This window comes from Bubalus bubalis, chromosome 4 (genome assembly GCF_019923935.1).
Source record: "Bubalus bubalis isolate 160015118507 breed Murrah chromosome 4, NDDB_SH_1, whole genome shotgun sequence".
In the NCBI taxonomy this organism is placed as follows: domain Eukaryota; kingdom Metazoa; phylum Chordata; class Mammalia; order Artiodactyla; family Bovidae; genus Bubalus; species Bubalus bubalis.
In genome coordinates this window covers 50,538,946-50,651,776 of record NC_059160.1, presented here as the reverse complement: position 1 = coordinate 50,651,776, position 112,831 = coordinate 50,538,946, and the positions used below count along the sequence as shown (strand labels likewise).

Genomic DNA, 112,831 nt, shown 5'->3' with positions numbered 1-112,831 from the left:
TATCCTGCCTGACACACAGCCTGTGGCTCTCTTTTCAGAAGCAGTAAAGCTACAACCACAAGCCCCAGGGCCAGAGTGACAGTGAAGAGCACAAGCTTTACAGTGAGAAGGAAGGAGTTACCATCCGTCTTTGTCACTTCTCATTGATGTCATTGTGGGCTCATCGTCTATCTAACCTCTCTGAGCTTTGTCTTCCTTGTCCAGGAAATAGAGGCAGTAATAGCTCATGCCTGTGCTGAGGATCTACCATGTGCCCCTCCACAAGTACTCCCCACCTTTTGCCGTGTGCTCTGAGCCCTTAGAAGGTGTCGATCACATCAGAAGCTGTCCCTGCCCTGTGGGTCCCGTTGAAGTTCAGCTGAGGGCTGGGTGGCGGGGAGGCAGCTACTGGCAGATCAGAGGAAGGGAGAAGAGTGCTGGCTCGGTCAGTGCCAAGCTCCCTCCCTTCAGGGTCACTGTGGAACAGTATGGTGCCCAGGTCGCCAGTCCCGGGGGAAGGCTCTAGACACTTCTACCCCCACTGCATCATGTTACCAGAGCCATCAAGAACACAGTGCAGTCAAATACTGGATGGAGCAAAGCTTTACTTTCACAGAGAAGAGATGGGACAAGGTCAGCTTCCAACAGTGGGTGTGGGTCCCCCCTGGCTGTCAGGTCTCTCTCGGTGGTGGATACAGGGCAACTGGCCTATGTGGACTCCTCTGTGCCACCGTGGAAGGAACCTGTTCCCTCCCCAAGGACAGGTCCAACAGTGTTGCTGGCCAGGTGCCATGTGACACACACACACTTTAGAAAAAGAGCACCCATTGTGCCTGAAGCATGGAAAGATAATCCCACACAGAGCGGGAGGCCCAGCGCAGGTGGGGTGGGCCCTTTCTCACGAAGGAGGCCATCATTAGGCAGCTGAGTGGAGGTTGAAAGACAGCCGGCCGGAGACCAACTTTCCCAACGGCCCCCCCAGCTGCCGCTTCCCTTGATGAAAGCTCCTGTCCTTCCAGAGCCCAGCACCGGCCCCTTCATCACACGGACCTCACTGCCCCTGGGGACTTCGGAAATTGTCCTTTAATTAAAATATCAAGTTATCCTGTTTCACCCCAGGACCCTGCCTAAAGCTGATAAGGGATGAATTGATTAAAAGATTCCAAGGGCTTTAAAAAATTTCTGGTATAAACACGAAATGTCAGCTCTTATGTTACTTCATAGGGATTCTGTGAAAATTTAATAAGATTATTTTTGTAAAGTGCTTGGTAAACGTGTCTGACACAAAGGAAGACCCCAGCTAATGGCAGTACTAGGGGAGTGTTTATTCTTCCTGCTTTGACAAAGGGGAGGGAACTCCTTTCCTACATAACAGAGGGAATAGCAGGACTATTTTATCCTTCTCTTCACCCCTCTCTCCTATGGGACAGAGTGATCAGCTGGTGAGACCAGAAGAAGTGCACACAGCAAGGTGATCCAAAGACACTTTGGGTCACTCTCTTGCTCAGCATCCACCCACAGGAGCCTCGGGTTCTTCCCTTGGTCCCAGGTGATGCATCTTGGGTGGAGTTGGCTATGTTCATCAGTTTCTCTGCCTCTCACTGCTTCATGTTCACCTGAAGAGAAGACGCAAAAAGGCTCCATATGGTCTAAGGGCTAAGCTGTAGTCTCTAATTTTGCTTGATCATCAATATAGCTAACGAGAAAGCTAACACCTGGGGCAGTTTTCAGAAAAAATGAAATTGTTACCCTATCTTAAACTAGAAGTTGATTTCATATCATCATCACCATCATCATTATTATTGTTGTTATTCTACTAAAAAATAACTTGCAAACAAAAGAGAAGCAGCATCCATTGCTTGGTTTTTTGAGGAAATATGCCATATGAACCTATTTTGCAAAACTTGTCAAATCTTAGTCCTCCTCTAAAGTATATACCAAGTTCTTGGGGACAAAGATGCTATATGTTCAAACTTAACCTTCCCTAATATGGTAAACACTGTGGATATTTGTCATCCACCTAGCTCCCTAACATCTCTGGACCCTCACCCTTTGTCCAAAGAAGTCCTCATCTTATGAGGTTTACCCTTGCTGCTAGGGTACAGGCATGTGACCCAGTTCCCATGAGTTAGACAAACCCATGCCCAGCTTTGACCCACAGGCAGATCCCACATGGAGTCTATATTCTAGGAATGGAGGTGGTGTCTATCTCCAATTTTCAGTGGCATCTGTGACAAATATTGTATCATTAGTGGCCTGTCCCCAGCATCACCTTGTCAGATGTTGGCAGGGCAAGGGGCAATGTCTGGAACTGGCTGGGGAATCTCTACCTAATAAAATCTACAGCAGAACTATTTCTGTACCTGCAGTCTCAACGTCTGGCCCTCCCAAAGGTTCTATGTTTACAAAATAGCCTTTAATAATTTCCATTTCTGCATAAAAGACCCAGAATTTTATTCTAATGTTTGAAACTAAGAACTCTGAATGATACAGCCATTGAAATGACAGCCTCTTGGACCATGAACAATATGAGGGCAGAGGCCAAGTCTGTCTTGATCACCACTGTACCACTAAGAGTTCTCTTTGGCTTTTTCTTCCAGATTATGCTCAGAAACTGTATCAGACAAGAATTCTCTGGTCGCAAGTGACAGAAATCCAAATCGAATTAATTAAGCCTGCCCCCAAAGAGAATAACTCTTATAACTGAAGTATTGGGTTACTGTTGTCTTTGTGCTCAGTCGTGTCCAACCCTTTGTGACCCCATGGACTGCAGCCCACCAGGTTCCTCTTTCCATGAAATTTTTCAGGCAAGATACTGGGGTGGGTTACCATTTCCTCCTCCAGGGGATCTTCCTGACCCAGGGATTCAACCCAAGTCTCCTGTGTCTCCTGCATCGGCAGGTGGATTCTTTACTACCAGCACTACCCGCGAAGCCCACTGTTTGCTTTAGGGACGGCTGAACCCAGAAGTTCAAACAATGCTGCAGCACACATTCCATTACCTTTCTTGTTTTTTTTTTTTTTTTTTTCTCACTTGGCTTCATTCTCAGGTCATCTTTCTTATCACTTGGTTATTAAACTGCCACCCTTCGTATCTCTAGGTTTACCTCATTCTTACTGTAATTCCAGAAAGAAAAGGAAAAAACACAAACCCCTCTCTCCCAATATTCACACCTGATCACCCAAAAGACACTGACCCATCAGTGCACAATAAGCCATCATTGGGTCCAGGAGAAGGAGAATTCCAACTCATTAGAGTGGGTAAAGCACTCACTTGTGCAGTGTAGAAGGTAATTACAGCTGGTGGTGCCTCACAGGAGTCACATTGCTTTAGGAGGGACTATTCCCCAAAGGAAAGTGACACAGAACATGCAGAAATGACAAAAAGGGCAGATTTCCACCTGGGAACCATAAGTGGCACAGAGTTGGTAGTCAATAAAAGCCAGTAGAAAGGAAACAAAAAGCCTTCTCCTAAAACCAGTATATTTTTCTCTCTCTCCTATCTCACTGGCCCATACATTCACATACAAGGAAGTGGATTCAAACAGTCCTGGGATCCTTGGAAAGTGGAAGATCACCCCACTATTACTTAGGCAACAAAGCTGAAGTCTCTTGTTACATCAGGAGGAAAAGACAAACCATGAACTGAGGCATAAACTTCCTAATTGTGAGGCCCGTAACTGGCAGACAGTGAATACCTCATCATTCTCAAGTAGATCATAAGCTTCAGGAAGCTTTCAGTAAATATCCTTTTATGTTGACATGGATAAAGTTGATAAGGTGTGGGCTATGTTTGAGGTAGTAGAGACTGAAAAGAGAAAAGAAAAAAAAAAACTGTGTTTCTGATGTCCCTTTGCATCTCACTCATTTCCAGATACTGACATTGAACCACCACAACGAGCCAAGTATCATATTCCCAAAATATCTGCCAGACATTCTTGCCATTTCAGGCTTATTGAATTACAATGTGGTGCAGCCTTAGAAATATAAATCATGGAGAAGCAGGAAATGCATTTATTTCATTAACCCATGTAGCCTTCATTTAAGGCCTGCTTAAGCCTCTCTTAGGAACAGCTCTGCAACCTCACCCTGCAAATACATTACATTTTGCTTTCCAGCTGTGGCAGACCTAGTGATAGACCATCACTTAAGTCCTGCCTCTCCTCAAAAGTCCTTTCTTTCCAATGCAGTTGCCCAGATGGAGTGCAGAGCTTTAAAATGAGAACATCTTTGTATGTTTTTGTTTGTCATTTCTTGGTCTCCTGGGCAGTTGTTGGCCAGACTTGCTTTTCGCTTCCATTCCAATCAACCAGCCACATAGGGGAAGAACTCATTCCTAAATTTGGCAACAAACATCTGGATGACATGCAAGAGCCCTGATGACCTTTGGCACAGAACTTGGTGCTCTGCGGAGGGGCTGCATAAGCAAGATGCTCAATTGATTGCACGAGTAATGAAGATAGATGATTCGGTCATAGCAAGCAACTTTGCATGCTTAGATGACAGAGCAGATTTTAGGATTGGAGTCTCTGGAGTTACATGGCCTGAGTTCAGATTCAGGCCATGCACTTACCAGCTGAATGACTTGAGTCCATGACTTCCCTTCTCCAAGCATCCATTTTCTCAGTGGAATTAATGTTTGCCTCCAGGGCCTGTTGAGAGGCAGCTGCAAGGAAAAAGATAGTATGGAGGGAACCTGTAACCCGGGGGTCCCCAACCTCTAAGATCTAATGCCTGATCCTCTAAGGTGGAGCTGCTGTAATAATGACAGAAATAAAGTGCACAATAAATGTAATGTGTTTGAATCATCCTGAAACCATCCCCCACTCCTTCCAGTGGAAGGAAATTATCTTCCATGAAACCAGTCCCTGGTACCCAAATGTTGGGGACCATTGCTGTAACCTACAAAACATTACTCGCTTTGTTATTATGACACCCAGACCGAAAAAGGCAAGAAACATATGCGTGCCTCAAGTGGCTCAGCTTGAGGCAAATTTCAGAATGTATCCTTGCCACCTTTCCTGTGAGAATTTCTTTGTTTTCTCATCCAGTCCCATTTCACAAGGAGCCATGTTGGTCTGCATTCTTATTCTCAGTTGGCCCTTAATATATTTCTCCTGAAGCACTGATGGCTGGCTTATGTTCAGTGGCTTGATATGTGATTCCTCCTGGGGGTTATGGTGCTTAATCAGGAAGGAGACCCTAACTTCTCTCCTAACCACTAGAGACCTCACCAGAGTCCAGGGAGACATTCTGAAAATGTCACCATCTGGGCGTTTCCCACACGATCACATTCAAGTTCTGGGAGAATGAATAAGGAGAGGAAGAAGAAAGCAAAAGAGAACCTAAGGGGAGTTACTTCTTGTCCCCCAGCATGAAGAAAAGCCTAGTGTCTGGAATGTGGTAGTTATTCCATAATCTTGAATGGATAAATAATGATAGAGAGAATGAATGAGCAAATTAAGTGAAGAGCCACCCCGCATATTCTTCAGTCACAAGTAAAAAGAATAAATGAAAGCTCACTTTGGCAGGGCACCTATGAGAAGTTGGCACCTGTGTAGCCAACTACAATGGCAAGCTCCTGGACTAATCCTCTTTACTGGAATTACCAGTAAGCAGAATAATCAACTTGCCTTTCACTGACAGGATTTTTACCTGCCTGCTTTCCAGAGTGTGTTTTTAAAAAGAGGGTGGGGATGGTGAAGAGGAACATGATCTTAGTAACATTGAAAGCCACAGGCTCTAAATTCTGTCATATCTGAGTCTAAGATCCAGTTCTGCCATGAATTATTTCTGTGTTAGGACAAATGACTAAACTTCAACTTCTATCTGTGAAGGAGAAACTCCTGTGGGATACGCCTTGCCCCACTGTTTTTTTGTTTTGTTTATATTTTTTTCTTTTACAAAAAAACCCTGCAAGACAGGGCAAATATATTAAACAGTTGTTTGCAGACATTAGACAATAAGCAACCTAGGACTATAATCGCCAATAGAAAGGAAAAAATGAGGTAAGAATTTAACCAGAGGGCAGTTTCTGGTGAGAATCACCAGGAAGGGGAACCCAACAGAGAAATTGATGGTACTCAGGAACACCATGAAGACTAAGGCAGCTCGATTTGGGTCACAGAGTGCTGGAGAGGAGGGCACTATGCAAAGAAAGATCTCCAGAAGTCTGCACAGAGACACTAATTTGCTAATGTGTAGGGGGGAAGTAAGCAAAGAAAAATAACATGAAAGAGAACTTTCTCGGGAGCAGCAAACCAAACAACTTCTGAGCTTACCCAGGATGGAAATAATTCAAATTCCCACCAGCCAGAGTACAGAGACATTGATGAATTCATGTAAGTACCCAAAAGTACTTTTAGAGATGAAAGTAACAATATCTGAAAATCACACATCTGAAAATTTCACTAGATGAAATTAACAGCAGATTAAATGCTATCAAAGAAAAGTGAACTTGAAGACATACTCCCCCGCCCACAAAAAAAAATCCAAAACAAAGCACAGAAAGACTAAAAAATATGCCAACAAAGCCTCATTGTTTTAAAGAATAAAATGTGTGTACAATATCAAGCAGTATAACATATGTAACTGGAGCTCTGGAAAGAGAATAAATATGAAGAGTATCTGAATACATAATGGCAATTTTAAAATCAAAATTTTAGCAAAAACAATGAACTTAGTAAGTAGGTCAATGAACCCAAAGGATAAACACAAAAAAAAAAGCATACCAAGAGAAATCAGAACCAAATTGCTTAAGAAAAAGTGATAACTAGAATACATGAAATGTTGTTCAGAAAAAAAAAAAAAAGACATGCTAGATATGCTATACACAGAGAACAAAGAGGAAAATTTTCACAGACTTCTCATCAGAAACTATGGAAACCAGAAGACAGTGGCATATCTTTATAGAACAAAAAATAAAAACTGTCACCTAAAATGTTGTAAGTGGAGAATATCTTTCCAAACTAAAGTTGAAGATTTTTTTCAGACAAAAGCTCAGAGAAGTTGTTACCAGCTAATCATTACTAGAAGAAATATTCATGAAAGTTTTTTCATAAAGAAGGAAAATGATACCAGAAAGAGAAACTTGGCACACAAAGTAGTAAAAATACAGCAAACGTGAAATCAGGAATAAACGTGAATTATATGGTCTGATTCTTTGATTAAGATAATTCTATTTTAAAGATAATATTAAGATAATTAAAACAAACAGTAATGTACTGTGAGGTTTAAAACATGTAAAAGTAAAATGGGTAAAAACAGTAGGGGAAGTGAAAGTTTTTACGTTATATCAAGTGGCATAATATTATTTGCAGGTAGATTGTGATTAAAGTTGGATGCAGTAAACGTAGAGCCATCAGTTTGCAAAAAAAAAGGTCTTTCCTCACTCTGATATGTAGTTGTGAAGATCTGGGGGATTTCTAGCCATCCTTGGGCCATATCTTTGCAAGTTCCAGGAAAATAATCTCTCCATATACTCTATGTGGGCTTCTGTGGCTTGGGATGACACAGCCATCTACCTCCTTGGCATCATCTCCAGTCATTTTCCTAATATTCCTCTGCTCCCATCACCCTGGTCCTTGTTTTTTCTTGAGTTCCTCAAATGTACTCCTTACTCAAGGCCTTTGCACTTGATGCTTCCTCTGGCTGAATACTTTCTCAGTACACAGCTGCAGGGCTTACTGCGTAACTGTCACCTAATCAATAAAGCTTTCTCTGACAACTGTACCAAAAATACTGCTCCTCATCCCATCCCTGTTTCCTTGTCCTGCTTTATTTCTTCCATTGACTCATCATCATCTGTCATATTGTGTGTTTGTTTGTTTGTTGCCTGTCTCCTCCGACCCACCATGATTCTGGATCCCAAAAGGACCCGAGCATGTGATTATGAGTTGTTTCTCTCAAAGGGGAAGCATTTTCCCCCAAGTGTCTTAATTCATCATCGTGATGCCCCAAACGGTGTTTATGAGAAGTCAGCCTAAAGCAGCACCCACTACCTGGGACCATCTGTACTTCATAGGGATTAAAGCCACAGCCATGGCCTCCTTGGAGCTAACCAGCAGGCTTGGTTCAGAGGTCCACATCTGGCTTTCTGCTTTGTATGCATCTTTCGTCTGGGCTCCAAAGTCTGATGGCTGATGCTTCTGGAATGCCCTAGGCACTGCTGAATCAGATGTTTTTTAGCTTCAATGATTCACAAATTCCAATTTGCAGGACTTTCTCAGGATGGTCATTTTGGGGAGCTCCTTTTCTCCATTGCCTTTTAAATGAATTTTTCCCACCCTGAATTTCACCTAACCGCAAGGAGTTCCTCTGGAAGTCCAACTGAAACCATGCCTGTACAATGGCCCCCTGCTCTAGGCTTTGAAGACACGGTGCTGCTCTGCGTCTTGTGTGATTGAAGTTGCTGTTGCTGTGCCTGACCCCAAGCACATCCATGCAGCCCAGACTGACATCCTGTGTTTCCATATGTTTCCAAGAAGTTGCTTTGTGCTCTCAGTTCTCTAGGAGCAGGGTTGTGTTAGGCACACTAGCACTGGAAAGAATGGGTGGAGCTCTCTTTGGGGGCACATGTGATTACATAGCTTTGGACAGAAGGGACCTGGCCACTGAAGGCCTATGTCCTCTTTACTGAGTTCTAAGACCCAGCAGGTTCTCAGGATGGGAAAGACTCACTGTTCATCCCATGCCAGTCTAGCATAAACAAATCTGAGTCAACTATGTTAACTCCATCTACTGATATCAGGTCTTCTAGAATCTGATACCAATGGGGTGTTGGGGGACTATTGCTCTCCTATCCGTGTTTGTTGGGAGAATGCACAGACTTGGGCCAGCATCTTCATTTCTGATGGTATCTACTTAGCCTCTGCAGGAAAATGCCGTTTCCATGAACAGGAATGGTGACAGGATGGGGCATGTGATCAATGAGCTTGACTTGAAGGATCATCCCAGGTGCACAACAGAGCAATTAAAGTCTTGGACTCAGAAGCTGGTCAGTCTGGTTTGTATTTGAACCCAGCTCCACATTTAACCACTGGATGATCTGGACAAGCTACTGTGTGTTTCCAAGACTGCTTCCCCATCTTTGAAGTGTTAGTTGTTCAGTTGTGTCCAACTCTCTGTGATTCCATGAACTGTAGCCCACCAGGCTCCTCTGTCAATGGAATTCTCCAGGCTAGAATACTGGAGTGGGTAAAACATTCACTTCTCCAGGGGATCTTTCTGGTCTAGCGATCAAACCCGGGTCTCCTGCATTGCAAGCAGATTCTTTACTCTCTCAGCCACCAGGGAAGCCCTTCATCTTTAAAAACCAGAGATAAGGAAACACAAGGAACACTAAAAGGGGTGAAGCATTAGAGGGAAGACTCAATGCCTGCAGCTCAGTAGGTACCTGGTTGCTATTAACAATACTGATTTTTGTTTATGCTGCCCGCTCACCCATGGTAAACAGGTGGAAGTTATGACAGAGCCATTGTTATGGGTCCATCTGATTTTATTTTACTTTTCACTTTTTTAAGTACTATAGACTTGAAGACTATGCAGGAAGTTAGGTGGGGGTCAGGTGACTGATTTCTAATGATGAACACCACATCCAGCCCTGATCATTAAGAAGTCCTGACTTGTGCTCTCTCTTGCCCTCACTGGAATAGATAGAAAAGAAGGACCCCAAGATGACAGAACCACAGGATGAAAGAAGCTCAGATCCTGGAGTGCCCACGTGGAGATGGCATGCTCGGAAGAGCTGCCCAAGTTATATTGCACTTGGTGAGACTAAGGGCCCCTGAGTAACCCACATTTCAGGGTTGGTTACTTTAATATAACATAGCCCATCCAGACTAATTAAAAAATGAAAACTAGCACAGGGAGTGGACAGAAGAGCCAGTTGTCAAGATAGAGTTGCTATTCCCAGTCAGGTAGGGACAGGAAATGTAAATTTTTTATCAGTAAGAAAATAACTGTCAGTTTTAAAAGAAAATGGATTGCTAATTTTCTACACAATTCCTTACTGGAACCACACAGTTGTGATAGAATGGGGCAGGTTTTATGATATGAAAACTTTAGTCTGCATTTTTCTGGTCTTTATATAACATCACTGTCCCACGTCCATGCCCCAAACTTCACATGGTTCTGTGAATTAAAAAAAAAAAAAAAACCCTCTCCATAAATGTCAATACATTGGCAGCGATTTTCTGCAGTGGAAACATATTCTCCTTGAAAATTGCATGTCCTGGCATATGTCTCGTCTGGGGACCACCTGTCAGAGGAAGCAGCCATTTGTAATTAAGGATACACAGAATCATAAATGATCACAACCAGTTCACATTAGAACGTGGCCACATATGTTTAGCAAAACACCAGACTTCCTGGATCATGATTGTGCTATACAAATAGACCTGAATTTAACCCTATAAAGCTCTGTTTTAAAGACACTAAGGCCTTTGCATACATTGTTGCCTCTGCCTGGAATGATCACTCTTCCTATAGTTAGTTCTTCATCTTCAGACCTCTCCCCAAGGGTCATCTCTTCAGGGATGCCCTCCCTGACTACTCTTTCTACAAGAGGTAGCCTTCCCTTGATTCTCTGATTCTGGGTCCTATCCATTTAATTTATAGCTCTCACTGCAATCTAATTTGGGGTGCTGTTTGTGTGTGGGGGGGAGGTGTTTGTTTACTATCCATTTTTGGTGTTTGTTATTTACTATCCATTTTCCCCACTAGACGTAAGTAACCATGATATCCGCCCTATCTAAAATTCCAAACATATGAACTACTAAAGCCCCTGTAGTGTTTAAACCAATTTCAGCTGAATTTTCTGATGTTATACCTGATTGTACAGCTAAAAATCTTCCTAAAAAATGTATCTTTCTATATTATTACCTTTCCTAATCTCTTGAAACAAGAGATCTGTGTCAGATCCTGTATTAAGTGATTTATTTCATTTAATTTTTACAATAACTCTGAAAGTTAGGCTCGTTTAATGCTATTTTATAGATGAGGAAATTAATGTCCAAAAGTTTCAACAAATATGGGTCACTTTTTGTCAGGTTTACATCCCTTCTTTTCAGACAGCAGCCCTCCCCAGCTCTGTGATTCTGAAGGAGGTGTCACTCAAGTATACCACAAGAGTGGGCACATGATGCAGGCTAGCCAATCAGAGCATCTCTCTACATGGACTCTGTGATTGGGTCAGAGTGAGACATGTGACCCCATAAAGCCAATCACAGTCCTTTTTGGGCACATAAAAGCTAGTATATTAAACATCTCTGTTGACTCTAGGATCAAACTCTAAGAGGACTACATAACTCTCTTACTACCTGGAGCTCTCTTGCTGCCATGCAGAGAACTTGCCCCAAAATAAAGCTTACATCCGGCAAAAGTCAGTGAAAAAGAGACCGAGGAATCACTTGAACTCCTGGATCAGCTGTGCCTGAGACATACATCTTGGACTTCTCAGTTGCATGAAGCAGTAGATTTGTCTTGTTAGGTAACAGGGTCTGCATGTATGCATGCTAAGTTGCTTCAGTTGTGTCTGACTCTTCCCGACCCTATGGACTGTAGCCCACCAGTCTCCTTCTATCCATGGGAGTCTCCAGGCAAGAATACCGGAGTGGGTTGCCATTTCCTCCTTTAGGGGATCTTCCTGACTCTGGAATCGAACCAAAGTCTCTTATGACTCCTGTACTGCAGGCAGGTTCTTTACTGCTGAGCTACCTGGGAAGCCCTAACATGGTCTAAATTGGGTTTATACCACTTGCCACTGAATAGGATGAAGCGAGCACCCATGTAGAAGCTCAATTAATACTAATTTTCTTGATTTTCCTGAAAGTTACCACTTTACATTAACCTCACATAACCTCACTGACATAGCTGACAATATGTTAGCTGTGGCAATCCAGCCAGCTCTATTTTCTGGCTACCCTTTACATGTCACATTTGATTCAGCCTCTACAACAGGGTTTCCCAGGTGGCACAGTGGTAAAGAATCCACCTGCCAGTGCAGAAGACATGAATTCAACCCCTGGGTCAGGAAGATCCCCTGAAGAAGGAAATGGTAACCCAGTCCAGTATTCTTGCTTGGGAAATTCCATGGACAGAAGGAGCCTAGTGGTCTACAGTACACAGGGTCACAAAAGAGTCTGACACTTCTTTGCAACTAGACAACACCTGCCCAGATGGAGAGAACCCTGGCAGGGTGCAGGCAGAGGAGGCTGACATGGGAAGCAAGTGTGGCTGAGTTAACCTTTGATGCTATCTCCAGTACAGGTTGCAGGAACCTGGTCAACTTTTTGGAAACTAGAACTGAGAACATGTGAATTTGTAAGCTATCGGGTAAGCCAAGGTGGGTCATTAAAACCTGGGAGAAGAAAGTAAGGCTATGGAAACAGAATAATAAAATCGGACTGTGAGAAGGAGCAGAAAAGAGGGCCTGGATCCTACTTTTTCAATTCCTGGTTCCAACTGCACTGCCAGCTACATTTCCTCTTCTGAGAACTTTGAAGAAATTTCCCTTTTGTACTTAAGCTAATGGGTGGGTTTCTGTTACTTAATACCCAGTCTATCTCTTAACTAAGAGAAAAACAACCAAATAAAGACACAAGTTTCCAGTTCAGTTCATGGCAATTTATTTAATTTAAAAATAAAAACAAAAACAAAATCAGTTTCCAATGAAAATACAAACATTTTGGGTGGTTATCCAGCATTTTTTTTTTTAATCCCCTATAGGCTGTCCTGGGCTCAAACCAATCAAATGAATGAAAACCAATTTTGACTGGAGCCATAAAGCATGTTGCACCAATTAAATTACACCAATATATTATTATAATACCTTTGAAATGCCTTTCAGACCAATAAATAAAAAAAGACAAATTCAAATAAAAAAGTCAACTTTTTATTACCAAAAAAAATAGAAATTAAATAAAAGTCACAACATGGATTAAAAAAAAAAAAAATGTGCAGTCAAGTTTCTCTCTTTTTTTTTTTCTTCTAGGAATGATACCATGCCAGTAAATCCCTACAGAACATTTCCAGTTTGGCAATAAGCAGTCAGTCAGTCATTCACATTTGTACTCAAGACAACAGGCTTGGCCTACACTCACCTGAGTTTCACCCCAAAAGGTACTCTTTGCCATCTGCAGAAGCAGCACCTTATAACAGGGATGGAAATTCAGAGAGCACTTGGCATTTTCATTTCACCTGAGGTCTTGAAGCACTTCCTGAAAACTGATCATGCCTTGAAATTTACCTGTAAAAAGAAGTATTAACTCTACTCCTTTGGCAGATGTGTAAACTAAGACACTGAAAAGGCCCACGGAGGCAAGGAAAGGACCAGGAGAGCTGACCTCGAATCTCCTGCTTGGTCCACCAGGTCATCAAAGTGTCTCTCACTTGTAATTCCATGGAAATAAATCAAGCATGATTTCCTTGGCTGGAAGGGATGAGAGGACTTACTTAAGAAGGAAGGGAGCTGCTTTGCGGTCTTTTCCCTCTATTCCAAGTTTTTTCTTTCTTTAAAAGGACAGAGTCAACATCATATCCAGAATCAGAGGATGTTAGCAGGATGTCAGAACTAGGCGGGACTTCAGAGACCAGCTAATCCAGCCCTCATTAAAGAGAAAACTCAGCCCCTGAAATACTGCAGGTGCCTAAGACCACCAGCAGACTAGGACTCAATGCAGTCTCTGCCTCTGAGTGGAGAACCGTCTTTGCCACAATCCACTGTCTGGGTCTGCTGAGAAAGAGAAAATACGTGTTTTCTCTTTTGGAGGTTAGGGATAGAATGACTTTCCTTAATAGTGTCACTTTTACTTAAAGATTATAAGGATGGAAAATACCAAACAGACACAATTACTTGGGCAAAAGGAAACTACATCAACCAGTAGGTAGATGTTATACCTAAGTCACACTGACAGCTACCAACTAGACAGGCTGCCATGCATGAGCGACCAGCAATGTGGCAGTATAGGCTGTCCAGAAAAGGTTGCATAAAGTGATACAAGGAAGAGGGAGCTTTAGAGGTTGGAGAATGCCCTCCACGCACCCACATATCCCACATACAATTTGCTAGCTATAGGTTTTTTCCCTTTGAACCTATATTGGAGTTCAGGAAGGAGGTGGAATTGAATGAAAGGAAACCCGCAAAGCTTCCCATATTACACTACTTGGCTCAACCTGAAGGGATGCACAAGCCAAAACCCCAGAGCTGGTGACAAGGGGAGAACTGGAGCCATCTCCTTTGGCAAAGGGCAGTTTCATTCTAATCAATGTTCTTAGTGTCTGAAGGTAAATTCCATCTCAGCTCTCCATGTTGGTTTTCCCCCAAACACCCCCCAAGACTAGTTCTTCTTAAATATCCAGGTGGCTTTCAGAAGTTGACCGTCTTGAAACAAGAGTTTCAATTAGCTGGGGCCAGTAGAATCTGAGGTCGTCCCAAACTCCCAAATATGACCATCAATCCCAAACTCAGTATCTGAAGATGTCGCACCATGGGAGTGATGTCTTCTCACCTGCAATCTGGGTGTCCAGGAGTTACACAAGTGAGTTATGTGACTTTTCAAGATAAGAGTCCTGTCACACCTCTCGTCTGCCTTCTCCAGAACCATCAGGAAGACGTCCAGGGAACTGTTCCCTCTCCCACTTTCTTCCTCCCAACCCACTCTGCTCTTTTAGCAGCTTATTCATTTTGAGTGGCTGGAACCTTTCCCTCAAAGTCTAGGGGTTCAAACCCATGACACAGAATACCTAGATTTGAGGGGGAAAACACGTTCTGCCTGACTTGACTTTCCTCCTTCAAATATCCCACCTACACACTAACTCCCGGAAGCAAACTCGCCTACCTCTGAGGATTCTACACTGAGTGGATGAGGAAACTGTTTACTGTGAGTAAATAGGGTAAATAGTTGAGTCAGTTATTCCTTTGGAGACTATAGCCAGTATCACATCCAATTCAAAACATTCATGCAGGTGAGAACCCACAAGGCAGCATTCCAGTTAACATTGAGACATTAAAGAAATTGACAAGTTGCCCCCTTGCTGGTATGGATCAATTTCGTTCATTTAGAAAGATCACAGAGGGTCTCGAGCACTGTTCTACACTATAGTTTTGACCTCTGACACCACCAACTTTCCCCCTGTCCACCCTTGGGAGGTTGTGCTGAAGAGCCAGGCAGACACTAGGAAAGAAGAGGCAGACAACAAGAAGCCAAACAATCACCATGGGCTGACTCTAAGTCCTTAGCAGTGTCCAGAGCATTCTTTCTCTGACCAAGGCCCTGTCTTCCATTCAAGGTAGAGTAGCAAATTAACAAATGCCCCATGGTGGCATAAAAGAGACAACATAGATCCCATGGGATCTACACTAACACTCCCAGGGCTTAGCCAGGTCAAGGATGACAACTACAAGGCATGAGTGCTACCGCACCCCTTCCCATCCCCATGACAACCATTACTAATCAATCACAGCACTCCTTCCCACTGGGCTACTCAAACCAATGCACCCAGCAGCCCTTATCAATCGATCACTGATTCAAGCTCAGATAACTAAAATTGACATGCCCACCCTAGGCAGTCAGACCAAGCCTGCTAATAACATGAGAAGGAGCAAGCTCTCAGTGATTTCGCAACAGATGGCTATAGTCTGTCCTGCCCTCCTCCAGAAGCATGTGGATGACTTCTAGAGAAATGCTTCCTCTCCCATATGCTCCCTCCCTATCCTGGAAGTGCTGGCCAACACCACCTCCCCTGGACAGCTGGTCCCCTAGGAGATGCCATAAAGCAAAATGCCAATTAGGATCCCAATTCTAACTGGCAGTCAGCAGGACTGGCCAACTGCCCACCTCTCCCACATAGGCACTGACTCAGCTTTCAAATTTGGCCAAAGCCAAACAGCACCAATCCCTTTGTCAGTCTGTTGTCACGGCCAGCAAAGAGGTAACCAGCTCCAGAGCCCAGTCATCATTCCCACTCCTCTCCCTCATACCCACCCCACCCCACCCCTGCACCCCGAGAGCTAGTTGAGCTTGTTGCAGATCTCTAACGCCTTCTTGTAGACCTGAGTCACGTCATCCATGTCTGTGAGGAGGGAGAAGCTGCTGTCTGCCAGCCGGTTCCGGTACCGCTTCAGGTACTGGGGCCGGGGCCGGTTCTGGAGCCCCTCAAAGTCCTGGATCTGGAGGAAGTTCTCGGCAGAGACGCAGCTGCGGATGCGCTGGCGGGTGGGGCGGTTCTCCTGCAAGTCGAGCAAGTCGAAGGAGTCGCTGGACAGGACGCTGTCATCGCTGATGACGCTGGAAGGCCGGCTGTAGCTCCGGGAGAGGCCCTCGGCAGGGACGCCCGGCTCTAGCAAGGATTCCAGTGTGGGCATTTCGGGGCTGGCCAGGGCCGGGTCCATGGTGCCCGCTGAGTACTTGCTGTTGTGCTTCAAGATGCCCTTCCTGCGACAGGAGAGGCTGTGGGATGGCACCCTGGCCGGGTCCGGGGGGCTGGGGGAGGGGATGCTGCTGCCAAGCCCATCGTTACTGTCCAGCAGCTCCGAAGACTCGCTGCGCTCCGGGGATGAATAGTAACCCGATTCTCTCTGCTGGGTCTTTTTCAGGATGCCTTTCTTGGGCATCGTGGCGGACTGTTTGGGGCTGAGTTTACCTGGCACTTCGGCCTCTGGGGGGCTTGGCAGGGGCACGGCAGTCCGGCACAAGTCCTGTTCCAGCTTGAAAGTGGGTGGTAAGGCCGGGCTGACGACGCCCTCGATGAAGCCAGTGCTGTGGGAGCGATGCTCGCTGTTGCTCCGCTTCTTCAAGATCCCTTTGGGCCGCTTGGAGCTCAGCTTGGATGGGCTCTCAGGCACCGAGTCCTGGCCAGACTGAGGGAAGTCATTCTCTTTCTTGGACTTCTTCAGCGACCGCTGACGCTCCAGCACGACCTCAGGGGCCCCAGGTTTGGCCAAGCCTTTAACTTTGCCTTCGGCTTCAGCCTGCAACCCTGTGGAACGGTGGTGCCAGTCGATAATGCGGGCCAAGAGTGGGGACTCGGAGCTGTGAAGGGCATCACAGTCGCAGACACTGCTCTTGTAGCCCCAGTTCACCCACCAGTGGTTGGCGATGTCCTCGATGGTGGCCCGGCGGTCAGGGTTCACCATCAGCATCCACCGAATGAGGCCTCGAGCATCTACGGGACAAGAAGCAAAAGGAACAATACATTTTTTTTGTTTATTTTTGGCCATGCCCTGCATGCACCAGGGATTGAACCCATGCCCCCTGCCATGGAAGTGCAGAACCCTAACCACTGGATCACCAGAGAATTCTAGGAACAATACATTTTATGGGAGCTTTGGGCTTTGCCAGAGGGCTGACACTCCAGGAGACACTCATTTGAGGAAAATCCAAAGGAAGCCCTAGTTCAGCCACACTGTGGAGCAGCAAGCTGCAGCCTTCCAGACTGGACATCAGAAAGCACCAGCCAGACTCAGAGCCACGGGCCGGGTGCCGTCACAGCCTGGCATGCTTCTTCACACAGGTGACGCAATGTCAAATTGTTGAGCTTTCCATCAACTCAGATCTTTATAAAATGGGGAAGACCAGATAACCAGGAAAGAATCCAGGCCCAAGCCCAAGCAGGGCCCCACCATTCTTTTGGTGGGTATCATCTTACCAAAAGGGAAACAGGTGTAGATCCATGACTTTCTTTAGTCCTCCAAAGGTAGACTTATATAAATACACACTGCTCGAGTCATTGGGAAAGTATGTCAGCACAGAGAGGGAATTTTAGGGCTAAAATGGCAAAAAAAAAAAAAAAAAAAAAAAAAAGGAGGCTTCTTATCAGAGAGGGAGAGACAGAGAAGGATGGAGCGGTGCTCATAGCTGGCACACCTGGGCACTGAAAGGCACTGTACTCAAGGCTGGCCTGAACCCCAGGGCCTCAGCCAGGCTGACACTCACACCCAGCGCTCACCTCCTATCCCTCTCTGACATAATCCACAGCCTACCCAGCTGTCGGATCAGAGAGCTGATCTCTATCTGCTATCCGTTTATGGCCCGTCTGAAAAATTCCATTTGCAAATTTCTGCTGCCAAAGACTTAAGGGAAAGCCCCAAAGGGATGTTGAGGAGGCCACAGGAACCAACTGACTCTCGCAGCTTATAAATCACCTTTTAAGATCAAACTGTGCTTCCCCAGTGGGGGTTGAATTATATCCCGGGAAGGCGCCACCTCCCCTCTGCTACTTATGCAGCTAATGAGTAGCTGGCAGGGGCCTGGCAACGGTGCCGGGGGTGAGGCACACCTCTGTACAGCAACAGGATGTTCATTCATTTGGTCAAGAAATAGTCTCTGAACCCCTGTAATGTGCCAGAAACTGTGTTGGGACCATTCGGCTATTGAGCCAAAAAGGCTACCATAGAGGTCACCCTGAATTTTCTCCAACAAACCCCACAGGTTGGCTCATTGAAAAATATATACAGATATAGATATGTGTATATCTATATCTATTTATATAAAATAAGTCAATGTTCATTATTCAGATTCTGTATTTGTAAACTTGCCCGCTCACTAAGCTGTATTTGTAACCCCCAAATTAATACTTGGGGTGCTTTCCACAGAGAGGCAAAACATGAGTTGCCCCCACTGTGCATGTGTGCTCCCAGCTGAGCCAGAGCCAGGTAACAAGGCCCTGTCTTCTTGGTTCTGCTCTTGTGCTCTAAGTGTCTTTTTCCTAATCCATTTAGTTCATGCTTTTCACATTGTTGCCCTTTTTGTTGGTGATTTTACTGTTGAAATGGCCCCCTAGTGTGGTGCTGAAGTGCTGTCTGGTGATTGTAAGGGCAAGAAGACTGTGAGGTGCCATGCAGAGAAAATGTCAGACAGGTATCAGACAAGTATCAGGCAAGCTGCTCTCGGGCATGAATTAAAGTGCTATTGGCTGTGAGTTTGATGTTCATGAATCAACAGTATAGTTTAAAAGAGGCATCTTTAAACAGAAATGTACAAACGACAAGGACATGGAGTGATCCATTGACAAAAACGTTGTGACCAGAGGCTCACAGGAGTCGAGCCCTGTAGCTCCCTAGGAGCAGTGGCTCAGTATTCAGGAATTCAGCATTCACTGCAACTTTACTGAATTGCCACAAATAATGAGAATCAACTTGTGTGTGTGTATGTGTGTGTGTGTGTGTGTGTGTGTACACATGTAGGATGTGTGTATATGAAAGGTCTGTTAATTACATTCTAAAGTCGACTACCTGTACACACCCCTTCTATACCTACATGATGTTCTCCTGTCAAGAGATGGAGCTTATGGCCTTGGTCACTTTGACTGATAAAACATGGCAGATGTGACCTTATCTGGCTTCCAAGGAGACATTAAGAAGACCTGGCAGCCACTTCTTCCTCCATCTTCAAGCCCTGAACTGCTATGTAAGAAGTCCAGGCTACTCCCTGGAGGGACAGGCCTGAGGAGGCTGCTTATAGAGACAGCCCACACAGAGGGACCCCAAGGTGTCCCCACAATTGGCCCCAACCTCAGCTACCATCTGACTGCAACCGCAGGAGAAACCCCAGCCAGGCCAGAGGGGCTCTCACCAATCTGGGAACCAAGAGACATGGCTCATCGAAGTCATTTAAACCGCTGAGTTTGCTAGGAGGTGGGGGCAATGGGACAGAGTTGTTCTCGGCCATGGTAATGAAACAACACCCATGCACCATACCTGCAGTGCGGCAAGGTGTGAAAAAGAGGAGTTGCCACCCTCGTGCACTTAGAGTCTACCAAGGGAGTTTATGTCTACACAGACTGGAAGGGATTTCATGTAATATCTTTTCCAAAATGTGCACCAATAGCGGAAAACAGAATCTAAACAGAGTAAGAGCCTTGCCCAAGTTTGCACAGCAAGCAAACAGGACTCTTAGCCTGCTCTGTAGAACAACTGATCTGCAGGTACCACAGTGGAAAGGTTTGGGGAAAGTGGACTAACAAGTCAGCTCAGCAAAGATCTGGGCAGAAGAGGAATAGCAGCTGTCTTCCTTACAGACATCGACACAAAAGCGGGACATGTGAGCTGGCCTCGCCCAGCCCAGCCGCTGGCCGCCCACGGGTGCGCACCTGAGGGCTGCGTGGGCTCCCGATATTCACCACTGCTGATCTGCCGGATGAGGTTCTTGTGATCGAAACCATCGAAGGGCATCGTTCCGTAAACAAGAGTGTAAAGCAGTACGCCCAAGGCCCAGCTGTCCACCTGAAGCAGAGAGAGACAGGACAAGTAGATTCCCTTCCCAAACATCAGCATCACAGACCATGAGCAGCCACCCGCAACGACCCCAGGAAGGGAATTTAGCACCTGGCAGCCAGGTTCCCACCATGGCCTGACACCTGATATGCAGTGCACCTGGGGCCTGCTTCAGAGCCTGACCTTTCCGTTTCAAACAGTCCTAATTCATAGAACTTTCTTCAATAGATGATCTTCTTTGATCCTCACTATAATTTGGGGAAACAGGTAGGGCCCTGCGTTTTCAGCCCCATTTGACAGAGAGGCCCAAGGGAGTTAAATGGTTTCTCCAGAGACGCACCATCCTAGTGATGGAGGTCAGACGGGAACACGGATCTCTGGACTCCTAATTCAGGAATCCTGCACCGTCTTCAAATGGCTCAGAGGCTGCAAACCCAAATGGCTACAAGAGCCAAGCAGGCAACAAACATGAACAAGGCAAGACACAAGGTGGGGTACAACGTGGAGTGTTGGTTTGAAGGCAAACTGTGGCGGGCAGTCACCCATCTTAAGCAGGCAGCCTCCTCTGGCTAGTGGGTACCACTTAGTCAAACAGGCCCAGCACTATTAGAGCCTTTGGTTTTTCAAGAGAAGTCAGAAAATAGACTTTTATGTGAAATCGCCCATTGATTAAATGTTTGTCCACTTTTTTAGAAAGACTAACGTGGCCAAATAAAGTATGCTTGCTGGCCAGATCACAGGCTGCCAGCTTGTAACCTCGGAAATAGACCATCAGCGATCACAGGAGCATTCGTTATCTATGATAAATTTAGTGTCGAGTTTCTGCAGTTTTGTAAATTGGATCCTAGGCTCCTCCCTTACATTCTTATTTTAGAAAGACTTTACTGCAGTTGATGGAGGCTCTTGGCATCCATCTCTCTACCCTCTTGCCCTGCCCCTAAACACTCTCAAACAGATAAATATTTGGAAGAAAACATTTCAATCCACTGAACGGCTGCTTTTAAAGGATCCTAAGTAGATGACTCTGTCTGCAAATAGAACTATCTTTCTAAAAATGAGTAATCAGTCACAACTTACCCATTTTCAAAAGGACTTTCTCACATACATGTCTTTCATTGGCCCTGATAGGTTTAGGCATATAGAGAGATGCATTTCTCATGAGTCAGAAGATGCAATTAAAATATATTTCCTGGATCAAAAATATATGCTGTCCAAAATGCATGCAAAAAGATTCACTGCAGACTGAGACAGTTTGCTTTCTGTTTCGCCTGTTTTGTTATAACAGGGAAAAACTAAAAGCAATCTGTCTAAATCTAGGTAAGTGATTAAATAAATTATGGTATATGCATAAATAAGTGTGTCATCACTAAAAACCATGTTTTAAATAACAAATTGAGAAAATGTGATAATTTTAAGTTAATAAAAGGTGAGATATACACGTATATAGTGATCTCAATTATTTGAAATATGAGATCTACACTGAGGGGGGGGAACCCTTTTAAAAAAATCACATAAATATTAAGTGGTTATCTCTCATGGGGAAATTTGGAGGCAACTTTATTTTCTCTTTTCGGCTTTTCTGGATTTTTCTTCCAGATATATATATACACATATATGTTATGGCTTTTATAATTATATAAGGTTTTGCTTGCTTGCTTTTATGGGTTTTTTTTTAAGTATTCCTATCTTTCCTTCCCTTAAGTCCCCCACCTTACACACCAGGCAAGCTGCTTACCTCCGGCCCTCGGTAAGGCCTCCCATTGACAATTTCAGGAGAGGCGTAGAGTGGGCTCCCACAGAACGTTTGCAAGAACTTGTCCTTCTGGTACAGGTTGGAAAGCCCAAAGTCCGCAATCTACAAAGAGAAGTGAGACCCGGGGAGCCTGTTAGCACTGCGGTCAGTGTCTGCGCTAGCTCTGCTCACACCTCCCAGACTAGAGCATCTGAGGTGCCCCTGGCTGGCCCTGCCAGCTGGGTTGAGTCATCCTTTGCTCTCCAGCCCTGAGCTTTCACAGAAGGACCAGTTTGCACAACTGGGCCTGTGACTCCCAACTGCAGTGCTTGGCACCCACTGCATGGTCTATTACTTAAAAATCACTCTGTGAAAGGACTCTCTTCTCACGTCAGTAGAGATGTACCCTGAGAAATACCCACAGAATCACTTGCTTGGTGTTTCTGATGAACACTAAAGTGTATAGTTGCTACTCTGAGAACTGTCTGCAGCCTACCGAAAATCTCACGGCATCCATCCATGTGGTACATGCACCTACCTGTGCACCAGACATCACCTACACACTGATCAGAACTGTGTTGTGCACACCTTGGAACCCTAGATGAAATGGGCCCAGAGCACGGGCTCTGTGTCACCATATTGCAGCCCACACTCCACCACCAGCCACCTGTGTGCCATGCAGCAGGGTCACTTAGCCACTCTGAGCCTCAGTTTACCTACAAGAAAATGCAAACCCATGATCCCTATCGTGTTCTAGATTGCAGGACTATTGTGAGGATGATAAGAAAAAAATTAATCAAGGTGAGATTGTGAAGGCCAAGGTGCTTTGTAACTTTCAAGTCTTTAGGGTCCAGCCAAATGTTTTTCTTAACCTTGCTTCTCTTGTATCACACCCCCCTTGGAATCACTCTCTTCTCCTTTTGTTTCTTGAAGTGTTTTATTAGCCTTCATGGCAATGCTCTTCCATGTGTGTGTGTGTGCACCTATTCATATATACATATAAGGCATATATGTTACATGTATACACATACTGTCACATGCATATGTATATTATGCATTATGAATTATCACATATATTCATATATACTACATATGTACATATAAATTTGTATATACATATATCCTGACATATACATAAGTATGTAGTGTATATATAAATACATATATACTATATATATATAGTATCTATATACTATATATATATAGTATCTATATACTATATACTACTTATGTGTGTATGTATACATCAGGACATATGTATATACAAATATACATATACATATAAATGTAAATTCACCTTGCATACTAGGTTGAGTCCCCCAAGTCAGGTGGCAGGTTCCACATCCACCCCTCATCTTTGCATCATCCACTGCTTAGCCCCTGTCCTCACCCAAGAAACACCTGTCACCAGAATAGGCCTTATATTTTGAAAAGCACAAGATAATTAGCAGATAATACAAAATAATAATAATAAACTTAGTTACCACTTATTGAACAACCTCCAGCTATTAGGCTCTGTTCTAAGCACCTTAGCACGTTACACTCTCCAATCTAATCCTATCTAAAATCCCATTTACACAACAATGTGAATGTATTTCATGCCACTGAACGGTACATCTAAAAATATCGAAAATGGCAAATTTGACATTATGGATGTTTTATCACAATTTTTAAAAAAACCCACTGAACAGATGAGGAAACTGAGGTTTAGGGAAAGTAGGTCATTCATCTCAGGAGAGCTAACTAGCAAGCGACAATGTAAACCAGGTGTCTCTAAAGGTTCAAACCACTGCCTTGCACTACCCGTGGGCGATCTGCAAATTTCAGCCAGTCTAAGACAGCCTTCCATGCTGAGCCTCTGAGGACTTCTGTCCTACCCTACACCCATTTCCACTGGAGGCTTATAAATAGAATGAGTGATTTCATCCATCCAGCTGAGGCTCTGAATGCAGCGCCAAGAAGCCAGTTTTATAAAGTCACCCCAAATGAATGGAATGGCACAGAAAGCAGTTGGCACATAACCGCACTCAGAAAATGCATTCTTGGGACTCAGATTGCACTTAATTGCCCTGAATTTCACTTTCTTATCAAGGCCCCTCCCTGCCTGGCTTGCAGGAAGTTGGTTAGAAGCTTTATGAAGCATGCCCTGTCAATCAAGACACGAAGGGACCAGCTGCAGCCCTGGAACATTCCAAGAAGTTGGCTAAGGCAGGAGCCGACACAGCACTGTGAACGCTGGTGGCATCTGGGGCACTGCATGAGCTTCCAAACACACACACACACACACACACACACACACACACACACACACACGAGACACCCACCACCACTACGTGCAAATCCCCACATGCACACCTGAGTGCTCCAAGTCTAGGCATCCTCGCTTTCTTTGTAGCCCTTCTAAGAAGCGTGTTTATGTTATGTCCCACTCCCATCCTTACAGACTGATGTCTATCAGCCTCTCCCAGTAAAACTGTCATTGCTGCTGACATAAAATCAATAGAAATCTAGATTAGTCCATGTTCCTAGCACTTCAACGGAAAAGCAATATTAATCAACACATACACTTTTCCATCTTTGAGCCACTTGAACTTGGGCTGCAGCTCTAAAATTCCACACCGCATGGACAGTATAACAATGATAAGACAGGGAATGTCCACTGGTTCTAAAACTTCTCAAAGTCCCCATTTCTCATCTGTAAAATGGAGATAGGAATAATATCCAACCCCACGATGTCATGGTGAAAATTAAATGACATAATGTATGTGCCAATTACCATTTTAAGCATTTTTACAAAGTTGGAGCTCAAATACATGTCCCCCCTTTAAATCCACATGGGTAACTTGATTAGCTTCATTATACTCAAAGCAATACTGGTTTTCCCTTGGAAGTAATTATGTAAGGTTTCTTTTTCAAATACATAGGATTTTTAAAGTGAATTGAACTCAATAAAAATATGAAAGTGAAATAGCACAGAAGATACTAGAAAAAGGCAAAGAGAATGAAATAAAAAATATTTGGGGATTTGGGGAAATGATTATTTTATACATAATAAAACAAAAAAGAATCTCAGAAATGGTTCCAACCTGAAAAAGTCATAATGGAGCTAGTCCTGCCCCCTGCTCTGGAAGTGAAGCACATGAAGGTTAGAGGACTTAAGAAGGTACTATGTATAAAACAGTGAGAACCACCGTGCAGCACAGGGAACTCCACTCAGTGCACTATGGTGACCTGAATGGGAAGTCCAAAAGGGAGGGGGTATATGTACATGTATGGCTGATTCATTTTGCTGGACAGTAGAAACTAACACAACCTTCTAAACCAACTATACTCGGGTAAAAATCAATTTAAAAAAGAAGAAGAATCTCTGCTGAAGGTCAGAGACAGAAGACCCATGTGAACACTGGGTTCTCTAAGACTCTCTGTAGCAGAACATCAGTTGTGTATTGAGACTGACTCTCCACCAAGGAGGCATCTGGTTTTGCTTTCAAAGTTGTATTTTGCTGACACACTGGTAAGCTTTGGAGGAAGGTAACCACTTTGCATTTGTACTGCTAATGGACTGCTGCTCTGCCCTCTTCGGAACCACCTCTGTCCTCACACTGGGCTGTTCAATTCTGCCTGAACTCTGAAAAAAACGTCAACGCTCATGTCCTTAATTTCTGGAGTTTTGTTGTTTTCTAGAGGCGTGCCCTGCTGGATGAAAATCAGAGACACAAACTGGAAAATGATTATTCACATTTCAAAAGAATTAGCCTTGCTACAATATGGATGACCCTTGAAAACACTAGTCACCTAAGTGAAACAAACCAGACACAAATGGATAAATATTACATGATTCCACTTATGTGAGGTACTTAGAGGAGTCAAGTTCATCAAGAAGGGGGGAATGCCAGGACCGGGGTGGGGGACGGGTGATGCAGGGGCAGGGGTTCGGGAATGGGGAGTTTCTGTTGAATGGGAACAGAGTTTCAGTTTGGGAAGATGTAAAAGTTCTGGAAGTGGATGGATGTGGTGGTTGCAAAACAAGGTGAATGTACTTAATGTTACTGAACTGAAAACCTAAAAATGCTAAACTTTATGTTACGTATATTTTACCACCATTGTTTTAAAGATTATTGTGAGTAATCCCTGGGAGTTCACCCAATGAAAAAGGAAGTACTGGCTTGCTGATGGTTAACCTCTGGGAAAGAAAGTTGATGTTGATAACATAAGCTGTGGTCATACAGTAACTGCAGTGACTAAGAGGACGTGCACAGGACAGATCAGAGATTGTGCAGCCAGAAGAACCTGGAGCTAGCCTTAGACTCGGCACTGCCAGCTGACGTGGGAGCTGCCACCAATTTCCTCATCAGCAAAACAGGAATAATAGTAGAACCCACCTCTAAAGCTGTTGTGAGGATTAAAGACATGTATGTAAAGCCCTGCAATAGCCCTAGTAGTGGCCGACTCTATGAACTACAGCCATTAGGATAATGCCAATGGTTTGGTTTACTTAGCAACTGTTTGCTCAGGGTCCACCAAAGAGCCAAGAGAAATAGTTAACATCCATTTCCAAAATAAGCATGTCCAGCCTTACAGAAGCTGCATCATATGATGAGAAAAGCAAGGGATGCTGGGTTTGAGTGTTTGAGCTCAAATCCTGGCCGCATCACCTACCAGCTGGGAACCCATTGGAAACTGAGGCTCCCAGGCCCCGCCCAGAGCCTACAGTGTCAGTGTCTGCACTGTCGCAAGACCCCAGGGGATTTGCTGCATGTCAGCCACTCTGACCCTGGGTTCCTTCAACTGTAACTTAGAGGATGATGGTTATGATGTAACCTACCTCATAGGGCTGACATGAAACCAAATGAATTGGTAGAGGTTAGCCTTTGACTGTGTGGATCACAATAAACTGGAAAATTCTGAAAGAGATGGGAATACCAGACCACCTGACCTGCCTCTTGAGAAACATATGCAGGTCAGGAAGCAACAGTTAGAAATGGACATGGAACAACAGACTGGTTCCAAATAGGAAAAGGAGTACATCGAGGCTGTATATTGTCACCCTGCTTAGTTAACTTCTATGCAGAGTACATCATGAGAAACGCTGGGCTGGAAGAAGCACAAGCTGGAATCAGGATTGCCGGGAGAAATATCAATAACCTCAGATATGCAGATGACACCACCCTTATGGCAGAAAGTGAAGAAGAACTAAAAAGCCTCTTGATGAAAGTGAAAGAGGAGAGTGAAAAAGTTGGCTTAAAGCTCAACATTCAGAAAACGAAGATCATGGCATCTGGTCCCATCACTTCATGGCAAATAGATGGGGAAACAGTGGAAACAGTGTCAGGCTTTATTTTTGGGGGCTCCAAAATCACTGCAGATGGTGACTGCAGCCATGAAATTGAAAGACGCTTACTCCTTGGAAGGAAAGTTATGACCAACCTAAATAGCCTATTCAAAAGCAGAGACATCACTTTGCCAACAAAGGTCCATCTAGTCGAGGCTATGGTTTTTCCAGTGGTCATGTATGGATGTGAGAGTTGGACTGTGAAGAAAGCTGAGTGCCGAAGAATTGATGCTTTTGAACTGTGGTATTGGAGAAGACTCTTGAGAGTCCCTTGGACTACAAGGAGAACGAACCGGTCCATTCTAAAGGAGATCAGCCCTGGGCGGTCTTTGGAAGGAATGATGCTAAAGCTGAAACTCCAGTACTTTGGCCACCTCATGCAAAGAGTTGACTCACTGGAAAAGACTCTGATGCTGGAAAGGATTGGGGGCAGGAGGAGAAGGGGACGACAGAGGATGAGATGGCTGGATGGCATCACCGACTCAATGGACATGAGTTTGAGTGAACTCCAGGAGTTGGTGATGGACAGGGAGGCCTGGCATGCTGCGATTCATGGGGTTGCAAAGAGTCAGACACAACTGAGCAACTGAACTGAACTGACTGAAGTGCCTTAAACCATGCCTTATACATAGCAGGCCTTCAGTCAATGTTAGTGATCACTACTTCCAACTGAGTCTGTTTCCTTTTCTGGAAAAGGGAATTGCAACAGGCCCAACCACACGCTGTTGTGAAAAGCAAAATCAAACTAAATGAGAAAATCATAATAACAGCAGCATTGCTACACAACAGTCGCCATTCTGTGAGTGGTACGTATATTAAATTCTCACACCAACCCTAGGTGTTATCCCCATTTTGCAGATGAGGAAGCTGAGGCCAAGGGAAGGAATGCAGCTAGTCTGAGATGTGGGTGAAGAGGTGCACTGGCTGTAAAGCTCCACATAAAGAGGAGTTATGGCTCTTGGTGGGTTAGGAGGACATGGGCTCTCTTCAGGAACCTGTGTCACTCTTCAGGAAGACACACTCCATAGCCTTCTATGAAGGCTGTCATCACATTCCTTTCTATTGAACTCCTACTCATCCATCAAAACCCAGTTCAGTCACCACAACCTCAGCAATGGCTTTCTGATCCTCCCATAGTTCAGACCCACTGCTTCCTTTTAACAGGAAGGTTACAATGGGGCTATAATGCACACAGTAGAGCATCTGGGCCTGCTAAGAGGTAAGGACCAAAGAAAGCTTTCTGGAAGAAGAGGACTTGAAGGTGAGATTCTAAGGATGGGTAGGTAAAGATCAATAGGAAGGGCATTCCAGGTGGAGGGAACTGTGTGTACAAAGGCCAAAAAGCCTAGTGAATTTGAGTTGAGTCCTATGCAAGGGGCCATCTCTGACTGCCCCCACCCCCACTGGCCCCTGGCCAAAATAACACCCCCATCCTCCAGCCTCACCCTGCATGGATTTTCGTCACCACCAGAGAACTACATGATGTATTTATTGTTTGTGACCCCAACTGGAATGCTAAATCCACTAGGGCAGGTACCTTACTTTCCTCATTCACCTCCGTAACCTTCTCAGGCCTCATTATTACTACAGCTAGTTTAACAACTGCTAGAGCCTGAGCTCTGAGAAGAGGAGAACCTGGACATCTGGTTCACTATTAAATTCCCAGCATCTAGCACCACGTCAGGTACACGGTAGCAACTTAGTAAATACTTGTGGTCGAATAAGTAGTGCTTATGGGAGATGTTCACTCTGCTGAACGGATAAGTGCAAGGATGGAGGAGTGAATACAGGCATTCATGGATATATATGTACCCACACACACACATAAGTGGACAAATGAACAAGCAAATGAATGGATGTGTGAATGCATGAACGCAGCATCCTCACATTCATATAATCAAAGCCCAGAGGCCCATACCCTGAGCTGCCTATCCTGGTCTTGATAAGCCTCGGGCCTTCCATTTCAACTCAGCCCTGGCCATTCAGAGCCGCTCTTAGCCGCAGCAGTGGGTCTTTCCATTGTCATCAGGGGCAATGGGCCATTTCCCCTGCGTCCTTCTACTCTGAGCCCTGGGAGCTCACCAAATTCCCAGCCCTCTTTTCTGGGGGTCGGTTGACCCTGGTGCTGGGCCCTCTTCTCATTGTCAGGCACTTTAACAGGAGCCATCTATGGGAATTGTCAGCATTCCATTCTCCCAGAGAGTGGGATGTGAATCTGGCCCGTTTTTATTAATTGCAAATTAATGCTATGCTGGGTGTCTATTTTGGTAGACATGCTTCTCCACAGAGGACGGAATGCAACCCAGAGAAGCACATTGCTCTCATTCTTTCTGCCGACTGACTGTGTGAATATTTTTAGAAGCCGCACCCTTGCGCAGTGGCCAGATAAATAATTCCCAACGCCAGATGTGCTCTTTGCAAGTCAACATCAGGAAGGGAAGGGAAGAGGAACGAAACAAGAGCCATGGCTCACACCAAAATTGCAATGACACGTGACAAGTTTCCACCAGTAACATTTTTATAGGCTTCCTGGGAAAAGGCCCTTTACCCTTGAAACACAGAAGATGGACCCACCTTTTGAGAGGCACCTGCTGCTCATACTCTGCTGGTTGGTAACAGACCTTGAAGGTCAATGCCCACCTCCACCCTTCCACCCCCTGCCCCCCACCCCGTCCAGACACTGATGACATGGGATCTCTTGAACTCGGAGGCCAGCTTGCAGCCATGTGTCTGTCTGTCTTTGCTACAAGTGCCCTTTCTAAATATATTTCCAGCAAAATGCTGAGTCAGGAAGAGCTGAGCACATGCAGCCAGAAGAGAGATCAACGGCAGCTGAAACACATTTTCAAAAACCTTGGAAGCGGGTGTGAGATGATGAAAAGAGAATCTTCCTGGAAGTCAAACATGTGAATTCTAACCCTGGCTGTCATCCCTTCGCTGCAAAATCCAACAGTTCAGAGTACCTACTGTGTGACAAGCTCTGTGCCACTTTCCAGGGAAACAAAGACACAGTGATGTACTGAGGCAATCAGACTTTGTAGGCCATAACGGTTAAAACAGCAGTCAGAAAATGACCTAAAGACTCTTTCAAGCTCTAGGTTTCTCAGATCCTTTTAGGAGTCCTTGAACAAGCAGAAGGAAGGGATAGCATCCGAGAAAGGGAAGGTTATAGCTTCCCAGGTGATGCAGTTGTAAAGAATCTGCCTGCCAATGCAGGAGGCTCAAGAGAAGTGGGTTCAATCCCTGAATCAGGAACATCCCCTAGAGGAGGAAATGGCAACCCACTCCAGTATTCTTGCCTGGGAAATTCTATGGACAGAGGAGCTTGGTGGGCTACAGTCCATGGGGTCGCAAAGAGTTGGACACAGAGCACACACACACTCTTCTCACTCTCAATTAGGCATTTTAGCTTGGTAAATGCCAGGAGTAGAAATTCTTAAAGACTCCTAAGGCAAAAGGATCAAAACCTCAATTTTCATAATATTTAATGTATCTGCTTTTTCCCTACATAATGGTCAGGGACCCTGGATGGAAGACTTGGTCCTGGGAGCTGAGAGGCCCTATATCACTGCCCTTTTGCTTTATGTAAATGAGCCATTCTCTCAGGCCTCCTGCCCATTGTTCCCAGCACAATTGCTTTCTGAATGCTAACCATTCTTCTCCTCCATTGGGGAATTCTATGACTCCATAGGAAGCTATGTGCCTTATCACTTCTGCTACTACATCGTGGGACCAGGAGGTCAAGCTGTACCACAGAACCCAATCCCTGAATGACAGGCTTGCATTCCAGGCCTTGTAAAGACTACGTCTTGTTTTGAGAGCTCTGGGAGCAGGTGGCAGGAAGAACCTGCAGAGAAAGTTGCCAGGGTGGAAGACACAAGCCCTTAGAATGTGTCCCTTGGAGCAGAACCCAGTTCTCTCGCTGTGGTCTGACCACCAAGCCCCAGGCACCTTCAGTGCAGCTGACTTCCTGTTCAACTTCCTCCTGGACGGCCAGCCTTATCAGCAGGTACCTTGGATATGAAGAGTCAAGTGCTAAGAGCTTTGACTGTCTAAATTCCTCAAATTTGTCGTGGATTGTCCAGGACTAGGCACAGGGCCTGACACATAGTAATGAACAGATAACCAACAATCCCCAAAGAAATGGGCTGGCATCTCTACTGGACAGATGAGGAAACTGAGGTTTAGATAAATGAACAATTCCTCTAAACACTGCTGTCAGTAAGGGGCAAGGCTGCATTACAAAACCAGGCCCTCCAACCCCAAAGTCACTGCTTTTCTTAACTTTGACTCACTGAACAGTGCTCAGATAAAGCTAAACAGAGTATCTTGTTCAGTCGTCAAGACAAGCCTGTGGGCATTACCACCTCCCTGTTTTATGGCTGAGGAAACAGGGTTAAGTGGCTCCCCCAAGGTCAAGCAGCTAGTAAACCACACAAGATGGAACTCTTTTTAACCCTGCAGCCACTGCTCCTTCGAGAATCACCCAACCACTTTGCCAGAAATGGAGAAACCCTGAGATTTCACTTCCTGTTCCTAGAAAGACTAATTTGACCAACTGTTTCCTTCTTACACTATGGACTACAGAGAAATATGTGATCACCGCCAACCACTCACCAAAAAAAAAAAAAAAAAAAGAGATCACCCTGACGTGTCTTCCAGGGGCCTCTCATAGGACGATGGTGACTAATGGTTGCCACCATGATCCACGAACAGAATCCAAACAGCAAGGCAACTCCATTCTCCCTGGCAAGGAAGTAGTCTCCCTGTGATGCACTCCCCCAACTGAGAGCAACAACCAAAGGAGGGGATGATGCAAGGTCATTCCCATGCCTGGTTTGGGGACCAGGGATGAGGCACTAACGTCACCAGCAGCCAATGGGAGGGACCCCTGGTGCCAGGAGTACCAAGGCCATTTCATAATGAAACCCATGCGGTGAGCTCCCGTTTATTTTGAAACTGCATTTGCTTATTTTGTAGCCATGATCAAAAGGCCATTTGGAGTGCTCTGCGGGAGGCACTGGAACCCTGTTGGCCAGGAGAGCTTTCTCCAGCTCCAGCAGCAGCCAGCAATAATATTCCCCATAAAAGTCAACCCCATCACTTGCTGGTATGTTCTTTTCCCAACAGCATTTCAGTTTCCCGGTTCCACAGCTGGGGTGGGGGTGCGGGTGAAGGAGAAGTAGGAGACAGGGGATGGGAGTGACAGAGGAGTGACCAGGATAGATAATAAAATTGGGGGCCTGCGGGCAAACCCAGCAGAATGATTCAAACTTGGGCTCAGTGGATCAGAGAGACGTGGGTTCAAACCCCCAGCTCCGCTGCTTACCACTGTGTCATTTTAGGACAGTTATTTAACATCTCTATGCCTGAGTTTCCCTATCTGTTAAATGATATAAATAACCGTCTCTCACACGGCTGTTGTGAAGATTCTATTTAAGTGATATCGGGCAAATATGATGTGAATACAAATGCACTGGGCTACTGTAAGTATTTTGATGGTGATCATTACAGACTATGAGTTTCCCAAGGGCAGGGACGGTATTTTAAGTCAGTTCTTAGGACAATGTCTGGCATGGAGTTGGAGATCGATAAATGCTCGTTGCATGAATTCAACCGAACTGAGGGCTCAAGCCTCGTGATGCTCCCCACCCCACCTCGTGATGCTCCCCACCCCGCCAGCCAGGGAAGGAAGTGGCCGTCTTATTCGTAGGCTGCAGCTTGAAGCAGCGTTTAACCACCACCTCCCCGCCCCCCACCGGCTACAATCCCCAGGTCTGGCACATCCATCAGCGTGGCAAGAGCTTTACCTTAATATTACAGTTGTCATCGAGCAGTATATTTTCCAGCTTCAAGTCCCGGTGGACCACACCATTCTGAAATGAGAAGACATGCAGGGAATTGAATGGGAGTAGTTGGGATGAAGGAGAAATGTGGAGAGGGGGAGGAAGGGGAAGGAGGGTGAGCAAAGGGAAAAATCTTTGACAGATTAAAGTGCACCCGCGCCGGTGGTCTTCGCCCCCATCCTTCGGGGGCCTCTCTCACTGTCATGAAGCACCCCGCCAGCGACCAGCACCAGCGACGGGAGAGCATTAGTCACTTGCTGCGTGGTTAAGGGAAAAATGACTGGAATCCATTCTCCCTCAGAGCCTGTAAAACAGCGGGGGGATTCTCTGTGGGAATGTCATTCCACCGTGTGAAAGCAGTATCGTCCCAGGCAGGGGCAGACATCGTCTGTCTGTGATGGCGATTCCCAGGGAAGAGGCAGATCTCCCTGCTGGCGGCTCAGAATGCAGGGCTCACAGACCTGGCTTGTCTCTCTGTCTACCTGTCTCCCCAACACTGGGTTCAACCTTTTTAGACCCAGAAAACCGTGCACAACTGTCCTGAGGATAACAGAAGCCCTTCCAAGGGTTATTTCCTAAGCAGCTGGGAGGGAAGGTTCTAGAAATCCCTCTCTTCTGGGCAGAACTCAATGTGGGGTGAAGGGTGAAAGGCGGAGAGGCCAAGGAGACCAAAGCAGACCCCTGCCATACTGCAGGACCTTTCCATTCAAGCAAACACTGGCAAGGCTGGCTGCTGAGCCCAGTGACAAGCAGCCAGCCAGTTGAACAGTGAAAAGAAATCCTTAACCAATAGGCCGCTGGTCTATACAGCAGTAACAACTGTCCAGTTTAATTCTTTTTAAAACCCAACGATGTTTTAAGGGGGTGGGTGGGCAGGGAAAGAGAAGAAGAACTGAAAGAACCAGCTACTCAGACCGGGAGATGTTTTTAACATCATTCAGCATAAAAGACCTTTGCAATTGAAGCTGCCCTTTTAAGCAAACCAACTGGCTAGGAATTCTCTTTCATTCAGGATTTCTTTAGTTCAGAATCTGCATGTTCACAGCTGGTACTTTATTGCTTAGTTTCCTTTCCATTTGACAATTCTTAGTTTCTCCAAAAACACTGACCGAAGAGGTTGAAAACATGTATTTCTACCACTCTTTCTAATTCAAACCTTCAGGGATGTGTTCTGAAATCAGACATGCACAAAGCAGGGCTCCTGAACAAAAGATATAGATCACAAGGTGGCTGATTTTGTTTAAGCATTGGAAGTAGTTTGGTTTACACGGCTGCATTCCTAGTTTTCATAAGATGGAAACCCCATTCATACACAATCCAAGTTTCACACTCTTAAATAATGAAAATAGGATCTATGATGCTTTATGGTAATGCATGATGATAAGATACAAAACACTGTACAATCTGAATCATAAGTGCCTTTTGAGTCAGCTAAGAAGTCAAATAATGTTCATGGGTTAAGGATTTTAGATTGTAAATAATTAGAAGATGGTCATCCCAGAGTGATTCTCAATTAACCAGAATATTGAACAAACCAGAAGGCCCTGTGTTGCAATCACTTCAGTGAAGAAATTGACTCTAGTTTGGAGGCTATGCTGGATTCAAGTCACTCAAAGTGAGGGACTGTTCCAGGTGTGACAGTTCTGTGGAAAAGTATGAATGGGATGAAAATCAGGACTAAAGTGATAAATAATAATTGGGTGAAGTACGGCTCGGAGTTATGTGTGTACTTCACTCCCTTCTGCAGAGGCCAAGGGTAGCTAAACTGGGGGGATTAAGAGTACATCCCATTAGTTGTGTGGCAATAAACTGTACATGTGTGTACATAACCTGGCTTCCCAGGTGGCGCTAGTGGTAAAGAACCCACCTGCCAATGCAGGAGACTTAAGGGACTCGGGTTCAATCCCTGGGTCGGGAAGATCCCCTGGAGGAGGGAATGGCAACCCACTCCAGTATTCTTGCCTGGAGAATCCCATGGACAGAGGAGGCTGGCGGGCTATGGTCCATAGGGTCACAAAGGGTCAGACACAACTGAAGTTACTTCCCACACTCGCACACTCGTACATAACCTATGTGGATGTAACCTATGCAAGGGAAAGAAACCAGGGCATAGAAAGGTTCAGAACCTATGGTCTACTAATTCCAGTTCTGGAATTTCTCTTAAGTCAATTATTCAAATGATAGAAAAAAGGTTACTGTAGAAAGATGTCAATCATTATTTATAATAACCAGAAATTAGAATGTCTAAACATCCAACAATCACAATAATGATAGAGAATTTTTAGTAACCTAGGAAACTGTTTAAATTAAAATCCTAAGTGAAAAAAGTAGCAAGACAGAAATGTAAAAATGCATACAAAGTGGTGTCTGGATTGGATCCTGGAATGGAAAAAGGTCACTGGTAGGAAAACTGGTGAAATCCAAGTAGGAAAACTGGTGAAATCCAAGTAGGAAAACTGGTGAAACCCAAGTAAAACAAAACTGTGAGTTCTGTTAATCACAGTATACGAATGTGGGTGTCTCCATTTTAATGAGCGGACAACAATCTTGTAAGATGTTAGCATCAGGGTAAACTGAGTGTGGTGCCTGGGGACTCTGTACTATCATGGGAACTCCTATAAACCTAAAATTATTAACTAAGCTTTTAATAAATGTGAGGAGTAGAGGGAAGAAGATTGGAAAGAAACAAACAAGAATGTCGATAGTGGGTGATTCCTGGATTCTGGGATTCAAGGTGATGGTGATTTTCTTCTTTCTAGTTTATAAATTCTCTGTATATACTACAATACCTACAGCGGCATCACCGACTAGAGGGACACGAGTCTGAGCAAACTCCAGGAGTTGGTCATGGACAGGGAAGCCTGGCGTGCTGCAATCCACGGGGTTGCAGAGTTGGGCACGACTGAGCGACTGAACTGAACTGATACTACAAAGAACAGATGTCACCTTCATAACATGAACAGAATCGCGTGGTGCCATGGAAACCACCTGCAGCGGAAGCGTGGGGGGCGGGCCATACCTTGTGACAATAGTGCACGGCGGAGACGATCTGCCGGAAGAAGTGTCTGGTCTCCCGCTCGCTGAGGCGCCGCCGCTCGCTGATGTAGTCGTACAGCTCCCCTTTGCTGGCGTACTCCATGATGATCACAATCTTATCTTTGTTCTCAAACACTGCGGGGGGAACAGCGACACACAAACAGCCTGTTTAACCGAGAAGCTCACTTAGGACTACAGACAGCGCAGTAGAGAGAGGCGATGGTGGAGATGTCGCTGCACAGGGGGCAGACCAGTCCGGCCATCAGCGTGACGAGGAGAGGGGCAAGTTGCCCAGACAGGTGGACAATGACATCATCGCTGCTGTGACTGGACTCGCCTTGCTAATGCTGCAGGATAAGTGCCTCTCTTCTGAGGACCCCACCCCCTTCACCAGGTTCATTTCTCACAAGCCCCTCCCACTTCTACATCTCCCTTGTTGATGGGATGATGGGGAATAACAAACACAACAACCATTTATTAATCATTGGATATGGAAAAATGGGTGGCTGAACTTGTCACCTCTTTACTCAAAACCTTCCAGACTCTCCATCTTACTCAAAACAAAACCCAAACTTCCAAATGTGGCCCCCAGGTCCGACAAGTCCTATGGGCCCTTCTTATCCCTGTTACACATCTGTGCATTTATTCTGTCTGTCCCATTAGAATGTAAAGTAGGCTGGTCTGTTTTATTCACTGAGGTATCCCAAGCATTCACAGCCTTTTGGTAAAGGGGTTCAATCAATATTTATTAAATGAGGGGACTCAACACTTCATAAATGCATTCTGGACTGTTACAGGAAACCACTGCATGGCACTAAATGCTTCTCTCTACTCAACCCTGATATTCTCCAGCAATGATGCTCAAACTCTGCTAGACTGACCTAGGAGTTCCAGGCAGTCAGATGCCCATGGGTCCAGGTCAGAGAAGGACATGAAAGATGGGCTTCAGGTCCTCAGCTCCACCTCAGCCAAAGCCACCCCACTGCTGTTTTATAAGCAGAAAGCCTGGGGCTTTTCACATATGATGTCTTTTGACCAAGTACAAAATAATCATTGTGTTGAAATCCATCGCTCCCAAAGGATATAGTATAAAAATGTTTGTAGGATACCCAAGACCCTCCTTCCCAGGTAGATACCTGCCTACCTCCCTCTATCTCATCAGCTTCTGCCGCTCCCTGTCAGGCCCCCTATGCCCACTGATGCCAGACTGTTCACTGTTTCTCACTATCACACACACACACACACTGCTGTTTCCCACCTCCATGCTCTTCCCTCTTTCTTTACTCCCACCTGTCTGACCTACCAGGGCCCCTCCAACTCATCAGGCAACAATAAACTCAAATATGGCATCCATGTTGCCTCCTTTCTACCTCTTATCATACTTTCAAACTGCGTGGATATATTTGCTGACTTATATATTTATTTCCTCTGTCTGGACTGTGAACCTAGACTTAGAGAGGTAAAAACTAGTTTTGGAACCAGACACTCCTAAGTAGATTTCTGGATCTGCTTCTTACTTGCTGTCTGACTCTGGAAGAGTTGCTTGCCCTCTCTGTGCCTCACTTTAACGGTAAAATGTGAATATATCAGTACGTACTTCTAGAATTTTGGGGAGGATTTATTGATATCAGGTATTTTAAATGCTTATAACAAAGCCTGCCTTTTCACTCAATAATGTTAGTTATTCTTGTTGGTATCAATACTATTGGACCCCAGGACCTAGCACTGAGCCAGACACACAGACACACTCAGTGAACCAGAACGTGCCCAGGCCTGGGTCCCCTGTCCTCCCACATCTTGTCACTGGCTGCTAGAAGCTCAGGCCCCTCCAGTTCCTCTTTGGCTCCTTCAAGTCCAGCCAAACCTCTCTGATAAAAAAGAAGGGAGAAGCAGGAGGGCAGGGGGGAGGAGGAGAGAGAACAGCCAGATAAAACTGGCTGCTCCCAAGTCTCCTGGCCTCGCTGCACCCTGCAGTCTTGGCTCCTGCTGGGGATTTCAGCCTGTTGTGCACTTTTCATTGACAATAAACTCTGGAAACTGGAAAACCTGCCTCAAGATGCATGGCTCAGCCTCAAAAAATGACAGAGTGACAGGCCCTGGAGAGGGCAGCGGGTTTTCTAATTTTAAAAGTTGGGGTGGCAGAGCGGGTTTGGGGGGAGGTAATTGAAGGGGAGAGAGGGAAAGTACTTTGATAGGGAAATAAACACGGAGCCTCACACTTCCAACAAGCCTGATACGTGCTTAAAGAAGGCCAAAGCCACTGGTCCCTTCAGTGACCAGCAGAAGGTGTGGTCACTGGCTGCATGCATACAAAAGGCCTGTGACAGGGACCAGACGTGTCCCTTTCCAACTGGCTAACTTGGTATCAAGGAGGTATAAACACAGTCCTGTTTGACATAGTTCAATGTGCCGAACATTTTACTAAACAACTTCCAACAGTCAGTCCTGCTGCTCCTACCTCTAAAATAGACCCTGGTTCTGTCCACCTGTCTCACGTCCCCAGGCATCCCTTTCCTAATAATCTCCCCCAATCCTTTCACTCTTGTTCCTTTGCTGACTGTGTTTGGAGGGGCTGGGGAACAGCTCCAAATACATGTTTCATGGAGCACTAGTCCCGCAAGACATCCAGAGGAATAAAGGGTTCCACGGTCAAACATCGGTAAAATATTTGGAAAATGCTGATACTTGATCACCCCTTGGATCACACCTGGCTTCTTTAACCCTGAGTTTTGCCGGGTGATTTGGCCATTTCAATATTCCCACTGAACTAACTAGGAGTCAGTTTGGGAAATGCTGAATGAATGAGGCAAGAGCCCCACTGTTGCTGGCAGGGCTGGTGGGCAGCTGGGTTAAGAGAACTGTCCACATGACCAGGCCTGGCTCTGGAACCCCACTCTTCAGTCCTCCAGTAGGAAGCAGCTGGAGTCTCGGGGTCAATGCCATAACTGCAACCCTGTGTAAGGTAACTGCAAACATTTCTAGACTTGGAGCATCAGTGATTCATCAAGGAGGCCATGAAGTGTTATATATGACGTTTCTGAGCCCTTCCTAATAATAGCAGCATTTTTGGAAGGCCTACTATGTGCAGGCACTGTGCCGATATTGCATGAATTATATCACATGGCTTTGGTCCTATGACTATCCCTGTTCTACAGATGAGAAAGCCCAGGTACAGTGAGGTTAGTGACTGCCACGGCCACAGAGCAAATACAAGGCCTGAGCCCTCAAATGACTGCACACTCCACGCTCTTGGCCCCTATCCTATTATCCACATACATCGACCTCTCTGAACCTCAGTCTCTTCATCAGTAAATAAGGCCAGGAACCTCCTCACACAGTAAGGGGAGATTCAGTGAGCTCACGGGCCCTAGCCCCCTGAGCACGGTGCCCAAGCCACTGCTCAGTCACCGTGAGCTATTCTTGTAATTACTCTGTCTGCTTCTTAGGCAGCTCTGGCAAAACAAAACCCTAAGACTTTCCTCTCCCCACTGGCATCACTCTTTAAAACATGTGGTGGCTGCTCCAGAATCACAGGATTTTTGAGCAGGAAGAACCTTAGAGATCAGCTATTATTTTTCCAGAGTAGCCCAAGATTTATCACATATAAGAGCAAGGCCTTGGGAATTCGTCCTGAAGAATGACCGGTTTCCGCACCCCCAGCCCACGGCTCGGGCTTGCCTACTGTAAGGTCTCTATCAGCCAGATGATAGGAACACTCTCAGCCATTCTTCGGGCAAAAAAGGGCTGCTTCCCTTGGGCACTTTTACAACTGGTTATTTATAAGCCCAGAAATCTCGTCTGTGTTTATGTTATTAGTCACCAAGCAAAAGCTTATTTTCCACCAGTTGGGAAGGGTTTCCTTTCTGAAAAATGAAAGCCTGTGTCTCTTGGCCAGACAGTTTTACCCAGAAGCCTGGTGGCTCCAGAATGGTAAGGAAAACTATGGCCCTTGACAAGCCAGGCCTACCAGGAAAATTAAACCCCTGAATAGAAACTGAGCTCAGCTTGAGTCAGCCTACAGTGTGGGGCCTGAGTCCATGTGGTGCAGACCCAGGTTTTTAACAGAGCAACAGAGCTTTACAGAGCACCCATGGGGGACAGTGGAAGAAGTCTCTACCAGGGTAAGAAGGGGAGGAGACACCAGCCATCAGAAGGAGCAGTGTGAGCGTGGGGGAACCAGGAGCATGTTAAGCAGGCTCACCGGAGTGGACAGTGCCAGGGACTAAGACGAGAGAAAGAAGGAACAGACTATGAATAGAACAGAGTCCTTGAATGTCCACAAGGAGCTCAGCAGACATGTGACCAAGAAAACCTGTGACCAAGAGCCCACAAGGAGCTCAGCAGACATGTGACCAAGACATTGCCAAGAAAAATAAACAGATGGAACAAGGGACAGGGTAGCATCTAGGATCCTGGACCCATGAAACAGTGCAGGATTTCATCACATCACCCCGAGAACTTCTCCAGACAGCGATCCCTCCAAGAAGGCTGATCCATAATCACTGTGCATTGTTAGTTGCTCAGTCATGTCTGACTCTTTGTAACCCCATGGATGGCAGCCCACCAGGCTCCTCTGTCCATGGAATTCTCCAGGCAAGAATACTGGAGTGGGTTGCCACTCCCTTCTCCAGGGCATCTTCCAGACCCAGGGATTGAACTCCGGTCTCCAGTATCACAAGCGGATTCTTTATGGTCTAAGCCACCAGGGAAGTTCATTGTAATCACTATAGTGAACATTTATTGAGCAATTACTACACGCCATGGATTGTCACATCCAATCCTAACAATCCTATGAGATTAACATTATCCCTACTTCATAAATAGGGACCAGCGCTCAGATCATGAAACAATGTGGCCAGCACCCTGCAAGTACCCACCATGTCTTCTTCAGTCACTAACCATCTCCCCAGGAGTATGTATATAGGCCACTATCACAGATTAGTTTTGGATTTTGAGTTTTCTAAAAGTGGAATCGCAGCATGTAGTATATTCTTTTGTGTATGGCTTCATTCGTTCAACATTATATTTGTAAGATTAATCCATGCTGTTCTATGGAGTCAAAAGACTATCCATCCTCACTGCGGTAGAGTACTCCAATTTGTGAATGTATCCATTCTGCTGGTGAGAGACATTTGGGTTGTTTCCAGGTGAGGGTCACTACGAACCAAGTCGCTACGAACATTCTTGTGTATGTCTTTTGACGCTGCTCCGTATGCATTTCTGTCAGGAAGATAACCAGTTAGGATTTGATCCCAAATGTGTGTGACTCAAAAGCGTGTGTTCTCGTCATGACTCCCCACCACCTTTCTCCATCATAGGTTTACCCTTCTTGCCTAATACTCAATAAAGACTCTCTTTCATTAACCAACATCACTCCCTTTTCTGAAAATGCTTGTTTATCAGCCTATCTGAAGCATTTATCTGAGCATCTCGCTACATGATAAAGGGGATACAAACATAGCATAAGACACTGTTTTTTGGAGGAGTTGCTATCTAGTTGAAGAAAACTGCATGCATGCATGCATGCTAAGTTGCTTCAGTCATGTCCGACTCTTTGCAACCCTATGGACTGTAGCCCAACAAGCTCCTCCATCCATAGGACTCTCCAGGCAAGAATACTGGAGTGGATTGCCTTTCCCTTCCAGCACTTACAAGTCAAGGGCTAACCTGTGAGATACAGACTTTAAGTACCTGGATGATCAGAGAGGAAGATGGGAAAGGCAGTCTGAAAGGACCTGCAGAGATTCCTAGAGAAAACAAGGGTGGAACTGAACCATCAAAAACGCCTTGCATTCTGTTTGCAGGAACTGGTTTTACCATTGTCTCAGCAAATCCTAAAATATCCAGACTCTCTCCTTTTTCTCCTACTGTTCCACAGAAGGGCCTTCTTTCCAGACACTCACTTGAAGTATTTGTCCTGTTTTCTGTTTATTTTCCATTTTAAGGGAGAGTGGGAATTGGTTACTATGGTAACAGCTACTTCTCGCAATTAATTCTGAATTTCATCAGATGTTGAGTTTGACAGTCCAGTTCTGCCTTCTGATTGCCTGGCTTTCACAATCTCCCTAATTACCCAACTACTAACCATTCCCTCCTGCTGCCCTCAGGGTTAATAACACAACTTGTAGAACTCGAGAAAATGCATACGATAAAAACAATGCCCTGGCCTGGGAGAAATGCTGATGAGTGAGGAGATCATGGGATTTCAACCATCCACTGGCTGCTTTAGAGCCAAAAAGAGGCCATTTAGGAAGAAAATGGGCTTGGGAAGGGAGAGGGTGGGAATCATTTAATGTTCCAAGAGAAGCAGGTTATAAAAATTGGAACCTATCATTCTGCTTTACATGTAACCTCAAGAGAGGCAGGCAGGATTTCCATGGTGGTCCAGTGGTTAAAAATCTGCCTTGCAATGCAGGGGATGTGTGTTCAATTCCTGGTCAGGGAACTAAGATCCCACCTGCCTCAGGGCATAAGCCCTCATGCCACAACTAAGACTCAATGCAGCCAAATAAATAAATTAAAAAAAAAAAAAAAAAAAGGAAGGCTCATTTGTTAGTTTTAAGCAAAAAGCCAAGGGCCTAAAATGGATCAATCAGAATTCTTTTCACGCCTTTGCGTTCCATTAGCTCCATTTTCTAAATCAGTTCCAGGATGCTGCCCTTCCCTCCGTGGTGGGGCCTCCTCACATTGCCAGCATTTTTATTACTTTCCTAAAACCTCAGACCATTCCACTCCTCAGGGATGCTCTTTTATTAAAGTTCAGAAGGACCCTCGCAGAAAGCCTTTTTCTTTTTCATTTCAGAAATAGAGTGATCTTTCCTTTGCAAGAATTGTCTGCAGCCTAATTAGGTCATTTAGTCAATACAGGATTCATTCTTCAAGAGTTACCTCCCCAGAACTAAATTTCAAACACCTCATGGGCTCACGGCTCCATAAAATGGTCCTCTAATACCTTACATCAGAAAGCCTAGGGCAGTGAGAGTGAGAAAAATAACCTAAACTGGCAGCTCTCCCATTGTCCATGAGTTGGTCAGTGTTGACTCAATGTGTTTCCTGGTGTGGACAATGAAAGGCTCTTTAATTCACTCATTGTCTTTTCTTAAACCAAAACTCTGGATGTTGGTTGGCATGCCCAAGGAGAACCAGAGCCAATCAGGCCACCCACAGCCAGCAGTGGACTCCACAGAAGGCAGACGAAATGAAAGAAAGTGTATAAACTACCTAAGGAAGAGTGGATGCAAAAGCCTGGCCAAGAACTATTCATCAGTGTTATCTGAAGGGACCAACGGCAAATACCGGGATGGCAGGAAAACAGCCAGCAAAGAGGGGTTGTATGGGAGAAAGACGCCAATCAGGGAGCCATGTTGGACCAACTATTGGACTCCACCCTCCTCCAATGAACTTCTAGGAAAAAGCATGCTTCTTCAGTTTGGGCAGTGAAGGGGTAGAAATCCCATCCTCTGTGAAAACAACCTTCATCTCCCTCCCCTGAAAATCACTGTAGGGGACTTCTCTATATGGTTTCATTCCACTTTTTTTTTTTTTTTTTAAACTTTCTATTTTGTATTGGATTCCTTCAGGATCTAACTTGCAGAGTCTGAGATTTCTCTGATTTTGGAATATGTGCTCTGTCCCTTCCTGTAATTCCTGACGGTGGGTTCATCTGGTATGTGCAGCTCCGAGATTGCTTTGGAACTCCACTGGAAACTGAAGAATGGATTCCAGTTAAGACAACCAGTCAATCCTAGAGGAAATCAACCCTGAATATTCATTGTCAGGACTGATGCTGAAGCTGAAGCTTCAATACTTTGACCACCTGATGCGGAGAGCCAACTCACTGGAAAAGATGCTGGGAAAGATAGAAGGCAGGAGGAGAAGGGGACGACAGAGGGTGAGATGGTTGTATGGCATCACCAACTCAATGGACATGAGTTTGAGCAAGCTCCGGGAGATGGTGAAGGACAGGGAAGCCTGGCATGCTGCAGTCCATGGGGCCGCAAAGAGTTGGACACGACTGAGCGACTAACAACAATTTTGTATTGGAGTATAGCCCTTGGACTGCAAGGGAGATCCAACCAGTCCATCCTAAAGGAAATCAGTCCCGAATATTCATTGGAAGGACTGATGTTGAAGCTAAAATTCCAATACTTTGGCCACCTGATGTGAAGAACTGACTCATTTGAAAAGACCCTGATGCTGGGAAAGATTGAGGGCAGGAAGAGAAGGGGACGACAGAGGATGGGATGGTTAGATGGCATCACCAACTCAATGGACATGAGTTTGAGTAAACTCCAGGAGCTGGTGATGGACAGGGAGGCGTGCTGCAGTCCATGGGGTCACAAAGAGTTGGAAACGACTGAGCAACTGAACTGAACTGATAGCCAGTTAACAGTGTTGTGATAGTTTTCAGGTTCATACCCCCTTATCACTTAGGGTGGATAAGTCAGATTTGTGGTTATCACACTTTTGGTTCTGGTCACTGCTTGACCCTCCAGGAGTGGCTCATGACTTTCTTTTCAACCCTAAATCCTAGTCTGCTTCATTAGACAATAGAGTGCAGAGTTTAAGAGCTTGACTCCCAGTTCAAATCCAGGTCTGCCATTTACCCAGCTGAGTGACCTTGGCAAGTTACCTAACCTTTCTGTTCCCTCAGTTTCTTCATCTGTTAAATGGAAGCTTCTAACCTCATCGTAAGGATTACCCCAGCACATAACAGTAAGCAGACACATAAGTATCAGCTGTTATTATTAGGCAGCAGGTCTTAGTTTAAAAATGAAGAACAAATGAATACATGCCTGGATCAAATCCAGGATTATTATGAATCTCTGTTGGCAGAATCCACTCCTGAGATTGTATTTGTGCCCTTGGACTAGAGGGGTTCAAGAATAGAGGAGATCGTGAACTAACACTCAAAGGCATCAAAGGACTCAGCAAGCCTGGCTCTCTTAACTAGGGTCCATTCTTCAGTTCCCAGTGGAGTCCCAAAGCACCGATGTCGATCTTGGAGTCACACCTACCAGATGAACCCACTCTACAGAATTACTAAAGCGGGCAGAGCACAAATTCCCAAATCAAAGAAATCTCAGACTCTGAAAGTTATAAGTTACAGTTCATCAAGTCCAGTCCCCCTTTCATGATCCAAATGCCCCTGGAGGGTATGATCATTGTAAAGACAAGTCCATGAGCCCTTCTAATAGTTGCAGCCTTGGCAAATTTACAGAGGCATCCCAGTTCATTTCAAAAGACCCTATGTTACATGGCAATACAGTTCATTTTTTTTCTTTAAAAATTAGCTTCAAGTACAAGTGGTATTATTTGAGGCACTAGAAAATATTGAATTCCAGGAAACCCAAGAGGGCGAGGCTGGACAGCCAGGGAGTAGCATTCGCGTTTGGTTGTTTTATGTCTAATCTCCTGCCTCTAGAAAAATGACTTGGGTGTAATCAAATGAAAACAATGAAAATAATACACTTGAAGGTCAAATAGCTAACTTCATAGGAAACTCATTAAAAACGTGACTGGACAGATTCATAGCCCAAGAGCTTGTTCATCTGATTCTAAGTGAAGAAAACTCTCTGAGGGCTATGCAAGTGATCGGGGGTGGGTCCTCCATTTGGATCCAGTCTGATGAGAGAGACTTCATGTGGAACTTGTGAATCTGGCAGCAGAGGGAGTGTGTTAAAGTACTCAGCAATTCGCCATGGGTTCAGAAGAGTAAACACAAGCATAACACACCACTTTGCCAAGTTCAACAAACTGTTTCATGGGGCTCTGAGTCCCTGATGAGGGCAGCAACCAAATGGCTGAGGAAGGAAACCCAAGGCCCAGAGGTATCGCCCACGGCTCACTGGTGACGACTGCCAGATGCATGTTCTGCTCTGGAATCCACTGATGACAAATGATCAGACCAAGACAACCGTTTCCTCCTAGTTGGAGGATCAAGCCAGTCTTTCTCAGCCTGGCCAATCAAACTGAAATCTCTAGGGGTGGCATCAGCATTCCTTCTTACAAACACCCCATGAGATTCTAATGTGCATCCAGAGCTCAGAATCATTGACTTGGGCAATCTCACCTCAATCCCACCACCACCCAACAGAAGTTTCTACTCCAGCCAGCAATGACCTCTCAGATCTCTAACATCACATCAAGAATAACTAGTATGGCTTTATTGAGCATGGAGCTCAGACCATGCTTAGCAATTTTATTCATTATCTTTTTTTAAGATGTTTTTTTAATGTGGACCATTTTTTAAATCTTTATTGAATTTGTTACCTTACTGCTTCTGGTTGTTTTTTTTTTTATGTTTTGATTTTTTGGCCATAAGGTATGTGAGATCTTAGTACTCCGAGCAGGGACTGAACCTGCATTCCCTGCGTTGGAAGGTGAGGTCTTACCAAGACTGCCAGGGAAGTCCCTACCCATTAGCTTAATGCTCACAATCTTATAAAGTAGCTAGCTATTGACCTCATTTTATAGCTAAGAAAACAAGCCTCAGAGAGCTTAAGTCACTACCCCAAAATCACAGAGTAGTAATTGCAAAGCAATTGATTCATTCAAATCTAAGCCCATTTGGACAAGAAATACATACTCACCCTACTAGACCAGTACCTGGAACATAGGTGCTTAATACATTTTTGTACAATGAATGAATGAATAACTACAGAAATGAAGAAGAACATGGGGTACTATTAGTGACCAACAGATCTTGTTAGATCAATTCAGCTGTCCCCTGCCTTCAAAAGGGCCAAAGTCCAGATCTGCTTCAGTTCAGTTCAGTTCAGTCGCTCAGTCGTGTCTGACTCTTCGTGACCCCATGAATCACAGCACGTCAGGCCTCCCTGTCCATCACCAACTCCCGGAGTTCACTCAGACTCACGTCCATCGAGTCAGTGATGCCATCCAGCCATCTCATCCTCTGTTGTCCCCTTCTCCTCCTGCCCCCAATCCCTCCCAGCATCACAGTCTTTTCCAATGAGTCAATTCTTCGCATGAGGTGGCCAAAGTACTGGAGTTTCAGCTTTAGCATCAATCCCTCTAAAGAAATCCCAGAGCTGATATCCTTCAGAATGGACTGGTTGGATCTCCTTGCAGTCCAAGGGACTCTCAAGAGTCTTCTCCAACACCACAGTTCAAAAAGCATCAATTCTTTGGCGCTCAGCCTTCTTCACAGTCCAACACTCACATCCATACATGACCACATGAAAAACCATAGCCTTGACTAGACGGACCTTTGTTGGCAAAGTAATGTCTCTGCTTTTGAATATGCTATCTAGGTTGGTCATAACTTTCCTTCCAAGGAGGAAGCATCTTTTAATTTCATGGCTGCAGTCACCATCTGCAGTGATTTTGGAGCCCAGAAAAATAAAGTCTGACACTGTTTCCCCATCTATTTCCCATGAAGTGATGGGACTGGATGCCATGATCTTTGCTTTCTGAATGTTGAGCTTTAAGCCAACTTTTTCACTCTCCACTTTCACCTTCATCAAGAGGCTTTTGAGTTCCTCTTCACTTTCTGCCATAAGGGTGGTGTCATCTGCATATCTGAGGTTATTGATATTTCTCCTGGCAATCTTGATTCCAGCTTGTGTTTCTTCCAGCCCAGCGTTTCTCATGATGTACTCTGCATATAAGTTAAATAAGCAGGGTGATAATATACAGCCTTGATGTACTCCTTATCCTTTTTGGAACCAGTCTGTTGTTCCGTGTCCAGTTCTAACTGTTGCTTACTGACCTGCATACAGATTTCTCAAGAGGCAGGTCAGGTGGTCTGGGATTCCCATCTCTTTCAGAATTTTCCACAGTTTATTGTGATCCACACAGTCAAAGGCTTTGGCATAGTCAATAAAGCAGAAATAGATGTTTTTCTGGAACTCTCTTGCTTTTTCCATGATCCAGTGGATGTTAGCAATTTGATTTCTGGTTCCTCTGCCTTTTCTCAAACCAGCTTGAACATCAGGAAGTTCACGGTTCACGTATTGCTGAAGCCTGGCTTGGAGAATTTTAAGCATTACTTTACTAACATGTGAGATGAGTGCAACTGTGTGGTAGTTTGAGCATTCTTTGGCATTGCCTTTCTTAGGGATTGGAATGAAAACTGACCTTTTCCAGTCCTGTGGCCACTGCTGAGTCTTCCAAATGTGCTGGCACATTGAGTGCAGCCCTTTCACAGCATCATCTTTCAGGATTTGAAATAGCTCCACTGGAATTCCATCACCTCCACTAGCTTTGTTTGTAGTGATGCTTTCTAAGGCCCACTTGACTTCACATTCCAGGATGTATGGCTCTAGGTCAGTGATCACACCATCGTGATTATCTGGGTCGTGAAGATCTTTTTTGTACAGTTCTTCTGTGTATTCTTGCCACCTCTTCTTAATATCTTCTACTTCTGTTAGGTCCATACCATTTCTGTCCTTTATCGAGCCCATCTTTGCATGAAGTGTTCCCTTGGTATCTCTAATCTTCTTGAAGAGATCTCTAGTCTTTCCCATTCTGTTGTTTTCCTCTATTTCTTTGCATTGATCGCTGAGGAAGGCTTTCTTATCGCTTCTTGCTGTTCTTTGGAACTCTGCATTCAGATGCTTATATCTTTCCTTTTCTCTTTTGCTTTTCGCTTCTCTTCTTTTCACAGCTATTTGTAAGGCCTCCCCAGACAGCCATTTTGCTTTTTTGCATTTCTTTTCCAGGGGGATGGTCTTGATCCCTGTCTCCTGTACAATGTCACGAACCTCATCCCATAGTTCATCAGGCACTCTATCTATCAGATCTAGGCCCTTAAATCTATTTCTCACTTGCACTGTATAATCATAAGGGATTTGATATAGGTCATACCTGAATGGTCTAGTGGTTTTCCCTACTTTCTTCAATTTCAGTCTGAATTTGGCAATAAGGAGTTCATGATCTGAGCCACAGTCAGCTCCTGGTCTTGTTTTTGTTGACTGTATAGAGCTTCTCCATCTTTGGCTGCAAAAAATATAATCAATCTGATTTCAGTGTTGACCATCTGGTGATGTCCATGTGTAGAGTGTTCTCTTGTGTTGTTGGAAGAGGGTGTTTGCTATGACCAGTGCATTTTCTTGGCAAAACTCTATTAGTCTTTGTCCTGCTCATTTCGTATTCCAAGGCCAAACTTGCCTGTTACTCCAGGTGTTTCTTGACTTCCTACTTTTGCATTCCAGTCCCCTATAATGAAAGGGACATCTTTTTTGGGTGTTAGTTCTATAAGGTCTTGTAGGTCTTCATAGAACTGTTCAACTTCAGCTTCTTCAGCGTTACTGGTTGGGGCATAGACTTGGATTACTGCCTAAAAACCCTGCTGCTGCTGCTAAGTTGTTTCAGTCGTGTCCAACTCTGTGTGACCCCATAGACAGCAGTCCACCAAGGCTCCCCCGTCCCTGGGATTCTCCAGTCAAGAACACTGGAGTGGGTTGCCATTTCCTTCTCCAATGTATGAAAGTGAAAAGTGAAAGTGAAGTCGCTCAGTTGTGTCTGACTCTAAGCGACCCCACAGACTGCAGCCCACCAGGCTCCTCCATCCATGGGATTTTCCAGGCAAGAGTACTGGAGTGGGGTGCCATTGCCTTCTCCGCCTGAAAATCCTAGATTAAGGTTTCTTCTGCCAGAGGAGAAAAGTGTTAATTGCTTCTACTACAGGTGTTTCCAAACCACTGATGCTCACAGCGCAGCCCTGCTTTGGTTTCTAATCTAACCGACTGAGCAATGGTTATTCTATGGTGCTTCTCAAACTTGAGAGTGAATTAGAGTCACCTAGAAAGTGAAAGTGAAGTCGCTCAGTCGTGTCCGACTCTTCGCGACCCCATGTACTGCAGCCCACCAGGCTCCTCCGCCCATGGGATTTGCCAGGCAGGAGTACTGGAGTGGGGTGCCAGAGTCACCTACACAGCACATCCAGGCCCACCTGCAGGGTTCTGATTCTGTAGGTCTAGGGCGGGGCCCAGGAGGCACTGATGCTACTGGTTCTGAGTCTCTGTCAGAGAACCATGCTCAGATGTATTATTCAGCAGTTTCTTGGGATCCTGCCACCATCAAGGGGTTCTTTTCCAGGGCAGCAACAGTTTCTGACTCCAGGACCTCTGCTGGGTTTGTGGAAACACGTTTTACTGGCCCAACTGTCTCTGGCCACAAGTTGTGAGGGAAGAGAAGGCAGGAACATCCTTCACTGGAGCCTGGATTTTTAAAGCAGTGATTCTTCACTAAGAGACAAGCAAACTCTTTACCTGCTGAGCCATAGGAGAAGCCCATATCCCCTTCCAGAAAGATCTAATGGAATCTCAGAAGGCACAGTTTGCTTGAGAAAGCATATATGTTTCTAAGAAGCTGGAAGGAGCTTTTAACTGATGTAAACTCATGCAAGACATCTCCATGGTAGGAGTTCTGATTGAGTAGAATACAGTCTCTTTCACATCTTCTCATGGGCAGCAGGTTTAAGGTAGATGAAGCCAGGCCATGAAACTCACATGACTATCAAAAGAGACACATTTGCTTGCGATTTTGTTTCTGAAGTTTGAGAGACTCTCCCAAAGGCAAGCCATCTCCACTGACAGAGGCCAAACAGCCATCCTACTTTGTCCCAGAAAGCCAGGCTCCCTCTTACCTAAGACAAGGGATGTGATGAAAGGGCTAGCCAATTCCGAAATATCACAATGCAAAGGGCCAAGAGAGAGATGTAATCTTTCAGGGCCAAGAAGAGAGATTTCCAGGAACAAAAACACCAAGGGCATCAAAGTGAAAGCAGCAGCCCAATCTCCCCCACTCCCCACCTTTTTGCTTTTACGTGCGTGACTGTTACCAGATGGGGTGCTGTTTCCCTGAAGTGTTATGCAGCAAGACACTGCTTCATGGTTTTGCAGATTTGAATCTCCGGGGCTTTCAAAGGGGAAATGGGGGTGAGACAATGTGCCTTTGATGTTTGAACTTGGGTCCTGAAATCAGAACCCCAGGCAAAAACCGTTTTTATCTCTTCCATCCTAGGCAACCAAGTTGAATGCTCAGGCGGACACTTCCTTTTCAGCTGTTCTTTCCTTATTGTCAATTACCTCCCTGCTGAGAGAATGGCATCCCTTTGACTGAAAATAGGGGTCCACCTTGAGATGAGACCAGTGATTTCTTTCTTTCTTTTCTCTCTTGATTAGGTTACCCTTAGTATCACACACCAGAAGGTAGGTGTCTATCCCCTTTTATTTACTTAGCATTAGGAGCCAGTGATGGTTTGTGTTTACACAGAGTTGACAAATTTGAGGGTCAATCACGTTCACTACAGGTCAACACGAGAGTAACCCTGGGGTCTGGTTTAAGAAAGAAACATTTGAAAGGAATTATTTTGGGGATCTGGTGACCAGCAGCAGTGATTCAGTGAAGTTGCAGATTTTATGAGCCTGCAGATATTTTGTGGTGGTGGTTTAGTCGCTAAGTCATGTCTGACTCTTTGCAACCCCATGGACTATAGCCTGCCAGGCTGCAAGTACTGTGAATAATATACAAATAACTTACATTTCCATGAACTAAAGCTCATAAAACACTTGACCAGTGAGTTCACCAGACTGGGGACCCAAGCTTCTTCTTGAGATATATGCAGAATTATTTTCTAAGGTACACACCATGCTGAGATTGAATGCTCTCACATATTTAAGACAGTAACCACTATGAAGGCCAGGAATTTTGTCATGACTGCTATTATTGTTTCTGCTACTGCTGCTGTTGCTAGGGTATGTTTGGTGTATATGTTTGTGTGTGTGTGTTTTAAATCACAAAGGTCCTTATTTAAGAAGAAATTGTAAAGTTCACTTGGCTAATGTCCCAACAGCCACTTAGATGCCTGGGCACTGATTTTTCACTCCAAAAATTAATGCATCTCAGCACTAAGCTAAGGCTTCTGATTAGCTCATCAAATAATCAGCTGTCAAGAAGAAGGTTCCGCTTTCACTCTGTGAGCTGCAGAGACCAGTGTATTAACTGATAAACTCGGGTTTCATCACCATTTCTGTCACCACATTGCCCATGCCATGCTCCAAGGTTCAAAAGGAGGGGACAAAGGCCAGGATGAGGGGGATGCCTGGAGCACAGTGGTGGGCTGCAGAACCAGAAAAATATGACATGAGGTCAGAGGTCCAGGGCTGAGGACTGGCAGAGGAAAAAAACAAATGCAGTAAGAAGAACTTTGTGCTAGGGCCATCAACTAGTCAGCAGACTCAATATTACAAGCTGAATGTGCTGTGCTTAGCTGCTCAGTTGTGTCCAACTCTTTGCAACCCCATGGACTATAGCCTGCCAAGCTCTTCTGTTCATGGGATATCTCCAGGAAAGAATACTGGAGTGGGTTGCAATGCCCTCTGCCAGGTATAAGCTGAATATCCCCCCCTGAAAAAGTTCGTATGTCAAAGTCCTAAACACCTAATTCTTCAGAATACAACCCTATTTGGAGTCTTTAAAGACATGATTAAGTTAAAATGAGGTCATTACAGTGGACCCTAATCCAAAATGGGCTTCCTTGGTGACTCAGTGGTAAAGAATCAGTCTGCCAATGCAGGAGATATGAGTTCGATCCCTGGGGGAAGGTCCCCTGGAGGAGTAAATGGTACCCCACTCCAATATTCTTGCCTGGGAAATCCCAAGGACAGAGAAGCCTGGCGGGCTACAATCGGTGGGGTTGCCAAAATGACTAGTGACCTTCTAAGAAGGAGATTTTTGGATACAGATACATACAGATGTGAAGATACACAGAGAAGACAGCCATCTACAAGCCAAGGAGACAGGCCTTAGAAGAAACCAACTCTACCCACACCCTGGTCTTGGATTTTCAGCCTCCAAATCCAAAATAAATTTCTATTGTTTAAGCCACCCAGTGTGGTAGCAGCCCTGGCAAGCCAACACACCCAGCAAGTCATGAACCTGCCTCAGGTTCTACAACCACAAAATGGGAACACCTAGGCTGATTAGCTCCTGGGTAGGCTGCAGGGATCAAATGCAAGTAGGTATGGGAGAGCTCTGTGTACAAGGCAGAATTCTACAGATAACATCAGGATGTCTAACCTCACTCTGGGTGCTGCGTTCTCGGGTCCTGAACAGGAGACAGATAAAGTCACAAGACCTGGAGACTCTGGGGTCACAGGCGGGGAGTCATAGCTGGAATCACATTTGGGGATCACCTGTTCCTAATCCCTTGGGAAGGGAGGGGAGCTGCCCTCCTCCACAGTTATTTAGTGGATGTGGGAGAAAAAGAACTTGCGTGGGAGAAAGGAAATAGAATGGAACAGATACTGGAGATCTCCAAGAAATTAAAAGAAAAAAAAAGGCATATTTAAATTCCTGGGAGTTCTGTGGATTAAAACAATACCTTTTATTTGTAAGGTACACTGCTGGTCACAAAACATTTAAAACCAATATAGTTCTTTTTAACCTATTTGAGGTCAGGAAGGGGTTCCCTGGTGGCTCAGACAGTATAGAATCCGCCTGCAATGTGGGACACCTGGGTTCAATGCCTGGATTGGGAAGATCTGGAGAAGGGAATGGCGACCCACTCCAGTATTCTGGCCTGGAGAATTCCATGGACTGTACAGTTTATCCTTCTGAGAGTCTGATGAAAGCTATGCATTCACTCACTACCTAGAGAAAAATAACTCATGAACTTAACACATAAAACATTATATACCAACATGGTCCCATCCTACAATAATGAAAATGCTCTATATCTATGCTGTCCAATATGGCAGCCATGAACCACTAGTGGCTGTTGAGCCACTTGAAATGTGGCTAATGTGACAGAGCAACAGTATTTTTTATTTATTCCAATTAATTTTAATTCAAATATCCATCTATGACTAATGACTTCTGTTTTAGACAATATAGTTATATACTATTCCAGAGGATTTACAGACCCCTGCTGCTCACCCATGAAACACCTTTATCAACCACATTAAGAACCACTTGGGATGAAGCTGACATAAACTTCACATCAGTGACCTTTTGGAACCTACCTGTATATGTATCATCTCATTTAATCCTGCTGCCAAACCCTAGGAGAGGACTAGAATGGCAATCCCCATTTTATAGGTACAGTCACTGAGGCACTGCAAAGCCAACCATCCTGCCCAAAGTCTCATGTATAGTGTAACTCAAACTCTTCCTTGACTCCCTAGACCAGTTCAAAGGATTTTAGAAATTGAAGCCCAAGTTCTCGCCTGAGGCCTTGGTAGAAATTATTTCTAGTCACCCAAAGAACTTTAATGCATGCAGATACCCATCGTTAAAGTTACAAGCAAAGGCTTCTCTTCTGGAAGCCACCAGCAAGGCCTGAAGTAAGGCCATTTTGACCTTGATAATAGTATATGATTCCATTGAGGTTCATCTCTGGCCTTCCTTTGGGAAGTAGACAGACTCCTGTTTCCCATTCAGCCTGAAGAATTCCCAAGGCCAAGGAGGGCATGATGCTAATGAAGAAGCAGGCTTCTTGATGCCAGATTTCTGTGACCACAAACTGTCTCCCAAATAAAGAACTGGAAACTTCACACTGGATTAAAACTCTCTCTGCCTTCCCGGCAAAGAAGCCTTCAGCTCTAGGCCAAGAAATCTCAAACACGGAAGTGTGCACAGAGCACGTGACCCACACTGGTCCATGCCGTGCACAGTGGCCTTCAGGTTTCCATGTTTCTACGGCAACTGGGCACACTGGGCAAAAACACTCCACATTTAATAAAATTCACTTTCATCCTGCATTTTGTATCTCAACTCACTTCTCACTTCTGGAAATTCCCCTCAGTTACCAGGCGTATTCAGATTTGTTTCTATCAGCCTGGAATTCTCCTTTTGTCAACTCTTCCTCGGGCTTCCCTGGTGGCACAGTGATAAAGAATCTGCCTGCCAATGCAGGAGATGCAAGAGATGTGGATTTGATCCCTGGGTCAGAAAGATCCCCTGGAGTAGGAAATGGGAACCCACTCCAGTTCTTGCCTGGAGAATGCCATGGACAAAGGAGCCTGGTGGGCTATAGTCCATGGGGTCGCAAAGAGTGGGACGTGACTGAGCACACACACAGGCACGCAATTCTTCCTCAAGAAAAAATTACCTTCAAGGCCCAGCCTGGATGCCATATATTTCCATGAAAATGTCTAAGCTTAGGTCTCCATGGTCCCAGAATATGTTATTTACATATCTACAGCAGGCCCTAGGACTCTTACATTTCTAACAAACCCAATTTATGCTGTTACTACTGGTCCAGGGGCTGAAATCAGAGACTCACTGCAAGAGATGTTTGTGGAATGAATAAATGACTGAATAAATATAAATTTCCCATAAAACCCTATTCCCAAGGCCCCAAAAAATGAGTTTTAGAAAAATCAAGATAAAAAATATTACCAGCACTTACTTCTAGATGAGGAGCAAAAACAGAAATAGCCGGGGGAGTGGGGGGGAAACAATAGCAAAAATCAACAGGGAACCAGAAGATGAAAAATCTGAAATATCAGAAAAACTTTAGGGTTACCATCTGGTTTCCTCTTAGCCCTTACTGTATAAATTATGAAGAACAGACCAGAGATTAAAAATAGGTTTATTTTTCTGAATCATATATTAAAAATATTCTGTAGAACTGCTTTGACTCAGTAAGTCCAAGACTAGGACTATTTCATAAGAAAATAATCAGAAATGAATGTAAAAATGATCTGCAAGGAAAGTCATTAAAAGCCCTGTTTACTATAACCAGAAATGTGAAACAATTTATATATTTGACAAAAGGAGATACAGCCAATAAATTATGGTATGCCCATAAATGGAATACTATAAAGCCTTTCAAAAATGTCCTTATAGGGGAATATTTATTCACATAGGAAGAGATGTATGATATAAAAAATGAAAAACAATAAAGCTAAAACCCAGTATAAACAGTATGATCTAATTTTGGATTAAAAAACACATACATATATAGAGAAGTAGATAAAAATCTAAATATGGATAGAGAGCTATTTATCATACTAATAATTATGCTAATTTTAACAGTTATATTTCGATCATTTTTGCAATAAACACATGCTGCTTTTCTAATTTTTTAAAGGATATTTTTTTAATGTGAGTTGATTTCTTCCTGTGAAGGACCACAGAAGTGAAGCATGAGCACATATATAAGCTTTTTCCCTCCCTATGTTTCACCAAACACCAACAACGTACGTTCTATTTGTAAAATATCTGTCACACCAACTGATCCCTCTTCTTTCTTGGTATTTCTTGGACCGGTTGGAAATTCCTAACTCAAAAAGGCTAACTTTCAATAAGTAATGACACCACCCCTGAAGCTTTGGGGAATGACATTTACAACAGATCCACCGTTACTTGGCCACCCAGAAAACTGCCATTTTCCCAGAAACCATGGGTGTCTCACATACTGGCTTTCAATAAGGTGGGTTGCTTAGCAACTGCCAAGAAACTGGGAAGATGGAAGAAGGCACCAGCCAGAGCTATTTTATGACCAAAGTACACTGTGCTACATGTGTCTGGTTGCATTCAAGGTAACCAAATAAGAGATAACACCCGGCTATTTTTGCATCATGAGGAAAAATACTTGGCTTCTGCCCAGAAAGGCAATTACCTAAAAATCTTGGCAAGCCCCATGGTATGAGAAATGGTCACTGATACGGGGGTGAAAAAAAAATCACTGACCTTCATAAATACTGATGATATGAGGATGGTTGAGGGATGACATGATCTCAATCTCTCGTCTGATGTGAACCATGTCTTGTTCATCCTTAATTTTGTCCTTACGAATGGATTTTATAGCCACCTATAAAGTCAGGAAATGAAATGTTACTCAGAGACCTAAACAGATGCAAATCAGCCATTGGGAGAGTTTAGAAAATAAATACAGATGTTACTTGTTGGCAGAACTGACAATAACCAAAACAAAACTTCGAAATACCCCCTATCATGTCTTTCATTTATAGCAAAAACACCCTTCTCCAGACAACAGAAAACATCAGGTTTTAACAGCCTCGGTTCGGGATAGTGTTTCCCCCCCCCCACAAAGCAAAGGGCTCCTTCAACAGGGCCAGATTCATTTACTCTAGGAATCCTGATCCTTTTTGAAAGAAGAAAAAAAAGAAAAAAGAGCTTGCTGTACAGGAGGTCAGTGACTAACACCAAAAGATGAAATTAGCATCAATCGGCCCCACCATGCAGCTGCCACAGTGATGGACAGAAAAGGCCTTATTGCATGGCCTGTCTGGAGGCCAATTCTGATTAAAGCTTGGATTTTAAGACTTTAGCCTATGCTGTGCTAATGCAATTGCTCAGAAGCCAAATCCTCCCTACATCCTTCCTCTCACTAAGGTACCTTTGCTAGCACATGATATGACCAAAAAGCTCTGCTAAAGAAAAAAATCAGAGTAAATCCAAGAAAACAAAGCTAGACTCCCTGCCTGGCCCCAGTTGATCCCAAAGCTCCATGCCAATGTGGTCTGCAAATCCAAACTGTAGAGAATTCCCAGGGCCATGACACAGAGCACTTACTCAGAAGAAACACAGAAATAAAAAAATTAAAAAACAATTTTTTTTAATTAAATGACAATGGGAATCTCATAGGGAAAAACTATGTTTGCCAATGGATTCATCTCTGCTCATAAACAAGTTGGTTGATAATTTCATCTGCCCTGTTTCTAAGGGGGGCAAAAACTACTTTGTTTGGGGGGGGTGGCGGGTTTTGCTGCCAGCTCTGAAAGCCTGCTTGGTTCCCTCCAAACTGGTCCTCTTGTGACCTCAGGCCTCAACTTAGCACTCTTTCTTGGAGGAAAGGCAGTAAAACCACCCCTCAGACTGCAAAATCACAAAGCACTCTGGAGAAAAAGTCCTTGTTAGCAGCTGCCCAGGGTCACACCTTGACTGTCTAAGAGTCAAGCAGGGGTGGTCTCCGCAGGAATGCACTCATCTCTGTGAACATTTGCAACTTCTGACTTGCAGCAGATACCCACGCAGCCCTAGACTTGGAAATGTTTCCATAAAATACAACCAGTCCAAGAGAACTAGGAAACTCTCATTATTCTTGATTTTGCTATGTGTTGGTTAAATCAACCAGCAGGTCCCCGGATTTCTCTTTTGCAGAACTTTCCCCAGTTGTCGTTAAATCCATATTGGTGTCATTACTATACTAGTGGGGATCTTATTCACTGCTTTAGCTCCAGAGCTTAACAACAGGCCGGGCACATGGCAGGCCTGCGAAAACACTGAGCATGGGCAAGCAGGGAGAGGGAAGGAAAGGGAGAAGGAGAGAAGGAGAGTGGACAGCGGGGAGGGGCTAATGCTACTGGATGGCTGGGAAGCCAGACCAGGGAAGTGATAGTCGCACTGAAGCACAAAAGGAGGGACCGTTCCAGTCAAACGTCACCACCAAGACAGGAACGTTAGGTTGATGGCTTAGGATTTCTTTGCATCCTACCTACGTGGGCCATCGAGGAATGGGGAAAGCAGAGGAGGAATACATGATGTCCTGCTGTAAACCCAGGGGCAGGCAGCATCTGCCCTACACTGTGGGTGGACCACACGGCTGGAGACAAAGAGATTGCACAGAGATGAATGAGTTTCCAGCTTCAATGCCCCCTTTCACCAGGGTGTCAGGCCCCCCAGCTCACCCGGGCCCTCACCTCAGCCCCATTCAGGACACAGCAAGAAAAGCCTGCCTTTGCTTACGTCAAATGTAAAGACATGACTGGAAGGCTTTATTTTATCTAAGCGGGGCCTGCAATCCTGGGAGCCTGCTCTGGAGGAAGCCGACAGTGAACACACGCAGGCCAGGGAGGATGTGGGTGGCTCTTGGACCAACTACTGCATTCCTCTATGAACTAAAGATGGGCTGAGGGGAGAAACCACCCCTGATTATGGAGCAGGCTGAACTTGGCCTTGAGGAGGCCCTATTGTCAAATGACAATAGAAATAAATTCTTTCACCATTCAGGGTCAGGCGAGGGTAGTGACATTCTCAGGGGTAAGAAAATAATCCCACCTGTCAATCTCCCCAACAGTCCAGTGAGAGGCCAACGGTCCCACAACATATCTGCCAGGCGTGGAAAGGAAAGTCCACAGCCCAGTGTGGAAAGGAAAGTGCCCGCATTCTAAGCAAACCCCACCCCAGCACTGAGAAAACTAAAAGGGCTCCATATATGTTAACAGCCGTGGTGGCTGTCCCTCTACAAAAGCTTCCCTCATCCGACAATGAATCTTCTATTGAAAGTGTAAAAGAGGACTCATTCTGCCCCTATGTCAAAGGCATAGTGGGAGACAAATGCTAGAAATCACTTAGAACCGTGCAACTGTCAAGGACAGAGGGAAGACATTCAGTTCAACTCCCAAGAGCGGTGTGATGATTCACCCAAGGTCACAGATCCAATTACTGGCCAACCATGAGAGCAATAAGGATAAGAATAATAGCAGGCATTCAAGAAGCACTTAATATATGGTACAGACATCAGACCATGGTTCTTTACGTCCTTAACGTTCAGGTTTCAGCTCCATGGTCCCTTAGGGAGACCTTCCCTGACCCTCCAGCTGCTTAGGCCACTCCTCCCCTATCCTCTCACTCCCTTCCTGCACAATCTGAAATGAGCCTGCTGCATATTCAGCCGGAAGCCAATTCCAGCTACCAAGATGTTTCCAGAGGAAACCCAGAGAGCTCAGAACGGTTGTCACTTTTTTGAAGAGTTGTTTAAAGAGGAGAATGAGCTCATAAATGCCGCTCCTGTAACGTAAGGTAGTGCCTCCTTTGTGGAGTGGAAGGATATAACCGGAGGGCAGCACATGGTGAAGCAGTATGGCCGGATGGGTTATGAACTTGGCTTTGAGTCCAGGCTGAAACCACATGCCAGCTGTGTGACCTGGAGCAGGTGGCAAAACCTCTCTGTGCTCTTGTTTCTTCATCTGTCAGGCAGGAAAATACAGCACCTGTCTCACAGGTCCTTATAAAGATCAAATAAATGGCTCAGAACACGCCTGGCCCAGGATAAGTGCTCAACGAATGTTTAAGGCGGAGAAAACGCCCCATAGATAGAGCCTTCCTTCCTTACTCTCCACGCTGGGAACAAACTTAATTCCTCCTGCTTCCTCATGGGGCAGCAGGAGAAGGTCTAGGGAATGGGGACCCCGCTTTGTTCTCACAGTGCATTAAGTGAACGAGAATTTCTCTCCTGGGTCTTTAAATTGTACCCTCAGCAGAAACGTCCAGAAACTCAGAGCAGCTGGGCTCATGGGAGCATCATGGCTCCTGAGTCTGAGACCAGACAGGAGGAGGAACAACTGGAATCCAAAACACAGCCTCGGGGCCGTTTTCCCCTTTCTTCTAACAGTGGCTGCCGGGTGAACATGGGAATCAAATGTTTCCACTTAGAGACAGAAGTCTGACTCATGGCATCCACTTGAGCCTTTCTGGATTTTGACTGTTCGTGGACTTAATCCTTTTGAGTGCCCACCTGGGACCGAGCACAGTGCTGAGATGTCATGATGCAAAGTGATTCTGCCCCAGCCCTTGGGGAGCGGGGAATGAGAGGACAAGGGCAATAAGCAAAAAACACACAACTACATGATTACCCTCATGGCCAAAGGCTACCAAAGAGACCCACAGATACACAATGTTATGGAGCAAACCTCCTCTCCAGTTTTCCTCAACCCTCACCCATATCTCCCAGGTGGCTCAAACAGTAAAGAATCTGCCCGCAATGCGGGAGATACGGGTTTGATCCCCGGGTCGGGAAGATCCCCGAGAGTAGGAAATGGCATCTCACCCCAGTATTCTTGCCTGGAGAATCCCATGGACAGAGAGGGGAGCCTGATGGACTACAGTCCATGGGGTCACAAACAGTCTGACACAACTGAGCAACTAACACACACACCCACATCTACAAAGAAACAGAAGGTGAGGGCCCAGCAGGAAAAGACTACCAAACGTCTGAAATCATAAACCCTCTAAAAAAATAGGTTCAGTTTGTCCCTGCAGGAGTTGGAGAGATTTCACTGAAGCTGGGAACCCAGGTGTGTGAGCCCAACACACAGCCCGGCCCCTTTCCTAAGTGTTCCCAAGTCTAGACAGCATCGTGTGCCTTATAAAATGGTCTGCTTTTAAATAAGGCCACCTTATCGTTTAATGATTAAACCTTCTGGCTGTGGACCTGCAAATTCTGCCCCACGGTGCCTGCCTGTTTAAGAGGCAAACAGCCCAGCCAACGCTGATCCCTTGTTTAATGTAACAGCCTTCTCTTCTGCCGTGTTCATTTTTCCTTTTTTGAATAATCACCCAAAACCACCTGTTCTGCAGCCACTTTTCCACAGTGGCTATTGTGAATGTTCAGAGCTCAGGGATGTAGGCAGGGCTATGCAGAGCAAAGCAGTATGATCAAAGTTCAGGCTTTTGCTGACTGGGTGACCTCAGGTGAACCCAAACCTCACAGGTCTCAGTTTCCTCATCCGTAAAATGGAGTCGGCAAGTCCTAACTCTTGGAGCTGTTACAAGGAGGGGAAATAATTTAAGTAAAGTGACTGGTACTCAGGTATTCACTGAATGGCAGTGACTATAACAAGGTCTGTTGGGACAATATAGTGATACAGGGTCCTGGGCCACATGTAAAGGCGTGACAAGCCCACAGTATATCATCATATTGACTTCCCCCCTGCCGATCCCTCCCACACACATCCTCTCCGTCCCCATATTTGTACTGAGGCAATAGGTGAAAATTTATATCCACCCTGCCTGCCTACAAAGAGCAAGGCAGCCAGCCATCTTCCTGGCCTGCTTTGAAGAGTGGGGGAAATCCCAGGCAGACTGCATATTTGAGCCTCTAACCAAGAGAATCACTACCCTGCTCCCTCCACAGCCTCCTCCCATGATGCTCATTGATTGATACATGTCAGTCTGAAGAGAGGGTTCTAGAACAGTATCTGTCAAAGAGGTCCTGGGTTTCGTGTCAAAAGTGAAGATTTTGAATCCAAAGGTCTAAGATGGAGCCTGGGATTCTGGATTTCTAGCAAGCTCCCAGGTAATGAGCCCGTGATGTCAGCCCAGGGACCACACTTTGAGGAGCAAGATCTTAAACCTTTGTCTTGAGCCTTAACTTTACCAACATTCTTAAAACAGTAGCAATATTCTTAATAACAACAACAGCTAATATTTATAATGTGTTAACCAGTTAATAGAGTCCAAAATGCAGTACTTGGATGCAAACTCAAAAACGACAGAATGATCTCTGTTCATTTCCAAGGTAAACCATTCAATATCACAAGTAATCCAACCAGTAACACTGAAGAAGCTGAAGTTGAACGGTTCTATGAAGACCTACAAGAGCTTTTAGAATTAACACCCAAAAAAGATGTCCTTTTCATTATAGGGGACTGGAATCCAAAAGTAGGAAGTCAAGAAACACCTGGAGTAACAGGCAAATTTGGCCTTGGAATATGGGATGAAGCAGGGCAAAGACTAATAGAGTTTTGCCAAGAAAATGCACTGGTCATAGCAAACACCCTCTTCCAACAACACAAGAGAACACTCTACACATGGACATCACCAGATGGTCAACACTGAAATCAGATTGATTATATTCTTTGCAGCCAAAGATGGAGAAGCTCTATACAGTCAACAAAAACAAGACCAGGAGCTGACTGTGGCTCAGATCATAAACTCCTTATTGCCAAATTCAGACTTAAATTGAAGAAAGTAGGGAAAACCACTAGACCATTCAGGTATGACCTAAATCAAATCCCTTATGATTATACAGTGGAAGTGAGAAATAGATTCAAGGGCCTAGATCTGATAGATAGAGTGCCTGATGAACTATGGGATGAGGTTCGTGACATTGTACAGGAGACAGGGATCAAGACCATCCCCCTGGAAAAGAAATGCAAAAAAGCAAAATGGCTGTCTGGGGAGGCCTTACAAATAGCTGTGAAAAGAAGAGAAGTGAAAAGCAAAGGAGAAAAGGAAAGATATAAGCATCTGAATGCAGAGTTCCAAAGAATAGCAAGAAGAGATAAGAAAGCCTTCTTCATTGATCAATGCAAAGAAATAGAGGAAAACAACAGAATGGGAAAGACTAGAGATCTCTTCAAGAAAATTAGAGATACCAAGGGAACACTTCATGCAAAGATGGGCTCGATAAAGGACAGAAATGGTATGGACCTAACAGAAGCAGAAGATATTAAGAAGAGATGGCAAGAATACACAGAAGAACTGTACAAAAAAGATCTTCACGACCCAGATAATCACGATGGTGTGATCACTGACCTAGAGCCAGACATCCTGGAATGTGAAGTCAAGTGGGCCTTAGAAAGCATCACTACGAACAAAGCTAGTGGAGGTGATGGAATTCCAGTGGAGCTATTCCAAATCCTGAAAGATGATGCTGTGAAAGTGCTGCACTCAATATGCCAGCAAATTTGGAAAACTCAGCAGTGGCCACAGGACTGGCAAAGGTCAGTTTTCATTCCAATCCCAAAGAAAGGCAATGCCAAAGAATGCTCAAACTACTGCACAATTGCACTCATCTCACACGCTAGTAAAGTAATGCTCAAGATTCTCCAAGCCAGGCTTCAGCAATATGTGAACCGTGAACTTCCTGATGTTCAAGCTGGATTTAGAAAAGGCAGAAGAACCAGAGATCGAATTGCCAATATCCGCTGGATCATGGAAAAAGCAAGAGAGTTCCAGAAAAACATCTATTTCTGCTTTATTGACTATGCCAAAGCCTTTGACTGTGTGGATCACAATAAACTGTGGAAAATTCTGAAAGAGATGGGAATCCCAGACCACCTGACCTGCCTCTTGAGAAATCTGTATGCAGGTCAGGAAGCAACAGTTAGAACTGGACATGGAACAACAGACTGGTTCCAAATAGGAAAAGGAGTACGTCAAGGCTGTATATTGTCACCCTGCTTAGTTAACTTATATGCAGAGTACATCATGAGAAACGCTGGACTGGAAGAAGCACAAGCTGGAATCAAGATTGCCGGGAGAAATATCAATAACCTCAGATATGCAGATGACCCCACCCTTATGGCAGAAAGTGAAGAGAAACTAAAAAGCCTCCTGATGAAAGTGAAAGTGGACAGTGAAAAAGTTGGCTTAAAGCTCAACATTCAGAAAACGAAGATCATGGCATCCGGTCCCATCACTTCATGGGAAATAGATGGGGAAACAGTGGAAACAGTGTCAGACTTTATTTTTCTGGGCTCCAAAATCACTGCAGATGGTGACTGCAGCCATGAAATTAAAAGATGCTTGCTCCTTGGAAGGAAAGTTATGACCAACCTAGACAGCATATTCAAAAGCAGAGACATTACTTTGCCAACAAAGGTTCGTCTAGTCAAGGCTATGGTTTTTCCTGTGGTCATATATGGATGTGAGAGTTGGACTGTGAAGAAAACTGAGCGCCAAAGAATTGATGCTTTTGAACTGTGGTGTTGGAGAAGACTCTTGAGAGTCCCTTGGACTGCAAGGAGATCCAACCAGTCCATTCTGAAGGAGATCAGCCCTGGGATTTCTTTGGAAGGAATGATGCTAAAGCTGAAACTCCAGTACTTTGGCCACCTCATGCGAAGAGTTGACTCATTGGAAAAGACTCTGATGCTGGGAGGAATTGGGGGCAGGAGGAGAAGGGGACGACAGAGGATGAGATGGCTGGATGGCATCACCTACTCAATGGACATGAGTTTGAGTGAACTCTAGGAGTTGGTGGTGGACAGGGAGGCCTGGCGTGCTGCAATTCATGGGGTCACAAAGAGTCAGACATGACTGAGCGACTGAAGTGAACTGAACCAGTTGCCAATGGACTGTATCTCATTTAATCCTAACTACAATCCTAATCCCCAATGAACAAAGCCACCAAGTCACTAAGAGGATAAATATTGCCTAAAATTCCACAGCCTGTAAAAGATGGAGCAAAGATTTGAACTCAGGCTGGCTGAGCCCAGAAGCTGCTGATTCTTGAGGTTATGGATAAAGTTGGGGTGGACAGCAAACACGGCAGGTGAGAGAATTTCTCCGAAGATCCCAAAGAATCTCCAAAACCCAGTGTGATGAGCATCCTCCAAGCAGATGAAGTTTTTGTACAGGGTCCCATGTGAGGTCCCGGGGAGGCAGGACTAGGGGACCAAGCAACAGGGAAGAAATGGGGCCATAAACATGGCATTATCTCACTTAGTGAGAACAAGTTTGAGTTTTGCTCCAGCAACGGGAGCTGGCCCCTTCCCTGCCATTCATAGGTATGATCTCATACCCGGCCGCATTCCACAGGAGCTGCAGGGCACTGCATCAGAGGTAGCTTGGGGGATCTTTTCTTACCGAGGGGCCCAGAGGCCACTAGCAGTGGGAATGGTTACCCAAGTCAAGTTGGAGAGGTGGGGGTTCCTGCCCTGGTCTGGCTGATGGTCAGAGTTCAAGGCCATGCACAGCTCCTCGTGGGACCCATGGGTCCAAAGTTCCCCAGGATCACCAAAGAACTCCCATTCAGAAAGGCTATGCCCAGCCGTGACCATGGTGATGCCAGCCAGGAGGCCACCTTCTAGCCAAAGTCCCTGATTCATCAAATGACCCCTAGCATTTTGTGAGGAGTCCGGCCAACTCAGGCCAACACTCACTTCTGCAAGTTGCTGTGATGCAACCAGCCCCGCAGGGACGCAAGCCAGCTCCGCCGCAGGGCCTCTGGGCCTCTTCCTCTCTGGCCTGTTGATTCATGTTGATACACGATACATGGATGTTTTTTCAGACAGAAGCGGGTTGGAAGCCAAGAGTTGTATCAACAGGCTCCGAGGAGAGGCATCCTGATGCCAGGGAGCACGGCATGTGTAAGAAAGAGCTTCTTCTTCAAAGAAAAGCATCCTACCATTTGCTGCCACCAGCCCTTTAATCATGCAAGAGGTTATGAAAATATAATCCTAAGTAAATCAGCTCTCAATCTTCAATTTATCAAAATTCCCCATATAAGATGCTGTTTCCTCAGATGACACTGATTTTTTTTTTTTTTCTCCTGCCATGAAAAATTCGTTCTATCTCCAGAACTAAAATGGCAAACCAGACTTTGATTTGACCAGGCCAGGGCCCACCTGGGACCCAGGGACATTTCTATCTACTTGTATAGCCATCCCTGGTTCCGTGCCCGCCCCTTCAAGGGTTGAGTGGAGCATGTCATCATTACACGTGGCGATGCTGCAAGGGGAGTAGAATTAATGACTAAGAAACTGAGGGCAGATTTACACTCCCTGTATGGCACTGAGGTTTGTAAACAGGAGACAGTGGCCAGGGCTGACCAAGTAGAAACCAAAAGAGCCACTGATGGAAAGTTAGTGCCAGCAGCAATGCCAAAGCAAGCCATGAGCATTTGCATTTGATTGTTCAAATGCAAACCCCAGGGTCCGCCCCAGACCTACTGAATTCGAGCATGAGGGCAAGCTGTAGGCACCCAGGTGATCCTACAATAGTGATGTCTGAGACCCATCACCTTAAACCCCAATCAATGAGGCTAAAAGAGCACTCATTCCATAACTTAAATTATGCAGGGGACTTCCCTGGTAGTCCAGTGGTTAAGACTTCACCCTCCCAAAGCGGGGAGCACGGGTTTGATCCCTGGTCAGGGAACTATAGGGCTTACCAGATGGCGCAGTGGTAAAGAATCTAGCTGCAATCAGGAGATGCAAGAGACATAGGTTTGATCCCTGGGTCAGGAAGATCCCCTGGAGTAGGAAATGGCAACCCGCTCCAGTATTCTTGCCTGGATAATCCCATGGACAGAGGAGCCTGGCGGGCTACGGTCGACAGGGTCACAAAGAGTCAGACACAACCAACCACGTACACAGGGAGAACTAAAATAAAAACGGTACACCCAAAAATAAAAAATAAATACATAAAGATGAATTAGATAGAGCTTGAGTCAAAAAAAAAAGAAAAAAAATACCCTGCAGCCAAAAAGCTAGATAATTAAAAAAGCTAGATAATTCAGGGAAATTCATGAACTGCCTATCTATAAAGAAAGGAATTTAAAGCAAGTTACTTCCTTGAGGAGACTCAGTGACCTGAATGAATTTGCCCCTGTGAAAAGGAAGGTTTGTTCCCAGAGGACATCTGGGTCATCTGGACATCTGGGGCCCCTCTTAACCCAAGGCAGGCCTGTGGATGCCCAGAGACCACAGACGCTTGCTGCTCATGGGTTACTTATGGCTTTGCAGACCACCTGGAGCTCCCACGCCGGGTCAAAGTGAATGTGTCCCAAGGAAGAAAGAGCAAATGAGCTCTGGAGCCCCGCCCTCAGTCCTGCCTGCTCTGTGAGAGAGGGTCTGCCTGGGGCTGTGAGGAACCCCCTCTTACTGGGATCTGCTGGAAATCTCTATGAAACAACCCCAGGGCTCCTTGCAGGAAAGGGCATCTGGTAGCAGAAGAGATGCCACAAAGGCAACACCAGAGTCCCAAAAAGACTGAAAATGCGAGGCTGGGACCGCAGGGTTTATCTGGGCACTCACACTGAAAGTGAGATGCCACAGCAACTCAGAAATAAAATACAACAGCAACTTGGAAATCGAAAGGGCAGCAGCTCTTGCTCCAGGTTTTAATCATTCTGGGGAGAGGACAGACCAGACCAGAGGGCTGAGGTTACTTCTAAGTAGGACAGCCTCAAGCAGTAGCATCTGATCACTCTGACACTGTTTACACCACGGCTTGAATAAGCTTAGGGTTGTGCAACTCTGATTCATCCAGCTCCAAGCCCAGCAGAGCCCCAGCCAGCAGCGCTGCTAAGAAAGCCAGCCTCAGCCCCTCGGCCCTGTCATGAGTCACAGGAACGTGGCCCAGGAGCCCCCCCCTTCACATGGAGGTCCTCGGGCCACCATGTCACAGCCTCAGTTACCTCATCTGTAGGGGAGGTGACAGAGCACCAACCCCACAAGGTGGCTGTAGGGATCACATCACATCAGATCTTGCACGTGGTGAAGGCTGAGAAGGCATAGCCAGTACCATTACTGCCAGCAGACGTCTGAGCTGCAAGGACCCCAGAATGTTCTATGCCAACCCCCTTGTTTTACAGATGAGGAAACTGAATCCCAGGGAGGTTAAAGTACAGACCCAAGTTCACGAAGTTAACAGCAGCACTGGAACGGCAACAAAGGTCCTCAGTTCCTCTCTAGTCTGGGATATAACACACCTAGGGTGAGGATTCCTAACAAATTCCAAACCACAGCTAGCTTCAGAAATGAAACTGCCACCCCAAAAATATCATATATTAATGCATATACATGGAATCTAGAAAAAATTATACTGATGAACCTATTTGCAGGGCAGGAATACAGATGCATAGAGAACAGACTTGTGGGCACAGAGGGGAAACGAGAGGGTGGGACTATTGAGAGAGTAGCATTGAAACATATATATTACCATATGTAAGACAGATAGCTAGTGGGAAGTTGCTATATAACCTAGGGAGCTCCCTACAGTGCTCTGTGACAACCTAGAGGAGTGGGATGGGGTGGGGGGTGGGAAGAAGGTTTAAGAAGGAGGAGACCTATGTATAAATATGGCTGATTCATGTTGTATGGCAGAAACCAATCCAACATTGTAAATCAATTATCCTCCAATTAAAAATAAAAATTTTAAGGGGTTTAAATTAACATTTACATGTAAAGCAGGCCCCAGCACAACAAAGTTCCTATTATTAATAAATTGAGGTGGGGGGCAGTGACAGCCACTCGTAAGTGTGCTGGCAAATCAGGATCCGTTTCACAGCACGACGCATGATTTCATTCCATTTGATGCCAGGGAGCTGTCCTCACACAGACATGCTAGGGATGCTTTTTGCAATCCAACTCAGTCCAAACCTTGCTCCAATTCCTGAAGCCTGATTTGATATCACACATGAGTAGGCATACCTGGAAGGTTCTTATCCCACTTTTAAAACACTTCTTTTAAATATTAACTTCAGACTCCCACTGGATCACTGATCCCAGGAACCAATGAAAAAGGGACAGAAAAGACCTAAGAAACAACATCAGTTTTCCAAAGGGAGAGGAAATTAGCTAATTGAGTTTGGCTGATCCAGGTGAACAGAAGAAAGAAAAGAAATTCTTCATGTCTTAAGATGGTAGGATACACATAACACACACACACAAATGAAAGGGCAAGGCTTTAAGTTTTCCTTTTTTTCCATGGGTGATTTCACAGACAAGTGACAGAAGGGAGTCTTCAGAAGTTATTTTTATCCTGACTCAATCCCCCTTAGTCTGAAAAGGGATGCATAGCAATTAGGGTGCACAGAGTAGACAGGAAGGAACAAGAGGATGGGCTGCAGTCGGTCCCCCCAGAGGCCTCATTCATCATCTCCTCAGAAGCAGCAGCTTCTTTCTGAGGAAGCTCTCAGTGGCTCTCAGTGTCCATTAGCCAGAGAGTTCACAGGCTGGTCCCTACTCCACAGCCCCCCACACACACCCCCACAATCCATCTGTATGCTTGTCAACTCCCTAATTACCGCCCTACCATCCTTCCAGGGATGCTGTCACAGCGGGACCTCCGGCTACAAACACACAGACCCCACCCAGCACCGACAGCCCGACTCTCAAGGAGCAAGCTCAGCCCCCTTGCGTCCGCCACCACATCAGGCCGGCTGCCTCCGGGACCCTCACCCAGCACCCATCACTCAACTCCCACCCCTGGGGACACTGGGCCAGGGTCTGTTGGTCTCCACAAGGACTCAGGGAGCAGCCTGGGTGTGTCCATGCCCCTAGACATTTATGCTTGTCATTTCCCCTGCCCAGATCCCACCATGCCCTACTGTCTGCAACTAACTTCTCCAGCTGACCACCTCCTCCACATCCACCCCCTGCAATGAGCCCCCATGACACATACACAGATCCCCTTTCATAACCTCACTCACCATTACTTGTAGCTTTCACTCACACAGAGACCATTTATCTTTTATTCACTGCAATGTCTCCAGTGCCTAGCAGGTGACTGGTGTTTGTAAATGCCAAAAAGCTGTGTCTGAAATGACCCTCCCACATATCAAAAAGACCTTTATAAAACCCTAAAACAATAACAGGGCATCTTATTCCACCCAACCTAGCCCCCAGCTTCCTGTCACTGACTCCTCTCTTGCTGAACTCTCAACTGTCAAATCCCTACTTATCCACAAATTACTGAACCTGAAATTCCTCGTCTTTAAAATGGAGTGGTAATAGTGCCCACTCCAGAAGGGCTGGAAGAGAATGCACGACAACAGCTAATGGTAATCATAATAATCCCCAGTTATCAAGCCCTTATTGTGTGCCAGGCACTGGGCACCATGCTGTTAAACCTCTCCACCACTCGCTCACTCATTAAAGTCTTGCTAAAACATTATTTCTGCTTGCTTGATGAATTTAAACTGAGTCTGAGGGAGGTGAATAACTTGCCCTAGGGCACACGACTAATGAATAGGAGAGCTGGGTCTCACTAAACCCAAAGACCACATTCCGAAATTCGGTACCAACACTGACAAAGCAAGGAGCACAGGGCCTGGCATTTAGTGCGTGTTTAGAGAAAAAAAAAAAAAGAAAGAGCTGAATCAGAGTCTCTGGAGATGCAGGTCCCACCAAAGCCACACTGCACTGCTTTGTCCCCACCCTAAGTCTTTTCTTTTTTTAATTTAAATCATTTCATCTTCAAAAACACAACCGCTGCTGTTCCTTGCTGCTCTCTGTGGGATCAGTCAACACAGCTGAACAAAGGCCAGAATCAGACAGGAGGGTCTGGGAAGTGCACCCCTAAAATGATGCAACAACGAGTCAATTCTCCAGCAAGCAATTCTGGGAAATCTGCTCTGGATAAGGCACTGATCAAGGTTTAGCAGATTATGGGCCTAATCTTCCGGTTGCTTGTAATTCCCTGGAGAGGGCAAAGAACAGGGGGGCTCTGTCCTGCCCTGCACCTGTTCATCCTTCTACTAGTAGGAGCACCCTGACTTTGCACTGGGGATCACCCCTACCCCACTGGATACAGTTTTATAGAGACTACCAGACGAGACGCTTCACGTTCCCTGTGCCAATGAGTAGACACGTGACCCAGGGTTTAGCCAAGGAGATGCTCTTTCTAGGACTCTGAGTCCCTGGCAAAGGGTTCTTTTGTGAGGTAACAGGCAGAAACTGATGTCTGTGTGCAGAGGCAGGGCCTCATGAGAAGTCCTTCCCTGCCTCACTCCCCATCTCCACCCCTGAGTCTCACTCTTGCTCCTAAACACAGAAATGAGTCCCACTATGCTCAGAGTATGAATTGTCCCATCCCCAACAAAGAGACCCTGCCCCGTCCCCTTATACGCCTCTTGTTGTGAGCCTTACTCTCCATCACCTCCAGTATAAGATGGACCTCTGACTACTTCACTTCACTAGTACTAGTCAAAATACCATCATCAGGACCCAGGAAGGTTAATTTTTACAATTTCCTCTCACGCCCCAATAAAGCCAGAGTAAATTATTATGGAGTTTTGCCCTTTTTTTTTCTGGTTGACAGGGGGTCCAGTAAGGTCATTTTGATCTATCTTGCAAAAGAGGTACAGGAAGTCCAACTATATTATATTCTCTGCCAAATGATGTTCACCCCTATAAAATATGTGTGTGTGTGTGCTCAGTCGTGTCCAACTCTTTGCCACCCCATGGACTGTAGCCCACCAGGCTCCTCTGTCCATGGAATTTTCCAAGCAAGAATACTGGAGCAGGTTGCCATTTCCTACTCTAGGGGATCTTCCCAATCTAGGGATCAAACCCGAGTCTCCTGCATTGGCAGGGGATTCCTTACCACTGTGCCACCTGGGAAGCCCTTATAAAATATTTACCAGTTGTTATAAACTGAATTGTGCTCCCCTCCCCCCAGCATTCTTGCCAGGATAACCCAATGGACAGAGGAGGCTGGCGGGCTACACAATCCATGGGGTCACAAAAAATCAGATGTGACTTAGCGACTAAACAACAACTGCCATGTATACAATGTCATCCACTTTATTTTGCACTTTCTACAACCCATAAGGCAGGCTACTTATTTTGCAGAAGAAGGAAACTAATACTGGGGAAAGGAGTGCCCTGAGTCCCTGCAGGTCATCAATGCAACATCCCAAGTTCAACCGAGGTACCTGAATTGTGCACCCAATACTACCTGGGACATACCTGTTTCCAAGTGTCATCAAATGGAACCACAGGGAAAAGAAGAAACACCCCAAGTTCTAGCACTGCGATGCTTCCTTTTTCTGTCATTTAAACCTTGGGGGAAAACTAGCTCAGATATAGAACTATTCCCTGTGGGCGATCTGGCCGGAGAGCTAATCAGAGCAATTTGAGTGCATGGCTAAACGAGGACACCCCTTCCTGGACCAAGCCTTGCCTTTATGGCAACACTTCATAAGAACCATTCCCTTACAACAAAACTGTCAAATCCAGCAACCACAAGCCAGAAACATCCCATCTGAAGCCCGCCAAGCTGCTTTCTGATGTACTGTACACACAAATACCAATATTCCCCAGATGTTCTCCATGTAAAACATTTGGTTTGAGACACAGCCCTCCTTGCCCCAAAACTCTTACATTTGTTTAATGGACTCATACAGTTCAGCTAAAATATCCTGGAGCCGACATCTGAGGCCAGCCGGGCTCTGATGCAAGCTCCCCATCTGCAGAAAACACGAACAAGTAAATAAGACCGTCCTCCCCGAGATTTATGCACCCTGCATCTCTAAGCAGGTCATAAAATGTAAGCTATGTATGGAGACTGATGCAAGTTGCTTTCAAGTGTGTTTCTGCGTCCATCTCGGTATTAATCTAAGACTGATGTTCAAAAAGACAGTAGGTCTGGCATGCTGAAGAGGAGGCTGCATCCTGCTTCTCTTTTTTAATTAATTTTATTTATGTATGTATTTATTTTTGGCTGTGCTGGGTCTTCATGGCCGTGCAGGCTTTAGCTGCAGCGAGCCCAGGCTACTCTCCAGTTGCAGTATGCGGGTTTCTCATTGCAATGGCTTCCCTTTCGCCGGAGCACGGGTTCTAGGGCATGCAAGCTTCAGCAATTGTGGTTCCCCGGCTCTACAGCACAGGCTCAATAGCTGTGGCGAGCGTACTTAGTTGCTCCACAGCATGTGGGATCCTCCCGGGCCAGGAATCGAATCTGTCTCCTGCATTGGCAAGCGGATTCTTTATCACTGAGCCACCAGGAAAGCCCTGCATCCTGCTTCCTACTCCTTCAGAAGTTAAAAAATCTGTCACTTGAGCAACCTAGGTGAATGAGGTGAAGGTAGGTTTTCTCCTGGTTTTAGTTTTCCAAATACTCCAAAGTCATTTATCCCTTAACCCACAATCTGGAACACAGGCAAAATGTGAACAAAATGGAAAATGCAGTGGACCCTGAATCAAGAGAACCAGCTCACCCAGATACTAAACTGAGTGAGTCTGGCTGGCCCAACTCCCCCCAAAATGGCTCATTCCATTACATGAGAAAACAGTACTTTTCTAGATTCACTGTCATGATTCTAGACTCTAGGTTCATTTCTAGATTCATTTCTAGATTTGTGGCCCATTCATCTCTGAAGATTGTATGAGGAAGGGAAATAAACTCTTAGAAAAGCCACTTCAAGAAATGGCCTAGAATCTATCCACTGAGCCCCTGAATATGGTCGCCCAGTGTCTTCCTGCTACCACGGTTCTAACAAGCTTGTCATGGCAAATCTGTAGGGAAGTGGGAACATGAAACTAGGAAGCCACTACAGACAGCCTCACTGATGGATCAAGGCAGGATAACTAGCTTTACCTTTCATCTTTAACTTTTCTGTACCTTGTGAGTTTTCAGTTACCGAGCATTATGTTTGCTAGAGGTGAAAGAAAAACGTTATCGTGTAAAAGGGTCACAAAAAGTCATGGAAGCTGAGATGAAGAAGCAGATTGAGAAACTATGAACAGCAGGCATGGGAACGCCACAATACGGCACTGAGAACAGTCTAGAAGTTCCCCCAAAGACATCAAGAAAATGTTTAACTACCTTCGAGGTACTTTGTTTTAAGAAGGAAGGAAGTGTACATCTTGAGAAATCATGAGAAAGATTTCCTTAAGAAACACTACAATTTTTTAAAAAAGACTGGCTTGTACATGGACGAGTTTCAATTACCTGAAAAAATATATACGGAGCTCTCTTATAACTTTTTACTATTTCCACTTGACCAATGCATCAGACTAATGATAATTCTCCACTTTCTTGATTGGGACTCATGGCAGGTTGAATCCTAGGGACTGCTGGGCTGCTTTCTGCTTTTCCCGCCCTCTTCTGTTCAATCAGCCAATGACCGACCACCATGCCAGCCAAGCCAACTGCCCCAATATGGCAGCTTCTATAGTCCATGGGACATCTCATCCTCCCAGTGTGTGAAAGTGAAGAATGAAAGTCACTCAGTCATGTCCAACTCTTTGTGACCCCATGGACTGCAGCCTGCCAGGCTCCTCTGTCCAAGGGATTCTCCAGGCAAGAATACTGGAGCGGGTAGCCATTCCCTTTTCCAGAGGGTCTTCCCAACTTAGGGACAAAACTCAGGTCTCCTGCATTGCAGGCGGATTCTTTACCATCTGAACCACCAGGGATGCCCAAGAATACTTGAGTGGGAAGCTTAATCCTTCTCTAACAGATCTTCCCAACCTAGGAATTGAACTGGAGTCTCCTACATTGCAGGTGGATTCTTTACCAACTGAGCTACCCGGGAAGTCCCCTCTCCTCATCCTCCAAAAAACACCAGCAAACCAGGCTACAACTGTAACTTCCCCCACTCAAGGATAAAGATCCCCAGATTTCAGAAGTGTTTACACTCATTATTGCCAAGAAAAGGCAAAATGCAATGAGACAATGTATAAAAAATGCCCAATACTGTCCAACATACAGTACGTGCTACGAAACTGTTTTTTAAATTATTGTTATTAACAAATAGGCCATATGCAGAAATGTGTGTGAGTAAAAATCCTGCAGCAAAACCTTCCAAATACGAGGTTGAGAGGACGGTGTCAGAGGGCAAAGGGAGACGGGGGTTGGGAGACAAGGAACAGCTGTAGCCTCTTTTGAAAGGGGACAATTCGGGTCACCCCAGTAAAGAAGTCCCTCCAAATGTACTTCTGTAGCACTCAGGGAATCGATTTTGCAGGACGGAATTATTTCCCTGAAATAAACAGACGCACAAAGGTCGCTACAATTGAAGCCTAAAAAGAAAACAAGCCAGCTGCCGATTTACGGGCAGCCTCTGATGCAACGGGGCAAAAGGTCCCCGGCTCAGGTCCAGTGGGATGGCTTAGGCCACGCCAGCCCTCCCTGGAGGAAGGAGGCCACACAGGGGAGGGGCCTTGCCTTGCTGCGGGCAAGGTCCTAGGGTGACCAGGCACAAAGGGGACACCTTCAGGAGTTGCAGACCTTAGGGCCCCTGTCGTCAACAGGCTCCACCATGGACTCAGCTATGCACTGAGGCATCTGTTCAAAAATGGGCCCCATCCTCGAGAGCTTCTAAAAGGGCCCTAGGCTATTCTAATGCTCAGCGGGATGGAGAACCCACAGTGTAGGGGGAAGAGCCCACAGTGGGGTCATATGTGCCTGAGTCTTTAACTCAGGTGCTACCCTGCTTCCTTGAGCAGATGAGTTACCCTTTCTGAGGATCAACTTCTCTAAGCGCAAAGTAAGGATAATGGTCACTTCATGACAGAGTCGCTGTGAAATGGAATGAGGCATGGAAACACTTACGGAGGGTGATTATCCTACCAAGCTCACTTTATTCTCCTTCTTTCAAGGTTCTCCCAAGAGGGTCAGGAGTTCTGGCATCTCTCAACTCTAAGGGGTTGCCTGCCTTGCTAGGTGGGGGGAAAGGGCACATCGTTCCTTATGTTGAATCCCCCCCATCATACACACAAAATACCCACACTCAGAACCCCTACTGGGTGATATGGGCTTGTGTGCTAAGTTGCTCCAGTCATGCCTGACTCTTTGCGACCCTATGAACTATAGCCTGCTAGGCTCCTCTGTCCAAGGGATTCTCTGGGCAAAAAATACTAGAGTGGGTTGCCATGCCCTCCTCTAGGGAATCTTCCCCACCCAGGGATCAAACCCACGTCTCCTGTGGGCTCCTGCATTGCAGGCGGATTCTTTACTGCTGAGCCACCGGGGAAGCCCCAAAATAGGCATATTCTACAGCAAAACTATGTAAAGAATGGAGTCACAAGCAGCAAAATAAGGGAACAGCTAGTTGGTAAGATTTGCTTTGCTCTTCCTGTCCAGAGGACAACCTAACCTGGGGGCAACGCTTTCTTGGGAGGTCCCTGCCCCTGCCTCAGTCTCCTCTATGAGCTGCAAGCCTCTTTCACCTTCCAGCACCACACAGGGCAAGGTCATCTTAAGCCCAAGGGAATGTCTGAACGAATTATGCTCCCTGAAGCCAGGGATGGGCATTTGTAGACCCACAGAGTTCCTAAGGCCTACACGTGTTAAGTCCCTAAACTGGCATTTCATAAATATACCTGAACTTTGATTCTGAGTAACTGGCAGAAAAAGATATAAAGGCACATTTGACTTTGGGGAACCGCAGCTCAAGGCCCAGTGGCTGAGAGCAGCAGCTTCACAGCGCTTCAGGGTTGGAACTCCACCTACAAGTAGTGTACACATGGGCCCGTGACTTAATTTTCTGGGCCTTAGTTTATCCACTGTAAAATGGGGATGATAATGCTGGGCATCTCCTAGGGGGACCATGAATTAAGTCAGTGATTCAACAAGCTTAGACTACTGCCTGACCCAATTCCTGCTAAGTAATTGTTTGCTATTATTATTATTATTCTTCCATGGGATAATAACAGACAAAGAGATCTCAAACTACAGCTCCAATATAAAGGTCTGCGGTCTTAGGGGGGCTCCAGTTATCACAAAAGGTGTGGAGTGAAGAAAGTGGGGTGATATATCCTCAGATGAATGCAGAGAGCTTCCCACTGTTGTGTTTCCCAAGGACACACCATGGACCAACCCCATCACATTTCCTTGTGGTATTTGGTTAAATTGCTGAAGAATCCCAGGTCTCCCTAAGTCCCCCTACCCCGCTGGACCAAGCTCTCTGGGGTGGGTGTGAAGGATGGTGCATTTTAACAGGCACACCCAGAGACTCCCATGTCCCTGCAAATCTAAGAGCCCTTAGACTGACTAAGCTCCTTAACTAGAGAGTCATGTCCATTTACTCACCCTCACAGCCTGTGAGCCTTGCACAGAGTATGCCTGACATATACTACATGCTGGACAGGTATCAGGTGAATCCATTCAAGGGTTACAACTCTGTAAGTATTCAGTCAAGGTCTGCTATATGGCAGCTACATGCAAAGTGATGCTAAATCAGACAGACAACTTCATTCATTTACTCAAAATCTTCACCATGCTTACTATATACTAGGTAACTGTACTACACCCTGGAAATGCAGAAAAGATGATGAATGAGGTTGCTTAGAGGTAATTACAGATGGTGACAAGAGCTATGAATGGAGCTAATAAACAAGGAAGCGGATGGAACATGCTGTCATTAAGCTCAGCCTCTAGAGCAACACCATCCTTTAGAACTTTCTGTGATGATGGAAATTATCTTCCCCACACTGTCCGATGGTTGCCACTAGCCCCGTAGGGTTATCTAGCACTTACCATGTGGCTTAAGGAACTTAAGGTTTTAATTTTATTTCATTGTAATGAATGTTAATTTTAAAAGGCACATGTGTCCACAAGAGACAGTGCAGGTCTGGAGGAGGAAAGAGATTAGTAAACGGGAAATTATAACACAAGGCACTCAGTGTTATGCAGGGGGGTGAGGGGGGTCAAGCACCATGTGTTATCAAATGCCTCTCACCCAATTACCAGATGCTCTAACATTCTCTGGCTCTGGGAATCGAAAGAACAAGGTCAGGTACAAGGCATTGTACTTGGGCTGGAATTTTTATAGGCCATGATCAGTTGGAAGTGGTATGCAGCCCAGCCAAGCCCCAGAGACCGTGGTTCAAGAACATACCATCATCCACCAAGCCTGCCCACAGCTGCCAAATAGATCTCTCTCATCCCGTCATTCCGCTGACGGTCATTTTGTCCTTGGCTACAACATCCCACTGGGCCTTGCATGGATTTTACGAGATTTCTTTGCTTCAAGCACAAGTACGAATACAAGCCTCCTAAATTCCACCGGAAAATTGGTGGCTAATCCAAACATTTCATAAAATTAGAACTCATTGTGGGGCTGAAAGGAATTCAGACTGTGCCGCCACCAGAGAAATGCAAAATATTTGTTATAATTTCCCCCTTCATGAGCTGTTTCAACCAGCAAGGGCTCTTTCAGCTTGAAGTTAAAGAAGGCGGTGGGGTGGGGAGGGGAGGGATGGGAGAGTTTTTGTTTTTGTTTTGTTTTCTTTGTGGTTTGCAAAAAGCATCACCAGATGATGAAAAATCGAGGAATCCTGCCTGCCTCCCTAATCCCTCAGCTAGCAGGGATAATAAACTGTCCCCATCTCGGCTGCATCTTGGCTTTATAAAGAGGGTGTTTTTCCTGGAAAATTGTACTTTTGCTCCTTAACTTTCTTCTTGGGCTTTAGTGACAGAATTTTTGATATCCTGAGATTTCATCAGCAAGAGAGATACCTGCAATCATTCATTCAGGCATGCATGCAGGCAGGTCAACAATACTGATTTGCCAGGCACTGTGCGAGGCACTTGGGCTACATCAGGAGACAAAACTGGTGAAAATCCAAGCCCTGGGAGAGCCCGCCTTCCAGGGAAGGGGGACCAACAACGGATAATTCAGTGACTCCCACTTTGAAGCAATTTGGAGACCAGACCTAAAGACTCACCAATTGCAGAATCTGGATAGGGCTGGAGTGGAAGTCCAAATCAATCCTAGAATGCTCATCTCACAGAGAAAGTAGCTGAAGAAGTACAGAAAAGGGGACATAATTCTCCCAAGGTCAAGCGGCTCACATGGTGGCAATGGAGGAACCAGCCCCCAAGCTTCCTGACCACATCCCCAGACTCCTAACACTCCACAGCCATTCTACCAACATGGACCGCCTTCTTCCTGTGCACCAGACACGGAACCAGGCACCAGGAGTAAGACATGGAACAACTGGCTTCACAGAAACAAGTTCCTCCAGTTGCTATTTTCACAAGCCCGGAGACAACAGTGAGTCTGGCTGGCTTCAGTGGGGCTCCACCCCCGGCCCCCAAGTGTATGTGAAGAACCAAAGCAGGAACCTGCAGAAGATTCCAAGGATCCACACCCGTGAGAGGCCATGGAGCCCAGCAATTACTACCTTGAACCTGAAGGCAGATGGCCCAGTCCTAGAGCCCAGCTCCATGACTCTGTGAAAGTCATGTGACTTCTCTAAGACTTTCCTTCCCGGTCTGCAAAATGAACGTACTAATAATGCAGGTTCAAAGGAGAGAAGGCCCCTAAAGTGGTTAGAACAGTGCCTGGCACACATGCACCGTTCAATGCACGTTTCCTGCTATTATGATCATTAGGGAAAGGATCGTCCTTCCACTCTGGACCTTCCTACACATTCAAGAAGGTGGCTACGAATCAGTGGAGATTTCCACTTCATCCCTCCCATCTCCAGTATTGATACCACCAGCTGCCAGCATGCCCACTCACACACTGATTCCCTCCCAGAGCATTCCATTTGATTCTGCCTGGGAAACAGAGATCAATTAACTGTGAGGAAGACACAAAGTGAGGTTCTCCTGAGTGGGTGCATCACAGTCCGGCCTTTCCATTCAAACACATCCATGTGCTGGGCTGAGCTCACCAGGTCAACCCAAGTCTCAGTCTCTTCCCTCCCACGGCTTCTGCTAGTTGGAGAAAGATTCACTTTCTAATCTACCCAGAGCTAGACAAGCTGGAATGTTACATCAAGGACCGCTGAGAGCTTCTCAAAGTTTGCTGGCATCTCTTCTAATTGATAACAAGAAAGTCAAGGCTGTATAACCAAAGTATCTGATACAAAGAGATGAAATTCTAAGAGATGAGAGAAAGGGAAAAAACACACAACAGGGAATGGGTCTCCTTCAGTAGATGGGCAGGAGGGGTAAGCATGCACCACAAAGGCTGGGAGGCTGGGGATGTAGAAATGACAAAGGGCAGCTGCATGTTCTAGAACCCAGAGCTGGTTGAGTTCCTCTGGGGCAGAGGCTGTACTCTGTCCCCTTGCCCCGGCCTCCCCAGTGCCTACACAGTGGCTGGCACAGAACAAGAGCTCAGCCAAAATGTGCACAAATATGTTTAAACGTGCGACCTGGGAGAGGCAGAAGGAAAACTGACACCTGTTTCTACTTCCTGGAAGCCATCTAGGGTCACAGCCAAGAGCTCAGACAGACGTGAGTTTCATTCCGGCCATCATCCCCAGGTCGTCACAGACAGTGCATCCCTGGGGGCTTCAGTTCCCTCTGCAGTAAAACGGGGGCTGTGATAGCATCTGTCTTGTGGGAGGAGGGAGGGTCTAAGAATGACCAGGAATTCAGTGAGACGATGCAGGCAACACACTTACCCCAAGGCCTGGCGGATATAAAGTGCTCCACAGAAGTGAGTCTGATGGCGTGACTTCATCTTTAAGGATGGCAGAGTAGTAAACATGGGCATCTATTCTGCCTTTTAAATGAGGCTGCCAAAAACATGCCTTTCCGTGGGGAGAAGGCCTCCTCCTTGAAGCCTTGCCTCCACCCACCTGTCCCCGGGATGAAGGAACTCCCTGGATGCCGAATGCCCCCCATCACTGCTAAAAGCACGGGGACACTCAAATGCACAACAGACAGCAGAGGTGGCCACAGGCCTCCAGCCTCCAAGGCAAAGTCCCCTAAACTAAAAGTACCCAAGGAATGAGTGAAGATCCCATCAAGCAACCCAGCAGAACATGAGACTGCCTTCCTCTGAATCCTGAATAATAACAGCCTATAATTATTGACAACCAGCTACATGTCAGGCACTGTTCTTGGCACAGTCCCTGACAACCTGGGAAGTAGGTTCTACTATCATGCCATTTTATAGATGAGAAAACTGATAGCTTCTTTGAAAGTATTTTCTAACTCACATGGGTTGTCCAGAACCCACTTCATAAACAAGCTTAAAAAGCAATGTCTGCCTTGAGCTAAAAGGAAATGCAGGCTCTCCCTACACTTGACAAAGCCTGCACCAAACAATCTTAAAAGGGTTTGGGGAGCCAAAGATACTTCCCTTTCCCGCAACAAAGAGACCTCCTGCCAAAAACCAGGCAAGAGGAAATGAAGTCTGTTTCATCAGTTCCATTCAGCAAATCCCAGGATTCTCTTTCTATGAGCTGGCAGGGACCTTGCTGAGCATTTTGTCTTGGTCTCTCAATTTATAGGTGAAGAAAAGGGATTCAACACTGGGGCACCTACTGCCCCATGCCCAGGCTGCTGGAGGTACAAAGACAGCTGAGCCCCCGTCCCACCTTTCCCAAGAAGAGGGCTCCTTCACGGATAACATTTCTCTATGGGCCAAACACTCTTCTAAGAACTCGACAGACAATTCGTTGATCCTCACAACCACTCCCCATTTCACAGATGAAGAAACTGAGTCTCAAATTTACACAGGATGCTAGAGCAGGGTCTCAAACCCCAGTGCCTGGCTCCAGAGGCAGACTCAGAACCACTCCTTTTGTACACTTTCCTTCCACCTTCCTGTAGGAGATTGGGGTTATGAGTGTCCTTGGCAGCTGGGGTGAATCATACATGAACTGAGCCCAATCACAATGAAATGACAACAGCCAGCAAGGATTCCCTCCAACCTGCACCCATCAGTTGCCTCAGTGGCTTTAGAGTCAGAAGAACTAGCGATACATGAAGTGTGACACCAGCGGGAGGGGATTGGATTGTAAGGAAACACTGACAAAGCAGCAGCTCCCTTTTCTTACGCTGGGGAATTGCCCCTTTGGCCACAGAGATGCAAGCTGCGCTCTGAGCCATCTGGACACCGCCCTTCCCCTCCCTTCCAGGGAAAGAGGGAACCAACCACGGCGGCCTCTTAGCACCCTCCCATTAAACACCTCCGGCTGCCCCTCAATACCTCTAATGAAAGTAAACCAAGTGGAATTCTTTTCTCGAGTTTTAAAGGCAAATCACGATGGTGTTTTTTTCCAGACATACATTAACTCTGCACTCCAGCTGGTTTACAATTCTTTAAGTACTTGATTTACAACCCAGGGAGAAAATGTTTTGAAAATCTTGCAAATGCATTTTGCATCTCAAGCTTGCCTACTCCCAGAGCTGATCACCGGGGATTCTCAGACAGGGTGGGGGATGCAGTGAAGGGGGGCGGTTGCTGGTGGCTCTCGGAAGTGTGGGAGTGACCAGGGAGGCTAGAGAGTTGCAAAGAACTGCGGGAAGCAGCCGCCAAGGGTGGGAATCAGCTCCCTTCCTCCTCCCTGCAGCCTCAGCGCAGGGCTATGATGGAGAGGCACCTGGCCATGCTGGGCCGACCCTCCACAGCTGTCCAAAGGGTGATAAGGAGAGGGGTGACCCGGAAAATGGGGAGAATGGGGGCCCAAGGGGCCTTCCCTGCTGCCTCCCACCTCCACAGACCCCTCCCTTCTCAGGACTGCTGGTGCACTCTTCATGCAGCTGTTTATTCATTCATTCATTCATTCACACTGAGCATCTACTATATTGCCTGGCTACAGGCCAGGATGCAGTGGTAAGACAGTGACCCTGCCTCCCTCCTAATGGGGGAGGAAGGGGAGGGTGTGTGTACAGACAAATCATCAAACCCACAAGCTCTGGAGGAAACCGATACAGGCCCAAGACAAGAGGATATGGAAGCAAGAGTTGGGCAGCCAGGCAGGACTTGAAGGATATGCAAATTCAGAGTTTAAGTCCTCAGCCACCCATGCAAAAGTTTAAAGCAGGGACAGCCACGACCAGGAATAAGAAGGCCACCAAGGTGCTCGTTGCTTGCACTTCTCACTAATTCTGATTTCCAAGAGCCTAATATGCACAAGCTCTGTATCGGAAGGCTCCCAGTCCTACTTCTCATGGCAATCCCACTTTGTTGGATGTTGGCAGCCACATTTTCTAGAAGAGAAAACAGAAGCTCAGAGGAAATATGTGATTTTGCCCAGGATCATCCAGGTGCTGAGCCGCAGGGGAGAATAGGAACCCAAGTCTGTCTGATTCTACAGCCATTTCTTCCTCCTCATTCATACCCTTGTGCTGTGCTCAGTTATTCCAGATGTGTTCATGACACGCCCCAACTAAGTCCTCAGTACCTCCATGGCAGGACTTGTCATATTCTGTTCTGAAACTTCCCACTGTCCTGGGCACTTTAGGAAGCCCTTGGGAAATACACCTTGCCAGAGGGAAAGGAAAAGATGGGACGACCCTAGTGAAGGCTGTGTCTTCATGATAGGGAATCTTTAGCCCAGCCCCGGGTTGAACATGCAGTTAAAAGTTTACTGAAGAGCCTCACTGTGAAGTCAACATCTGGCTGCCTCTGGACCATTTCCAGAGAATTTTATCAATACAGCCAGACTCTACTCACGGGTGGGTCATCTGGCCCGGCCCCTCCTGGGCCCTGGGCCTGGGATCTTCTCATTCCTGCACTGCACAGTGTCGTCTGGGCTGGCGGGATGATAAATGCATTCTGCTTTAAAGCAGATACTTCGCAAATCATAACTTACAGATGCTCCAGGACTTTCATGTGGGAAAGACAAATGAGACTTAAGCTGTCTGACTCCGGGGCCACTGAGGACAGGAAGCCACAGCCAGGACGGCTCTCTCCTCTCCACGAGCACAAGACCGAATGGGAATTCGAGCAGGGAAGGGTCTGCCTGACTTTGCAGACACTGCTATGTTACCCGCCATTCATTTCCAGCCATTGTCTTTTCAAGCCCACAAATCAGAAAGCTCTTTGAGGTCAGGGGTGATGACTACAGCTCTCATACCCCCTGAAATAGTTACTCGCTATTGTATTCCCTTCTGTGCCATCCCACAAGCCTTTTGCCCGGGACCTCCTTTGTGCCTGGCACTCTGCTAGGAATGGACAGCAGATCCAAGATGGTTGGATGGGACTTGTCAGCAGACAAGACACCTTGACTCAATCCTTATCTCCTGCAGCTTCCTGGGAGGAAGTGAGATCAGACGTCCTGGAGTGGTGAGGGAGCACTTCTGTCGCTGCAAAGTGAACCAGCTGACCTCCAGAGGGCCCCAAGGGATTCCAGAACCTGAGGCTGCTGAAGGCACAAAGAACTCAGTGTATGTCCAGGAGAAGCGCTCCTGGACCTGCTTCATTAACAGACTCGTGGCCCAACATGCAGACCTCTCTCCCCGCCCTCACCCCTGACACCATTCCGATCTTTATCTTCTCATAGCTCAGCTCTTGCGAAAACCTCCAGGTTGGCTCCCTGCTCCAAGCCAGCACTGCAGACCCCTGGGCTCGGAGCCCCGCTGTGATCAGAGCCCAGCTCAGCCCACCTAGGGGAAGGGAGCTGGCCACAGTCTTCACGTTCACGCTGCCTGAGTCCAGGCCCCGACTCTGCTGCAGCGTGTGACCTCAGCAGGCTAGCGAACCTCTCTGTGACTCAGCCTCTTCATCTGGAAGATGAGACGATTACAGGATTGTTATGAGAATTAAATTAGTTAAATGGACCTGGCACGTTATAAGCACTCAAGAAGAATTAGCTGCTATTATTTATTGTTATTAAATGTTATTATTATCCCCCTATTCCTATCTTACCTGCCTTGCCTCCTACTGCATAAAGCCCATATTCCAAGAGATCTGGCCTGCTCACCCCAGAATCTGCCCTCTGCCTGAAAGCTTCCATATTTCGGTCTTTGGAAATACAAATCAAGGGTCATCTTCAACAGCCCTTGCCCTCCCTAATCCTACAGTATTCCCTGGCCCTCTCTCAATCCCCTTCCTGAACAATGAGAAACCTCTCAGGAAAAGCATCTCCCCATGGCTAGTTCTCTTGAACAGGAGCAAAATACCACATCCAAATCCAGAGGTCACAACAAAGATAAAAGGTTCTCCATGTCTCCAGCAGCAGTGGGTCTCAAAATAGACTTGTTTGATGCTTCCTTGCTACTTAACCCTGGGCAAGTTACTTAAACTCCCCAAGTATTGTTTTCCCCATCTGTTGAATGGGTCTGAGGTGAGTGCATGCCTCTTAGGGTCATGGTGACAATCAGACATGAGAAAATATCTGTAAAGCACTTAGCACAGCCTGACGTACCCCAGACTCTCAAAAATATTGGCTGGTAGTAATAAGAACAGTTTTGGCATTTGAGGAAGGGGGTGTTCCTATCTAGCATGGCACTCAAGTTAATGAACTGATCTTCAATGAGCTATGTTTCAACTTGAAAATCTTCAGAAGTAATCAATTCCTGTACAGAAGAGGTACCCACAGCCTAGCAACTGCTCACTCTTGTCTCTTCCACCAGACTATAAGTTCCTTAGGTCTTATCCATGTGTATGCCCCAGAAGTTAACATGGTGAGAAGCATATGGCAGATGGTAATAAATCTTTGTTGAACTGAGCAGAATTAGTTCAATATTTGTAAGTACATTTCATCAGTGCTACTAGATTATAAACTCTTTAAGAGTAAAGATCATGTCTTGTTCTAGTAAAGATGTATTAAATGAGTGATGGAGAAATACCAAATGAAGAATCGGGTTTTTTAGACTCAGCCTACTCAGTTACCAGCTGTGCAACCTCAGAGAAGTCACTTGACAATTCTGTGCCTTATTTTTCTCACCTCAAGGATGGATGAAAAGTTTGGACTACACATCTGTCGAGGTCCCTTATACCCTAAAACTGGGTTTGGGCCTTAGCTGCAATATGGTACCCCAGCCACCCTGCATATGACAGTCATACATCCCTGGTTCGGCAGGCCAGCTTACTAATTTGCACCCCTGAGCTGCAGTTTTCCAGCATCAAGCTATGAATAACTTTGGGCCAGTGCTTAAAATACCCACTTTTAGTCAAATCAGTTCCTTTGCCGGGTGAGGATGCTCCATCACCCATCCCAAGGCATCATAGTAATTTGGGGGCACAACTGACCCACCAGCCCTGCCATTCCCATGCCAGACCCACCCGAAGACCTGCTTCCTGCTCACACCACACCTCAAACTACTCACAAGAGATAACCTGGAGCAGAGAGAGAGATGAACTTAGTTGACAGTGAGCTGATCGCATAACACCTCTCCCCAAAACGTTGTTTATTTTTGCACTTGGATTTTTTGGCAATTCTCAGTGCAGCCTGAGGGTCCAGGGAGCTTGGCTCAAAGAAAATGCCATGTTATAACACAGGGGCTCGCTCTGCAGCCCTGCCCGAAACTGTATCAAAACGAAAGTTGTGCAATAAATAAAGCCCAAATTCAAGGCCTTAGAAATGTGTTCAGATCCTATCAGAATCTGGCTGATGGTCTTGGCTTCCTATGGGTGCACTTCCCTAATTAACCTGAAAAGTTGCTTATTTCTCCTACCTCTCTCTGAGTGAGTTAATTGTCCAATGCATCATGCCTCTCTGATGGTCTTAAAACCTAAATGAAAGTCCAAGTGAAATGAAGGGGGAAAAAATCTGCTAAAAAAAGAAACTGAATTTGCTAATTTCCCCTTTTAAGGCTTTCTAAGGGCTTCCCTGGTGGCTCAGCTGGCAAAGAATCCACCTGCAATGCGGGAGACCTGGGTTCAATCCCTGGGATGGGAAGCTCCACTGGAGAAGGGAACAGCTACCCACTCCAGTATTCCAGCCTGGAGAATTTCATGGACTGTATAGTCCATGGGGTCACAAAGAGTCAGACACAACCGAGCAACTTTCACTTTCATATAGGTTATTTTATTCAATTCTTACAACTAGTTCATGAGGTGGTACTATATTAGCCCATTTTACAGATGAGGAAATGGAGGTTTCTGAAGGTTAACATAGCTTGCCAAAGTCACAAAGCTAGTCAGGAATCAGTCAGGATTTGAGTATAAGCCAGGGCTCTTAGTCCTTCTGCCAGCGTGCCTCACTTGTGCAGCTTATGAACTCTGGAAGAAGCCACTTTGAGTCCTTTCTCATAGACATGCCCAGACAGTAGCAGCAAGACTACATTTGGGATGAAAAGGATGCCTGGAGAATGCCTGGACCACGTAGAGGGCTGGACCAGCTGACTCCAAGTTCCTGATTCTGCAAACTCTCTCTTCCGAACTGCCCTTCACAGAATGCTGATGCTCCGTGGTGTGCTGTTTGACTCAGAAGGCCCTTCCAGACGTACAATTAAAAGCCACAAGATTTTTAAACAATTCTCTGTCTCAAGGGTGCTGATTTCATAGCATCTCAGGCAGCCTAACACCCAGCACTCTACTTGGGCCACTCGCGTTGGCAAAGCAGCTGAAAGGCACGGTGCCTCTTGGAAAGTGCTCGGAAAGGCTTGGGTACAAACGAAAATAAAGCATCACTTTGCAATTCTACCCAAAGACCTAAAAGGCAGAATTGAGACAACGTGCTCTGAATTTGGAATCGCACCTCAAAAGCAAGTGGATATTCAGTGTATCCTTGGAACCACAAGAAAACTCCAAAGTCACACTTCAGATGAAAATTTCTGGCTGCTCTTGACAGATTCTGAGTCACCAAGCACTGTACAGGCAAGAACAACTTGCTGACCAATTTTTTTTAACGTATGTTTTATTTTCTGTCCAGTCAGGCATAGGGAATTTTTCCACCTGACAATTTCTGTTTCTCACTTAAGGTCTGACACCATCTGTGAGCAGTGTGCTCCACGAGGAGGGCTGAGGGGACGGACTTGAAGTCAAGGAAGCCTTCCCTTCACTCAATCTCAGTTTTCTCATCTGCTTAATGCATCTACTTAGATTATTTTGCTAACATCCTAAGCTTATCTATCAGGTAGAAAGCAGTCTGGGGATTGCCAGTTTCTGGATGTGGATCTGCTACCAGACTGAGAATCTTCACATAATCTTTGAGTAAAACAAGAGACTGAGCTGTAATGAGTAGCACAATGGGAAACTGAACGGAGAGCTGGACAACAGACCAGGACTCAGCAGCTTGCTGCTGTGAAATGAGCCTCTTCCGTTCTCAGGGCGCCCCCTAGTGGCCATTCGATTAAATTCCGAAGGAATGTTCAGAGTTTCTGCAAATAAAGGGAAAGAGACACCCACCACAAGAGAAAGGCAGGTTCGCGCCTACTGATGCAATCAATCCCTTTCGTTCTATCCTAGTCCGTGGATCAGACAGCTATCAGAGGGAATACCTGAGGCCCCAGTGAAGCTCAGAAAGATGTCTGCCATAAGACAAGCTTTCACTCTTGCAGTTGGCGGCAAGCTACTCAGCCTTCCGGAGTCTGTGCCCCCTCACAGATCCCAGACACACCCTTTACCACTCAACCCCTCACAAGCTCTCATCCTCAACCTGCAGCTCCAACCGCGTCTGGTTTTCATTACTCCGCTTTCGAACTTCCCAGCGTGATTCTTCAACAGCTATTAAGACAACATGAGCAAGGAGCTAGGCTTAGGTTTTGCTTATTCAACATCCAGCCTGGGGAATATCACCTCAGACAAAAAGCATGAATGAAGCGCACGTTTCTCAGCCTCCTCTTCCACAGACCTTCGAGTGTGCTCCTCAAAGGACATTCTTGCATCTCCTCTTGAAAATTTTCAATCTACAAAAATGGCACCTGCCCTCTCAACTACTTGCTATAGATTTTGTTGATAGGAGACAGCTTTAAAATACTATGTACAATCTCTCAAATTTCCAGTTAATCTATAATGGACTTTAATTTTTAGGATCTGGGATAAAGCTGTATCAACCCAAAGAGTGAAGCCTAGAATGAAGGAATTATCCAGATAAACCAATATTTGAGAATTGGGCTGGCTGAACTTTCTGATTGGTGTCAGGTTTTGTCCACAGAACTGTCACTGCACAGATGCAAAAGAAAAATACTGACATCAACCCACCACTTACTTTATTCAGCAGCCCATTTTGCTTTTCCCCTGTGATCATTTGTTAAGTTTATAAGCAACCCAGGGCTCCCAAACACCCCCCAAAAGTGTGCACAAGGAGTTTTATAATTACTTCCTGACTTTGGCCCTCAATCGATTAAAATCCATCTGATATGCTGAAAATGAAAGAACCATGTTAATTTTCTGCCACACACCACACAAAATCTTTCTGCAATAGTCAGTCACTTTGAACCCAACCCTCTAGCCACAAGCAGCGTGGACTGCAAGGGCCTGTTCTGCAGAAAGGAAAAGGACAACAAGCCAAGGTTGGGACAATGCAAAGACTCCAAAGCACTCAAGATGTTACTTGGGGCTGAGTAAATGGCCTTAGGACCCTGCCAGGGTTACAGCTGTCACAAAGAGTGGGGCGACTGGGTCAGACCCCTTACACAACACAGCAGTCTTGCAGCCGGGGCCTGAAAGGCCATTGAATCTGCAACTCAGTGTGGCTATCCATGCCCTAGGCATTTCAGTCCTTCCAGAAGACAGCAGCAAACTGTCACAACCCTCAGGCATGAGTGTTGAACCTTCACTTCTATTCCCTAACCTTCTCTCTTAAAAACAGGCAGGAGTCCGTCCTCCCTTGCAGCGACCTCAGCACCGCGGCGACGGGGACTGGGAGGATGCACGGGAAGGTGGGGGGGTCTCATTCATCTATAGGATACGGGACCAGGCGAACCAGCTCCTAGCTGCGGATGTGGCTCTGTGTGGAGTTACAGCAACAAGGCATTACAGGGCATGAATGCGTGCCCGCGAGGGGAACCCCAACGGTCCCGATGGTGCAAAGTGTTTGCAAATCATAAACACTACTTTGCTGCTGGGATCAAAACCCCCAAAATATGCGCAGACAGGATGTAACAAGTGTTTCGGGAGAAAGACACGCCTGAGCCACGGGGGGCTGGAGCAGCGGGGGTTGGGGGGGGGGGTGAGAGTGAGGAATCTGTCTGGGGGTTCCGGGGAAGCCCCCTCTCGGACCAGAGACGCCCCCTCTGGGCCCCCAAACCCCGTCGCGTGAGCGCTGCGTCCCCAGCAGCGTCTAGACCGAGCCCGCCGGGTTTCCCCCCAACTCACCACTCGGCCCGAAAACCTCTCGGTGGCCCGCTTGACTTTGCCGTAGGTGCCTTTGCCTAGGGTCTCCTGCAGCTCGTAGCGGTGCTTCAAGTTGTGTTTGTGATGATGCCGCTTCACACCGTGCGGCTTCCTGGGTTCCGGGGCCGCCGCCGAGGGGGCTGCGATCGCCCCCGCCTCCGGCGGAGAGCCTGGCGCCCCCGGCCCCAAGTCCGGGCCGGCCGCGGGCGCAGCGGCCCCCTCCATGTCCGAATGTGGGGCAAGCCGGGCCGGAGAGAGCAGGACCGAGCACGGCGCTCGCGGTGTCGGGGTCCCAGCCGAGAGAAAGCGGGGCGCGCTCAAGGTCGCCCCCGCAGCATCGGGAAGGCGGCCGGCTCCCGCCGGGGCTGCGGCTGGGTCACTGGCGGCGGCGGGGACTGCACATCTGGCGCCCCCGGCGCGCACGATCGGCGCACCGCCCACCAGCCGCGGCGAGCTGCGGCGCGTCGGGCGAGGTGGCGGCGGTGGCAGAGGAGGCGGTGGTGTTCGCAGAAGGGAGGGGAGAGGGGTGGCTCCGAGCGCAGGAGGGGGAGTGTTATGTGGGGCGCCGCGCCCCCAGACCCCTCCCCGGGAGGACGTTCAGACTGGGCGGGCGCGGGGGCGGGGGCGGGGGCGGCGCGAGGGCCGGCCCCCGGGGAGGGGGGCGAGGGGCGGCGCGGCTGGGGCTTCCCCCCACCTCCAGCCCGCCTCCCGGGCCCGGGGCCACCCCGAACTGGGAGGGGGATGGAAGCGTGTCGCGACTCGCCCTTTGTGCAGCGCCGGCTAGGCCGCGCCGGCGGCCAGGGGGCTTTGTCCTCCCTCGGCTGGGAAAGAGACAGGGGGGTTCCCAGCCCGGGCGCCCCCTCCCCCGGCTCGCCCGCCGCCGCCGCCGCCGCCGCCGCCGCTACCGCGGGCTCTCAGCCGCCGCCGCCTCCTCGGACTCCGGCTCCGGCCGCTCGGCCTCCCTTCCTGCTCGCGCCCTGGCTGCGGCGACGGCGGCGGCTCGCCGAGCCCCGGGGCCGGGTAGACGAGAGCGTTCGGAGCCGGGGGCCCCCGGGGCCCGCTGGCGATCTGGCCGGGGGCGCTGCGGGCTCGGGCGCCCCTTCATTTTCTTTTAGGTGTCGCCGCGGCCGACAGGCCGGAGACGGGGAGAGGTGGGGGAGGGGAGGCGCGCGGGTGTTGGGTTACAGGCGGTGAGTCACGGCTCCCCCTCCCCCGCCGCGGTGCGCACCCCCTCGCGTTCAGCCCAGGCTGCCATCCGCGCCTCGCAGACCCCTATCCCGGCTGGCGAAGGGCTGCCCTCCCGGGCCGGGGTCGGGGCAGCTGCGCGCCCCTGAAAACCCCAAGAGGGGCGCGTTGACCTCGGCCCCGCGCCCTCGCCGGAGAAAGGCGAAGGCGAGGAGGAAGGGAGGCTCCGAGGCTGAATCTGCGACTGGTCGCCGCACTGCAGCCCTCCGACACTATCCAGGACTCCCGCCTGGGAGAGGAGGAGAGTTGGGTCGCTAGAGGTGCCTGGATGCAGCTGGGCGCCTACCCTGCCCGCCAAGGCTGTGTTTGGATATGGGCAAACCAGGGACCTCGGATGTAGCAGGGCCTGAGACTGGCTAAGCCAGAGGCGATAGGCAGGCCTCTTGGCCCCTTGGGCGTTTGTATTTCTCCTTTAACTGAAATGGCCAGATCCTGGAGATGGTACCCAGCACCCCACCCCCACAAGCGAGGGTCAGGCAGGAATGGCTACGACTGTGGCAAGGCTGCCACCTTCTAAGAAGCAGCAAGGGAAAATAAGGAAGAAGGCAAGAGAAAAAGAAGGCTTCGGGAGTTGTTTCAATAGTGTGGTATACCAGACTGGGATGGGAAGAGTGAGGGGTGAGGAATGTCTGGTGCGTTCTGCAGATGGCGTGGTGGTTCATTTTTTCACCAGTGAGCCGGACTCGCCCTTCCTCCGCAGCTCTCAGGTTCATCCCTCTGCATTCCTGCTGTCTTAAGGCCTGTCTATACCTTATCACCTTACCCTGGATCCCGCAACAGCACGTCCTCCCTGCAAGCCCCCTCTGCGCTGCCAGAGTAATAGCCTGTAACACTAGTCACCATAATGTGTCCTCCACCCTTGCAGGGTCTCCCTGCCTGCCTCCTGCAATTATTCTGCTTTTATACAAAATCTGTAGACTTTGCATATGTAGATTAGAAAGTCAGTATAAATAACATGCAGGTTGAGCCTGGCTTCCCAGTGGCTAGGCTGTGTGACATTTGTCAAATGACTTAACCTCTCAGAGCTTCAGTTTCTTCTTGAAGTATAGATTACTGGATCTGTTTTACAGGTAAACAGATCATGTCTGTAGTGGTAATTAAAAATGTTAACCCTGGGTCTTTCCCTTCCCAGGGATGTGGTGTGCTGTGCTTAGTCACTCAGTTGTATCCAGCTCTTTGTGTCCCTCTGGGCATGGGATTCTCCAAGCAAGAATACCGGAGTGGGTTGCCATGCCCTCCTCCAGGGGATCTTCCCAACCCAAGGATCCAACCGAGGTCTCCAACATTGCAGGCAGATTCTTTACCATCTGAGCCACCAGGGAAGCCCATGAACATGGTAGGAATCCACTACCCCATCTCTTGAAATTAAATGTGGCCACATTACTTAGACCAATGGAATGAGAGCAGTGATGTGCATTGCTTTTAGGTGGAAACTTTGAAGGACCAATGGGTACATGCCCATGTCTTGACAATCCTGAAAATGCAATGTTGGCAATCACAACAACCATGAAGAACAGAGATAGAGCCTCCATCATCCAGCCTGGGCCTCTGTAACGATGGCAGAACTGGCCCAAGTAACCTGCATTGTAAAAGTAGTGTGAGCAAATATTAAACATGTGTTAAACCAGGGAGATTTAGCGGTTGTTTGTTACAGCAGCATAACCTAACTTATTCTGGCTGATGGTGATCCTCCCCAGTGCCTAGGACTTAATCAGTATTGAATAAATAGCACCTACAGTGTGCTGATCCTATTTTATGACAGTAAACCCTGTTTTCAGTTGAGGAAACCATATCAGAAAGGTTAAGTAATTGGCCTGAGATTACACAGGTTGTAAATAGCCACGCCAGGAATTAAACCCTACCTGTCCAGTTCCCAAGCATGTGTTCTTCCACATATGCAGTTCTACCTCTCCTTAATTGGGAAGGATGGAAACAGTACAATGCCTGGCACAAAGTCATGCCCAAGAACAGGGAGTTCCTCTCCAGACTGAATTCCTATAGCATTTATAATTTGAACCACACTTTAGCACAATGTTATCGTGCATTGTGCTCAAGTGTTTTCACATAGATAAAGCATTTCCTCCAACAAGCTCCCAGGCTCCTTGGTTAAGAGCTTGAGTTCTAGAGTCAGACTGCCTGGGTTCAAATCCCTGTTCCACCACTCATAATTGAGCATTTTGGACAATTGTTTTCCCTCTCTATCCTTCTGTTCTCTCATCTGCAAAATGGTGATGGTAATAACATAGGTGGTATTGGCAGTGGTAACAGTATGTCTCAGGGGGTTGGTGTGAGGATTGAGAAATATATATACTCAGTTAATCATGGCTATTAAGATTATACTCATTTTTCACCTTCTTATGACTCTTACTAGAATTCAGGCAATTATAAGCAGGTTAATCATACTGCCTGCTTAGACTCTGATTTCTGGCTTCATTATGGATATGGGACCAATGTTGTCACATTAGCAGTTGGAAGCATAACATCCACACTGTCCTACAACTTATATTTTCATAAGGCCCACTATTTGTTTTTTATTACACTTTCCATTGTCAAGGCAATTAAAAAAATAGAAAGTAATATTTGCTCTCTTAAGAAATAGCTGTTTAGAAGACCTCATAATGCCAGTTATGGTTTATCTGCTATCTACCGTCTGCCAGGACCTTTATATATATTGGGGGCTTCCCTTGTGGCTCAGCTGGTAAAGAATCCACCCGCAATGTGGGAGACCTGGGTTTGATCCCTGGGTTGGGAAGATCCCCTGGAGAAGGGAAAAGCTACCCACTCCAGTATTCTGGCCTGGAGAATTCCATGGGCTGTATAGTCCATGGAGTTGCAAAGAGTTGGATACGACTGAGCCACTTTCACTTTCACTTATATGTATTACCTCTAATCATCATGAAACTGCAAGATGAGTATTAATGATCCCCACCTAGCTGTTCACACTGAGTCTCAAAAAGGTTAAGTTGTCTATGATCAAGCTTTCCTCTGATCCCTGTTCCAAGCTGCCTGACATCCCAGCTCATATCCATGAATGCATATGCTTTGGTTAACTAAAGTCTTACATTTTTCTAGATGAGGTTTTGAAAAGTTACCAAAGGTTGTAATATTTCTAACTTAAATATGTTGTTTGGTAGACACCTTACGATAAAAAGCAACCCAGGAAAGTGTTTGTTCTTCACAGTGGCAGATTTCTAGTTGTTGTTCAGTTGCAAAGTCGTGTCTGACTCTTTGTGACCTTGCCAGGCTCCTCTGTCCTTGGGATTTCCCAGGCAAGAATACTGCAGTGGGTTGCCAGCATTCCCTTCTCCAGGGGATCTTCCCGGACCAAGGATTGAACCTGTATCTCCTGCATTGGCAGGTGGATTTTTTGCCACTGAGTCGCCTGGGAAGCCCAGATTTCTAGTTGCCCACCAAATATTCATGCTTCTCAAGCAGGTGAGCTCACAGACAGCTGCTCTGCTGGGAATGTATGTCCCCACTTCTCTTGATCCCAGTGTGGCCATATGACTGGTTATCTCTAATGGAATATGAACAGAAGTGATGTGCATTACTTCTAGAGCAGAGTGTTGAAAAATGGATGTGTATTCCCCTCTTGGCCTAGCTGTAAGCAGAGGGCTTCAAAGCCCCAGAAGATGGTGAGGTCACCAAATAAAAGAAGCCTGTGTTCCTGCATCACCTTAGGAATAAAGCCAACCTCTGGCCAGGACATTGGACTGGTACATGAGTGAGAAGTAAGCTGCTACTGTGTTAAGCCCCTGAGATTACAGAGTTTCTTTGTTACAGCAGCTAGTACTATCCTAACAAATATATACAGTTTATACTGTGAGTGTGTTCAGTCACTCAGTCGTGTCCAACTCTTTGTGACCCTGTGGACCATAGCTCATGAGGTTCCTCTGTCCATGGGATTTTCCCAGCAAGAATACTGGAGTGGATTGCCATTTTCTTCTTCCAGGGGATCTTCTAACCCTGGGATGGAACCCTCCTCTCCTTCATCTCCTTCACTGCCAGTGGATTGCTTACCACTATACCACCGTATTTACATATAAAAAGCACAATGGGAGATTATAACAACAATCTCAATATTTGGAACCCAAAATGCCACTTTTATGTTCTCTGTCCACTTGCTTATTTAAAGAGAAGGCTTATTATTTGGAACTGGAAGTTTTTCCTCTAATTTTCCCTGTATTACATGTATCCAAGATCCAAACGAGAATAGTATTCAGTAGTCATAAAATGATTTAATAAGAAACAAATTTAGTCATTCAACAATATTTCTTGTTTTTCCCGCTACATACCAGACATCTGGGGCTGAGAATGCACTGTGACAGGACAGGCCTGGTCTCATCTTAAGGAAGCTGAACATCTTACTCACCCAGTCTGTGGGTAATAAATACAATTTACAGCTTTCAACTGACCTCCAGCCACCAAACTTCTTGGGAGATCCCAAGCTATTTAGAAGTGGAAGACATGCTTAAAAACTAAAATTTCCTTGTACATCAAAACAGAATGCTATGTTTCTTCCCCTGCTAAGTGGCTAGAAAAACAGTAAGAATGGTGGTTAAGAGCATAGGCTTCAGAATCAGAACTGGCTGAGTTCAAGTCCTGGCTCTACCATTTTCAAACTGTGGTCTTGGGCAACTTCTTTGTTTCTCACTTTCCCCATCTTTAAAATGGGGACGCAATACCTAGCACAAGGGGTGTTTTTTGAGGATTGACTGCATTAATGCAAAAAATAAAAAGCACTAAGAACAACATGAGATGACACGAGATAGCACCCAATAATGTTGGCTGTTACTATCTTTGGCCATCTTCCCACTGGAATGACATTTTGTGTATACAAGGATATAGTGGACAACCATTTCAGGGGGCTGACATGACACCAGGAAAAAGAATTATCAAGAGAATCAGTGGATATTACAAGTATTCAACTGAAATAACCCAGGTTGAGATCCTACTTTCCATTCTTCTCATCTACTTGCTGATTGAGGGGCCAGAAGCATCCTGTTGGGAACAGCATCCCTTTGGGTAATCCCTGGAGAATGGGACAACCCATGGGACAAGAGACAGGGCTCCTGACCCCTGTCGTGCCCATACCCCGGTACTTTGGCCAGGTACCTTCGCCTCTCTGTGGAATCCTGTCATCAGGCGAGATGCTCCTAAAGGCTGACAATTCCCGACCCCTTTTGGAGATTTCAGTTTTACATCCCCAGCATGTTCCTTCTTTTCCTCCCTGCTTCATGCACGTGTGAAGTGAATGGAGCAAGTGGACGATTGGCAGCAGCTCCATTTGCTTTGTTTTCTCTGTCCTAAACTTTATACTGAAAAATAAGATAGCAGCTTCCTGTGGGAACACAACAGCAGGGATTCGTTGGAAGGTTCTGTTACTGAGAAAAGAAACTGAAATGTGATAAATTCCCCATCAACAGAGAAAGCGCTGGCAGGACTCCAGCAGGAGCAAACAATACTGTACCACCCTGGAAAGAGTGGCTGCCAGAAAGTCGAGAGCGTACACGTGTCACATGCAGAGATGCACTGGGGTCACGTGGGAATAACTCTAATTGGCTACAATAGAAGAGCCTTGGGTTTCAAGGAAGTTGAATGGAGATTTCTGGGCAGGTTCAGGAGATATAACGAGTTCTTGATGGGGAGGAGGGGATAGTTAGGGAGTTAGGGATTGACATGTACACACTGCTATATTTAAAAGGATAACAAATAAGGATCTACTGTACAGTAGATCTACAAAGAATTCTTTACGATGTTATATGGATGGTCTGGGATTTGGGGGGGAGGGTGAAGTGAAGTGAAAGTTGCTCAGTCGTGTCCAACTCTTTGTCACATCATGGACTATAGAGTCCATGGAATTTTCCAGGCCAGAATACTGCAGTGGGTAGCCTTTCCCTTCTCCAGGGGATCTTCCCAGCCCAAGGATTGAATCCAGGTCTTCCGCGGATTCTCTACCAGCTGAGCCACCAGGGGGTGATGAATACATATATATGTATGGCTGAGCCTCTTTGCTGTCCACCTGAAACTATGACAACATTGTTACTCTGCAGTACTCCATTGTTAAATAAAAAGTTAAAAAATAAAAGTCAAGATATTAGAGATAGGGTTTCCCTGGTGGTCTAGTGATTAAGAATGCACCTGTCAACACAGGGGATGTGGGTTTGATCCCTGGCCAGGATGATCCTACACAATGAAGAGCAACTGAGCCAATGCACTACAATTACTGAGCCACCTGCGGCAGCTGCTGACGACCCTGCGCCTTACAGCCCACGTTCCGAAACAAGAGGAGCCACCACCATCAAAAGCCCCTGTTTGCTGCAACTAGAGAAAGCCCACGTGCAGCAATGAAGACCCAGTGCTGCCATAAATAAATAAATAAATCTTTTTTGGAAAAAGATATTAGAGGCAGCCCTGCAAAAATAATTAATAAATAAAAATAAAGAGTTTTCCTTTATTACGTTTTATAAGTGTATTCCTTATACACTCCCTGTATGGATAAATGCACTCAGTCACATTAGCTACATGCTTACCATAGGCTCATCCTGATTCTAGGTACTGCAGATACAGAAGTGAACAAAAACTAACTCCCTGCCTTCATTCAGTTTTGTTGTTGCTGTTCAGTCACTAAGTCACAGCCCACTGTTTGCAACCCCATGAACTGCAGCATGCCAGGCTTCTCTGTCCATCATTATCTCCCTGAGTTTCCTCAAACTCATGTCCATTGAGTCAATGATATCATCCAACCATCTCATCCTCTGTTGTTCCCTTCTCCTCTTGCCTTCAGTTTTTCCCAGCATCAGGGTCTTTTCCCACGAGTCTGCTCTTTGCATCAGGTGGCCAAAGGATTGGAGCTTCAGCCTCAGTCCTTCCAATGAATATTCAGGGTTGATTTCCTGTAGGATTGACTGGTTTGATCTTCTTGCTATCCAAGGGACTCTCAAGAGTCTTCTCCAGCACCACAGTTGATCTCCTCTCTGCCATCCTTCCTCCACGTGGTCACCAGATGTCGTTTCTAAAGCACAGTCTATTTGACCCTGTATCTCCCTCCTCTGCTATCTCCTGTGGCCTTCAGGACAAAGTTCAAACTCCTTAACCTCACATACAGGGCAGCTGGACAGGGTAATAAGAATATCGGCGTTAGCATCAGAAAGACCCGGGTCAGAATCCTGGCCCTGCCTATCAACAGCTGTGTGATTTTACCGAAGTCACTCAGCTTCTCTGACCTTGGTGTCTTCTCTTTTCTCCTTGTCCCGGATATTACTATCTGCATGTCCTTGAGAGCAGAGACTTTGTCTTGTTCCCTCTGTATATTCAGCATGTAGAACGATGCCTAGCACATAGTAGGTCCTCAACACATTCGTGTGAACTCAGCCAATGAGCTACTCTAGAAGAAAGCAGGTTATGGTTGCTGGCTCACAGGTACCCGGCCATGCATTTTTCTTTGGCTGAGTAATGCCTGCTTCCCTTGCCCTGATGGTCTGACCCTAAAAGCCCTCTCCTGATGCGTATCCACACCACCTCCTCCCACTTAGCGTCCACTGTTTCTGGGGTACCTCACTCTGTTTTATATCTCTCCACCTTTATACATGCTGTACCCAGTGCCTAGAACACCCCCTTTCCTGCCCTCCAGGTGACAAACTCCAACTCACCTCGGACACTGAGCTAAAGATGTCACTCAGCCTCTGATCCTGCGCTAGACAGAACAGAAGGCTCTGTCCCCAGAGCACTCAGCCCCTGGGTCTATTACAGCACTTACATCATGGCAGTGTAGTTACTCAATTGTGTGCCCAGCTCTGCTCGGTTTCCTGAAAGCTCCAGGGCATTCAGGTCTAGAGCAGCACCATCCAATAGAAATATAATGTGAGCCACATATAGCATTTATTTTTTCTAATTCATCCTTTTTTCTTTTTTTAGTATTTCTTTTTCTTTACTTATTTGGCTGCTCCAGGTCTTAGTTGCAGCATGTGGGATTTAGTTCCCTGACCAGGGATCAAACCCAGGCCCCCTCCACTGGGACCACAGAGTCTTAGACACTGGGCCACTAGGGAAGTCCCTGTATATCATTTAAACTTTTCTAACAGCCACATTAAAAATGAGTTTAAAAACTGAGAAATTAATCTTAATCCTATACTTTATTTAACCTATTCTGTTCAAAATGTGATTTTAATGTGCAGTCAAGATGTAATCTTGACTGTAATATTAAAAAACTCATTGATGAGATATTTGACATGCTTCTTTTTGTGCTAAGATGTCAAAAATCCCTTGCATAATTTACTCTTACTGTAAATATCAATTCAGAGCTTTGTTTCCAATGGTTAAACTGAAATGTAATCCTAGCAAAACAATTAAGCTGTATTTAACAGAAAAATATTTTCCATTGTCCCAAGGTTTTCTGCTTTGAATTTTAATTAATTGCATGAAATTAAAAATTTAGTTTCCCAGTCACATAGCCACATTTCAAGCACTCAATAGCTACATGTAGCTAATGTCTGTTGTATCCAACAGTACAAAGCTAGATCTTATCTTCATTCTAATAGAAGTATAGATCTGACTTATAATGAGTGCCATACAAACATTGGAAAGATGATAGATGGATGGATGGATTTGCTTTACTTGCTTTCTAGTTTACCTTCTTATTTCTTACTCTGAAAATGCATAGCCCCAGAAAGAAAGAATGAACTTAAGAAAAAGGTGAATCCATAGAAATCTTCCTTGAACTCCAATTTTTCAAGTTGCCCAATGGGCAAAGTTCAAAGGCATTACACTTCTACTCTGTGATCCAATTCCACACAACTCAACAACCCAGCTCAACTCTTTGCTCAGATGTCACCTTACCGATGGGGTCTTTCATGATCATCTTGCTTAAAACTACAGCCCACCCTCTCTTCCCCCACTCCACCAGTGGTGCTCCTTACCCCCTTTATTCGTCACTATTGCATTTACCAGTGTATAATATTATGCATGCCTGCTAAGTCCCTTCAGTCACGTCTGACTCTTTGCAACCCTATGAACTGAAGCCACCAGGCTCCTCTGTCCATGGGGATTCTCCAGGCAAGAATATTGGAGTGGACTGCTGTGCCCTCTCCAGGGATCTTCTCCACCCAGGGATGGAACCCACATCTCTTACCTCTCCTGCACTGGCAGGTGAGTCCTTTAACACTAGTGCCACCTGGGAAGCATATACTATTATACAATTCACTTATTTGTTGTGTTTGTCTGGACAAAGCAGAGATTTTTATCTATATTACTTGCTCATGAATCCCCAGGACCTGGTATATAATAAATGCTCAATAATTCTTTGTGAAGTGAATGAATGGATGGATAAATAATTTGAGTTCCAGCTCTTTCATCTGCTAGCTCTATGAACCCAGTAAGTAAGTAAAGATTAAACCTCAGTTCCCTCATCTGTAAAATGGATATCATAGTAACACTTTATAGTTATAAATATACTTTATATTTATTAAATATATATATAAATAAATATATTTAAATATACTTTATATTTATTGTACAATGTGATCCTATGGGGTTAATATTTATGTTATAGGACTAAATAAGATGATGTCTATGAAGTGTTTAGCATGGTACCTATATGGGATAAGCATTGACAAAAAGGGAGCTGCTATCTGACTGTTTAATTAATAATTTTATTCAGTTTATTCCATCAGCTGTAACAACCTTGTAAAGCAATTACAATTTCCCAAGTAATTTTGTCCCAAACAAACAAACGAAAGAAAACCTAGGTCAAGGAAAAAGAGCCTTGGGATCTAGATAGCCTACATAATTGCCTGTATTTACCTGTCTTGTTTTTATTTGTATTTCTAACCCTGGGATACGGGTCCCTCAGCCCTGCCCTGCCAAGACCCAGGGCAGCTCAGTGTCAGGCCCTGTGTCCATTATGTTTACGGTCACCAGGGACTTAGGCACTGAACGCAGGCTGGAGAAGGGCATTCCGGGCGTGGCACCAGCCAGCCTGGGATGGCAGAAGTTCCTGGCCCACCTGCTCTAGAGCGGTCCCCTGGGCCTTAGATGGCCTGTGGCCTGGCAACTGGGCCCACGCTGCCCAGGCAGCCAGCTGCTGAGGGACGTGTTAGCTGCCTTCCCAGCACCTGCAGCACGTGCCCCAGCTTCCTCTCAAGGATCTGCTGCTTCAGCTCCTTCTGCAGCCTCATCTTCTGAAACCCTTAATTTACCAGGCATCTTGCCAGTCTCCCCCTCTCTTCTCAATCTCTGCATCTCCGTGTTTTTTCATTCATTCATGCAACAAATGTTCCTTGAGTGTCTATAAGAGGCAGTCCTTGTGGCAGAACTGGGGATCAAGAGTCATCTAATAGAGTCCTCTGCCCTCAGGAAGTTTCTAATATCTCCCATGGGCTTGCTTGACAGTCTACCAAACGCCTTCACACGACTGGCTTCTTTTCATTCTCATAATGATATTTTACTTGGGATTAGAGATTTTGATTTTTCCCACATTTCACCGGATGTATTAAGAGACTGAGTGCCTTATCTAAGTTCTCACAGCTCATAAATGGGGAACCAGAGGCTCAAACTCAGGTATTTTGGCCCCACCGCAGCTAGTATCCAAGCAACATCACATCTCGCAAACAGCGGTTCTATAAAAGTCACAGAAAGTCAGCTCGCTGAAAGATAAGGGCCATTTGAATGGCTCCAAAGAGAACTGCATGTTTTGTTTGGGGAGAAGAGAGACTGATTCCCTCCCTAAACAAGACAGAAGTGGGGGTGGGGCAGGGATCTGGGAACCAACCAAGAACCCAGATGAATTGGGAGTCTCCCCAGATGTCTTCCCCTGGTCCCTCCAAACCATATATCTGACTTGGGATTCCTGAAACCTCAGAATCCAGAGCCCTGAATACCCAAATTAACAGAATGTGGACAAAAGCAGAAAACACATGCCCAGGTATGAACCACACCTCTTTCCCTGCCTCCCCCCAAGAAATGCCAATTCTAACCCTAACCCTGAAACCTGAAGTTCTCTGGAAGGAACTTCCAGCTGGCATCATGAGTAGAAACATTTTACCATAGCACCACCAAGTGGCCGAGTCTCTGCCCACGAAAATCTCTATGAAACAGGCAGAAGAAATCTAGTTCACTTAAGGGAGAACCAAGGCACAGACTAACTAATGACCAGGACTGAGAGGGGAAAAAAAAAAAAAAAAAAAAAAAAAAAAAACTTGGCTAAAATGGAAGCAGAGTGGAGAGTTTCAGGGGCGATCCAGGAGGCGTGGATGTCCTCAGGCCCAGGAAAAGGCAGGAAGTCAAAGCTTTCTCTCAAGAATTTAGCAGGAATTTATAGACTGCCAGGCCTGCAAGTGGCCAGCTCTTCAGTCTTTGTGCTCAGTCGCTCAGTCGTGTCTGATTCTTTGCGACCCCATGGACTGTACCCCACCAGGCTCCTCTATCCATGGGGATTCTCCAGGCAAAAATACTGAAGTGGGTTGCCACGACCCCCCTCCAGGGATCTTCCCAACCCAGGGATCGAACCCAGGTCTCCTGCATTGCAGGCAGTCTGAGCCACCAAGGAACGGAAGCCCAGGGAAGCCCATGCTCTGACAGTGGGACAGAAGAGCAATGATGTCCTGTGTGAAAGTGTATCCCCTGTCTGATCTAATTTAATCCATAAAAATCTAAGAGAGAGGTATGCACACGCCCCAGTTTTACAAGTAAGATAGAGCAGGGGCCTGCACCAACTTTTTTTGTGCCCCACACAAGCTGAGACTGATTTTCACATTATGTGGTTGGAAAAATCAAATAAGAACAACACTTTATGATATCTGCAAATTACATGAAATTCAAATTTCAATGCTATACATAAAGATTTCTTGGAGCACAGCCATGCCCATTTATTTACGTACATCTATGGCTGCTTTTGAGCTATAAGAACAGAACTGAGTAGTTTCAACAGAGACCAGATAATCATCAAAGCCTAAAATATACATTGCCTGGCAGAGAAAAATACATTGACCAGCTCCTAGGACAGGGACTCAAAGAACTTGAGGAATCCAGGGAGAAGTGATGTGATGGAGAGTAGAAGATGGAGTTAGAGGACCAGGTCTGCCACTAAACATGTGACCTATAAAATGGGAAATAATATTCCATCACAGGGACATTGTCAAAATGAAAAAAGAGGGGGCATGTTTGTGAAAGTCACTTGTGAAACACTTTCTATGTTGTTCATTACAGGGTCTCGATGTGCTTTTGCTAAAGAAATGGACTGTATGTAGCTCTCGGTCTCCAGATTAGAGTATAGTGAGCCACAAACAGGACAGGACGAAGAACCCGGCCTGGCTTCAGCTTGACCTCCTGCTCTTTCAAACATCAAGCTACCTTGATGTTCTCTGAAAAGGGCGCTGACCAGACCCTCCACACCTTCGTTAAGCTGGAAGGGCTTTTGGGGAAGTTCGTATGTCCTTGGAGTATTTTCACCCAGTAGACTCGCACTCTGGTTCTCACCCCTGGCTTTCACGTGTTACCAATGGGCTTTCTTGTCAGCAGCACAACCATATTGAACTGTGTTTTCCATCTGGTGCATAACAAGGGCTCGATTAAAGGGAGATGTTATTTTTGACTGTTGCAGCAGCTGTTTCTCCTCATGCATCTTGGTAACCCTCTGCCCCTCAGATCAGAACTACTGAGAACCACCTGCTAAATGTGAATGAAGCACCAACAAGCAGGGGCTTCCCTGGCGGCTCAGTGATAAAGAACCTGCCTGCCTCTGCAGGAGGCATTGGTTTGATCCCCGATCCTCGAAGATCACACATGCTGAGGGGCAACTAAGCCCATGCATCCCAACTATTGAGCCTGTGCTCTAGAACTGGGAACTGCAACTATTTTTAGCCCACGTGCCACAACTACTGAAGCCTGAGCACCCTAGATCCTGTGTGCTGCGATGAGTGAAGCCACCGTGATAAGTCCACATACTGCAACTAGACAAAAGCCTGCACGATAACAAAGACCCAGCCCAGCCAAAAATGAATAAATAAAAATATTTTTTAAGAAAAGACCTAACAAGCAAAAGAGCAGCATGCTTCATTTGGTCCTCCTGATGACATCCACCAGAGCTGTGCTATTGCATAGTTTTTTTTTTTAACTAATGATAACACTTCCTTTATTTTCTTTAATTTACTTTTGGCATGGCATGTGATCTTCATCCCCTGATCAGGGATTGAACCCAGGCCCCCTGCAATGGAAGCACTGTCTTAACAACTGGACTGCCAGGGAAGTCTCAGCTATTGTATTATGGTGTCCGATCTTCACATGAGCAATGTTAAGACCCAAGAACCCCCATCCCCCATAGAAATATTAAATTCAAGCTAAGGGTTTAGATTTTGGCTTCTGTTGGGCCTCTGTTTCCTCATCAATTAAACAAATATAGTCATCAAACATCATACTGGACTGCTCAGGAGCATCCAGTGAGAGGCAGGAATATGAGAACATCACTTTTGTGACTCGTGAATGTACCAGTTCACTCTCCAAGAAATGTACTTAACAAAGCACAGATTGCCTGTTTGACTTTAGCCAAAAGGATGAAACTCTAATTACTGAATTTAAGCATAGCCAGATGAGCTTAAGAAGTGTCAGTGCGGGTGAAAGAGAACTTGCCATCACTTTTGCAAATAAGTCCCATGTGACAGTGTTGGCCAGAGGTGAGCTTGTCCTCTAAGGGTATTTTCCTGAATTTGTTGAGTACAACCTTGATTATGATCCTGGCCTCTTGAGTGAAACGTATAGACAACAGAGTTGCAAAGATAGTTGATCCTGCAAACTGCATCCATGTTATTCTAGGAGTACCTGACATAGTCCCTGTTTACAAGCACCCTTTAGAGCTACAGGGGTTTCAGGCTACAGCAAGCTGGGCTCTGTTCATTGCACTGACTCTGCCATACGTAAAAGCCCATCTGAGGACATCTTTCGGATTATACACACAAAGAGGATTATTTAACACTAAAAAGTCTCCCAATAGAAAATTACCTAAACTGTCTAGACGAAACCTTTGCATTAATGCAAACACATCTACTCCTTTGAGATAAAAGGCTTTATCAGTACCCTAATGTTCAGGAAGGTACCTGTAGGAATCACTCACCTGTAGGAATGAGTATTCTCTCTCTTGCCTCAGCAATCGTCTCAGCCATCACTGTGGTTATATCCAGTCCCAAAGTTCTCATCAGAGCATGATCCAGTTCAGTTCAGTTCAGTTCAGTCGCTCAGTCGTGTCCGACTCTTTGCGACCCCATGAATCGCAGCACGCCAGGCCTCCCTGTCCATCATCAATGCCCAGAGTTTACTCAAACTCATGTCCATTGAGTCGGTGATGCCATCCAGCCATCTCATCCTCTGTCGTCCCCTTCTCCTCCTGCCTCCAATCCCTCCAAGCATCAGGGTCTTTTCCAGTGAGTCAACTCTTCACATGAGGGGCCAAAGTATTGGAGTTTCAGCTTCAGCATCAGTCCTTCCAAAGAGCACCCAGGACTGATCTCCTTTAGGATGGACCGGTTGGATCTCCTTGCAGTCCAAGGGACTCTCAAGAGTCTTCTGCAACACCACAGTCCAAAAGCATCAATTCTTCGGTGCTCAGCTTTCTTCACAGTCCAATTTTCACATCCATACATTACCACTGGAAAAACCATAGCCTTGACTAGACGGACCTTTGTTGGCAAAGTAGTATTTCTGCTTTTCAATATACTATCTAGGTTGGTCATAACTTTCCTTCCAAGGAGTAAGTGTCTTTTAATTTCATGGCTGCAATCACCATCTGCAGTGATTTTGGAGCCCAAAAAAATAGTCTGACACTGTTTCCACTGTTTCCCCATCATTTGCCAAGTGATGGGACCAGATGCCATGATCTTAGTTTTCTGAATGTTGAGCTTTAAGCCAACTTTTTCACTCTCCTCTTTCACTTTCATCAAGAGAGCCTCTGGCTAAAGACTTTCAAGGGTTACTTAGGCCAGTGAGAAAGGGACATGTAGAGGTATACAGCGTGGGCCCTACAGTGTCAACAGATGCCATCCAGCTCTGAAAGCTCATAGTTCCCGGCTCCTTTTCTGTGATTGGTTTCACTGGAGTGTTGCTGTTCACACTGTTGCTCTGATTGGCTATATGGAAATAAGCAACCCCTAATACAGTGATCCTAGGTATGTTCTTAGTGCCCAGGCTGGCTATGCTACCCCCTCATCTCTCTGTTATTTATGGAGGTGTAAATTAATCTGTCTTACTATGATGATGCCACAAAGGTGAGGAAGGAAGGGAGTTCTCATGAGCTGATGTAGGTTTCCAGAACTAGGAATTCGAGATACAAGTCATACATTCATATACCCTGTATACTCCCTGGTGAATCAGATGGTAAAGAATCTGGCTGCAATGCAGGAGATCCAGGTTCAATTCCCAGGTCAGGAAGATCCCCTGGGGAAGGGAATGGCTACCCACTCCAGTATTCTTGCCTAGAGAATTCCATGGACAGAGGAGCCTGGAGGGCTCCAGTCCATGGGGTTGCAAGGAGTCTAACATGAATGAGGAACTAACACTTTCACTTTTTTAATTTTTCATACACCCCATAGTAAGTGTTCGATAAATACTGTCTTTCCTGATTTGATTCACTACCTCCATCATCTTCCCCAACCATGTGGTTGGTTCCCCTCTTTGAACTTTCATATCATCATTGACATTTCCTTTTTTGGACATTGTTTATCCGTGTGTTCTCCCCTCTAGACTGGGCAGGGTCTGGGTCTCTGTTTCTTTGTGTATCACCACTGCCATTACTGTGCTTGGTACAATTGGTCCTAAGTAAATATTGAACTAAGCTAAGCTAAAGCCCAGATGTGTAACTATAAAGAAATGAGACTGGATTTAAAAATACATTAAGACACATAAATCCAAAGTAAATGGTGTCCATTTCAGAGTACTCACCATGGGGTGGGGGAAGAACCCTTGCTGGACACTTTTTGGGAAGAGCTTTTTAGTGTGTAGCACATTCTTTTGAACAGCCTTAGTGAGAATGTACCTTTCTCCTGTCATGAGAGGATTTATATAAAAATGCTTTTAACAGCAAGGAACAAAACAACGAAGTAAAAGTGACAAACAATGAAGACATATTATTATCTTACATGACAAAAAGCCTGGAGGTACATTCTTCCAGAGATGGCTCAGCAGTTCAAAAAGACATCAAGGACACAGGCTCTTTCTATTCTTCTGAACCGTTCTTAGCTTATGGGCTTTTTTGTAACTTTGGGTTGTTGCCTCATGGTCACAGATGGCTGCTATAGTTCCAGACATCACATTCTCATACTATTGCTTTCAAAGTAAGAAAGGCTGGGGTGGGGTGAGCCCTTCATGTGTCTTTCTCTCCTTTTATGAAAGATGAAAATACTTCCCAGCCTACTCCCTCCACCAGAACTTGGTCACATAGTTACATTTATCTACAAAGAAGGCTGAAAGTAATAGCCAGGCATATTTAGGTTCTGAGAAAGGAGGCAGGGAAGGAGAAAGGAAGTTGGGGGGCAAGTAAGAAAATTTCTCAGAAATTTGATCTCCATTAGATTCAAGATTCAGTTAGAGCCAAAAGAATCCAGTAGTTAACTTCAAGGTTTGGAATCACATATAATAACCTGCTGAACACTAACTGTATGCCAGCTTTGTAGTAACGAGAAGGAAGACCACATCATCCTCAAAGCCAAGCTGAGATTGCTAGTCCACCTTTGGCAGTATACAACTGATTCTCTCCTCTGCCTGATTCCTGTGTTCTTTTCTCAGTTGGTTCACATCTAGAGGGGAGGAGAATGCAATAGAGTTATACCAAACCCCTAACATCTAGAATGCTCTGACCTCTCCCAAGCTCTCCTATGACTAACACCTATTCATTATAAAAAAAAATTGATAACAATAGCTAACACTCACATAATGCTTATTATATAGTCACTGTTATAAGTACTTTTCAAATACCCGTTTAATACTCATGCAAACATTATGAGGTAAGTACTGCTTTTAACATCTGCATGTTAAAGATGAGGGAACAGAGGTACAGAGAGGTCAAGTGACTTGCCCAAGATCACACCCCAATTCAGAGCTGGGTTTCACTTTGGGCAAGATGGCTGGAAACCATGGCCTTAACCACTATACTTTACTGCCTCTGACTTCTCTACACCCCACCCCCACTCCCAGACTGGATGAGGAGAGCCCATCTCTTGTTGGTGTCTGCAATACTCCATCCACACTGCTAAAGGCCACCCTGACCACGCTGTATCAGAATGATCTGTTTATGTATGTGTCTTCCCTCTTGGCTCTGAGATTCTTGAAGACAAGGACAGCATCTTATTCTTACTTTTATCTTCTCTGCCTAATAAATTGCTTCTATTTATTTATCCAACATTTCATGAGCATGACTAATGGCAAGCGCTGTGTTAACTGCTGTTTCATTATTTCTCCCATTCACATGATGTCCCAGATTATAGCAAACTTGTAAAGTTAGAATGATAGATTGTTTCCAAAACCAGCCTGCCATCATTCCCCTCCTTGAATCAATTTGCCCATTCCTTGAATCTGGGCTGACTTTGTGACTCACTCTGACCAATAAAATGCAGTGGAAGTGACATTCGGTCAGTTCCAAGCCTGAACCTCAAGGGACCTTGTCCACTTCTACTCTCTCTCTTGAGGTCTTGGACAACTGCCACTGGAACAAGCCCGGACTGGGTCACCCTGTTGGAGGATGGGAGGCCACATGAAGCAGAGATAAGCCAGCACAGCCGAGGCCACCCAAGACCAGCCAGCCCCCAAGCCATCCTGCAGCTGACCACAGATGTGTGAACCTAGTGTTGTAAGTCACATCTGGCCCAGATAAGAGAAGCAGGGAGTCACACCTAGTCTCATGAGCTAAATAAATGGCTGTTGTTTTAAGCTACTAAGTTTTAGAGTCTTTTGTTACACAGCACAAGCTAACTAATGTAACTGGTAACTCTGGTGTGCACAGAATGGTAGTGAAAGTTGCAGTAACCATGTCCAGACTGTCTTAAGGACAAAGAGGCAATAAGCACTCATCTGCTTCCCTTGTCAACTGGGTCGGAGACCCCAGTTCTGCCTCTTCCTTTTTTCCTCTCGCTCCAAAGACCAATCACATGGCCTGTGAGATGAGAAAGGACCACAGTGGTTCCAAATACTCTGTGAAAATAAGCCAGACAATCAAACAGAGCTTTCATTCCAGTTCCAAGGGTTTTCATCTACTGGTTCTCAAACCCTGAGATAAATCTTGCTCTACCAAGGAATGGCTACTGTGTATCCCCCAAATTAGAACATTTCAAAGGAATGTTCAATGAATAAAACAAAGTGCCAGGAAAGCCTCTTATTCCTCTTGAAGGAATGAAGCCAGTTCCTTTGGAAGCGAACTTGAATCCTGGAAAGGATTCAAAACATGTCTGTTTTTCTGGTTAGTGATTAAGGACTCAGCATTTCTGGAGAGGGATGAAATCTTGCTGTTCTCTCACCAAGTCTTGGCTCCTCTGCCCCCAAAGCTTTCACTTTTCTCCTCTCTGGTTCTATCACAATGAACTGAGACAGCTCTGATCCCTCTATTAGCTTTTTGTGGAGTGGAGGTGCCTCCCCACTGCACGGCATATGGTACCTTAGTTCCCCAACTGGAGATCGAACCTGCACCCCCTGCATTGGAAGCACTGGACCACCAGGGAAGTCCCTTTATTAGCTTCTTAATTGCTCTGCTGAGTTTATACAACCCACGTCAGGAGCCTCAAGTTGCATTTCTAGGAGTATAAGTGGGAGAGCAGAGGCAAGTTTCCTAGGAATAGTCTTTATCATTTTTTCACTGAAAAAAATTCTAGTAAGTAGGCACTGAGCTAGGTTCTGGAAATAAAATGGGGTAAAGACCCAGGACCTGACTTCCCAAAGAAGGAAATGGCAAAGGAAGACCAAAAGTAGAAGATGATCTTATAACTACCAATGGGTTTTGTTCCTTTAGTTAATGTTCCAAGGTTTGTTTTGTTTGAAGCTTTCTTTATTGTAGAGCCTGGAACTGTGCTGGGCTAGGAAAGACAGAGTTAAGAAAATAAACAGGATCCACTTTCATAAATATAATGGTAATTATTATTAATAATAACATTGCTAGTATAACTTCCTTGGTTTGGTTTGGTTTTGCTACTTTTTGTGGAAAAATATGCATAGCATCAAATTTACCATTTTCATCACTTCTAAGCATACAGTTCATGGTATTAAGTACATTCACACTGTTGTCCAGCCATTGCCACCATCTGTCTCTGCATCTTCTTCATCTTCCCAGCCTGAAACTCTGCACCCATTAAATACTGATTCCCCTTCCACACTCCCTCCAGCCATCACCATTCTACTCTTTGTCTCTGTGCTTTTGACTACTCAAGGCACCTCATAAAAGTGGAATCAAACAATATTTGTCCTTTTGTGACTGGCTATTTTGCTTAGCATAATGCCTACAGGTGCATCTGTATTATAGCTTTCATCAGAATTTTTTTTTTTCCGAGACCGAACAATGTTCTATCCTATGTCTATACCACATTTTTGTTTATCCCTTCATCCATCCATAGACACTTGGATGCTTCTACCTTTCGGCTTCTTTGAACAAGGCTACTGTGAGTATGCATATCCAAGTATCTCTTCATGTCCCCGCTCTCATTTCTTCTGGGTGTGTACCCAGAGATGGAATTGTTGAGTCAAATGGCTATTCTGTAGTTAACTTCTTGAGGTTCCACCATCCTGTTTTCCACAATGGCTGCACCATCTTACATTCCCACCATCAGGGCACGAGGATTCTATTTTCTCCCTATCCTCACCAATGTTCATTATTTTCTGAGTCTTTTTTTTTTTTTTAATAATATGCATCCTAGGGAATTCCCTGGTGGTCCAGTGTTTAGGACTCTGCACTCTCACTCCAGGGAGCACAGGCTCAATCTGTGTCAGGGAACTAGGATCCCACAAGCCACACAGTGCAGTCACAAATAATAATAATGGCCATTCTAATGGATATGAGAGGCTGTTTCATTGTGATTTTTATTTGCATTTACCTAATGATTAAAGTTGTTGAGCATCTTCTCATGTGCTGATTACCCTGATCACCCATCCATAAGTCTTCTTTGGGCTTCCCAGGTGGCTCTAGTGGTAAAGAACCCACCTGCCAATGCAGGAGACACAAGAGGTGCAGGTTCAATCCCTGGCTTTGAAGATCCTCTGGAGAAGGGCATGGCAACTCACTCCAGTATTCTTGCCTGGAAAATCCCATGGACAGAGGAGCCTGGTGGGCTACCGTCTGTAGCATCGCAGAGTCAGACACAACTGAAGTGACTTAGCAAACAAGTACACACATGTCTTCTTTGGAGAGGTGTCTATTGAGGTCCTTTGGTTTTCTTTTTCATGAGCATATGCTGCCTTCCTGTTTTGTGCCAGGCATTCCAGCAAGCTCCACAGATACATTGCACTTAACCTCAGGACAAGCAAATGGTTATTGTTCCTATTTTGCAAGTGAGGAAACTGAGGCTCCTTTCATTATTTTTTACCTAAGAAGGGGCAGAGAAGGCTTTCAAGACCCTGCCTCATCTCAGGCAGGGGAGACCTGTGGGACAGCAGCCAGGTCAGGGGCTGGGGGGACCCACTGCAGTCTGGTCCAGAAGGGCTGGTCTTGCCATCTCCTGTGTTCCTTCCTGCCTTTTGCAGCACTCTTTGCCCCTTTTTCTTCTTCCCCTTCCTCTTTCCCTCCTTTCCTCTCTGAGCCACTGAATGTCTCCTCTCTTCCTGCCCAGATCTCATAAACTCTTAGCACCTCAGTGAAAATAGCTCCTTCCCTCAGAGGATTTTCATTTTCAAAGGCTTGAACTGGAATAGAAGTACCCAGAAAGACCCTCTAGAGGCCCTGACTGTGAAAGCTGAATCTCACATGGGCTGAGACTACTGGAAAAAGGGCAAGCCAACCCCAGCCCCACCCCACCCTGATGATCTGATGACTGGTTCCTTTTATTTCCTTGCATGAGGAAGTGTCGCCCAGCTATTCACTAGTTCGTAATACGATGGGTTATTGGCATAGCTACAAACTAACTGATAACTACTCTGTGCCAGGTAGTGCTCTAAGCACTTTACACATATTCACTCATCCTCCCAGCCTGGTCCCATTGAGAGATGCAGAGACTGAGCCTCAGAACACTGAGATAACCAGTTCAAACTCTGACTGCTCATAAATGGTCCAGCCAGCACTCCAACCCAAGTCATGCAGTTTCAAAGCCTGAACTTAGCTGATACTTCATACCACCTACAATTTTCTCCTAGAAGAATTTAGAGACATATATACCTAATGGTTGGGTTTTCTTGGTGGCTCAAT

At 45.8% G+C, this 112,831-nt stretch overlaps 1 protein-coding gene across 1 annotated transcript; it reads right to left on the bottom strand.

Annotated features, from left to right (window-relative positions):
• Positions 1-12,588: 12,588 nt before the first annotated feature.
• Positions 12,589-90,737, bottom strand: NUAK1 (NUAK family kinase 1). The gene is made up of 7 exons (XM_006069583.4): positions 90,211-90,737; positions 56,802-56,922; positions 36,121-36,272; positions 33,066-33,131; positions 21,927-22,046; positions 20,068-20,200; positions 12,589-17,142 (listed from the first exon to the last, which is right to left on the bottom strand). Exons 1-7 carry the CDS (start codon positions 90,451-90,453, stop codon positions 15,989-15,991), a joined length of 1,989 nt encoding a protein of 662 aa, XP_006069645.3. The 5' UTR covers positions 90,454-90,737; the 3' UTR covers positions 12,589-15,988.
• Positions 90,738-112,831: the final 22,094 nt, after the last annotated feature.

Bases quoted from the DNA above. Each gene is read 5' to 3' on its own strand.
- NUAK1 (XM_006069583.4), bottom strand. From the start codon at position 90,453: ATGGAGGGGGCCGCTGCGCCCGCGGCCGGCCCGGACTTGGGGCCGGGG. The intron at 36,273-56,801 runs GTCAGTGATTTT...TTCCCCCCGCAG, and splicing joins TATCATCAGTATTTATGAAG to TGTTTGAGAACAAAGATAAG. The intron at 33,132-36,120 runs GTATGGCCCGCC...TTCTCATTTCAG, and splicing joins CCGTGCACTATTGTCACAAG to AATGGTGTGGTCCACCGGGA.